Here is a 116,411-nt window from a genome sequence, read left to right on the forward strand (position 1 = left end):
GTAAGATGTTCCTAGCACTGCTTAATTCCTTGGGGGAAAGATGCATAATTAAGTATGATTAGCATACTTATGATACTTCATCCCATGGTGACTGATAAACTCACCCAGCAGCCTCTTGTAGATGTGAAATGGGAGAAGAGAGGGCACCAAACCCTGTGCACCCCACATAGTAAGGGCTGAGGGCTCGATCTCTGTTCCCCAATCACCACCAATTAGTTACTGTCCCTGGAAAAAAGATGAATCAGCACAATGCTGTCCCACCCATCCTCAGTCCCTTGAGCTGATCCAGAAGGATGCTATGTTCAATGGTATTGAAAGCTGCTGAGAGGTCAAATAGGTAAGGATAGATGCACAATCCCCAGCCCACCGTTGCCAGAGGTCATTGAAAAATGCAACCAATGCCATTTCTCTCTCATACATAGGCTTAAATCCCAACTGAGAGAGATCCAGAAAATCTAATTCTTCCAAGGCCCTCTGAAGCTGCTGTGCAACCACCTGCTTGACCAGTTTCTCCCAAGTTGGAAGGGTAGATGCTGGCCAAAATTTGTGGGGCCCAGCAAAGGCTTCTTGTGGAAGAGGTGAACCAACGGTCAGTAAATTTACTTTGAAAATTACCAGATCTTATCCCATAGACATCTGCTGTGACCTTTTTTTGAAGACTCTCTTTTCTGCTTCAAATTTTGCATAACAATCTGTGCTATGAATATTCTGTTTCTATCTTTGAATATGAAGATCTTTCTTTACTGAGCCAAAACTGAAATGAGGTGAGGGCACATGCATTCACTCACATTCTACATAAGCTCTTAGTCCCAGTTTATAATCCTGTCTTTACAAAACTATAAATTAAGTAATGATCCCAAAGTATTCATTTTGTTGTCTTCAGCAATTAGTGGAAGGTGAGCACTAAGTTATAGCCCTTTGAAGCCATTATTGGAAGATAGGTGATTATCTTACTCTCCCATATGGCTTATGATAATGATCACATTATTATAGTCATATTACATTTCTTCAGACCTTACTGGGTGTTTTTTCCCCCTGCTCTTCTTAATTAACAAGGTAAGATTCAGTTCCAGCTAATGAAGGTCATTTGCTTTGATCTCCCATGCTTACTGATGGTCAGTTTATCTACTGCTATAGCTGGAATGAAGAAGATGAGTCAGCCCTTGGTCCAGAGATCGCCATGCTGTCCAGTTTGCCCATCATCTTCTTGTGCTTCCTTTTCCCGAACAGCTACCCTCTTTCTCCTAGAACAGTTGGGCTGACTTGTCAAAACTTAGCCATTCCAGGTTTGAACACACAGGGTAATTATAGAATGATACTGCATTAATAATCTTTCAGCATCCTAACTTTGAACCCTATATCTCCCTTGGGGCTTATCAATATACTTCTCCTGGAATGCTCAAACTGGTTTATGGTTATGGTTAGCAGAGTGTAATGGTGTCAAAATGCTAATTATGTTGGTCTGTCTGTATGTACATGCCTGTCTGTCTAAGGGGTATAATATATTCTCACTTACCTACTCTGGGGCCTTTCCTTAAGCTCACAGAAAATTACTCTGGCAAGACATTAGGTTCCTGCCTTTATTGCCTCTGAAATATTCTGACATATTGATATGTGAAGCACCTACCAGTCACAACACAAATAGTGGCCGGATTCTGTCATCTCTAGGTTCCTATGTCCCTGCTCCTGTTGTACCCCATTGTGTTGTAATCTAAAATTAAAGATCTTATGGTTTACAATTTATGATTTATCCCTTTGTTGTTTGTATGTGTACTGAGATTTCACGTACATACACTGAAAGTCTATGTTTGTATGTACATCGTGTGTATCTTGTATGTATACTACATGTTTGTATGAACACTGAGAACTTATGCACTAAAGACAAATTGCTTGTGTGTCCAATCACACTTAGCCAATAAAGAATTATGTACTGTTCTGTTCAAAAATGGACATCAAATGCCATGAATTAGCTGCAGGACTCAAGTCACAAATAGCATTCTTAGTTAGGATTTCTTTCTCTTTCCTTTTTTCTTCTTCTCTTTATAGAGGCAATGTTGACTTGCTAGTAAGCAGTCAAGCCATGCTGCTCCATTCTGAAGATCACTGCTGCATCTAGGTCTTTAGGAAGAAAATAGAATAGTATTAGACTAAACTGACTGGGAACCAGAGGAGAGTCCGAAACAGCCTATAACTACCAGTGATCCCACATACTACCTGTCACCTGACTTCACTTCATAATGGGTGGCCAAGGATAACCAATCATACACACCTTGTGACTGTCAGTAGGGGGAAACAATATTATAATATCACTGCAGCTAAGGATGACTTGAGACTGTCTCGCTTATGGGCTGTGAAGATGATGGCGGCAGCACCATGGGGGATTCAGCAGAAAAAAAGGGGGCTTGTGCTTTGGTTAAATGCAAGTAGAGAAAGATCTTAAGTGTCTTTAGCAAGTATAATCATCAAACCAGATAAATTACAACTTCTAGCACCCTTTTAGTCTTCTGCTGTTGGTTAGGGGTGATTAGACTTGCACTTCATAACACCTGGTGAATGATCCTTCCTCAGCCATACATTTGCAATGTGGGACAGATAATATTTATCAGCTTCTCAGAGTTTTTGTAAGGATGACTATAAAGTAAAGCACATTAAGTGCTTGAATCATTGAAAGGATTATAATAACAATGCTTTGTATTTGTAAATGCTTGACTACTTGTCTTTGTATAATTGCAATGCTGATTTAAAGTACTCTTAAGGCATGTCTTCAAGGCATTTTTATTCAGCAAAATTAATGCTTTATGAACTCCCTTTTAAGAGCTGCTTTGCTAATGGATATGTCACTTTTGTGCTTATATTATTTGTGTTATTTTATGCTTTTAAATTGTTTTTATGTGTGTTTTAGTAAGCCACTTTGGATATAAATAAATGTGTTAATGTCCTATGAAACTACAATTGGCAGCCACTACAAAATACAAATATCTCTTTTCTCAATGCTTAGCTATTTTGAGTGCTTGGAGAAACTTTTCTGGATTGCTCTGGATCATTTCACTTTGCTAAATTGTTGTTTCAAAGAGCTAGAAAAATCTTCTGGTACCTTAGCACACAGTTGCTTGAAAGTGGAATTCCCTATGCATCTTAAACAGCCTTGTAATAAAAACAATACCTGTTTGTAGCATGCAAATTACTTTTGCTAGCCTGAAAAACTCAGGTAACCTGAGATTTCATTCTGAAAGCAAGGGACAAGAAGATCCTTCCTCAGCAACCAGTGCAGAAACATTAGCTATGTTCACATGAAACGCTGAACCACGTATAGCCAAATTCTTTTCATTCTGGCATTTTACTAGAATCTAACCCATATAGTTTGGTTTGGATTTAGTATATTGTAAGGAAGGAGTGTCAAACTCAAGGCCCGCAGGCCGAATCCAGCCTGCAGGGTGCTTAGATCTGGCCTGCGGGGCTGCCCTAGAAACAGTGAAGGAACGGCCTGCAGTGCCTCTGAAGAAGAAAGGAGAATGAAGACAGAAGGAAAAAGAAGGAAAGGAAAGGAAAGGAAAGGAAAGGAAAGGAAAGGAAAGGAAAGGAAGGAAGGAAGGAAGGAAGGAAGGAAGGAAGGAAGGAAGGGATCCTACAGCCCCAACCGGGCCACCACAGGTGCCCCCAACATGAGTGACATCGAGCTGGCCATGCCCGTCCTGGCCACACCTACCTGCCCCCCAAGGTCAAACACAGCCCTGATGGGGCCCTCAATGAAATCGAGTTTAACACCCATGTTGTAAGACAACCTTTTGCTCAGTTGAGTTCAGCTGATGGGTGCATAGATGCTGCCATGAAATTTGCTCAGCAGCAATGTGGAAGTGGTTTGCCATGCCCTCTTCCACTGACTTTCTAACCTAGACCTGCCATTTCTTGGTGCTCTGCCCTTTATGCTCTAATCAGGTAAAATCCTACTTAGCATTTTTAGTTCATCAAAGATCAATTATGCGCGGCCATATAGATAAGCATTTCAGTTTATTTTGAAACTCCAGAATATTAGTTTGAACAAACTATGATACAGCTAAACTGGATTATGCATTAAGTCTAGTCATGAATTATAGCTTTTTAAAAATTTATATCCTGCATTTATTATTTTCACAAATAACTCAAGGCAGTGAACATATCCAACACACCTTCCTCCTCCTATTTTCTCCACAACACCAATCCAGTGAGGTGGATTTGGCTGAGAGAGAATGACTGACCCAAGGTCACCCAGCTGGCTTTCACGGCTAAGGCAAGATTTGAACACACTGTCTCTTGCTTTCTAGCCTGGTGCCTTAACCATTAGACCAAACTGACTCTCATAATCTTAATGTTGTGTTAACTCAGCAAACTGTGGTTTATTCAACAAAACAAACATGAATTTTAACACAGACAAAGGATAGTTGATTAAGTCTATGCACCTATCAAAAATGATTAAGTGCTTCCAACCTTGCCATAAACACGGCACCTCTGTTTTTAGTTAAAGTAGTCTGGGTTGTTTTTTTTCAAGATTTCTATAGAAACCAGAAAAAAGATGCCACTCTGGCTCTGCACAAGACTGAAAGGTCTCTTTGGCAAAGCCCACAGACATGTTGCAAAACTATGTTTTTTTTCAGGGCTTTATTTACTGGAATTAATTCCATTTTGGGATTCCCTTAAACGGAAGAGAAGTACAGCTGCTGTTCCCAATGAGCTAGAGGAAGAAAAATCAACAGGTGTTGAATTTGTACTTTTTTGAGCTTAAGGCTATAATTAATGGATGATCATTATCTAACTTTAAGTTCATTTTAATTTGGCCTAATCATATCTAGCAAAACTCTAATTAATATGGAATGTGCAATTTAAGAAGTATTTGTTTTGCAAATTACAAACTGGAAAAGATACACCACCTTGAAATGTATACTCTGTGTGATATCAATTACAGAGAAATGAGATGGCTCAGCAAACTGATAATAAGCAATGGAATTTTGGTTTATCTAAAACAAGGTTGTCAAACTCATGGCCCTCAGGCCGGATGCGTCACATGGTGATCACACCCACTCCGGTTTAGTGAAGGGGGGGGAAATTGCGATACGTCATGTGTCATCGCGAGTTTGACACCTCTGATCTAAAACATCAGTTCTAATTCAACTGGGGGGAGTGTTTTTTATGTACACGGTAGCAGCTCCTCTAAGAGAATACACTTCAAATCCCTGATCCCATGTGAGTGTATATTGGATAGCATAAGCATTGAGTGAATTCTAAGGAATTAATCAATGGCAGCTACCGGTATAAGCGTAAGAGAACAAAGCTCAAGCATGGGTTCATATAATGCAATGAAGGGTAAACTAGAACAGAGAATAACATAGAACAGGGGTGTCAAACTCAAGGCCCGTGGGCTGGATGTGGCGCATGAAGTGCTTAGATCCGGCCTGCCGGGCCAGACTGGAAATAGCGAAGGACCAGCCCACTGTACCTCTGCTAGCAAAAATAGCCAGTGGTGGTATTCAATTTTTTTTGCTACCGGTTCTGTGGGTGTGGCTTGGTGGGTGTGGTGTGGGTTGGTGGGCATGGCAGGGGAAGGATACTGCAAAATCCCCATTCCCTCCCCACTCCTGGGGGAAGGTTACTGCAAAACCCCATTCCCTCCCACCCCACTAATCTGGTTTTCAGCTCTGTTCTCCTGTGCAGGGCAACACAAGAAGACCCAGCCAATTAGCTGGGACTCGGGAGGCAGAGAAGAGATGGGGACAGTGCCAGTCAGAGGTTGAATTGGCCAGTTCTCCGAACTACTCAAAATTTCCCCTACCAGTTCTCCAGAACTGGTCAGAACCTGCTGAATACCACCTCTGGTGCAGGCAGGGGGCACACATACACACCCGCAACTGCTTTTGGCCTCCAGAGTCCTCCGGGAGGCTGTCCAGGCCCAAAATGGGGCCTCCTGAGTGCTCCAGGCCATCCTTGACTCAGAAAGTTATAAAAGGGAGGAAAAGTAAAGTATGTACCTTTCAGAATTGCAGGATTCTGCTACTGTAACCTATGTCAGCGATTTTGTAGTTCTAGTGTTCCTATGGAGTCAGTTCCTTGATCTGGTCTCTCTCTCTCATAAGGTGATCAAATAGATCAAGTAAGTATTAAAAAAATAGAATCACAGAAATGTACTCCTCCCTATTTTTATAAGTTTATAAAACCATGTCTGCGGCAGTCCCAAGCCACGCCCACTATGGCCATGCCCCCATCAGCCCTCTAAGGTCAAACCCAATCCTGATGTGGCCCTCAATGAAATTGATTGTGACACCCCTGACATAGAATAACAAGGCTGGAAGAGACCTTAGAACTCCCTGCTCAAGCACAAGACCCTATATCACTTCAGACAAATGGTTGTCTAATCCAGGGATGGAGCACCCATAACTTCTGAAAGGAAGCTGTCCTATTGATTAATTGTGCTAACTGTCAGAAAATTTCCATCTTTGTTGCTCTTCTCTATACTCTTTGTAGAGTCACCAGAGTTTCTGGTGGCCCATGGGCCAGATACATCATGCACAGGCCACGCCCACTCCAGCTCCGCAAAGGCAAAAAGCATTGTGATACATCACAATCCAGCCTGTGACGCAATCAAGTTTGACACCCATGTTCTAGAGTCTCAAAATCTTTATATTGTGGTGACCAAAACTGAATGCAGTATTTCAAGTGTAGTATGATATAAATCAGTACTATCACGTCACATGATCTTTTTTTTAATTTTTATTGATTTTTAAAACAAACATAAACAAACAAAACATAAAAACATCAAGCCATCTTCCATATATATACATACAGTGTGCTGGTTGGTTTACAAATTGTTTTGTGCTTCCATTTCGTAGTCTTCAATTACAATTACATTGTATATTCTCTCGTACTTTCAATCAAATATTATTAATCAATCATTTGACAATACTTTTATTCATTCATGTTTTACAAAATAATCATATTTTACTTAATTTGTTTTATAACGGTTCATACTATCATCCCAAATCTATCCTAAAATCATTTTGTAGATATAATAAGAAAAGAATACATCTTTATATATTTAGTATTTTCTAAGAATCTACATATTTCATTACTATGTTTTATTGTCTAACCATTGATAGAATAGATCCCAAATTTTATAAAATTGTTTATCATCTTGTTCTCTAATTTCAAATGTCAATCTACTCATTTCAGCACATTCCAATATTTTCTTAATGATTTCCTCCTGTGATGGTGTTTTCTCATTTTTCCAGTTTTTAGCAAATACAATCCTAGCCGCTGTTAATACATTTACAACCAGGTATTTCAAGTCTACTATATATTTCAGGTAAAATTCCCAATAAAAATATCTCTGGTTTCAAATCTATATGCTTTTTTGTCATTTTTTCCAACCACGTGTGGATTTTAGTCCAATATTTTTTAGCATCTGCACATACTCGTTGTAGAATACCTTATGCCACCAGACTTGAAATTCTAAAACTAGAAAACCTTGAATTACGCCGTCTTCGGTCTGACTTAAGCATGGTACATAAAATCATACATTGCAATGTCCTACCTGTCAATGAATACTTCAGCTTCAACCATAACAACACAAAAGCACACAATAGATACAAACTCAAAGTTAACCGCACCAAACTTGATTGCAGGAAATACGACTTCAGCAATAGAGTGGTCAATGTCTGGAATACTCTACCCGACTCTGTAGTCTCTTCCCCAAACCCCAAAAACTTTAACCTTAGACTGTCTACTATTGACCTCACCCCTTTCCTAAGAGGTCTGTAGGGGGCGTGCATAAGCGCACCATCGTGCCTACCGTCCCTGTCCTATTGTTTCTCTTATTCTTCTTTTATTTTTCTTATATGTACCCATTTCATGTATTCACAACTATGTATACACTTATACTTATTATCTTGTAAACAATTGGCAAATAAAATAAATAAATAAATAAATAAATAAATGTCCACCACATATGGTAATATGAGCCAGGTGTCTGATGACATTTCCAACATTTTTCGGATTTATTCTTGAACATTCTTGCTATTCTTGTCGGGGGGAAATGCCATCTGTAAAACATACAAATTTTCTTTATATGCTGCTGACATTGTCATTTTATAATTTTGAGACCACAATTTTTGCCATTTCTCTAGATCAATCCCATATCCAAAATTCTTCCCCCAAGCAATTTCTTTAACTTGTTCATCCGTTTCTTTAACTTGTTCTTCTTCTAGTTTAATTTCTAATAAATATCCATACAATTTTTTAATCACCTTTTCATCAGTACCTGTCAAAATCTTATCTAAGTCAGTCAGCTTATCATAAAAACCTTCTGTTTTAGAATCTTTATCATACCTTGAATGTATTTGCGCATATGAAAACCAATTCATCTTTATACATTGTTTCCTCTAGTTTTTGCATAGATTTAAGTTCACCCTTTTCATTCAATATTTCCCCATATCTAACTGTTTGTTCCTTTTTGTATATTATAGGATAAGAAAATGCTTCAATAGACGATAACCAGACTGGAATTTTCAAATAACATTGTCTTTTAATCTTCTCCCAGTTTAACCACAGAGACTCCCGGATATAATGTCTTCTAAAGTACCCCTGTATTTTTAGTTCCTTTATACCATAAAAAAGCATGCCACCCCAGCAACAGATCATGTCCTTCTAATGTCAACAATCTAGTATTTCTTAATGTTATACATTTCTTAATCCACATCAGATTTGTAGCTTGGTAGTACAACTCCCAATTAGGCAAACCAAATCCTCCTTATTCTAGCATCTTGCAAAAGTTTTAACTTTATTCTCTCTTTCTTACCTTGCCATATATATTTCAACACAATTTTATTTAAATCTTCAAAATAATCTTTTCTAAGCCTAATTGGAATTGTTTGGAACAAATATAAAATGCTGGGTAATATATTCATCTTGATTGTTGATATTCTCCCTATTAATGACAGTTGCAAATTTTCCCATTTCGCCAGATCTAGCACTATCTGCTGCTTAAGTTTGATATAATTATTTTCTTTTAGTGTACTGCATCTTGCTGTCAAGTATATCCCCAAGTACTTGATCTTATTCGTGACCTGGATTTTCAATAGATCTGCCAGTTCTTCCTTTTGTCTTGATAACATATTCTTTGTCAAGATCTTTGTCTTATCTTTATTTATTTTCAAGCCAGCCACCTTTCCATATGTCTCTATCTTTTCTATCAATTTTGATGCTGTTTCTAGTGGGTCTTCTAAAATGAAAACCAGATCATCTGCAAATGCTTGCAATTTAAATTCTTCCTTTTTAATTTTCATTCCTTTTATATTCTTTTCATCTCTAATATTTCTATTTAGCACTTCCAAGGTTAACACAAACAACAGAGGTGATAGTGGGCACCCTTGTCTTGTTCCTTTTCTTATATCGATAGAGTCTGTCAGTTCTCCCTCTATCATTACCTTTGCCGTTTGCTTATTATATATAGCTTCTATTGCTTGAATAAATTTTTTAGCAAAGCCCATCTGTTCCAGCAGTAATAACATGAATCACCAATTCACATTATCAAATGCCTTCTGTGCATCTAAAAATATCAAAGCCATTTGTTTTTCAGGGTGTGCCTCGTAGTATTCCAAGGTGTCCAAGATTACTCTCATATTGTCTTTAATTTGTCTTTTTGGCAGAAATCCATTTTGATCAGGATGGATAAAATTGTTTAGCTTCTTGTTTAAGCTTCTGACCATGATTTAGGTATCCTCTTTAACATAACTTCATTCATAACTTCTAGCAATGGAAGGTTCAACGATTCTTGTAATGTTTTGTAAAATTCTGCTGGAAGTCCATCTGGGCCTGGTGCCTTTCCATTATTTTGCTTCTTGAGTGCTTCGGTTAACTCCATCATCGTTATTTTGCTTTCTGACATTGTTTCAATCTCTTTAGATATCTGGGGTAGATTAGCATTCTGCAAATACTGTTTAACTCTTTCCTCATCAATATTCTCTTGTGCGTATAGTTTCCCATAATAGTCTTGTATGATTTCCTTCTTCTCTTTACTACCATAGCAAACGTGGCCTTGGTCGTCTATTAATTGCAATATATTTCCTTGATTCTTTCTCCTTTCTCAATGTATATGCTAACCATCTACCTGGTTTATTTGCATCTTCAAAGTAGTTCTGTTTAGCACCTCTAATTTTCTGTGCTAGTTCTTCTTTTTCTATTAGACCCATTTTATGTTTGGTTATATCCATTTTTAACTTAATGTTCTTTTTCTGTGGCATTTTCTGTAACTCTTTTTCAAGTCCTTTATACTCATCCTCTAATGCCTTAGAGGCTAATCTTTTCATGGTATTTCTTTTCCTTGTATAGTCTATTATCAAGCCTCTGGCATATGCCTTCATTGTATCCCATACGTTCTGGATTGATGTATCTTCTTTTTTGTTTTCTCTAAAGAAAAAAGTCAGTTCTTTCTCCATCCACTATGTGAAGTCTTTTCCCTTTAAAATAGTATTATTTAACGTCCATCTAGATCTTCTTCTTCCTTTCCTTTTAATTGTCATTGGATTGTGATCTGCCCAAGTACTTGTTTCAATATTTATTTCTTGAATATTAGTTAACAATTCTGTTGACATCCATATCATATCTATTCTGGACCATGATAAATGTCTATTTGAGTAGAAGGTGTATTGTTTGGTTTTAGCATTTCTTTCTCTCCATGTATCTTTTAAGTTTATTTCATCTACCATTTAAAAAAAAGATTTAGGGAGGATCTTTCTGTTTTGCTTTATTGTTTTCTGTGCTGTATAGTCCAGTTTATTGTCTACAATTCCATTAAAATCTCCCATCATAACTATATTAGCATAGTCCAGTTCAATTATTTTCATATGTAATTTTTTATAAAATTCTTCTTGATTGTCATTCGGGGCATAGATTGCAATCAGGAGTGTTTTTGTATTATTGTCCATTATTTCCACCATTAGTATTCTTCCGTCGTCATCAGTATAAATCAAGTTCGCTGGGATAATATCTTTAATGTATAAAACCACTCCTCTTTTCTTGCATTGTGTCAAAGGAGTAAATATTTTCCCTAATTTTGGCTGTATCAACAATTGTTCATATTGCTTTTTAATATGTACTTCTTGTAGGCAGATTATATCAAATTTTAATTTCTCTAATTTATGGAAGGTTTTCCTTCTTTTAACAGCTGAGTTAAGTCCACATATTAATTGTAATCAATTTTTTCTCTTCCATGGTTATATTTTGTAGTTAGGTTTAACAGCTCTCGTAGATCTTGGTTCACGTTGTTCTTTGGCTTCCTCCTTTCCACCTACTGCACCTTCCTCTTTTTCAGTCATCATTTGGCAGTCCTCTTGGAATTCAATGAGTGAAATTTCTTTTTCTGCCTCTTCCTCTTTCCCTCTAAAAAATTCTGTACGTCACATGATCTTAATACTATCCCTCTGTTGATGCAGCCTGGGACTATATGGGCTTTTTTGGCAGCTGCGGCACACTGCTGGCCCATATTTAAATGGTGGTCCATTTGGACTCTAGATTCATCTCACAGGCATTATTGTTGAGCCAGGTACCACCTATTCTATTCCTGTGCATTTGATTTGTCATGCATATGTGTAAGACCTTATTTTTCTCACCACTGAACTGCAGTTTGTTGACTAAGATATGTGCTGGTTCATATAACACAATGAACAACAAAGCAATATAATTGTACAAATCCAATTAGTTAAAAGCAAATTTAGGCAGATTGTAAGCACTACAATTGGTTTTACTACAACCCAGATTGGGGGTGGGGTGGGGGGGTTCCTGGATTAACCATTAGACAAAAGAAGACTATGCTTTCCCCCCTCTACTTATCACGCCCATAATGCTCTCATTGCCCCAATGACTTCAATTGAATTTTGGGTGATTATCCTTATCGACTGGATACAACTTCAATTTGCATTGTTAGAAAAACCATTTCCTTTGCCCCTTTGAGTGACTAAAAATTGAACAGTTGGTTTGAAGGTGTCATCGGATATCACATTTGTTTCCATCTCATGATATGAGTTTTTCTTCTGTTGAGTGTTAAAAACAGCGGGCTGGGCCTAGCTGGCATTTAACTCATAGGCTGATTTGTGTAATGGATCTTTAAGCTTTTTATTTTATTATGTCTATTCTTGATTTTATTAGTGTTAAATAAATTTTATATTTAATATAGTTGTGAGATTTGGCTTGGGGAAAAAATCCAAATTTTGAATTAACTGCAAGTTTTAAAATTAATCAACAGTCTTTATTGGAAAGCGATGTCATGTGCATTTGTATCCATAATATGTGGTTTATTTGTCCCTTAGGATCTAGATCTGTATCAGTAGCAAAGTAAAACTATTCCCTCTCAAGATTGACCAGGATTAACATGAGAAAAAACAAAAGCTTAATCAATATATATTGATTTGCTGAATTTCAACTAGAAACATTTGTTTTTAAGAAGCTTCCTTACTCACTGTATTTTTTTAAAACAATGTTTTTGATTTCCTCATTCTAACTACTACATGGACTTCCTGTTTCACTGGTGATCAAGTGATATTTTATTACAGCTCCTTGCCCATTAGTGACTTTATGTGTAGAGCTCTGTCATTATTATGGGAAATTTGTGAAGTCCTTCTTTGCTTGGCATTTTACTTTTGTTTGACCACCTGTTCCTATTTTTGCAGCACATGACTGTTTGCAAATTAAGGTCATCTGTCTGGTGATTTATCACATATCACTGCACAGAGAACAGAATGCAGAAGGAAACCTAAATAATAGAGAGATGCCAAGGAGGAATTGATCTAACAGCTCAAATGCCCAAGCAAACATATTTTCTTAACAGAGAAAGCTTTCATTGCCACTACTATAGCATTCATCTGAATAGTTGCGTCAGTTCACAGAAACCATTACACAGTATCTTTAGTCACTTTTACTTCACACAAGCAAAGAAAATCACATTCATCTTAGTTCATGATCTATATTGTAAGTAATGTGAATGTGCTCATTAACTTTCTACTAATTTGGTTAAAGCTATTCTATTGCTTTTCCCAGGATGAAACTGCGTGATATAAGTTATTATTCTACCAGTTAGTCAAGTCAGTCAGGTTTTTAGACTGGTTTTGGCATTTTTGTCCACCTATAGAATCCTTCTCTATAGATATTGGGGTTTAATAATGTAAGGATGTGAGCCGTTCCACATAAAGCTGCCTTTTGCAACTGACTGATCATGATTTTGTCAATGCCAACAATATTCAAATGGTGTTCCAAATATTTTTGAAATTATACCCAAGGTGCATATTACTGTTGGTACTAACTTTGCTTTCTTTTGTCACAATAATTCTATTTTTATTTGCAGGTCTTTATATTTTGTGATTTTCTCCAGTTCTTTCTATTGCATTCTGTTATCTCCAGGTACTGCATTGTCTGCTGTCCAGATTTTATTACAATAGTGCCATCTTTTAATACTTGTGCTGTTTTTTTGTAATAAACTAAAATACAGACAATCTTATTCTTTTTTTTTTTTTAGATTCTCAGTTAGTCATCATTTCAATTTGTCTTGTTTTTCAGTTAGAGGATTTCATTCTTTCTGAAGAGAAGGTAGAAAAGAATCTACTGGATTTGAGAATGCAAACAGTTCAGTAGCAATACTGGATTCTTCTACTACCAATTCCTTCTCGATGGTTTAACTCTTTTTGACACAACTTTAATTTCTTTGCCCTGGGTATACCTTCACCATTCTTCCAATTCTACTTCTGTGAATACTTTGTTTTGCATTATTAATCAAAGTTGATCTGCTAGCCTGTATTCTGTTATTTCTGATATTGGATGATGTTCTTTCTGATATTGGGATATTCTTTTCAGATACTCTCTTTTCTCACTGGACTTGATTTATAATAGAAAATATTGATTTCTTTGTATATTTATCAATAGATATGCAATTTTTCTTCCAGTAATTCCACAGGAGCCAATAGTCCAGAGTTCTGTAGTCTAGTTGTCACCAGACATTCAGTAACTTCAATATCTAGAGCAGTCCTTGTTTATTAGATGACAACTGATCCAGTATAGTAAGTAAACTGATCCTGTAAGTTATACCTCACCATATTGTTTACAGGAGAGACACTCTTTGTCTGGCTCCTCTGGTGAGATTTATTCAGCATGGCTGAACCTCTGGCATAGCTCTCATTTTTCTAAAAGCATGCAAGTCTACCAAACATGTCAAGGTAGTTATGCTTGGTTGCACATTCAGCCAGATGTTTACACTGGATTTGGCATTTTATCCACCTGTAGCTCTGGATTAAATGAGATTCCCCTCCCTGTACTCCCAACAGTTAGGCAAACCTATATATACCTCATAGCATCGTGCTGAAAATTTCTCTGCTGTCACCACTTCACCAGATAGTGTGAAGTAGGGAAGAATGTGTAATATGACATCAGAACATCACCAATACTGTCAATAGAGAATTTAACAAGATGCTACTGCCATCATTAAAGATTTCAAATGCCAGCACAATCCTGTCCATTAAGTGCCTTTTTTGAGAATTGAAGATAAAATTGCTACAAGAAATAAAAACTGATTGTTCAGCTCCCACAAATATAAGACTGAAGTGTTACAAGTAAAAAGATGCCCTTTGGGGTCATTTGACCAGCTCCAACTGCTCAATAATAATATAACATTAGAATTCTAAAGAGAGGCTTCATAAAAATCTTCTGTTCTTCTTTGCCACCCCCCTCCCCTTTGGGGGGGGGGGCGGGGGGGTTTCCTTTGAGTCAGTTTTTATTCTGAGTAGCTGACTGGACAAATCCTTTCAGTTTTCCTGGCAAGGTTTTTTGGAAGTGGTTTGCCATTGGTTGTTTCCTAGAGCTAAGAGAGAGTGATTGGCTCCCATTCATTTGTCAGAAACTTTTAGCTGGATTGGATATCCAGGGGTATTTCCAAACCAGCATTGCTATTTCAAAATGCTGTACCGGGCTTTGTCTAAATAAACACCCTGGTTTGTTTTTATTGTGGGTCAAATGAACATTTTCATGAGCATTATTGATCTCCATATGGATCTGTTTCATATGTAATGTATGGTTTAAATCAATCGTTTTTATTGCAATTTCTTTGACTTTTGAAAAGGCAAATAATTTTGTAAATCTGCTACAAAAACTATGTTTTGAATTAAATATTACATTTTAACATTTTAAAAATGGGTTAATCAGTAGAAATAATTTGAAAACTTGGCTCCTTTCAAAGGAGTGACAAACCCTTCATCCCAATGCATCTGAAAGTATAGGGAAATCATAATTTCCATATCAGATGCATATTAAAATATATATTTAACTGGGTAAAGGCTGCATATAAAGAAAACCATTTTTTCCTTAAAGTGATTGAAGCAAGATTCCCATGGCCTCATATTATGTGTGAGAATCAATGAAGTACATGTAAAGATTGCATTTCTGGTTAGCATTTATGGAGTTAAAATGGTAGAATTGAATGACTGTAAGGGCTTTTCCCATTCTAAGTTTGGTAAACAGCTGTTTCAGCTGACAAATGTGATGCCATATTTAGTTCCACTGTCCGTCATATGAATCTGACATGGGGCCAGTTGATATGTCATTAAAATTCATTCAGGGAACTGAAAATCTATCCTATTATCATCCAGTGAGAAGTTGCTCAGCAAAGACTGAGTAGCTATTAATTTCTTAGGGAAACTTGAGAACCAATGAATCTGCTGTACTAAAAACCATCCCTTAGCCAGCTGGGTGACCTTGGCCCAGTCACTAACTCTCAGCCCTAGGAAAGAGGCAATGGCAAATCAGTTCTGAAATTGTAGGGAAAACAGTAGGGAGTCAAAACTGACATTGTAGCCCATTGTCCTCTTTCCCTTCATCCACAGGGGGAAAATCTTTTGTTGGGCTGCAGGAACAGAGTTCATAGACTGAATGAATTTAACTCAGTTCCTGCTGTTCCCCCAGTGGACAGAAGGGAGGGGAAATCCTTCATTGGACTGGAAACTCGGCCTGGGGAAAGAGGGGAAATCTCAGTTGTAGATGGAGTTCAGATTCTCTGCAGATTTTTCAGCCTTCTTGAGTCTTTTCAACAGGCAGCAGCTGTGGCATTGAAGGCCAGGGTGTCACAGGTTAGCAAAACAGCTAAGAGCAATCCAAATGCAATTCCACCAAGCATGCTGGGTCACTGCCAGGAAGTCAAGGGTCACCTCTACACTAACACCGATAATTTAGAGTCACCAGCCATCAGTCCTCACTGGCAGTGGAACCACCATGGAAGAAATAGCTCACATCCTTATATTATTAAACCCCAATATCTATAGAGAAGGATTCTATAGGGGGACAAAAATGCCAAAACAAGTCTCAAAACCTGACTGACTTGACTAACTGGTAGAATAATAACTTATATCATGCAGTTTCATCCTGGGAAAAGCAATAGAATAGCTTTAACCAAATTAGTAGAAAGTTAATGAGCACATTCACATTACTTACAATATAGATCATGAACTAAGATGAATGTGATTTTCTTTGCTTGTGTGAAGTAGAAGTGACTAAAGATACTGTGTAATGGTTTCTGTGAACTGACGCAACTATTCAGATGAATGCTATAGTAGTGGCAATGAAAGCTTTCTCTGTTAAGAAAATATGTTTGCTTGGGCATTTGAGCTGTTAGATCAATTCCTCCTTGGCATCTCTCTATTATTTAGGTTTCCTTCTGCATTCTGTTCTCTGTGCAGTGATATGTGATAAATCACCAGACAGATGACCTTAATTTGCAAACAGTCATGTGCTGCAAAAATAGGAACAGGTGGTCAAACAAAAGTAAAATGCCAAGCAAAGAAGGACTTCACAAATTTCCCATAATAATGACAGAGCTCTACACATAAAGTCACTAATGGGCAAGGAGCTGTAATAAAATATCACTTGATCACCAATGAAACAGGAAGTCCATGTAGTAGTTAGAATGAGGAAATCAAAAACATTGTTTTTAAAAAATACAGTGAGTAAGGAAGCTTCTTAAAAACAAATGTTTCTAGTTGAAATTCAGCAAATCAATATATATTGATTAAGCTTTTGTTTTTTCTCATGTTAATCCTGGTCAATCTTGAGAGGGAATAGTTTTACTTTGCTACTGATACGGATCTAGATCCTAAGGGACAAATAAACCACATATTATGGATACAAATGCACATGACATCGCTTTCCAATAAAGACTGTTGATTAATTTTAAAACTTGTAGTTAAACATGGGTCTGATAATTATGCATGTGCTTATATACCTCTACTTGATATTTGTTTTATTTGTATCTTAAGAAATGAGTTAAGAAAAGCTTAATCAATAGAAGTAGGAAAGGACAGGTCTACAAGTTAGATCCAATTGAATTACAAATTGAGTTTGTAAGCCCAATGAAGTCAATGAGATATTGGTCATGAATTAAATAAATTCAGTGGACCTGCTCATTATATAAATATTCTGCATTAATCTATTAAAAGAAAACTAACACATATCCAAAAATATAAACTCCAAAGATAATCACACAGATCCAGAAGCATCTACAATGATCAATATCCTTTATAAAGCACCACCAAATGCCTCAAAACTAAATGCAACTTCCATACAAGTCATCCTCAAGAGACAGGAGATGTAGCAAAGTGGTCAAATTAGAGAGGATACCTGCCTGGAATGATGTACAAAGCTTAGCTAATAAAATTCTGCTGCCCAAGGGTAGATTCATTATGTTTTTTTCAAAGGAGCATCCAAATTTGCTCATGTTATCTGATTTTTCAGTCATTGCACCTATTGTTTTCTCTCCAAATGAAAAATAGGCCTGTAGGGCTTCAGGCAAGAGTTTTTCCTACTAGGGGTTGAATATTCTGTTAAGCAAGTTCACCCTTGACAACTGCCTGGCATGGGAATTCCATGATAAATAAGTGAGTTGACTCCTTGCCATTTCATGATCAACTGTTTACTGTCTTTTGAAAAGAACCAGATGACTTCAAGGGGCAGAAAGAAATGTTTTGATAAAATGTTCTGTTTCATGTCATCATCGCCTGAGGTCATTGCAAGACGTTAGCTGCCATAGCTCAGCAAATGTCCTGTCTGCATGCTTGGAAATCCAGTCGCTCATTACCAGATGGCTCCATTCCTCCTGTTTGGATAGTTCCGGGGATGACTGTAAACGATACCATTTCCTAGTGGAACTGAGAAAGTGTAGCCTCTCTGAGGACTTCAGGCAGGCACAAGGGAAAGTCACCAGTCAGAAAATGTTTCCAATTCCTCACTAGTTGCTAAAGGGCACTTATAATTGCTTGCGTTTCCTGGGTCTCTTTTCTAGAATTGCCTTCTATTAACTTAAATCCTACGCTTAGTTTAAGGAACACTACATTACAAAAATATCTGGTGCATTTTTTAAACCTAGGCAAAATGAGAAGACAATTCCATTTCTTTTCCGGGGCCCTTTATTAGATTTTATTTTCAATTTCCTTTTTCTTTTTGTAGATTTACCCTTTATTTCCCACTCCATTATTTTTAAAAAATATTGCCAGAAAGGATTGGAAAATGAAGCTTTATTTCCCCTGTAGCCCAGTATAATGTGCAAGAATTCTCTTTTAGATTAGTATGATTATGATTAAGAATCTTGTTATCATCATTAGGATTATATTTACATAAATATATAATAAAAACTGTAAACAATTTTATATTTATATAATAAATTGCAAGCACTTTTTAATGATCCAGGTGTGAACAAGTTTTCCAGGTCAGAAGGCTGAAGCTGTAATTTCCCCAATGGATAGTGAGTTTCAAGAATTTAACAGCAGAAGTCTAGAAAAAAACAGAGGGAATCTTTAGGCCCATTTCTGGTGATTCTTTGTTGTGAGGCTTTGAGGAGTTTTAAGGGTGGAATGAGGGTGGTATAAGCATGTTTAACTTGAATATCAGATCCAATCATTTCAGCAGCATGCTCTGCAGGTGCTTTGGTATGTATAGGAATACATTTTATACAAGTAGACCTGGACTTATGACTACAATTGCTCCCAAAATTTCTGTTGAGATATTTGTTAAGTGAGCTTTGCTCCACTTTATGACCTTTCTTGCCAAAGTGATTAAGTGAATCACTACATTTGTTAAGTTAGTTACATGGTTGTTAACTGAATCTGGCTTCCCCATTGACTTTGCTTGTCAGAAGGTCTCAAAAGGGGATGTAATGTCTCTGATGGAGTCTGAATCTGAAGAGGACGATGAACAGCAGTCAGGGAGAGGGAGAATGGCTCCACTGGCTGTGAAGGAAACTGTGGAGGAAGGGCAAAGTCAGGCTGGGCAGAGCACGGAGCAGTAGAACAAGGGAGAGGGTGTTCAGAGGAAGACCAAGGCCCACCCCCTCTTCATCCTAGGGATGCAGGGATGAACAGAGAAGAGAGCAACATGGGTTGCGTGGTTTACGAGGGAGGAAAGGGCCCTGATTCCCTTCACAAGGCACACCTGGGAAGGGAGTTTAAAGGAGAACCAATTGGGAGGGGCATTTGTCGGGAACAAACGTTGAGTTTATCTAATGTTGGCTACTGTTATCTTAGTTCCTGGCATCCTCCCAACTGGTTGGAGACTTCTGGAATTCCTCATCTTGCCCTGCCGGATTTATTACCTTGTCTTGCTTTGTTGGGTTTATAGTTTCAAGTTTTCTGTTTATACCATTTTGGATTGAAATATCTGCAGCCAATGGTGGTTGCAGGTTCCTGGGAGAGTTTTTCTCCAGACCAGAAGGTCACTGGGACACTGAGGGCAAAGTTGGAGCTAATAAAAGGACCTCTACTTATTATCTGGCTGGGTTGTCTTTGTGCCATGCCCCGAGACATCACAGGGGATCACTTGATCCCCACAGGACACTGCAACCTTCATAAATATGACTCAGTTGCCAAGTATCTGGATTTTTATCATGTGACCATGGGGATGCTGCAACATTTATAAGTGTGAAAAACAGTCTTAAGTCATTTGTTTCAGTGCTGTTGTAACTTTGAACGGCCACTAAACAAATTGTTGTAAGTCAAGGACTACCTGTATATAAACTCTGTTACTCTACAGAGTATTGGGTCTGATTTCATGACTGTCACTGGTGAAGTAGAGTTCACTTGATAATCTGGTGCTGTCTTAGCAGCACTCAACTTCATATATGAATATATCTTCCCCATGCAGCATCTGGTACATGATGAAATACATTTCAGCAATTGGTCCAAAGTAGCTAAGAAACAAGCTTCAAAACATACTGGAAGAAGTATTACAGATAGACAATCAAGGGCTAGTCTTCCTGTTCACATTTCAGGTAGGGCAGTGCTTCTGAGAAAGGTAGGATTAGTAACAATTAACATAGGAATAACAAATGCAATACAGTGCATGCCTTTCTTTAATTAAATCCAACTAGCAAAATTGTGGAGCAGGCTTTGGGAATATACCCTGAGATTTCTCTCTCTGCTTGGTCAGCAGGCATCCCCAAAACTGGGCCATTCCTAACATCATTACGATCATTAACTCAGCAGCTTTGTTGCTCTGTGGCCAGGATGAAACTGGGAAGAGCATAAAGGCTACGTGAGAAGCTATGTCATGTCAGCAAAGATTGGGCAAGGCAGCTGGCATGCACAAGTGGTTTTACAAACAGACCCAGCAGGTAGAAAAGGGCTATACAGTATTGTGTTTCTCCTTCATCAAGGGGGATTCAAGAGGCACTTAACTCATTCATATTGATAAAGCACACGTTGTTCCTCATGGAGGAGACTTAAGAGATGGCATAACCATCATCATCACAATTTATAAGACCACCCATCTTTCTACGATGACTCTGAATAGCAAGCAGTAATAAAGCAATAATAACAATCCAAAATAATTAAAACCCATTACAATAACAATAAAGACACATTAGGTCACTGCTGAAAAAAAATCCCTACTGCCTATACAGTATACTCTCATGCATCACAGGGCAAAACCTTTTCAACCAAGGTACCTCAAATGAGCTAATAACAGAATGCTGGGGCCCATTACTGCTGAGAGAATGAAATTTGGGGAAGTCGTGGCTGCTTCAGCACTAGTGGGCTGCTGGTGCTCCAGCACAGCTGCTGTACTGCCATGGTCTCATGAACCTCATTTACAACTTTCTCATCCATTTGCACAATATCTCCCACTCCCTCCCCCAACCATCAGCAGCCATGGACCTGTCAGCTGGGAAGGGAAGCGAAGGGAAGGGAATTAAAGGGAAGGGAAGGGAAGAGGGGAAAAATTCCAGTGCTTACTGCCAGCTTCCCACCAGGAAACTCAATGGGAAAGCTGGCAGGAAGTTGGAAGTCACTCCTGCTCCCACAGATTTTTTTGCCCACCAGTAGTCATTTTGTTTCTCTGTTTAGGTAAGAAACTATTTTTGAAACAATGGTCAGGAGTTGTCTAGTCCAGCGGTCACCAACCGGTGGGCTACAGCCCACTGGTGGGCCATGAGAAAATTTTGGTGGGCTGCAGAGAAATCTCACCCCCAGAGCACCCCCCCAAAAGCAATTAATCCAGGCTGCGCAGAAACACAAGGCTGTGCCGCCCACATAGCCCGCAGGAACCCTCCCTGCCCACTTACTCCTTACCCGGCAAAAATTGCCTGAAAAAATGCTATTTTTCCTTTTTCTGACCATCAGCTGTTCTGCTGTGCCGGGAGATTTAGATTAGCTAGGAAGCAGGAAATGGTTGGATTGCTTGCTTTCTAGCTAATCTTTAGATCTTCGGCTCTGCTTTTAAGCACAGCCGAACCTCCCTTAGGACTGAAGCTTCTATTATTCAGTGCAGACTCACAGCAAGCAAATTTGAGAGACTGAGCGAGCCAATAGCAGACAGATAGATCACTGAATGATTCTGTGAGCAACTCAATCTGCCTGCCTGCTTTGCCTGATTTTGGGTAAAAGTTGCTCTTTTTTAATAAAAAATTCAATATTTATATAAATATTTATATTTACATACAAGCCATGCCCAGCCAGTCACATGACCACCAAGCCACACCCACAAATTAGGCCACACCCACAGAACCAATTAGTGGTCCTTGGGATTTAAAATGATGAGTTTGGTGGTCCCTGAGGTCCAAAAGGTTGGCGACCCCTGGTCTAGTCTTATAGAGATAGCAACAGCCAACCAATAGGCTCACTTATTCACATGGCCCCAGGGAGGAAAAAGTCACACCTTCAGTGCCTTGCAGAAGACCAACAGGATTGGAGTTCATCCACATTTTTGGGGAAGGATTCTGATCCAAGGACAGGTGCAATGACAGAGAAGGCCAAAAGGATTCCAAAAGGCATATTGAAGCAAAGGTCAAATGCAGGCCACAAGAGATGGGCTAGATCCAAAACAAAATGTGAAGAGCTGTCTTCCAAGCAAGGCAAGGCAAACAGCAACAGGGACAAGTCAAATGCTGGGGCAGTGAAAGCCAAAGCAAACAATTGTTCCTGGCAAAGACTAACTCCCCATGGCCTCTCCTTAAGTTACTTCCCTCCAGGTATTCCTTGTGAGGAGGAGTAGCCTTGCAACCCTTCTCTGGGCCTGCCAATGCTCCACTCTCCTTGCCCTTGGATCAAGTGGAATAGACAGCTGTTGCTCATCAGAGGAGATCAGTGCCTATCAGCCTCTCTGCCGATCAGCAGCCATTCCTCCCCTGTATCTATGCAGGCAGGCATCTCTCCATCTGGTTGACCACCTCCCCCAATGCCTAAGGGACCCAAGGCAGCATTGTCCTCAGCCCCTGGTGTGCCTTCCCTGTCAGACGGTCCCAGTTCCAGTTCCAATTCCTCCTCCTCCGAATTGGGTTCTGATGGGGCCACGACAATAATGTGATATGATGCCAGTCAAATCTATTCTATATATCTCTGGATCACCTTTTCCAAAGCAATATAGATGGCTATACTACTGGCTTTTCCACAAACTGAGATTTATTATGGGTAATAATGCTTGTAAAATTATCAACAGATTGTGACTTAAACTGCTGAAGCAGTTGCTTTGACGTTAGCAACCTTTGCATCTCTACAGATTAAAAAAAGCTTAGTGAGGGAAAAGGGTAACTTTCTCTTAATTTGCAACTGCACTTATTTAGGGCACCTATTGCTGAAACATTGTAATGAAGGAGATCAGCCAAAGTTCAATAAATAACATGTTGCTTTGCAGTGCAGTTCAATGAAAACTCAAGTCCTTGAAAACATTTCAAAGCTTGTTGTTCAGCTTTGCTGAAATTATTGCTCCTCTCATTTCAACTTGAACAATAATTTATTTTCCTTCTTGAATAATAGAAGCAGTGGAAATTTAGTCAAGCAATGGAGCAAATGATTGTTTTAAAAGTTGTAAAACTATTTTGGAAAGTTCATAGGAATCTAAAATAATTAATACTGAAGGATTAATTAATTAATTTTATTTATTTTATTTTGTCAAGCGACTATAAGATAACAGATATAAGTATAAACATAGTTATGAATACATGAAATGGATACATATAAGAAAAATAAAAGGAAACAATAGGACAAGGACGGTAGGCACATTGATGCGCTTATGCACGCCCCCTACAGACCTCTTAGAAAGTGGGGGAGGTCAATAGTAGACAGTCTAAGGCAGGGGTCCCCAACCACCGGGCCGCGGACCGGTACCGGTCCGTGGATCATTTTGTACCGGGCTGCAAAGAAAATAAAAATAAAAAATAAAATAAAAATGGCGGCTTTCTTCGCCTTCGGTGAATGCTGCTGGGATCAGGGATCAAGGACAGAAATGAAAGAAGGGGAGGGAGGAAGCAACCAAAGCCTGTCCTACTCTCTGGCTCAGTGGCTTCGGTTTCCTCCTGCCTTGTTCCTCTCTCAGTCGCTCTCTCACTCCTCCACCAGCCCAGGAAGAAACTGCTTCAAAGAAGCCGGCAGGGTGGCTTTTCCTGTCGGCGCAGCTCCTCCGAAGCGCCCGTTCACCCCCACCCCGCCACCTGCGGTTCAATCCAGTGCTCCGTTCTGCCTGCCTGCCTTCGTTTCTGGTGGTTTCGGAGCAGCTTCGGCTGAGAAGAAGAGGCGAATAGTTATTATTCTCAGCCGAAGCTGCTCTGAAACCACCAGAAACGAAGGCAGGCAGGCAGAACGGAGCGCTGGATTGAACTGCAGCAGGCGGCGGGGTGGGGTGAACGGGCGCTCGAGGAGCTGCGCTCCGAAACCACCAGAAACGAAGGCAGGCAGGCAGAACGGAGCACTGGATTGAACCGCGGGCGGCTGGGTGGGGGTGAACGGGCGCTTCGGAGGAGCTGCGCCAACAGGAAAAGCCACCCTGCCGGCTTCTTTGAAGCAGTTTCTTCCTGGGCTGGTGGAGGAGCGAGAGAGCGACTGAGAGTGGAACGAGGCAGACACCTGAGGGATGAGGCTGAGGGAGGGAGGGAGACACCTGAGGGATGAGGCTGAGGGAGGCAGGGCCGAGAGGCGGGGCTTCTCAGCTGTCCTGCAGGGACTTGTCCTGAGCCGCAGAGACAGCCGTGGGCCGCCACCGCCCAGCGCTCAGTTTTGAAGGCGCTCCTCAGCCCGGCGCAGTTGCTGAATCTGCAGCTGAAACCCTCCGTTTTAAATGTCCCAATAGAAGAGAATATCTGTCGCTCAGGGTTGCAATGAGGAGGCATTGGCGCTCCCTGAACTTGGTGGTTTGCTGGCAGACATTTTATTACCCGACTAGGTAACAACATCAGATGTTACCTAGTCAGGTAATGAAACGTCTGCAAGCAAACTCACTTCGACTCCTCCCCCCGTCCTTGAAAAAGTGTTTCTGCGTGAAACTGGTCCCTGGTACAAAAAGGTTGGGGACCACTGGTCTAAGGTTAAAGTTTTTGGGGTTTGGGGAAGAAACCACAGAGTCAGGTAGAGTATTCCAGACATTGACCAGTCTGTTGCTGAAGTCATATTTCCTGCAATCAAGTTTGGTGCAGTTTACTTTGAGTTTGTATTTATTGTGTGCTCTTGTATTGTTATGGTTGAAGCTGAAGTATTCATTGACAGGTAGGACATTGCAATGTATGATTTTATATACTATACTTAGATCAGATTGAAGGCAGCGCAGTTCTAGGTTTTCTAGGTCTAGAATTTCAAGTCTGGTGGCATAAGGTATTCTGCAATGAGTAGAGGAGTGGAGAACTCTTCTTGTGAAATATTTCTGGACTTTCTCAACTGTGTTAATATAAGATACGTAATGCGGGTTCCAGACTGATGAGCTGTATTCAAGTATTGGTTTAGCAAATGTTTTGTATGCTCTAGTTAGTAGTGTGATATTACCAGAGAAAAAGCTACGCAGGATTGGGTTATCTATCTATCTATCTATCTATCTATCTATCTATCTATCTATCTATCTATCTATCTATCTATCTATCTATCTAACATCTAGCTAGCTAGCTATCATATCTAATGTATATTTAATGTAATTTTGCCTTTCTTATTCTTCTACCTTATTCTCAGGAGTCTTCTCCAACACCAAAGTTAGAAAGAGTCAATACACTTCTTATTCTGCTTCTTCAAAGTAACTTTAAGGCAATGTAAACAAGGAAGTTAGTAGTATTTACAGTAAACAAGATAAAGACCCTAGATTCCTGCCTTGTTTAACCCAGGAAAAGGAAAGGGTGGTTTTATTTGGACAAATGGTAGAAGACATTTGGACCACCTTCCTCTTTTGTTTGTACTATCTTGATTTGAATCATCAAAATTGTGAGAGATGAGGTGCCCATGGTGTGGGGTACTACAGTGAGGGGCAGTTTCCCAGGAAGGAAGCAGCACATTCCAGAAAAGGGGCTGGGGGCAGAGACAAGAGGCAGCCTGGTCCAGAGATGGATAGAAGTTCAAGACAGTCACTCCCTAGAATCTCCAAGAGTACATCCATTAGGCTAAGTATAGAAATGGTTTAGTCTGGCAAGATCCTGTCTATTATGAGTAAACAAATAAAAGAACTGAACTTTGGCTGAATTGTTACAGGTTGTTCTTGAGCTTAGTCTGACAAAAGCTGTTTTATTTAAATAAATAAATAAAAACCTAATAAACATTGCATGTGAAGATTCACAAACATTACCACACAAAAATGAGAAGATAAGCAGACTAGAGAACATTTATTTTTAGCCTAGCCTTCTCCCTGATTCGTTTCTGTGGAGAAATGATTAATGGTGAGGTCCTCCTGCACACTCCTGACTTTCCGGAAGAATCTAAAAACTTGGCTCTGCCACTTGGCCTGAGTCCCCAGCATGGGCCTTCTGTGTTGGGGGTGGGGTGGGGTGGCGGATAGGGTAGAGAAGATACTCACCCCTAGCCCAGCCATCGTCTTGGTTTTTAACTTTTAACTTTGTTCAATTTTTCTAATTTTAATCATTTTTAGTACTTTTAAACTTTTTATTATATTGCATTGGTGAGATGGGCGGCATAGAAATAAATAAAGCAAGTAAATAAATAAATAAATACAATTCCTGGGAAAGCCTTCTGTCACATGAGCATCTGACATCGAAATTGCAGAGTATAATAGAATAGATAAGGTCTCAAGGTTCAACCTCATCAGCAAAACAAGGGGTTTAAATACCTGGAAATCTGACTGCCAAGCATGGGAACATATTATCTATCACCTTTGATATGAGCAGTTGTCCAGTTTCATCTTGTCTTAATATCAAATGATGGCATAATCCAGTAAATGCAAGTGGGCCAGCCTTAGCCATTTATGGCATGAGTCAGGGGATGCACTTTTATGGAAGTTTGGGTGACATTTGTTAGGCAGTCCCCGGGGGACATACCAGCAGTTTCACAACATGATTATCTCTGTTCAGTGAGTCACCAAAAAGTGCAGAACTCAAACTGCCTTGAAACACTGGTTTTCCTGCAATGTCACTTCCTGGAAATATCAACACCTCAACAGAACACTAAAAAAAATTGGCTCCAATATTTGAGATAAGTGAGATTACTAAGTAAAAGCATTCAGACAGACATATCTCTTTCTCTGTTTTTCTCACTGCCTCTCTCACCATATGAAACTGGCAGTTATAAAATAAGTTTACAGAGAAGGTTGGCAAAAATATTTCCTTGGATTACGAAACAATAAACTATTGTCAGTTAAAACACATTTCTACAAAATATTCCAAAAATGTTAATCTGTTTTAAAGAAGATTTCTCTGAATAAGGAACTATTTAGAATTCTGTCAAACATTTTTTTCCTACTGAAAAAGTTGTTCTCTTGGATACAATTTGTTGAAGTAGGTGAGGCTGAAGCAAGAGATGGGTCTAAGACTCTAAGCAAAATCAGGAATCCACTTAACTGAGGTTCCCTTTCTTCTTTCTAACTCATAGAATCTAGAAAGAAAAGATTTGTTTTACAGTTTTTAATATGCCCAACTAAAAAGCTTGTGGGTGAGTTACAATATATAGTTTTGTAAGAAAACAATGATGAAATGCCATGAGAGAAGTTTGTGATGATAAGAATTTCAACATGTGAGGGCAGCCATAAAGTCATCTGCCTCTGAAGTCTTTGTAGCTGTTGATCATTATAATCTATATTCTACTAAAATTTTTGTCATTTACCTTTAACTGGGCAACTTGATACATCATAGGGCAATAATTTTTAAGCCAATGTATCTCAAATGGATTAACTTACAGAATGCATCCAAAATTCAAAATCCATGCCTCCCAAGGGAATTAACTTTGGAGAAGTTGTGGCTGCTTCAGTGCTACTGGCTACTGCTGTGCTGGTGTTGCTGTCATGTGATCTTTATTTTCAAAGCTCCGTGACAGTTTCCCAGCCAATCTTGCAATCCCTCATTCTCTCCCACACCCAGCAGTAGCTGCTTACCTGACTACAGAGAAGGGAAGGGAAGGGAAGGAAGGCAGGGAGAAAGAAAGAGAGGGAAGGAGACAAGGAGGCAGGAAAGGAAGGAGGAAGGGGTGGAGGAAGAAAAGAAGAGTTGTCATGTTCCCTGCCAGCTTCCCATGATGAAACTCAATGGGAAAGTCATCAGGAAGTCAGAAGTCACTTGCAATGCTTTTTTATCCACTCATGGTCATTCTGTTTCTCTGTTTAGATAAAGAAATAACTCTGAAACAATGACCCAATAGGGCACAGGTTGTTTAATAACTATCTAAAACCTGAACAGATGGGATCACATTTCCAGCTGGGAGAGAATAAAGTTCAGGTTTGAATACAGTCCAGATAAGGTCAGGGCTATGAAGGAAAACATTCCAGAAAAACATTTCTCAATTCATCCCTATGGAAGAGGCTATCAGGCAGGCACTTGGAATATAAGTGATTGCTCTTCTTTGATCCCCACCCTTCATTTCTTAGCATGATGGTATGGCCAACAGCCCATGGAAGAATGGAGCAGGAGACATAAGGTGACAAAAGAGACACTTCAGCCCAGGAAATGGGAAAAGCACAAAAAAGAGAGCAACTCTGCCTTAAGTAATGGGAGAATTGCATTGACAGGTTTTCAAGAATCTGTTGTATTACCCATTAACAATGAAGACCTTTATTGAAATCCAAATGGTTCTTGTTTTCTGAGTTTTCCAGTTTTTCAGCGTCTTGACGCTTATCATGAGATCCAGGGCACAGTGTGAGTATCCCAGTGCACACATGCACACAAACACACACATTGCAATATGAGAGGTGAACAGAAACATCTCTGTTACACAGAAGAAAACTCAGGGGATTTCTGGTAAAGCACTAGAAAGAACTCCAAAAGCTGCACTTTGCATGTTTCCCTATGTTTCTTCTCCTTTTTGCAATCTCTTATTCTAGCAACTGTTTTCAAGCATGCAAGGGGCTGTGAAAGTTTCTTTTTGTTTAAAAACAATGGTCTTGCTCACTTGCTCCTTTTACTTTGTCCTTGCATCATTGCATGAAGTATGCATTATCTGTTGCACGGTCTTTGAGAGCTGACAGTCATGTTTTCTTACCAAATGGCTTTTTTAAACCTTTCCTAATACACAGAGATGGTTTTCTAGCATGGTTTGCTGTGCAGCCACAGTGGTTGATGGGTGGGGAGAAGAAGATAGATCTTGGGGAATAGTAACCGAATGTCAGCAATTTTAGAAACCAAAGGGTTTGCATAATAGTAGAGAATTTCTCACTCGGGTTGTTTTAATGGTTGCTTTCTTGTTTTGGATCCCATAAACAGTAAGTAGAGAGCTATAATCTTGACACTGTGCAATTATTGCTATTTTTATAACCTGGATCGTTCCATCAAAATCTTCCATTTCATTCTGGGCATACACTTCTTGTGGTTACATAATCAACATGGACCAAAATCCTGAAGCATTATACAAGAGAAGCAAAAAGTGTCACTGGACCCCCACATGGCCAATATCATAAGTTATTGCTTTCCTCTGTCAATTTCTGAGAATGGAGAGTGTTCACAGATAGTCATTTATTTAAACCTTTGGAGCAGGGGTTGGATACCTCTGGCCAAATGCAGTTTCTACCAGGCCTCCTTATCAAATCCTGAATTCCTCCCTGTTTTCGGTCCACTCGCCAGCCCCCAAGTCCTCTTTTTTTTGCTCCCAACTGTTTTGTGTAGTGCAGATGATGCACCCATTGGGGAAAGACTTAGAGGGAGAGGTTTTAAACTGATATCTTAAAGGTCTTCTCAAGCTCTCAATCCCAATACTTCCATGGTCTATGGAAACAGCTGAGCAGTGCAGGAAGTGGACAGCAAAGGGAACTGGGGGCTAGTTATCAAGATATAAAGAAAAGGATTGGACTGTAAAAACCAGCTAATGCATTACCAAATTTAGGGTTAAACCACTACCTCCTAATTAACCCTGTTATCTTAGTGGCCTGGAAGGGCTACGTATGATGGCTAGGCCAATACCTAATCAATGCCAGGACAGTTAAGTGTTTCAAGAAGTTTAATCAAAATGCAAATTGCCTCACAGGACCAGATGGAGGTAAATCCTAGAGAGACAGGAAATGCCTCATGGAACAATGGAGATGAATACTAGAAAGGGTTAGTGCTGCCTACACAGCAGACATAACCCCTATAACATTAAGGGTTTTGGTGTACAGGCAGTCCTTGACTTGTGATCACAATTGAGGCCAAAATTTCCATTGCTAAGCAAAATAGTCGTCAAATGAGTTTGTCCCATTTTACAAACTTTCTGTCAGGTATCCAAGTAATGAAATCCATTTAAAAAGAAAAGAACAAAGTCCATCTTCTAAAACAAATTCTTTTATTTGGGAAAGCATCAAATTGGCAAAGTCCATGGTAATTCCAGATCTGACACAATCCGAAATTACCCCACAATATTACAAGTTAGAAACAACCCCCCAAAGTCACATTCTCCAATAGAAGTAATTCAATGTTGCTTGATGTCATAAATCTCCACCTCAAGGGGCCCGAGCAAGGAGGGCTCGTTTCCCACTGGAAGAAAGATCACCTAGCCAAAACACTCTCTTTATCTTCACTTCTCCCCCCCTTAGGAATGTGTCAAGCCTGAAACCCTTCCCCCCATGACTGCCACAGAGAAAGTAAGAAAAAGAATATATACTAAGCCTAACTAAAATGGCTTCACATATGACAATTTTGGGCTTGACACTCTCTTTCCACAGTTGTTAAGTGAATCACTGCAGTTGTTAAGTTAGTAACATGGTTGTTAAGTGAATCTCGCTTCCCTGTTGACTTTGCTTATCAGAAGGTCGCAACAGTGACCTTTTGTGATCTCCATGTGATCGCATCACCCCAAGACACAACCATCCTAAATACATGCCAGTTGCCAAGTGTCCAAATTTTGATCAAGCTGCAATGGTCATAAGCATAAAAAATGGCCATCAGTCACTGTTTTCAGTGCACTTGTAACTTTGAACGATCACTAAAACCAATGGTTGTAAGTCAAAGGCTCTCTGGCCCTTTACCGGGCCAGTGTTCAGGTAGAGCAGATGCCTCGCTGCCTTCGGTGACCATCCACCCATAACCGGGTGCCTGGATCCTCCTCCTGGCGGTTCTGCACCTGCCTTCCTCTCTGCTCAGGCCGTGGCGTGCTGTTGGCCTCATGCCACCCCAGGGCATGGGGCACAGCCGTCCTCCTCCGCAGAGTGGCTTGCGTGTCACCCGGTGCCCTGGCTGTCCTGGGCCAGGGCTCGCCATCCGGTGTTTGCCCGCCTCTCCGAGGGTGCGACTTTTCTCTAGCATTGAACGTGACTGACCGTCCCAGAGAGACCGCCGGGGCAAGCGGGGAAGGGACCTACAGACCAATCTCTTTATGCTGCGTCACCTGTAAAGTCATGGAATCAATTATTAACCAATCCATCATCCTCCACTTAGAAACAAACAACCTACTCTCTAATAAACAATTTGGTTTTAGGAAAAAACTATCATGTAATCTGCAACTCTTACACTGCAAAAACATATGGACTGCACAACTCGACCAGGGCAAAGCAATAGACGCAATCTACATAGACTTCTGTAAAGCCTTTGATTCAGTGGTACACGACAAACTACTCCTAAAACTAAAATCTTACAGTATCTCTGGACACCTGCATAACTGGATAGAAGCATTCCTGTCAAACAGACAACAAATGGTCAAAATTGGGAGCATCCTATCAAATTCTCTACCTGTCAACAGTGGTGTCCCCCATGGCAGTGTTCTAGGACCTTCTTTTCATACTCTACATAAATGACCTCTGTGATCATATCAAGAGCAACTGCATTCTCTTCGCTGATGATGTAAAGCTATTCAACACCACAGACAATACTGCTATCCTTCAAAAAGACCTTGACTATGTATCAGAATGGTCAAACAAATGGCAACTCCAAATCTCAACAAATAAATGCTCTGTCCTACATATCGGCAAAAAAAATATCAGAAAATAAAATACAGGCTGAATAGTCAAGACCTTGTTGATGATCCAAACTCTGTCAAAGATCTTGGCGTACTCATCTCAAATGACCTAAGTGCTAGAGCCCACTAACTACATAGCCAAAAAGGCGTTAAGAGTTGTTAACCTAATCTTACATAGCTTTTTCTCTGGTAATATTACACTAATAACTAGAGCATACAAAACATTTGCTAGACCAATACTCAAATACAGCTCATCAGTCTGGAACCCACATTACGTATCTGATATTAACACAGTTGAGAAAATCCAGAAATATTTCACAAGAAGAGTTCTCCACTCCTCTACTCGTTGTAGAATACCTTATGCCACCAGACTCGAAATTCTAGACCTAGAAAACCTAGAACTACGCTGCCTTTGGTCCGATCTAAGTATAGTATATAAAATCATACATTGCAATGTCCTACCTGCCAATGAATACTTCAGCTTCAACCATAACAACACTAGAGCAAACAATAGATACAAACTCAAGGTTAATTGCACCAAACTTGATTACAGAAAATACAACTTCAGCAACAGAGTGACCAATGTCTGGAATACTCTACCTGACTCTGTGGTTTTTTTCCCCAAACCCCAAAAACTTTAACCTTAGACTGTCTACTATTGACCTCACCCCCTTTCCTAAGAGATCTGTAGGGGGCGTGCATAAGCGCACCAACGTGCCTACCGTCCCTGTCTTATTGTTTCTTTTATATATATTTTTAAAAATGATCTGATTGCTTATTGCACCCTATGACTATTATTAAGTGTTGTACCTTATGATTCTTGACTCTTGATGAATGTATCTTTTCTTTTATGTACACTGAGAGCATTTGCATCAAGACAAATTCCTTGTGTGTCCAATCACACTTGGCCAATAAAAAGAATTCTATTCTAGTCTATTCATTCTGATTCAGATACACAAGTGCATTAAAGAGCACCCTCCCTGGTGCAAAGCTATACACAGAAATGTATGACTGCAACAGCTGGGATAAGGCTGGAACTGAATAACAAATCTTAATCAGAATTATATTTAAGAATTAAAGAAAAGAATCTTCCTACTTCCATCCAAGCAGTAATAATGATAAGGTAAGAAGGCCAAGCATGGAGCTGTCAACTCACATCATGCTCAAGAACAAAGCAGGAGAGACCAGGCATATGTAATCAGGAGGGAGGGGGGACCTATCATTCTTCATAAATAAAAGGATTCTTGGGAGATGATGAGAGGGAAAGAGAAGGGAAATTGAAGTGTTATCCCAAAAAAAGATGAAGCAACATACACAGAACAGCTGTTGGAACTACAGAGAAAGCTTTTAAACAGAGAGATACATGATGCCTACTTATGCCCTGGAATTATTATTAGCCTTTATTGTGTTTGGAGTGCTGGTATCACTCTGCTGTAGCTTTCCCCAATGATGCTTTAGGTATGCATATTGGGGGGAGGGGGGAGTAGTAATTTGCATTGCAAGTTTGAGATAAAATAATGTAAGTGTGGAAATAATTTATTTATATAACCACCCATCTCATACATCTGACAATGGATGGTATGCAAGATTTTTATATATATAAAAATCAGCAACAGCTACAGAGTTCATCTAACCATCTCACCCAAATACCTGGTCTTCAGAACTTTAAAAAGTTCTAAGAACTTGGGACTATCCAAATTTTCCAGGTGGTGATGCTTTATAGGACAGGTCCTATCCACAGATCCAGAGTTCAATCAAATTACTTTCTTTGATAGAAGAGACTTGGAACATGCCTTCTCTCCTAGATTTGGTGGAGTGAGTAGAAACAATGGCAGCAAAACAGTCCTGCCCAGTAGCCTAGTCCAGCAGAAATTGCTGTCCTACTGCCTGTTTCATAAGGACTTAGAGATGGAAGGGGTTTTTTTGGACATCCAGATTCTGCTGAAGAGCAACTCCCAGCTAAACACCAGTGAAAGCTGCTGGGAACTGTAATTCAGCAACCTCTTAAGTCTAGAGATTCCACATCCCTGCCTTAGAGAATCAGATCAACTAAACTTAATACATGAAGAAACCAGAAGGAAGTTAGGATGGGAAGAGAGTCATTGTCTTCCTAGCAAAACCCAATAGTCCTGCACTGTGTGAGAGCACTACGTTTTATAATTAAGAGACAGGGGAAAGGGAAATTACAGAATGAATGCTTTCTGCTGAGATCTCTGCACACCATGACCCACCATATCAAAATAACTAGGTAGCCTTCCTTGGGTTCTCTGAGTCTTCTGCTTATTTTAAATTTCTGCTTTTTTTAGCCTGTAAAATAGAGAGCATGGGATAAATATTGGCAAGAACCTCACTTATTTCAGTGTTATAGGTCACAAGTTATGCACACCTATTGTGTAACACTGTAGAGTTTTTCTTTGTAACACTTGATTTAATTACTTTCAGTGAAGGAGATGAAAAACCAGGGAAGCAGATTCAAAAGCAAGGCCAGCTTTCTTCATACAGAGAATCATAAATTGTAAGAGTTGAAAGGTTCTTGAAAATCATCTTCATATGACTAGACATCTCAGTGACTTCTTATCACATTCATCAATCCACTTTCAAGTCCATATTTATGCAAAACGGTACATAATTCAACCCTATTCATTTTATTACATCTTTTTTTCTGAAACCTTTTTAATATTCAACAAAATGTTTCAATAAATTACATAAATAAATAAGTTACTATGTAGTTTTTCATGTACAATAATTTTTTTTCCGTACACATTTCTCAACAACTTGCTGAGAACCTAAACTATGGTCTTCTTAATAAGATGAAACTGTTTTGCGCTACCCAAATTTTCCTCATTTTCACTTTTCACAGTCTTTCTGTTAGTGTTATGCCATACACCTTCCCTGGAACACTTAACAAATTAATCTTGCTGCAATTTTTTGTTCATTTTTGCTCACTTTCCCTTGGATAAGAGACAATGACACTCTTTCAATCATCAAGCACAAGTTTAATCTTCACATACACTTTAAGCAAATTACTTAGCTGCTACATAAGCAACCTGTATCTATATTTAACACCTCTCCAGTTACACAATCACATGTTTAGCTTTACCATTTACAATGTTCTCACTGCATTTATTATTTTCATTCTATCCATATTTTTTTGTATTTGGGCTACTTGTGGAAAGGGAAAGGAAATCCAGTATTTCAATAATGCACTCTTTAAAAAAAAAGTCCCATCGAAAAGTAGGTAGCTCGGGGAAATGTAAATTTAATGTAAATTTAAACATAAATGTTTCTACCAGGTTTGGAATCAGTCAGTTTTGGCCAATTATCACATTAATACATTTTGGCCAATTATCACATTAATAAACAAAAAGTTTTATCCAAATATGTGCATGCTATTTATTTTGGTTAAAGCTTGGGTTGAAAAAAAAAATGATAAAATCCAGATATTTTATCCCTTCCCTTCCTTTCCCTACCTTGGAAAGCAACATATTGTTGCTCACATCCCACTAATGAGGGGGTACATGGAGTGCATGTATACATTGAAGATACTTAATTAATTTCATTTAAGTATAAATAAAATACATTCAAATTGAGTTTTTGTTCTGTCTTTCTTTTTATTTTTTTCCCTGGTATTGCCTTTGAAGCTGAATGTGATTTTCAAATGTGTCGAGGCTATAAATCTTTCAATTCCCAATACAGACCATCAATATTGATTGGGGATTCTTGGAACTGAAATCTGACATATCCGAAGAGTATCAAGCTGGGGAAATGAAACTCCATCAGCACTCAGGAATTAAGAAGAGTCAATAACAAGGCATGAATAGATAAACTATCACAAATACAAAAAAAACCCATAAGAAAACATATAATTTATTACAAAGAGTTTATGAATCTCTGATTTCTTTCCCTTACCTTTACATAATAACAGAGCCACCTTGAGGCAAGACAGGTGACAAATGCATTAAACAAACAAACAAACAAACACAACAGAATGTTCAACTCATACTTTGATAACAATTGTGTCTTATCTCAGGATCTTTGATCCAGTGCAACTCCAGCTAGGAAATTGCCAAATACCAGCAACTCAATCAAAACCATAGAAAATCTAAAACTGTAGGAATTGGTGGTCCTCAAAACATTTGTAGTATTGACTTATGAAAACATCTGGACCCAGAGCTTTGTCTGTTTTCATTTTTTTTAATAGCTTCTGATATTTCAAAGGTGTTCCTGGTTCATGCATAAATTGTCTCTGTGCTTATGAAAGCTTACATAAAGGTTGTCTTTGTAGTAATCATCTTTTTTTCCAATTTAGTTCTTGTTTTTTATAAAGATTGGAACAAAATTATACAAAGACTTTTTAATGAGGTCTGTTATTATCCTGTCACCTTTTTGGATTTTCTCTATCAATTTCTTTTCTTTCTTTCTTTTTTTTTTTGTATGCCAGCCATCTTCCTGGTTTATTTGCACATTCAAAATACATCTGTTTGCATAATTCAGTTTAGTTTCTCTTTTTCGGACTGTTAACAGAGGCAATTGCTGGCATAATAGTTTAATTTGATGTAAGATTTTAGAACCATTGATATCTTTTGCAATTCCATTTTTTTATTTCTAATTTCATCTAGTATCTTTTGTATCTTTTCCCAAGATTTCTTTTCTCTAAACATTATATAAAGTAAACCTTCTTGACCACTTTAATGGCTTCCCAAACAGTCATTAAATTTTCCCTTTGTCCAAATTATTGTCAAAATATTCATTTAATATCTTTTTATAGTACATTATAATGTTTCCTTTTGTAATATATCACATTATACAGCATTTAGCATTATTGCCTCTGATGGTGATGGTGAACAATGTTATAATCACTGAGGCAGGGAATGCCAGAATATTAAAAATGGCAGCCATGACTACATAATAATTCAAAGCTTTGCCCCTTTCTTACATGAAGTCAAGCAGCCATCATCCTGCACAATTGTAGCTGCCATCTTGACTCTTTTGATCCTCCTGCAGACATGACTGCTGAGTAGATGCAACATTAATGTTAACATTTTCCTAGTTTTGCTCTGAAAACTGTTACATAACAGTATTTTTCTCCACAAGGACTCTGCCTGACAGTTTGAATGACTCTATTTTTAGCTTCTCTGCCATGAAAACAACTTTGCTATGGTAATGAATTACTCAGATATCAAAGCTTCTTCACAAAAGGGGTGCTATGGGAATCGAAGGGAACAACATCACTTTGTTCAGTAGACTGTACACAAAGCAATCACCATTCAGACCCTGGAAAAGAAAAGGAGGAGAGAAAAAACAAAGACAGTAAAATAGGAAAGTATATTAAAGCCAAAGGGAGTCAAGGAGGAGGATTTAATTGGACTTCAGAAGCCAGCAAAGTGCCCCCAAGCCTCAAATGCCATGCATGCAGGACATATTTTGAAATATCTCCAAGTTAAGAAAGGTTTCCTATTTTTGGTAATAGTACTTTGCTTTTTAAAATTAATAGATAAACCAGCCAAATGGAAAGGTGGTCAGACCAAACTCTAATGGGCTTCCAGCTTTTTTACACTTCTGTGATAACTTCAGCTTACTACCCACAGCACCTGTAGACTATGGGATTGAGAAGGCATTGAAGGAAGTGCTATTTTTGGACGAAGTCTTGGTAAAGCCCCCACCAAAGCTGCCAGAATTGCCATCTGAAGGGCAAGGCAAGGCAAGGCAAAAGCTTTGCTGATCACAATGAGCCTTGACTCTTCAGCTCCATGTTGCTTCATTTCCGTAACACAGATTTCTTCATTCTGGCAGATCCAGCATTTCTTCCTCAAGCTTAATCCACTTCATCCTTTAAAGAATAAGTGCTAACTAGATATCTCTAAGTCGGTTTGATTTGGTTTGATCAGAATTTTGGGTAGGGTGGTTTAACTTTAAGAAGCTTAAGAGCAAATAACAAAAACAATAGCACCCCTTAAATTTGCAATAATTTACAGGTACAGAAGGGAGTTCTCTTCTCAGGAATTGCCTAACAGAAATGTTCAGTAGCAATCTGTGATACAACCAAGGGATACATCTCATTTCTTAACTCCTTCAAAAGTAGGTGTGTCTGTGTGGGTAGACTTGAGTCACAATCACAATGCTGACAGAGATTTTACTTCTTCATCCAAATTGCCTTCTTCCAGCTTCTATTTGTTTTGTTATGTAGAAAAGGTGCATATGAATATTTCTTTTGTTTGTTTAAGTCAGGGGTTCCCAACCTGGGGTGCTCGCACCCCCTAGGGGTGCGAGACGATATTCCAGGGGGTGCGAGAAAAGTCCAGGTAAATAATAGGATATTGGCTATATGTTGGCATGTTTATTTATTATGCAATGGATTAACTTTGTTTTCATTTTAGAGTTAAGTATCGTTATTTAGTGGCCGTCACATACATAGCTGAAAAGATTCAATCCTACCATATATTTAACGCGTTCAGTAGTTCCTAAAGTCTAAATTTCAGGGGGTGCGAGGTTCGAGTGAAATTTCTTTAGGGGTGCGGGGCGAAAAAAAGGTTGGGAACCACTGGTTTAAGTGAAATATAATGCAATATGGTCCCACCAATCCATTTCCAAGCCAAGCTTCTGACACTATCAAACTTGCAACCAATGGTTTTGCTTTGACTGAAATTAGACAAACTCTATAAATAGTTATATTTTTTTTAAGTGTATGTGCTCTTTTTGGAATCATTTGTAATCAATCAAGAATTATAAATATTTTGGGTGTGAGACATGTTCAGAGAATTACCACACAAAACTGGAAAAAGAACACTGCACCTGATTAGCAGCAATACATTGCTGAGAAGTATTGTCATTCCCAGCTTCTTATTCTTTTTCTTTTTTCTTTCTTTTTTTTTTAAATACGGTGATAATTACTTTTGAAGTCAAGATTGTTAATACCATATGTGTATACATTTTCTTCTGTTAATTAGTTTAACATTAAAAATTCATGCATTTGTCTACCTTCATTTTCTGTTACATCTTTCCTGTGTTGTTTATTAAACATTTTTACTTTTTTTACTTTAAAAAAAAAACCTTTTTGCAATAATTTCCTATTCCATTCAGGAAACTTCAGTCATTGAGCACACTTGAAGCCCCAATCAATCTGTCAAAAAGAGATCCATTCAGAGCACCATTTTGATTGAGGAACTGGTGAAGGGAACATTCTGGTAAGAAACAGTGGTAGAAGTCAAGATGGTCTTATGACACCCCCCAACCCCATTACAGCTTAGCCCTCCAGGAGTCCTCTACCAGCATGAATTACAGAGTCACGAGTTTTTAAAAAGAGTTCAAGTGATGTTACAAATGATTGCTTCCTAAGCAGCATTTTGTTCAACTCACCAGGGAAAGGGAAGCACCCAACAAAAGGTTTCTAGCTTACAATGAACTGTAATACACAAGTAGTGAAAGGGAAAATGTAAAATATAACTTCCTGGGAGTTCAGCTTTATGAATCTGACAATTCCCCCATGAAGAATAATTCAAGCAAGGCTGCAGCTGGATTCCCACAAATAGCAAAGTTTAGGATGTGCACAGTTACAGTCCAACCCTTAATGACTGCACCATGCTGGCTTTTGTGCCTGCAGCCAAGCACAAAAATGTATGTCGATTCCCCCCCACTTTATATCTTCTGGTTTTTTTTGCCCTCAGTATAACAGTAATCTATACATACTTACCTGGGAGTAAGAGCCTCTTAATTGTACTTATTAACATAGAGTAAGCATGTGTAGGTTTAAGCTTTGCCAGCCCAGATTTCTGCACGTTTTCTTTCTCTTCATGACTGCAAATGTGTATATGTCTATTTACAAGAAGATGGTTTACATTTGTGTGTATGCAATAATTTTATAAATATAGTCTTTTCTTCACAAGCAATTTGTCCTGGATCTGTCTTGTCTTGCTCTATATGTGTATGTCTACATATGTGTGAAAATACATGTGTATGGATAAAAGTATGTCCTTTATACACATTTATTAAAAGAGGAAGAAATCTCCAGATTTAGTTTCACTGGGAGATGGGATTCTAGCTGACAAAATTGGGAAACTGTACATTGGTTATGATTTTTCAGATGCTTTTCGTTGTTTCCTATCCAGACTTTCTTTACAAGAAGTTTTATTTTTATTTCTTTTTAAATAAATATATACGCCTCTTCAAGTATAATCAAGAGAGAAAATCAACTTAAAACATTATCTGAACCTGTATGTGTTGGATAAGGGAAAAAGTTATAGTAATCTGTATTGATCAGTAACTATTATATTTATACAATAATTTAATTATCTGCTATTCAGCCTAACTGGACTTTCATACATATTTAAAACACAATATAAAACCTAATGTAGAAAAAGCACTTGCAAACCATCAACAATAGTGACATTAAAATATAGCAAAGGCCAATGTGCAAATAAGTTTATAAAGTTAAATAACTTTAACCTTAGACTGTCTACTATTGACCTCACCCCTTTCCTAAGAGGTCTGTAGGGGGCATGCATAAGCGCACCAACGTGCCTACCATCCCTGTCCTATTGTTTCCTTTATTTTTCTTATATATACCCATTTCATGTATTCATAACTATGTATATACTTATACCTATTATCTTGTAAGCGATTGATAAGTAAAAAATAAAAAAGTTAATTTTATACTGGTGCAAGTGAAATCAAAGATTGCTATTACAAATTGCAAGGGAGAACAGTGCCATCTCAAGCAATTCTTCTTTTTAAAGCCATTTTAATACTTTTATTTATTTTGTCCCTACCATACAGGGTCTGTTTTGAATTGGGTTACTAGGTGGCAGGGGGATTTTTCAAGAGGCATTAAGCAAGCCACTTCTTTTAATATCCATTTTCCCCTTTTCTCTTTTTTTTCCAGCACCTTCTTCCCTTCCTCCCTTCCTCTTCCTCTTCCTTTGGGCCAAGGGAACTCCCAGGAAAAGGACCAATTGTTCTTGTGTTCTTGCAACAGGCCTGAACAATATCTGGTTCCTGTTGAATAAGCGTTGGATAGGCGTTGTTCGTGAACCCGTTCCTTTATTTCAGAGCCTTGGAACTTGACACCCAACTCCTTGCCATGAGTTTCAGGCATAAGCTTTTAAGCAAGTAGACTAGATTAGAATCCTGTTATGCTTTCTTAGCTACCTTGGTTTCATTTCTTTTCAGCTATAGCAGTAGCACTTAGACCTATATACTGTTCCATAGTGCTTTGCAGCCCTCTCTAAGCGGTTTACAGAGTCAGCATCTTGCCCTCCACAATCGAGGTCCTCGTTTTACCACCTTGGGAGGATGGAAGGCTCAGTCAAACTTGAGCTGGTGACAACTGAAATCCTAATAGTAGGCAGAGTCGGCCTGCAATACTGCAATACTGCAACTATGCCACTATGGCCCTTTTTTTAGCATAACATCTGACAACCTAGAGGGGAAAAAATCCATGAAGTTCCCAAGATGCCATGCTTGCTACTTTGCTAACCAGATTATATTTTTCTTTTCAGGGTTCATTTTTCTTCTTGAAGTTCATCTTCCTAGAATATAAAGGGACAGAGACTTTTGTAAAAAAAAAAAGAAGAAGAAGAAGAAGAAGAAGAAGAAATAAAAGGATGAGACTGTTGTGATGAATAAGGCAAGTGAGGCTCGTTGCTATGATATACAGCATTTGGTTTTCCAGATGACATCAGCTGACATGTTTTTACATTATGAAATGCTACTTCTGTTTAACTGCCCCAGAGAACAGACTACATGTTAATATCTAGTAATTTTCCAGCCAGTCATCAACCCCACACCCTTGCTCCATTTTGGTGATCTGAGAATGCGCACCAACCCTCTTTAAAGCAAGCAATTCCAGTGGTGCCTCTGGAACAACGTGACTCTGAGCACTTATGGTCATACAGTCACTTGAATGATACGCTTGATTCAGATTAATTTTAACAAACAGAGCCCAATGAATCCAGATGAAACCTAATATATGCTATTCATACACTTAATCACCAGCTTCAAACGTCTCTGTAAAACAGATTTAACAAATAATCAGAGTTGGAAGGGACCTTGTAGGTCATCTAGTCCAACCCCCCGCCCAAGTAGGAGACCCTACACCATTTCTGACAAATGGCAGTCCAATCTCTTCTTGAAAGTCTCAAGGGATGGCACTCACACAACTTCCAAGGGCAAGCTGTTCCATTGGTTGATTGTTCTCACTGTCAGAAAATTTCTCCTTATTTCCAAGTTAAATCTCTCCTTGTTCAGTTTCCATCCATTATTCCTTCTCTGGCCTTCGGGTGCTTTAGAAAATAGCTTGAATCCTTCCTCTCTGTGGCATCTGCTCAAATATTGGAAGACTGATATCATGTCTCACCTGGTCATCTCTTCACTAGACTAGCCAAGCCCAGTTCCTGTAACCGTTCTTCATATGTTTTAGTCTCCAGTCCCCTAATAATCCTGGTTGCTCTTTGTACTTTTTATAGAGTCGCAACATCTTTTTTATAGTGTGGTGAACAAAACTGGATGCAGTACTTTGGTGTGGTCTTACTAAGGCTTTATTGAGTGGTATTAGTACCTCCCTTGATCTTGATTGTATCCCTCTGTTAATACAACTTAGGATTGCATTAGCTTTTTTGGCTGCTGCTGCACACTGCTGGCTCATATTTAGCTGGTTGTCCACTAAGACTCCAAGATCCCTCTCACAGTTACTGCTATTGAGCCTGGTTTCACCCAGCCTATATGCGTACTTTTGGTTTTTCTTGCCTAAGTGTAGGACTTTACTTTTCTCTACATTGAATTTCATTTTGTTAGATATGGTCCAGTGTTCTAGTCTGTCAAGATCCATCTGGATCTTGAGCAGTGGTGGGATTCAATTTTTTTTTACTACCGGTTCTGTGGGTGTGGGTTGGTGGGTGTGGCAGGGGAAGGATACTGTAAAATCTCCAGTCAGAGTGGTATTTGCCGGTTCTCCGAACTACTCAAAATTTCCGCTACCGGTTCTCCAGAACTGGTCAGAACCTGCTGAATACCACCTCTGATCTTGAGCCTATCTTCTTGGGTGTTAGCTATTCCTGCCAGCTTAGTATCATCTGCAAATTTGGTAAGTTCCCCTTCTATTCACTCATCTAAGTCATTAATGAAGATATTGAAGAGTACTGGGCCTAAGACCGAACCTTGTGGCACCCCACTGCTTACTTCCCTCCATGTAGACTTAGACCCATTAACAACTATTCATTGAGTATGATTTGTCAGCCAGTTTTGAGTCCATCTAGTGGTGGTGCTATCTATTCCACTTTTTTCTAGCTTACTAAGAAGTAGGTTGTGGTCTACTTTGTTGAATGCCTTGCTGAAATCTAAATATATTATGTTCACAGTATTTTGCTGGTCTACTAATTTAGTCACTATGTTGAAGAATGAAATAAGATTGGTTTGGCATGATCTGTTCTTAACAAACCTGTGCTGACTGCCAGTTATTATTTTACTTGTTTCTAGATGTTGGCAGATCTGGTTTTTTTTATTATCTTTTCCAGTATCTTCCCGGGTATTGATGTTAGGCTGATTGGTCTATACTATAATTTCCTGGGTCTGTTTTTTCCCCCCTTTTTTGAAGATGGGAACCACATCAGCTTTTTTCCAGTCCTCTGGTAGTTCCCCGGTGCTCCAGGATTTTTGAAAGATGTGATGCAGTGGTTCTGAGATGACCTCTGCCAGCTCCTTTAAAACTCTGGGATCACGCCCTGGTGATTTGTGTTCATCAAGATCAGACAGGTGTTCTCTTACTATTTTTTTTTGCTTATTTTAACTTTTATTTCTGGTCTGTCTTTTACAGTTATGTTTTTGGTGGGTTGAGCTATAATTTCTTTTTGCATGAAGACCGATGCAAAGAATGAGTTAAGCAGTTCTGCTTTCTCTGTGTTGCCTATTACTTCCTTGCTGTCTTCTCTCTTTAGTGGACCGACTGTTTCCTAGATTTTTTTTCTTATTATTTACATTTGAGCATATATTAGGTATGTGAGACTTCTGTTCCTTATTTGTTACTTTATCAAATAATTTTTAAGACATATAACATCCTGCAATAATAAAGATGAAATCAGCACAATAAAACCCATCAGACCCTAAGGTAAAACAAAACAATCCATTTTAAATCAAAATAAATATATACTTTTTGGAAAAGAAATTTTGGGCTCAATTGTGGTGATCCTTGATTTAAGACCACAATTGAGCCCAAAATTTCTGTTGCTAAGTGAGACATTACTTAAATGAATTTTGCCCCATTTTAGGACTTTTCTTGCCATAGTTGTTAAGTGAATAACTGCAGTTGTTAAGTTAGTGACATGATTGTTAAGTGAATCTGGCTTCCCCATTGACTTTCCTTGTCAGAAGATCACAAATGTGATCATATGACCCTGGGACACTGCAACTGTCATAAATATGAGTCAGTTGCCAAGCATCTGAATTTTAATCACCTGATCATGAGGATGCTGCAACAGTCATCAGTCTGAAAAACTATTGTAAATCACTTTTTTCAATGCTGTTGTAACTTTGAACGGTCACTTGTTAAATGAACTGTTGTAAGTTGAGGACTACCTGTAGAGTTGGCATTGGTTATTATTCCTTTCCAAAGGACAATGCAAAGTTATTGCATTCCAACAGAGAAAGATCTCAGTTTTGGAATCTATAATGGGCTTTCTGCTAGCCATGGAACAATGAACAAGGCTTCTGATGGGAAGGGAGGGAGGGAGGGAGGAAGGAAGGAAGGAAGGAAGAAGCTACTCGGCTGGAATGATATAGACTCTCCTGCTGGAGCAGGGAACTGGACTAGAAGACCTCCAAGGTCCTTCCAGCTCTAGTCTGATTGATTGATTGATTGATTGATTGATTGATTGATTGATTGAAAAAGAAAGGAAGGCTGTTCTCCTCAGGCACCTGGTGTAAACCATTTAGCTTAAGGCATGGGTTTTCAAGGAGACATTCAGGCACAACAATATGCTTCATGATAATTTTTTGGTGCTTGCCAGGCTATCTGCTCCATTTATGTTATTTCATAACTACTCCTTTATTTTTAAAGAATGCATAGGAAGCTAGATGCTGCAAAGTATAAATCTTAAGCACATTCTGTGTTTCCAACAGGATCTGTGGACCCCAGAGGTCCTTCACACAGAAAATAAAAATGCAGCCCAATGTTCTGTTTGCAAGCCCATCAACCCAGGCAAAAGACAAAGGGAAAGCAGAAGCAGCACCCTCAGATGCTAAAGAAGCTGGTGAAAAACAGCTCACTCTAAAGTGCCAGTGTGCTCTCACAGTTGCTTCTCCATATTGTCATATTGCAGTGTAATCCATATGTTTCACAGATTTGTTGTAAGTGCAGTATGTGCCAGTGATGTGATAAGCACGAGTTGGACTATAAGCTGAATACATGTGTCCAACATACTAGGAATTAAGTGAGTTTACTTATTTGGTATATCAGTAGGATTCAGCAGGGTGCATGGAAACCAAACATTTATACATGTTTCCCTGGATTCCAGAAGAAATAAATCCTGCTCAGATTATTATGCTTTGTCGTGAAAGAACTGCAGTCTGACTTTATCATCTACTACACTTCCCAGTCCAAATCTTTCCAAGAAAATCATTTAGACCTATTTTCAAGAGGACTTTCAACTTTTATACTGTCCTTCAGTTACTTCTCCATCAAAATTTTCTTCAGCAGAGGTGAACAGAAAAAAAAATGGCTACATTAGTGTTAATTAACCAAAAGAAAACTTCAGAAAATTTCTCTTTAATCTTGTTAAATTCCCTCACTTAGTGGTACCTTTCTAATACAGTCATGGGTGCTTTGGATAAAAGCTAAGTATAGAAAATTGTACCTCGTCTTGATCCAAAAGTTGTGTTCTCCAAATATCAAATTCTGAAACTCAAAGAGTAGTAGTATAATTGTGCAATCTTGCATGTGGGAAATATTCTAATGAGACTTTCCCTATTAAATATCACCAATTATAAGTAGTTTATTGAAAAAGGCAAAGATAGGAAAATCTGATAAGACAGCAAAACACCTACCCACAAAATCCAAATAAAATAAAGTCAGCCTAACTAAGCAACTTGTTTATTAATAGTTTGACTAAGCTCCAGGGCTTCAGTACATGTTCAGAGATTTATTTATTTATTAAATTTATTTGCTAGTCATCCCATATCAAAACAACACTGGGTGACTTATTGTGAGAGAATAGTTTGAGCCTCCTATTTGATTTTTGAAATGCATCTGGGCCTTCTGCTTGGGTGTTGTTAGGTAGACCATTCTTTTTCTTTTTCCTTCTTTCTTCTTGAGTACTACCAATTTATGGAAAGTTGAAAAAAGTGAAAACCACTTTTTATGGAATACTAAGTGTTACTTTGCACACTGAAACAAAATTCTTTAGTGTCCTGTGTCTAATCAATACATCAAAAAGTATCTAATAACTATATCCACCTTTTGACATTCTTTGATGAACAAAACAGAACAGAATTCTTTATTGGCCAAATGTGATTGGACACACAAGGAATTTGTCTCTGGTGCATAAGCTCTCAGTGTACACATAAACAGCAAGTTATAGGTCAGAGATCATAAATCATAGTTACAATCATAAATCATAAGTTACAAACAATAATTGATAAATCATAAGATAACAATAGGAGAAAATAGTAGGAAAGATGAGAAGCAAAATGAGAACGTGATGTGGGACTTAAGTATTCAGCAGAGTGATGGCTTGGTGGAAAAAAAAAACTATCTTTGTGTCTAGTTGTTTTGGCATGCAATGCTCTATAGCAGTATCCTGAGGGGAGAAGCTAAAACAGATTATGTCCAGGATGTGAGGGAGTTGTACATATTTTCATAGCCCTCTTTCTGGTTCATACGGTTATACAGGTCCTCAATTGAAGGCAGGCTGGTTGTGATTGTTTTTTCTGTAGTCCTAACTATACGTTGAAGTCTGCTTGGTTGCTGCACCAAATCAGACAGTTATTGAGATACCAATAATAATAATAATAAATTATTTAATTAATAATATTTATGACTTAATCATTCCTCTATAGAATTGTATCAGCAGATCCTTGGGCAATCTGAGCTTTCTGAGCTGACGCAGAAAGAACATTCTTTGTTGTGCCTTTTTAATGATGGTTGAATGTCCATTTCAAGTCCTTGGAGATAATAGAACCTAGACGCTTAAAAGCCTCTATTGTTGAATAGGCGGTAGAATAAGAGAACTCATCCTAAAATCTACTATCATCCCTGCAGTTTTAAGCGTCTTCAGCTCCAGATTATTCCAGCTGTACCACAGGGCCACTTGATCTACCTCCAGTCTACATGCAGATTCATCATCTTGAATGAGACCAGTGATTGTTTTATCATCTGCAAACTTCAGTATTTTAAGAGAGGGATCCTTCAAGATTCAGTCATTGGTATAGAAAGAGAAAAGTAAAGGAGTGAGCACACAGCCCAAATGACCAAAGGGCTGTTTTTCATCAAGCAGGCCATCGTCTAAAATTGATTTTGTGAGGAAGGGTTTTTGAAAAACAAAACAGGAATTCTATTTATTTAGGCTCTCAGCATATTAGATGGTTTAGAGGTAACAATGTGCACATCAAAAACTTTGGCAATAACATTGGTGTCCTATCTTTTGGTAGTCCTGCCAGCCAGTTTTCCCACTTTTTCATCAATTTTCCATTTTTGTATTATCAGAGAACCTGATCTAATGATCTGTCATCATCTTGCAGTAACTAGCTTATGAAAAACGATTCCGTGTTTATATAAAGAGGATCTTGTCTTAGTAATGCTCCAGAAGTAAACAGATGCATTGGAACCCATTATATTTGGCAATTGCTGGAAAATGTGCCCACTCAAAACAACTAAAGCATTGAGGGGGAAAATACTAAGAAAATGAGTTGGAGCATGTCTTAGTTGATAATGTGATCAGATATAATGTTAACACATACCCACACATACTTTCCTTTCCAGTAATAACTAGATTTTCCCTACCAAGGAGAACAAGGAAGTCACTGCCGCATCTCTGGTTTGGTTTGGTTTTTTAATTGTTCTCTCTGGCAGCCTCAGTTTCCTGGTTAGGCTGGTTGTTTTTTTTACCTGATTATACAACGCCAGACTGGATTAGCAACAACTTCAAGAGGAAAATGAATGACAGTACTGTCTGTTTTTCAATAATATTTAGTGCCTATATAACTCCAAGTCTAACAAAGGACTGTAGATTAGTGATAAAACACAAGTTTGCATGACTTTGTCCCTGATGGATCTATAAATAGCTGGGAAACATTCCTGTCTAAAATCTAGTAGAACTTCTGCCAGCTGATGATTGCATAGGGCAGCTTTTTATGCACCAATCATCTTTTTGTTTTGCTCACCTAATATATATGAGCATGTAGGAGTTCATATATTTTAATAAGGAATATGTTTAGATCATTTCACATTTAGCACATAGCATTCCCCAGAAAAACACCTTGCAATGGTTGGGATCTTTAGATTAGATTTCAAGAACACAAAGGATTGTGTTACACTTATGCTACACTTGCTTAAATCTTCTGCTTCTCTCCTTTTTACTTGTCACATGCCATTCTGAGACATTGCTCTTCCACCTTTCTAGTCCCCCCCTCCTCCTCTACCCTCTCCCTCCCCCACTTTTCTTTTCTCCATTGACATGATTATCAACCAGGCACACACAGTCCTCCAGTTTAGTAATCTTGGCAATGGCGTGCATCAATTATTCCTTACCTGCCAAAAGGTCCAGGAACATAATGGGCATCTTCTTATTGGAACAATTTGACAACTGGACCTCTCCGATCTATAAAGTATCTATTCTAGAAACAATACTGCTTCCCTCCTCAATATCAGCGCTGGCAAGTAGCATGGTAGCTTTCACCCAATCAGAGTTTGAATATATCAATAATTCTATTGTTTTCTAGGGATAATAACCTATTTTGAGACAATAGAAGAATCAAATGTACATTAATTATGCACCCTCTTTGAACAAAAGACCAGTATTCCCAAAAGGCCAGGCCTGCCATTGTTTTATCTTAGGTAGCAGCTGGTACCTCAATCCTCACTGCTGATATGGGCAAAGCTGGGAGTCATGCAACGTCCCTATTGTCTTTCTCTCCCAGTGGCAGAATAATTAAGGTGCTGTGTAGCCAGAGAGATCCATGTTCAAATAGACACAAAGGGGATAATTTTAGGCCACTCACACACAGTCCCTGTCTCTCAGATTCATCTATCTCATGTCAATATTGTTGTGAGCATGAAATGCAAAAAGGAAGCACTATGTATGTCATCATGAGCTCCTAAAAGAATGGCAAGGATTACAGCAAATAAACAAAATGTACAGTTGGTAGATTTTCAGGGCAAACTGGTTTGGGAGAAGTGGGAAAAAGGAGTTAGTCCACAAACAAAAAAAATTTTTCTACAAACATTGAATTCTGTTTATAGAATTCTGAATCCAGAACAAATATATGAAGAAAGTGTTTCCCTCTTCTGGTAATTAGCCTGTTCCACATACTGACAAACTCTAGGCCTGCTTCGTTTCTGCATCACTGCTGTGTAACAGATGCAGGAGGTCTGTACAGGTGACAGACCATAAAGCACAAAGATGCAAAGGGAACCCAGAAGTCCATCCTTCCTTCCTCCCTCCCTCCCTCCCTCTCTTCCTTCCCATCAGAAGCCTTGTTCATTGTTCCACGGCTAGCAGAAAGCCCATTATAGATTCCAAAACTGAGATCTTTCTCTGTTGGAATGCAATAACTTTGCATTGTCCTTTGGAATGGAATAATAACTGATGCCAACTCTACAGGTAGTCCTCAACATACAACAGTTCATTCAGTAACCATTCATAGTTACAACAGCACTGAAAAAAGCGACTTACAACCATTTTTCAGACTTACAACCATTGCAGCATCCTCAGGATCACAAAATCAAAAATCAGACAATTTGGCAACTGACTCATATTTATGAGGGTTGCAGATTAGTTTCTGCATCACTGCTGGTTAACAGATGCAGGAGGTGACAGACCATGAAGCACGAAGATGCAAAGTGAACAGAGAAATCCTCCCTCCCTCCCTCCCTCCATCTCTCCCCCTCCCCCTCCTTATATTATGCTTTGTAGGGTCTAGTCCAGAATTTTTGCATGTTTCTGGATTTAAAAAAATTCCAATTGTTTAAGTTTCTGATCTTCAGAAACAGATACATCAACATTTGACAACATGGTGAGAGCAACATTAGGAGGACAGAAAAGGATTTGAGAACTGCAAATTATTCATCCCAGCTTTATTATCAAACAATGTTATGCATTAATGTTTGCCTTGGCTTATTATAATGTGCCTGCCAATCCACTTGGCTTCTAACCAGGAATCCTTAACCTTTTTTGTGCCATGAACCCTTTTGAGAGGCTGGTTAAACCTACAGGCTCTATCTGAACACATAAAATAAAATACATCAGATTGTATTGCAAAGAAAACCGGTTATACTCGAATACAATTGTGGGAAAAAAATTTAAATTATAAATGCATAATGTAGTAATAAATGTGCTTCTTTATTAATCCATTACATCTCAGGGGCTTTTTTTCTTCTTCCATCTAATCATGTCCGATTCTTAGAGCCTGCCTAGACAAGTTCCTGTAGGTTTTTTTGGCAAGGTGGTTTTTGCCATTGCCTGTTTCCCAGGGCTGAAAGGAAGTAACTGGCCAAAGGTCACCCAGATGCCTTTGTGCCTAAGGTGGGACTAGAACTCATGGTCTGTCAATTTCTAAGATCGTGCTGTCGCCATTACACCAAACTGGATCTCATTACATCAATTAGGGCAGGGATTCCCAACCTGGGGTATGAGATGTAATTTCAGAGGGTTCAACAAAGTATACTTTGTGTCCCTTAGTGATGAGTCAAGTTACAATCACTTTTGTAGGGGGTGCAAACATTAATCAAACATATCCCAGGGGCACTAGGCATAGAAAAGGTTGAGTACTCTTGAGTTAGGAGATAGTAAAAATAAAGTTGTCACTTAGGGTTAAGGGTTGTTGTTTTTTTAAACCCAATGTGACCCCAATCAAATGAATAGTAGAATTTAATTGAAAGGGTACTTCAAAATTCCTCCCACGGTAGCTGAATTTATCTGTTCATTTTACCGACTTGACGTGCTGTTCTTTGTGTGTGGTAGCAATGCAAGTGGGTTGTTCCTATTTTACAACCTCAGGAGGCGATGACATAGAAAGCCTTCTATGCCGGAAAAGGGTTTTACTCTGATGCTGGAAATGGGTGCAGCTAAGACAGTGAGACCTAGAGCTGCCTAGTCCATAAAAGAGTCATTTGAACTATTTATAGTAAGTTCAGGGTCCAGCTGCTTACAAAGAAAAAGGGGGAAAAAAGTTTCATACAGATAACAGATAACATTAGATTTCCCCCATTTTATAGGCCTTTCCTTACAGCTAAACTTTGCGAACTGCATCTACACAGCATTTGCTGCTGTACTAGCTGTAAAGTAGGGAAGAACAAAGTACAGTTATCTCATGTGGTTCAACCCACTGTCAGCATCAAGGTTGATAATGACGTCTAAGTATTTCCTCCTATAAATATTTATTTCAGGTCTCTATGCTGTAACTGTGTTCTTGCGCTCATGAGCTTGTGAGATGATGAGGCATAGGTGACTCTAGAACTCCAAATAGCCTCGGGAGAAAACCTTTTACCGATATCTCACACCTGACTACTACATCACCATGACAAAATCAAGAGGAAATGAATAGAAGAATGGGAGGGTTGCAATAGCATACATCAGGTGTAAATAGAAAGGGAAGGTCAGGCATCAATAAAACGAGGGCTCGTTGGTGCTCTCTGTGTTCATTACCCAAACTAGGCAACATCATCAGTGCTAGTAAAGGGCACTGTTTTGTGTCGGTTTATTTTATGTGTTTAAGCGAGCTCAGAGAACACCAAGGAGCCCTCATGTCAACCCTGAGCTACAAATATTCTCCTTTATTAGTATCAATAAAATGCTTTATTATTAGCAGATGTTAAACATCAAAGCTTCATGATCAGTTAAAGTGGTAGGTGCTGAATTCTAGAAATGTCATAACTGGCATTTGCCTTCCAGACAGTTGCTGAAGGTTACATTAAAAGGCCACTGGTATTTTCTTCCACTCCAGATCATTCACAAGGTATCAGATTAAAGAAAGTTTTACTCTAAGAGTGCTAGTGTCAGAACTAAAACTTTAGTGCCAGAACTTGTATCTCCCTCCACACAGGAGGGGGAGGAGGGGAAGGAGGAGGAGGAGGAGGAGGAGGAGGAGGAGGAGGAGGAGGAGGAGGAGGAGGAGGAGGAGAGGAGGAGAGGAGGAGGAGTAGGAAGAAGAAGAAGAAGAAGAAGAAGAAGAAGAAGAAGAAGAAGAAGAAGAAGAAGAAGAAGAAGAAGAAGAAGAAGAAGAAGAAGAAGAAGAAGAAGAAGAAGAAGAAGAAGAAGAAGAAGAAGAAGAAGAAGAAGAAGAAGAAGAAGAAGAAGAAGAAGATAATTAACACCAACCTGGAAAAGAATGAGCAAAGGTTGTAGAATATCAGATCCAGAGTGATACTATCACTCTGTCTGCATTGCTTTTTTGGCAGTTGTACCACACTTCTGGCTCATATTTAGTTGTTGTCCACTGGGATTCCTAGATACCTGTTACTGCTCTTGAGCTAGTTATCACCTATTTTATACTTGTGCATTTGATTTTTCTTGCCTAAGTGTAAAACCTTACTTTAAATTACTGAACTACATCTTGCTATCTAAGGCCCAGAGTTCAAGGCTGTCAAGGCCCTTCTGTATTTTTAGTCTATCTTCCAAAGTGTTGGTTATTTTCCCCCAGGTTAATGTCATCTGCAAATTTGTTAGGTTCCCCTTCTATCCTCTCATCTAGATTGTTTATAAAGATGTTGAAGAGCTCTGGGATACCCCACTGCATACTTCCCTCCATGTATATGCAGTTCCATTGAGGACTACATATTGAATGTGGTTGATCAGCCAGTTACGAATCCATCTGTCAGGGATGCTATTTGCAAAGAAGTAGGTTGTGTCTGCTTTGTCAAATGCCTTACTGCTATCTCCACAGCAATTTGCTGGTCCACTAATTTAATCACTTTGTCAAAGAACGCAATAAGGTTTGTCAGGCATGATCTGTTTTTGACAATAGCAATACCAATAGCCATAGCACTTGGATTTATATACCACAGTGCTTTACAGCCCTCTCTAAGCAGTTTACAGTGTCAGCATAATATTGCCCTCAACAATCTGGGCCCTCATTGTACCGACCTCAGAAGGATGGAAGGATGTCAACCTTAAGCCAGTGAGAATCAAACTGCTGGCAGCCAGAAGTCAGCAGAAGTAGCCTGCAGTACTATATTCTAACCACTCTGCCACCACAAACCTACGTTGGCTTCTAGTAATAGCTTTGCTTGTTTCTAGGTGGTCGTAGATCTGTTGCTTGATTATCTTTTCCAGGATTTTCCCATGTATTGATATCAGACTGATTGGTCTGTAATTTCCTTGATTTGGATTTTTTTTCTTCCTTTTTTGAACGTGGGAATCATATCAGCTCTTTTCCAATCCTGTTAGTTCCTCATTGCTCCAGGGTCTTTGAAAGATATGGTTCCAAAATCATGTCTTCCAACTCCTTTAGAACTCCATGGTTTAAACCATTTAGTCCTGGTGGTTTGAACTCATCTGGAGTGGATATGTGTTGTCTTACCATTTTCTTGCCTTTTTTCACCTGTATTCCTAAACTGTCTTTAATGGTACTGCTTCTGATAGGTTGGACTATTATTTCCTCAAGCTATTTAGAATGTATGTACTGTATGTATCAAATGCACTTATGTCAGTTAAACAAAGACCAAATTCAACTAAGACTTTGTCAACCACTTTCAAATACTCACTCAGCCATGAAATTTCTGAACAATTTTAGAACAAACCCTATTTCTACTGCAGTATTTAAATACTGGACAACCATTAGATGTCAGCAAACAGATAGACTCCTATGCATATTTTTTTTTGCTGACATCTAGTGTCCACCCCAATTTGTGCATGCAGTCCTGATCTGATTTTGGTATTCAGTTATTTAAACTTCTGGATCTTGGTGACACACCGTTCTACAAGGATTGTCTCTCAGTAACTTCCTCTTTTGGTATTTGTAAGATTTTTCTTGTGGCTTGAAAATACTGTGACCATGTCTCTTTTTTCAACTGAATTCCATTTTTCCAAGTTTCAGGGGCTTCTCTAGTCATTCTTACCTTCATGTTATATGTCCAAAATAATCTACTTGACTTTAAGTCAATAAATAAATTGTACTTTTTGCAGTTCTAGGCGCAAAATGCATCGATTTTTCTTCTTACACTCTTTTTGGTTTCACAGCCATATGTTGCAGTTGGGAAAACCATGAGTTGAAGAATATGTAATTTTATGGTCAGTATGATGTCTCCACACTAAGATTTTTGTTTAGATCTGTTATAGCTTTTCTCTTCATTTTATCATTACCAATCAATGCCTCTGTGGATTTTTTACTCAAGGAAAATGTCAACTATTTGCATTGAAGTGGCATTGCCTCTTATCATAATGGTAATGAAGTTTTGTTTTGTGTCATCACAAAAGACTAATTTCTGCACACTGTTCTTTCACTTTAATAAGAGTTTCTATAAATCCTTATTTCCAGCCAGGCTTCATCCACATATTTGAGTTGTGACTCCCACCACCACCCAGCAATTTTCATTTCTATTTCTATTACTTCAACTCCAGCATTTCTCAAAATGTATTTCCACTTTTAAATTAAACAAACAAGCTGGCAGTATACAACTCTGGTGCATTCCTTTCCCAGTTTGAGCCATTTAGCCACTCCATGTTTCATTCAAACGGTTGCTTCCTGTTTATCTTCTTAAAAATCTAGTAGCTCTTGTTGAAAGGACCTCACAGGGTAGTTATGACAAGAAAGCAGCAGGAGAATCTTGTCCTCTAGTTTGCATCCTTAAAGTCAAGACAGCGATGAGTATGTGATGTTTGCAATCCCAACAAGTAGCAGTAGATTAAAATCAGTTAATCACAGAAGAAAGCAAGATTGGTCCTGATTAATGTTTGGATGATACAATTCCTAGGAGTTTTGGGGATGTTAACTAAAAAAACCTTCAGGTTTTTTTATGTACATCTGGGATGGCAACCCACATCCTTAACACTGACAAGGAAATGGGATCCTCATCAGTCAATTGCAAAAAGCTCCTTTGTTTGGAACAAAGGTTCCAAACCTTTGTTTATATCCTGCAATGATATCTTTAACACCATTGTCTACCTATTAACAACAATGTCTACCTATTCCAGGTCCTTGAGAAGAACTTGATAAATGGAAATGCTAAATCTAGTCCAAAAATATGGCTGACTGTGAGACCAACCATAATAATGATACCTTTAACATCATCACACAGCAACACCTGCCTATCCCAGATCCTTGATAATGTCTTGATAAGTGGATTAAAATGTTATGTACAGTCTAAACATCTGGATGACTCTGCAACTGATAATGCCAAATCTAGTCTGAACTTCTGGCTGATTGTGCAATGAACCATAATAATAATAATAATTTTAGCCTTAATTTTCCTTAAAATCAAGAATTATAAGGGTCACATTCCCCCAATGGTTCTGCTACTTCCATTACCTCAACTAATCTCCTTATTGATTACTGTCAAGATAGATAATCTCCTTGTCCTTTCTTCAACCCTCTGAAGGAGAAACTTGTTAGCAAGAAGTCAGAAATATGACTGAAGTGAGTCCATTGCCATTTTTTTTCTTTAGTTATTATTCGAAGATGCATTGCTTCCCCCATGACTTGATGGAAGGAATCTGTGCTTTCCTTGACATCCAATCCATGCTAATAAAGCTATCCTTGAAATATTTTTGTTGAATTTTGTTGAATTCCCCCTATTTAAGCAGAAGTGGGTGTAAGCCAGCTTCTTTTTGTAAGGGGAATGCTGGGTGGGCAGTTTATTTAAGTCATTACTAATGCTGTGAAAAGCATTTGTGAATTTTGCTTGCAACACCAAGTCTCATGCCAGAAATGGAGAAATTGTTAGGAATATAAGTCAGCTAACAGGTATTTGGGTTGAAAATATATAAACCAGGATAAACATTTTAAAACTGTATCTTTAAGAAAATGCAAAAACTGTAGTTGGGTGTGGTTTCTCAAACGGCCATAAGATGGAGCCAGAAACCTGGGTTGTTTAGTCTTAGTCTTAGTCTCAGAAGAGAGTGTGTCTCAGTGAGTCTCTGTTTCCTTCTGTTGGAGAGTTTTGCCGTTCCTCCTGATTGACTGCTATTCTTGGATTTGGTGTAAGTCTGATACTGAACTGTTTTTGACACTGGATTTTGATATTGGATTATCCCTGGACTGAAAACTGACTGATTTACCTGTGAATGACTTTGGACTGCTTATCTTGAACTTTGCTTAAACCTTTCTGGAAGTAAAAACCTACATTTACTGTACAGTGTATCTGTGTGCTGTGTGTGTATTATTCAAACACTTCTCTCAATACGTCTCCCTGTATGCGCTCATTCTCCTAATGGGGAATTACCTCAACAGAAATGCAACAGTACCTGGAAAGTGTTCTAAATCCAAACTGATTCTAAATATATTTGTGTCAGGCTACAGAACTTTTTCCCATTCAATTAACAAGAATGAACTTTTATTGGTTTTTAAAAAAAAACATAAACAAACAAAACATAAAAACATCAAGCCATCCTCCATATGCATACATACATACAAAAAAGGATTCTTATTCTACCCACAGGTGGCATGTCCCCTTAGAAACATGAAATATGTCAATTTGCCACTGAAAACTTGTTTATCCATCCTTTAGTCTGACTTACTCATACCCTTGGGTTGTACTTCTCTGTTGTGTCTCTTTTCTATTATTATATCACTGTATTTATCTCTCCTATATCTAAACAGAAACTCGTTTCTCCATAGCAATAGCACTTAGACTTATATTCCACTTTACAGTGCTTTTACAATCCTCTCTAAGCGGTTTACAGAGTCAGCCTATTGCCCCCAACAATCCGGGTCCTCATTTTACCCACCTCGGAAAGACAGAAGGCTGAGTCAACCTTGATGGTGTGTGTTGTGTCCCTGACTAGCTAAGTCTTCAACCTGGTCCGCATTTTGAGCGGGACCATCTTACTGTTCCCATTGGTTGGTGCCGTTTGACAGCAGACTATATAAGGAGCTGTCAAACGGCATCAGCTGGGCAGTTGGGGCTCCGGCTCCAGCCAGCCGGCTGCCAGCCCAGCTGGGCAGCCACGTTAATCTGTTACTGCTTCAAATAAAGAAACGTTACTCTTCAGCTCCTGTGTCTGCCTGGTGTGTCCGTCTAGACCAATACAACACTGGCGACGAGGATGGGATGTCAGAAGAGACACCCAGGCAAGAAGCTAAGTCACTGAAGAAAGAGCTGAAGCCACAGAATGTCTGGAGCCGCAGACAGTCTCTGCGCGCGCCAAATTTAAAGAGCCTCCTCAGCTGAGGAAAAGAAGTCTCCTGAGCTGAGGAAAAAAGTCTCCCTGAGCTGAGGAAAAGAAAGTCTCCCTGAGCTGAGAGAGAGAGTCTCCCTGAGCTGAGGAGAAAGTTACTGCCTGACAGGCACTCTAGCCTCCCGTGCGAAAGGTACCCCTGTTAGCGCTACCAAAAGCGCAGAAGTCTGAAAAGCCTCCCCAGCCGAGGAACAGACGTCGCCTCAAGGCCGTGAAGGCTGGCGAAACCCCGTTGGCGCTACCAAAAGCGCAGAAGTCTGAAAAGCCTCCCCAGTCGAGGAACAGACGTCGCCTCAAGGCCCGTGAAGGCTGGCGAAAAACCCCCACCCCGTGGGCGCCAAGAGCGCAAAAGCCTACAGCCTCTAGCAGAGGTCCAGATTTCGCCTCAAGGCCGTGAAGGCCGGCGAGACTACACTTCCAGCCCCCCACCGATCCGGCCGCTGTTACCGTCTGCTGCCGCCGCGCGACCCGACCGCCGCTCCCGCCAAGGACGCCGAGCGCCTCCGCTTCAGCCGCCGCCGCTGCGGCCTCCGCTGCCGCCGCGCGCGCCATCCGCTCTTCAGCCGCCGCTGCGCCTCCGCTGCCGCCGCCGCGGCCATCCGCTCTTCAGCCGCCGCTGCGGCTATCGCTGCTCGCCGCCGCGCCATCCGCTCTTCAGCCGCCGCGCGCCTCCGTTCTTCAGCCGCCGCCGCGCCTCCGTTCTTCAGCCGCCGCCGCGTGCATCGCTCTTCAGCCGCCGCTGCGCCTCCGCTGCCGCCGCGCGCGCATCCGCTCTTCAGCCGCCGCTGCGGCCTCCGCTCCGCCGCCGCGCGCTCCGCTCTTCTGCCGCCCCGCGCGCCTCCGTTCTTCAGCCGCCGCCGCGCCTCCGCTCTTCAGCCGCCGCCGCGCCTCCGCTCTTCAGCCGCCGCGCGCGCCTCCGTTCTGCCGCCGCCGCGCCTCGCTACCGCCGCCGCCGCGCCTCCGCTCTCCTGCCGCCACCGCGGCCTCCGCTCTTCAGCCACCGCCGCGGCCTACGCTCTTCAGCCGCCCGCCGCGCCTCCGTTCTGCCGCCGCCGTCGCGGGCCTCCACAGCCGTCGCCTCGCTCCGCCGCCGCCGCGCCCTCTCCTGCCGCCGCCGCGGCCTCCGTTCTGCCGCCACCGCGGCCTCCGTTCTGCGCCGCTGCGATCCGCTGCCGCCGCCGCGGCCTCCGTTACTTCTGCCGCCGCCGTCGCGGGCCTCCACAGCCGTCGCGTCGCTCCCGCCGCCGCCGCGCGCCCTCTCCTGCCGCCGCCGCGGCCTCCGTTCTGCCGCCGCGCGGCATCCGCAGCCGTCGTCTCTCTCCGCAGCCGCCGCGCGACCTCCGCTGCAGTCGCCTCCCGTCCCGGCCATCGCCGCCGCTGCCGCCTCCGCCGTGGCCGCCGACAGCCCGAGCGCCTCCTCGACTTCCACCGGCTGCCGAGCGATGGGCCTACTGCGGGTGCAGCTCTTCGTGGGCCTGCTGCGTTCAGCTCCAGGCCTTTCTCCATTTCAGGCTTTTCACCATTGTGGACATGGGTGCAGCCATTGGCTCTGCAGAGATGCAGATAATAAAATTTCTCTCTGCCCCCCCTTTCCAATGGCTCTGGGGGATGGATCCGGTATTTAGGGGAGGGGGTGTCAGGCGTTGAACAAGGAGGTGCGCACCCACCATTAGAGTCCTTCCATGCACCCACCTCCAGGGTCTCTCCCACCTGGGCTTGTCTCCCTTGTCATTAGCACTACACTCCCCAGGGGGCGAAAGCTAGGTAGGTGGGAGGTTGGATGTTCTTGTCCCAAGGGGGCCAGGAGAGCACAACGAGCCTCCAGCCTTAGGGTTCAGGCACCTCTGCCCTACCCCATGCAGGCAGTCACCAGACAGGTTTATTCACCATCTTATCTGGTTCCCCTTCTCAGGCTCCTGCCTTGTGACAGGTGGGGTGCCATTTTTTGTGCAAGCCACAGCTAGACCTGCCATCTCTGCAGCGTTGGTTCCAAGGCAGGCAGCTGTCAGTATTTGACCCACAACCCTTGGGATGTGGGGCCCCTACTCCGCCACAGGCGGGAGGTCCCCTGGGCAGGGTTGCTTGCCACGTTTGTCAGGGTCTCCTTCCCTGGCCACTAGTTCAATTTCCTCACTAGTTCAATTCCCTGGTTATACCATTGTATTCCCAAAAGGCTGGGCAGCGCATGTCCTTAGCTAGGGAAAGGGGTGTTGTGTCCCTGACTAGCTAAGTCTTCAACCTGGTCCGCATTTTGAGCGGGACCATCTTACTGTTCCCATTGGTTGGTGCCGTTTGACAGCAGACTATATAAGGAGCTGTCAAACGGCATCAGCTGGGCAGTTGGGGCTCCGGCTCCAGCCAGCCGGCTGCCAGCCCAGCTGGGCAGCCACGTTAATCTGTTACTGCTTCAAATAAAGAAACGTTACTCTTCAGCTCCTGTGTCTGCCTGGTGTGTCCGTCTAGACCAATACAACAGTGTGGATGTTGTCTTGCTTTCACCCACATCTACTTCCCTTCATGAGAGACCTTTCTGTTATCCCTTTCAAGGAAGCCAGCACCAGCACCTGACAGAATGAGACTCCCCTCATACTATATAATTCCCCAAGGCAATGTTCTAGGACCAACTCTCTTCATACTCTACATAAATGACCTCTGTGATCATATTGAGAGCAACTGCATTCTCTTCGCTGATGATGTAAAGCTATTCAACACCACAGACAATACTGCTACCCTTCAAAAAGACCTCGACTATGTATCAGAATGGTCAAACAAATGGCAACTTCAAATCTCAACAAATAAATGCTCTGTCTTACATATTGGCAAAACAAATCAGAAAATAAAATACAAGCTAAACAGTCAAGAGCTTGTTGATGATCCAAACTCTGTCAAGGACCTTGGAGTACTCATTTCTAATGATCTAAGTGCTAGAGCCCACTGTAACTACATAGCCAAAAAGCATTAAGAGTTATTAACTTAATCCTACGTAGCTTTTTCTCTGGTAATATCACACTATTAACTAGAGCATACAAACATTTGCTAGACCAATACTCGAATACAGCTCATCAGTCTGGAACCCGCATTACGTATCTGATATTAATACAGTTGAGAAAGTCCAGAAATATTTCACAAGAAGAGTTCTCCACTCCTCTAAGCATTGCAGAATACCTTATGCCACCAGACTTGAAATTCTACACCTAGAAAACCTAGAACTATGCCGCCTTCGGTCCAATGTTGCAATGTCCTACCAGTCAATGAATACTTCAGTTTCAACCATAACAATACAAGAGCACACAATAGATACAAACTCAAGATAAACCGCACCATAGTTGTTTGCAGGAAATACGACCTCAGCAACAGAGTGGTCAATGTCTGGAATACTCTATCTGACTCTGTGGTTTCTTCCCCAAACCCCAAAAACTTTAACCTTAGACTGTCAACTATTGACCTCACCCCTTTCCTAAGAGGCAGGGGTGGGGTTCTACCAGTTCGCACCTATTTGCTAGAACCGGTTGTTAACATTCTAAGCAGTTCGGAGAACCGGTTGTTAGAAGAAATTACTGGCCTAATCCTGTAAGGAAGGCAGGAAGGAAACATTCTGGTGTTGCTTACAGAAACTGCCTCTCTGTTAACCCTTATTACATTCTTGGCAGGACTAGACTTCCTGTCTCAGGAACCTCTCTGGAGTTTTTCTTTTGCTGGTACTTTGTGACCATTCAAAGTTATAATGGCATTGAAAAAAGTTACTTATGACCTTTTTTCACACTTACAACTGTTGCAGCCACAGTCATGAAAGGCCAGGCAAGGAGATGCGTGCCTCGATGTGAGTGATATTGAGTTGGCCACACCCAGCCAATAACATTTAATGGCTAGATGATTAATGAATATATAGCCATGTCCACCCAGTCACATGACATCCACCCAGTCACATGACCCAGTCACAAGCCATGTCCACCCAGTCACATGATGTCCACCCAGTCACATGACCCAGTCACAAGCCATGTCCACCCAGTCACATCACCACCAAGCCATGCCCATCAACTAAGCCACGTCCACAGAACCGGTTGTTAAAAATTTTGAATCCCACCCCTGCTAAGAGGTCTGTAGAAAGCGTGCACAAGCGCGCCAACGTGCCTACCATTTGTTTATTTTTATTTTTCTTATATGTATCCATTTCATGCATTCATAACTATGTTATACCTGTTATCTTATAATCACTTGACAAAATAAATAAAATATATAGCAAAAGCAACAAGCTATGACTGGATTAATCGTGTTGTGTGAAAGCAGTCATACTGTTTCTGTTTCATCCATGAAAATAAAACTGAATCACTTGATGAACTGAGACTTGGCCGTTTCGCTTTGCTGAAGAAGGATCCCTTTGAAGTCAACCCTGGAGGGTTTCTCCTGTCAATGTCAAGTTTGTGATGCATCATCTGCTTATGGGAGTATGACTGCTTCCATAGATTTTGTCTGTATATTTGTAGAAGAAGCAAAATAAAGGAACAGTAGTGTACATAAAAATAACATGAAATCTCCTTTAGTTTCTTATTCAAAGGAAACGAAACTTTGTATGATTGATAGTGGCCTTGCAATGTAACCTTTTGAGGAAATAGGAAGTGACTAACAAAACCTAAGGCAAACATATTAAGTGGCTAGAAGTAATTTTCTGTTCTCTGTTGAAACAATATTGTTACAAACCTGTTTTGATCAAATATATCTAGGAACAAACATCTCTGAAGATATGAGGAATCCTAAATAAAAGCCCTGTTGAAGTAGTTGAAGCAGTCTTTAATTAATTTTGCATGGCAAATACACGGAAGGAAATATGCCAATTTACTGGAACAGCTGTTATGGCTTTGGTGCAGAATTATCCAGAGCTAATAGTTACACTCAGCTAAGTTGCACAGTTCCAGTAGTGGTCTTTGAACTGGAGATAAAATCCTGGAACTCATTATAAGTGACTAGCAAAAGAGTTGCAACATCCTCTTCTGAGAATGAAAATATGTTATAGTGCCAAATTTAACAGGGTGTAGAAGGGAGAAAATCCAAATGAAGAAAGTCACTCTCCTAGACCTAGACAATGATTAAAGGCACAAACCTTTTGGGACAATGGTCTTCAACTGGCAAGCAGATTATGATCCACCCTATGAGAGTCATACTATTAAAATATTTTCTTTAGGCTTAGTTAAACTGTGTTTCTTTTCTTTAAGAAAAGATCAAAGAAAATACACGGGGGAAAGACAGAAGGAAGGAAACACTAATAACCAAGGGACGAAATCCAAAATTGAGTGCAGAATCATAAAGCACCCTAAAAGAGCCTAAAGGTTCTATAAAAGGTGACCTTCAGGTTTCTATTCAGATTGGCAATTTACTGTACACAAGAGAAAAAAATGTTCTGCTGAGACTAGATCTAGATTGCAAAAACCCAAAGCACAGCTAGAGTTGTATTCACTAGACCTGAAGTCAAGCATTCCGGTTATGTTTTTAAGGTGGAGGGTGGGCACCAAGCATAGGCCGCAAAACCAGCATGTTTTCTGTTCTATTTCTTGAATTTTCCCTGACATACTTAATGCCCAGGTTGTACTGATGTCCTTCTGTTACAGTTTCTCAGCTTCCATGGAGCTCTGCCAGCTTCTTCTTTTTTTTTAAATTCCTGCTCTCCTTAGGATAGCAGTGCTAGTCATTCTTAAACCACCCCTCTTGCTCTTTAAAAAGAATTGCTGGTTCCAGAGCACAGAGCAATCTTGGGCCCTTTGAAGGAAAATCAGCCTTGTCTGTAATTGTTTCTCCTCCTGGCAATCCTGTGATGGGAAAACCTGCCCCAGATTAAAGTCAGCTTCTTCTTTGCAACGTTCCGCATTCCCCTTAGGTTTGGCCCAGGGTGCATGTTACTAATTGTGATCTGACTGCTTCTGGTTTCAGGGAAGCTGAAGTTGGGAAGCCTCAAATGCCCCTCAAGGGGAAAAAAAACATTCTTAGCCATATGTCATCCGTGCTGGTTTTTTTATTCTCAAAGGATATCCTTTTTTCACGTGTGACTGGTAATTTGTTGACAATATACAAACGTCGATCAGTCGAAAGAGTTTTGGCTGTATGCGTTATAGAAGTCTGCCTGATTTCATTTCTTTCTTTCTTTGTAACTTAAGGAATGCAGAGACTTGTTTTCTAGGATAAGCATCATCATTTAAGAACACTTTATTTCATAATGTCAGGCAAGCTGATTTTACTCTAAATAGCAAACAAACAATGTTAATTAACTATCAGACAAATTAATCTAAGTTCCTCTTCCTCTAAGCAAGTTCCTCTTGCTTTAAAGAAAACATGAGAGCAATAGCAATCCTTCTGAATCCTCCTGAAAGCATGGGAGCCAGAGATCAGCCCAGGTCTTTAGAGAAGGCTATTTTTAGAGTTTCCTAAAGTGTCAGACTGCTGAATAATCTGGAAACTTGGCCCAGTTTGTTATTCTTGGATAATTAAGAAGCCAGATCTTGGAATTACGTATTCTCAGTTAACCTATCCTGAACTGAGCAAGAGCCAAGAAAAGTCCCTACCTGGTCCCTTTTAGGGATCTATATTTTGATGCCAGTAAGCTAAATACGATTGTGATACATAGATACCCACTTTCAGCCCGCCTCCCAATATTTTTATTTTACCGTGTAATTTTCAAATAATGTCTATTTGGAGAACGGGATATCCCTTCTCTCATTGTTATGATTATTCTCATCAAATGTTACTGTTATATTTGTGGATAAGCTTCTGCCTCTGCTTTAAAGAAGCTAATACGGTTACAGTTTTTGCTTTTGCTGTTTAAAGAGGAGGGCTGCATTCCTTGGAAGCCTAGGATTAGGAATTCAAAATACACAGGTATTTCTAAAACAAGACTCTGAAAGAAAATATGGTCATTTTCTATTTGCTATTCTGCAATATTTCATATATATACACACACACACAATTAAGAGAGAGGGAGATAAAGAAGCTATCTGGTTGGAAATCCCTAGAGTTGAACAATGAGAGACTGAATGTGGAGGTAATACACATCCAAACAGAGATAAGGGAACAGTAGTTGCAGGATAAGAAACTAGAAAAGGGAAATTTGCAGAAATCCAAGAGAAATTAGAATATTACAAACCTGAAACGATATGGAGGAATGGCTGTAACATTTCGTAATGTAAAGGCAGATGTAATATGGCATGGCAATGGATTTACAGTAATAAAGAGATCCCAAAATAGAAAATTGTGGCCAATAATATTGATAAACTATAGCTCCTGATAACTTTCACATGGACTTCATATTTGGTTTTGTAATTCCATAACGATGGGAAAGCCACCATTTTCCCAGCCTGTTATAAATATACCCTCATGGAAGATAATCGCGGACGGATGTGATTTCTGAAATATTGCAGAATTTCCTTCTGTTGGTTCAGGGAAGCCAAATAAAAGACTTTGGCGCATGGAACATTTTATTTTTGGTCCTATTTCATTATTACATTGCACAGGGAATACAATGTGAGACAAAAATACACTTCAGTGAGGGAAAGGTAAAAGAATTACACAAGATTGATTATGTAGGCAGGGGTCTCAAAGAGCTCTGTTAGATAAGACCTCTGCGATCCTATGTGTTGTGGACAGAGGTGGTATTCAGCAGGTTCTGACCAGCTCTGGAGAACCGGTAGTAGAAATTTTGAGTAGTTCGGAGAACCGGCAAATATCTCTGACTGGAGATTTTACAGTATCCTTCCCCTGTAGCCACGCCCACAGAACCAGTATTAAAAAAATATTGAATCCCACCACTGGTTGTGGGTCTAGGTTTGTTTGCCTAGAATTGTCAATTCCAGTGCTGTAGAATATATTTAGTAGAAGACTTTTGCAACTGGATGCTTTTTCTGGCCCACCAATTCTCTGGAACATATCTGTTTAAGTGTTTTGAACTCCTGATATTTGCCTCTTGATTTCTCTGGAGTTTAAGGAACTCCCAAAGTTTGCACTCTATACAGGCATGTTTATGCATCAATTCTAACTGCCCTTCCATCCCACCCCACCCCATTTCAACTATAATATTCACTTAAATTCCTGGATGAAAAGTTCCAGGTATTGTGTTTTTTTTTTATTGGTTTTTAAAACAAACATAAACAAAACATAAAAACATCAGGCCATCTTCCATATACGTACATACAGTGTGCCGGTTGGTTTACAAATTGTTTTGTCCTTCCATTTCGCAGTCCTCAATCACAACCACATTGTATATGATCTCGTATTTTCAATCCAATATTAAATACATTGGTATCATTATTAATCAATCATTTGACTATACTTTGATTCATTCATGCTTTAGGAAGTAATCATATTTTACTTAATTTGTTTTGTGACAATTCATATTATCCTCCCAAATCTATCCTAAAATCATTTTGTAGATATAATAAGAAAAGAATACATCTTTATATATTTAGTATTTTCTAAAAGTCTACATATTTCGTTATTGTATTTTATTGTCTAACCATTGATAGAATAGATCCCAAACTTTATAAAATTGTTTATCATCCTGTTCTCTAATTTCAAACGTCAATCTGCTCATTTCAGCACATTCCAATATTTTCTTAATAATTTCCTCCTGTAATGGTTTTTTCTCATTTTTCCAGTTTTTAGCAAATACAATCCTAGCTGCTGTTAATACATTTACAATCAGGTATTTCAAATATTTACTATATATTTCAGGTAAAATTCCCAATAAAAATGTCTCTGGTTTCAAATCTATATGATTTTTTTGTCATTTTTTCCAACCACGTGTGGATTTTAGTCCAGTATTTTTTAGCATCCGCACAAGTCCACCACATATGGTAATATGAGCCAGGTGTCTGATGACATTTCCAACATTTTTCGGATTTATTCTTGAACATTCTTGCTATTCTTGCCAGGGGAAAATGCCACCTGTAAAACATACAAATTTTCTTTATGTGCTGTTGACATTGTCATTTTATAATTTTGAGACCACAATTTTTGCCATTTCTCTAGATCAATCCCATATCCAAAATTCTTCCCCCAAGCAATCATAGTTTCTTTAACTTGTTCTTCTTCTAGTTTAATTTCTAATAAATATCCATACAATTTTTTAATCACCTTTTCATCAGTACCTGTCAAAATCTTATCTAAATCAGTCAGCTTATCATAGAAACCTTCTGTTTTAGAATCTTTATCATACCTTGAATGTATTTGCGCATATGAAAACCAATTCATCTTTATACCTTGTTCCTCTAGTTTTTGGATAGATTTAAGTTCACCCTTTTCATTCAATATTTCCCCATATCTAACTCTTTGTTCCTTTTTGTATATTATAGGATAAGAAAATGCTTCAATAGTCGATAGCCAGACTGGAATTTTCAAATAACATTGTCTTTTAATCTTCTCCCAGTTTAAACACAGAGACTCCCGTATATAGTGTCTTCTAAAGTACCCCTGTGTTTTAGTTTCTTTATAGTACCATAGAAAAGCATGCCACCCCAACAACAGATCATGTCCTTCTAATGTCAACAATCTAGTATTTCTTAATGTTATCCATTCCTTAACCCACATCAACTTTGTAGCTTAGTAATACAACTCCCAATTAGACAAACCAAATCCTCCTCTTATTCTAGCATCTTGCAAAAGTTTTAACTTTATTCTCGCTTTCTTACCTTGCCATATAAATTTCAACACAATTTTATTTAAATCTTCAAAGTAATCTTTTCCAAGCCTAATTGGAATTGTTTGAAACAAATATAAAATTCTGGGTAATATATTCATCTTGATTGTTGATATTCTCCCTATTAATGACAGTTGTACATTTTCCCATTTCACCAAATCTAGCGCTATCTGCTGTTTAAGTTTGATATAATTATTTTCTTTTAGTGTACTGCATCTTGCTGTCAAGTATATCCCCAAGTACTTGATCTTATTCGTGACCTGAATTTTCAATAGGTCTGCCAGTTCTTCCTTTTGTCTTGATAGCATATTCTTTGTCAAGATCTTTGTCTTATCTTTATTTATTTTCAAACCAGCCACCTTTCCATATGTCTCTATCTTTTCTATCAATTTTGATGCTGTTTCTAGTGGGTCTTCTAAAATAAAAACCAGATCATCTGCAAATGCTTGCAACTTAAATTCTTCCTTTTTAATTTTCATTCCTTTTATATTGTTTTCATCTCTAATATTTCTATTTAGCACTTCCAAAGTTAACACAAACAACAAAGGTGACAGTGGGCACCCTTGTCTTGTTCCTTTTCTTATATCAATAGAGTCTGTCAGTTCTCCCTCTATCATTACCTTTGCCGTTTGCTTATGATATATAGCTTCTATTGCTTGAATAAATTTTCTAGCAAAGCCCATCTGTTCCAGCAGTAACAACATGAATCACCAATTCACATTATCAAATGCCTTCTGTGCATCTAGAAATATCAAAGCCATTTGTTTTTCAGGATGTGCCTCGTAATATTCCAAAGTATCCAAGATTACTCTCATATTGTCTTTAATTTGTCTCTTTGGCAGAAATCCATTTTGATCAGGATAAAAATTATTTAAGTATTTTTTAAGTCTTTCTGCCAATATTGAAGCAAAAATTTTATAATCTGCGTTTAGTAGGGAAATAGGTCTATAGTTCTTGATTTGTAATGGATCGGCCTCCTCTTTTGGAACAAGTGTAATATAACCTTCTGACCATGATTTAGGTATCCTCTTCTTTAACATAACTTCATTCATAACTTCTAGCAATGGGAGATTCAACGATTCTTGTAATGTTTGGTAAAATTCTGCCGGAAGTCCATCTGGGCCTGGTGCCTTTCCATTATTTTGCTTCTTGAGTGCTTCAGTTAACTCAATTATCGTTATATTGCTTTCTAACATTGTTTCAATCTCTTTAGGTATCTGGGGTAACTTAGCATTCTTAGCATACATTTTCTGTAGCTCTTTTTCGAGTCCTTTATACTCATCCTCTAATGCCTTAGAGGCTAATCTTTTCATGGTATTTCTTTTCCTTGTATAGTCTATTATCAAGCCTCTGGCATATGCCTTCATTGTATCCCATACATTCTGGATTGATATACCTTCTTTTTTGTTTTCTCTAAAGAAAAAAGGCAGTTCTTTCTCCATCCACTGTGTGAAGTCTTTTCCCTTTAAAATAGTATTATTTAACGTCCATCTAGATCTTCTTCTTTCTCCTTTCCATTTAATTGTCATTGGATTGTGATCTGCCCAAGTACTTGTTTCAATATTTATTTCTTGAATATTAGTTAAGAATTCTGTTGACATCCATATCATATCTATTCTGGACCATGATAAGTGTCTATTTGAGTAGAAGGTGTATTGTTTAGTTTTAGCATTTCTTTCTTTCCATGTATCTTTTAAGTTTATTTCATCTACCATATTAAAAAAGGATTTAGGGAGAGTCTTTCTGTTTTGCTTTATTGTTTTCTGTGCTGTATGGTCCAGTTTGTTGTCTACAATTCCATTAAAATCTCCCATCATAACTATATTAACATAGTCCAGTTCAACTATTCCATTAAAATCTCCCGTCATTCGGGGCATAGATTGCAATCAGGAGTGTTTTCGTATTATTATCCATTATTTCCACCATTAGTATTCTTCCATTGTCATCAATATAAATCAATTTCGCTGGAATGGTCTCTTTAATATATAAAACCACTCCTCTTTTCTTGCATTGTGTCAAGGAAGTAAATATTTTCCCTAATTTTGGCTGTATCAACAATTGTTCATATTGCTTTTTAATATGTACTTCTTGTTGGCAGATAATATCAAATTTTAATTTCTCTAATTTATGGAAAGTTTTCCTTCTTTTAACAGCTGAATTAAGTCCATTTATATTAATTGTAATCAATTTTTTCTCTTCCATGGTTATATTTTATAATTAGGTTTGGCAGCTCTCGTGAATCTTGGTTCACGTTGTCCTTTGGCTTCCTCCTTTCCACCTACTGCACCTTCCTCTTTTTCAGTCATCATTCATGGATTCCTCTTGGAATTCAGTGAGTGAAATTTCTTTTTCTGCCTCTTCCTCTTTCCCTCTGAAAAATTCTGTATAAAATGATTCAGCTTTCTCAATTGAATCAATTCTGTATCTCTGTTCTTGCCATGTGAACATTAAACCTTCTAGAATCAGCCATCTATAATTCACCTCTTTTTTAAGTAGCAATTTGGTCAAGAATCGGTATTCTCTTCTCTTCTCATCTCTCTCACTCTTCTGGGTACTTGTTTCAAAACCACAATCTCCTTATCTTTATATTTCATTGTTTTCTGTCTTGCCACTTGCAATATTTGCATTTTAATGGCTTTCTTTGTAAATCTGATGTGAACTTCTCTTGGTAGGCTATTTCTCATTGCGTATCTTGTGAAGACTCGATAAACCTCATCTATTCCATCCATCATCTTCTCTGCAGTTATTTCCAAAGCTTCAGCCAATATTTCTATCATTATCTCAGCTAGATTTTGTTCTTTTTCTTCCTCTATGTTTTGGAATCTGAGATAAAATTCTAATCTGTCCATCTCCCATCTCAGCATACCACTTTTATCTTGTTCAACCACAGTTAATCTCCTGGATCTACCAGGGACTTTGCGGTGTCCCTGGGATCGACAGGATGCGCTCTTCTCTTTCACCGTCTCTTCGGGGTGGTTTAGATCTGATAGGATCATCCAGGAGCAAAGATATCAGCAGTGATCTCAGACCTCCAAGATCGCATGCTGTATTGTCGTGACGCCAGCTCCCAATCTCCAGGTATTGTTGACACACTAATTATGACAATTCCTTCAATAGGCTATTGAAATTAGACAGACAGACAAACAGGACTTGTTTTCTTAAAGACCTCTTTAGAGAACCACCAAGAGATTTTTGAAGAGCCCATAAATGGAGGGTTTTGCATGTTAAGTACAGTACATAGATTATGACTGTCTTTATGGATATTCCTTCAAGCACCATGCATATTGTGTGGCCTTGTAAGTAAACAACCAGGGCCAATTATGCACAACATAGGAGCTGGAAATTCAAAGCCTGGGAATGTCCTATTTTTTCCAGCTAATCCATTTCCCAAGGAGTGATAGGAATTGATAAAAAAACTGTACAAAACTGTGAGCTGTGTTGTACAACAAATCACCATCAGGCGACATTTTCTTTGATAAATATTATTCGTCCTGAGTCTTTAAAGACAAGACAGGTTAAAGGGCTAATAAACAAGCAGTGCTTTCATCAGCACACTTGCTGAAGAGGTTATTCTCAGGACCGGCCCTATCCTTAGGCTAGTTGTAGGCGTTAGGCAGCGGTAGGGGTGGGAGGAAATAATGCAGTGCCTCATGGCCATGCCCAGCCCTCTAAATTAGCCTGCTCAAGTGCTGTGGGAGATTCATCTCAGGCAAATAAATGTCTTGGCAATTCCCAGTTAGTGAGGTGTCTGTCAATGATTGTCTGCTTAACTAGGACAAGTCTTTTAATTTAGATTAAGCCATAGACCACTAGTGATGTGCCACATTTTAGTTTCATGTTCAGGAAACATCTCTGGTCCTTCCCTTCTGCTGAGACTGAGACTGGCAGAAACATATACCAGCATGACATTTGCTGAGCTCAATGAGGCCTTTATCCTACCTCTAGTGCATCTGTTTGAGTTTGCTATCAAGCTATAGTCTCCTGATTATGCAGCTGCAGGGTACTAAGCAAAGCATTTGGCTTAACCCTTAAGAACTAAGAACAGCACCAGCCACCAGAAAAACATCCCTTAATCTCCACTGTGATACAACAGTGGTGTGGAATTTCGCATCTTTAAGATTTTGCACTATTTCACTGTACACCGATAAAGACTAGGCACCGATTGGGACCAGAGGTGGTATTCAGCAGGTTCTGACCAGTTCTGGAGAACCAGTAGTGGAAATGTTGAGTACCATCTCTGACTGGCCCCACCCCCATCTATTCTCTGCCTCCAAATCCCAGCTGATTGGCTGAGTCTTCTTTTGTTGCCCTGCACAGGAGAACTGAACTAGAAAGCAGGTTAGTGGGGTGGGAAGAAAATGGGATTTTGCAGTAACCTTCTCCCAGGAGTGGGGAGGGAATAGGGATTTTGCAGTATCCTTCCCCTGCCACACCTACCAAGCCATGCCCACCAAGCCACATCATGCCCACTAAGCCACGGCCACAGAACCGGTAGCAAAAAAATTTGAATCCCACCACTGATTGGGACCACAATTATGTTACACAAGGAGTTCCATGAATATGCAAAATACACAGATATCAACTTCCCCTAGTTCTGGGCAGCCAGGGGAACATTGGTCTATCTTTCATTGTTGCACAGTTACAACTCTATCCAGTTTTATTTTTCTTATATGTACCCATTTCATGTATTCACAACTATGTATACACTTATACTTATTATCTTGTAAACAATTGGCAAATCAAATAAATAAATAAATAAATAAATAAATAAATAAATAAATAAATAAATAAATAAATAAATAAATAAATAAATAAATAAATAAATAAATAAATAAATTGTTGCACAGTTACAATTTTGTGCAATCCCAGCAATTTGTGCCCTTGCTCTCATTCCTGTCAATGGCATATGGAAGGGAAGAGAGTGAAACAGTTTTCTTGCAGGACTACCAGATTCCATAACAGCTTTGTTCCCTATGCCATCCATCTGATAAAATTGCAAGATTTGTTTTGCTCGCCATGTATATATGTATACATCTGAACTAGACTGTGATGTTTCTGTGTCATATAATATATGTGAGTATGTGGGTATATGCATATTTGTTTGTCATGTTTATGTAGTGTATATTGGAGGTGGTGACCCTTTGAGAGCTATATGCAACGAAATTTCATTTTAATGTATGCCGATTAGAGTGCATTTAAAGTGACAAGAAAGTTAGTCTTACGTCTTCATAGTTGTAGAGGAGAAATGCCTGAGATACAAGGGGTATATACAAGATACAAGAGAAACATAAGGGGTAAAGATGCCAAGCTCCATGCATCTCTTTCTCTCTCTGGAACTGGGACTGAAAGCGGAATACATTGGGAACATGTAGCTCTGGCCATTTCATACCAATCCACAGCATCATATTGCATACTTTTGGCCCCACGCCAAGACATCACAAGCAGTAGTAAAGTAGCTTTGCTTTCCTACAACTGCCAGAATCCCACGGCAGTCCTTTCACTCCTTATTGAAAACACACAAGGCTAGATAATCACAGAAGAGAAAAGACGCCCCTCTGCTGAGCAGCCATGAAGTGTGGCTCCCATGTTTCTGCAATGCTTTTTTGGGGGTGGGGGAAGGGGAGAGAGAACAGGGTGGCAGTGAAAGAGACCATTTGGAAGCCTGGGGTGAGAGGTTTGCCTACAAGGGCTGTAATGGAATAAAGGTTAAGCTGATCCCAGCCACTACGGGTCATTTTATACATCCGAAACAACTGCTACTGGTTGTTGCTGGGTAAAGAGAGAAAAGCCAGCTGTAACTTTGGTATAGCTAAGGATAACTTAAATCTGTGTCATTAGTGGACTGCGGACAAGATGAAGGCAACATCATGGGAAGAAGGCAGGGGGGAAAACACTGTTATTAATCATATCTATATAAATAAAATAAACATCCCTTGACAGAGCATTGCACTCTCTTTGGCTTCCTGCAATACTTGGACATAAAGAAAAAGGGGTGCCTGCAGAGAACTGGATGTACCTTAATCCTCATTATTTTGTGGATAAGCCTGTTAACAAGGTGAAACATCCTGTTTATTTTCTGAATAAACAACTTGCCTTACAGGATAACTCCTTTTATTCGACGGGAACCTCAAAAAGTCTTGTTCACCCCAATCCCTTACCAGCTCTACAGTGCTCTCTAGTGCCATAACCCACAGCCTTGAGAACAGCATCAGAAAGAGACACATTTGCTGTCCCACGGCATTTGACCTCCTTGCTGCCATCTTTTTAAGTGCTCTTTTCTCCATTTCCTTTCAGGATATCCGCTCTGACATGTGAATTTATTAATAGAGTGGGCTAGCATTGGTTTAAAAGAGGATAATTGTTGGGTTGCTGTTACTTTAGGCTTATCCTTCAGCCATAGAAAAATGAACCTAAGCCTAGGAAATATCAATGTACTGAGAGAGCCTCCAGTCTAAATTGCTCACTGACCTGAACTGAGGAGGAAAAAAATATGATGGAGGCTATTTCCCCATCAATGTTTATCAGGGTTCTAAGATCACCCATCTGTGGCTGAGATGATAGAAAACCTTCCCTCATTATTATCACATTGACATTTGGAAGCTTCTAGAACAGGGGTGGGCAAACTACGGCCCGCGGGCCACATCCGGCCCGTTGGTCTGTCTAATCCGGCCCGCCTCTGAAAAAAATCGCTGGGCGTGGCGTATTGCCCTGCACCGCATGGCCCCCAAAGCTGCAAAACAGCGCGGAGCGCTCTCAGGGTAGGAAAGAAACGAAGAGAGGCACACAACGCCAGTGCCCGCCCGGCCGATGCCTCCGCAGAAGGTGGCGGGAGCAGCAGACGGGAGAGCCAGCGGCGAAGTTTCCTAACTCGCCTCTCCATCCCTGGCCGGCGTGCGTCTCCCGCGCGAAGCACTTTCCCGGGCGCCAGGAGGAACACGCTCCGACTATTATTTGCGGGTCCTCTCCCCGCGCTTCCTTCCCCCACTCCCGGCCAATATGGCAAAGGTTCAGATGAACAACGTCCTCCCCTCCCCTCCCGGCCAATATGGCAAAGGTTCAGATGAACAACGTCGTGGTGCTGGACAACCCTTCGCCTTTCTATAACCCCTTCCAGTTCGAAATCATTCGAGTGCATAGAGCAGGGGTCCCCAACCACCGGGCCCCAGACCGGTACCGGACCATGGATCACTTTGTACCGGGCCGCAAAGAAATAAAAATAAAAAATAAAATAAAAATGGCGGCTTTCTTCGCCTTCGGTGAATGCTGCTGGGATCAGGGATCAAGAACACAAAGGAGAGAAGGGGAGGGAGGAAGCAACCAAAGCCTGTCTGCTCTCTGGCTCAGCGGCTTCGGTTTCCTCCCGCCTTGTTCCTCTCTCAGTCGCTCTCTCGCTCCTCCACCAGCCCAGGAAGAAACTGCTTCAAAGAAGCTGGCAGGGTGGCTTCCTGTCAACGCAGCTCCTCCGAAGCGCCCGTTCACCCCCACCCAGCCGCCCGTGGTTTAATCCAGTGCTCTGTTCTGCCTGCCTGCCTGCCTGCCTTCGTTTCTGGTTGTTTCGGAGCAGCTTTGGCTGAGAATAATAACTATTCGCCTCTTTTTCTCAGCCGAAGCTGTTCCGAAACAACCAAAAAGCTCAGAGATGTCATCCAAAAAGCTCAGAGATGAAGAAGTGAAACGTCTTCAAAGAAAAACCAGAAAGTCCAGTTGCCTCTTGAAAAAGCACCTTTGGGACACCATGACCTGGATGACTAAGAATTTCCATAGACATCCAACACTGGTGGGGCACCATGATAAAAAGGGGAGGGCGGGAGTATTTTACAGTAACAAGAAGGCAGGGAGAAGCCCGATCTTGGCAATTAAAATGAAAGCATTTCCTTCTGGATGTGGTAATGAGTCTCTTTTCTTTTCTGTCCCTATATAAAGGCAACTGGGCATCCTGCTTTGCCAACACCTTCAGATGGACACAGCTGCAGAATCAGTGCACCATCCAGAAGCTTCATCTTCTGTCCACAAACCTGCTAAAAACAGCTTCTCCAACACTATTGTAACAGTACTGTTATTGTTATATACATATAAATAATTATACTGCACACTAACAATGACGGTCTTGGAAAATATATTCAAATACCATGATGTGTATATATCCACAAATATCAGACTTGTGCATGTATGAGTACTGATGCCTTTGAGCTTTACTGTTTGCTGAGCTAAGGCTCCTGAGAATCTCATGGATAGCCAAGAAAACAAATGGATCAATAAATCAATCCAGAGTTCTCATCTGAAGCATGAATGATGAGTCTCAAATTATCCTTCTTTGGATACATTATGTGAAGACCTAATTCTCTGTAGAACAGGGGTCCCCAACAACTGGGCCCCGGACCAGGACCGGTCCATGGAACATTTTCTACCTGGCCGCCGGTTTGCTGGGCGCCGCCATCTTGTTTCGATGAGAAAGTGCTTCCAGGTGAGCTTTTCCAGTTGGAAAGCGGCGTTTGGGTCCTGAAGGAATCGTCGCGCCTTAGTTTCATCGAAGGGGGGGGGCAGGTTTGAACGAAACTAAGGCGCGAGGATTCTTTCAGCACCCAAGGCAAGGCAAGCCGAGCGACTGTCCCGAAGCTGTCCCGAAGCCCATCGACAAAGGTACAAAGGAGGAGTTGAAGGTGGCGGGGAGAAGTGGGGGACGGCTGGCTGGCCGGTCACTTGGCTTGCCTTGCCTTGTCATGCGTGCTGATGCCGGTACCGGGCCACGGATCATTTTGTGATGCCTGTACCAGGCCGTGGCACAAAAAAGGTTGGGGGCCACTGCTGTAGAAGATTGTAATACTGGGAAAGGTAGAAGGAAAGAACCGAGGACGTCCAGCAACAAGCTGGATGGACTCCATTACAGCAGCAACGAGTATACCATCGGGAGACCTAAAGGACAAGATTGAGGGTAGATCATTCTGTGTGGTCTCTAATCAACACCAACTTGGTGGCATATAATCAAGAAGACAGAGGAAAGCAACAAGGTGCTCTCAGTGGTAACTATAGCAAGCCATGCTGACATCAAAATAATAGCAATAGCAATAGCACTTAGACTTATATATCGCTTCACAGTGCTTTACAGCACTTTCTAAGTGGTTTACAGAGTCTGCATATTGCCCCCAACATCTGGATCCTCATTTTACCAATACTGGAAGGATGGAAGGCTGAGTCAACCTTGAGCTGGTGAAAATCGAACTACCGAACTGCTGGCATCTGGCAGTCAGTAGAAGCAGCCTGCAATACTGCATTCTAACCACTGTGCCACCCTAATGGTGTGTGTATTTCTGAAAGTGATGCCATTATGTAATGGCATCTACAAATGTCACCAAGCACTTGGGAAGATGATACAACAATAGCAGCTCCAATTTATCCCTTTGGTCCAGAATCACAAGGGAGGCATTACATCTGGCTACCTGTCAAACAGCAGTCCTCACAAGAACAAGGTTCTCTGAGTATAGATAGTCCTCAATTTACGGCCATAATAGAACTCCAAATTTCTATTGCTAAGCAAGGCAGTTTTGACTCATTTTTGCAACCTTTTTGGCTGCAATTGTTAAGCAAATGAGCGCAGTTATTAAATGAACCATGCAGTCCTTAAGCAAATCTGTGCTCCTCCATTGACTTTGCTTGTTGGAAGCAGGGTGGGACCCTGGGGGACCCCAGGGCAGGACAACTGTCATAAGTGCATAAATGCCAAATACCTGTATTTTGATCACATGGCTTTGGGGATGCTGCAACAATCATAAGTCACTTTTTTTCAATGCCATTGTAAATTTGGCCAATCACTAAATGAATGGTTGTAAGTTGAGGCCTACCTATATATAATTGCTACACCAATTCCCCGGCTCCAGGCTAATGCAGTATGCAAAACCTGGCTGTTCAGAATCTCTGGGAGGGAATTTCTTCTTCATCCAGCCAAATCTCAGTGATACAGTCCAGGCCAGGTCTGTTATCTTGTCCACAATTAAATTACAACCTGTGGCACCATATTAAATTAGTTCAGCTTATTATTTCTAGTTTTTATTTAGAACATTATGGATTTTATCGTTTTAACATTTATGATATTGATCTTTATATTGTATGCTTACACTGTAAGTTCTGTAGGCCCTCTAGATTTATTTGTCACATAAATAAATAGGGAAAAGAGATGTGATGTGCTACCTATGATTTACACTCTCAAAGCAAACTGTAGATTCCTGCTATTTCCCAATTCCAATCTATCTCCAGACACCCAGGCCCAGATCAACGCTGCCTTTGTTGATATCTCAGAACACAAGGCTTATCAGTCACAAGCAGAGGATCCTTGGATAACCTTTTGTATCTGCAACTCCTTTCCTGCAGCCGAGATTCTATTCAAAGTTACTACCCTGTTGTATTTTTAGACTTTATTAGGTAGCAGAACATCCTTGGAAAATTTCCACTGCTATAGATGCACAACCTACAGCAATTCAACAACATGTTGCAGGAGCCTTTTCATTACTAAGGCTTTGCGGTGTTGATATTTTTTTTTCCCAATGGTAAAACTTCATTTCTATGGATGCAGGCTGATAAAATAACACAACTATTCATTGCATTTAGCAATGCCTAGGGCTAATGCCCTAAAGCAATGCATAAGGTTAACACGGCAGGGGAAATAAACAGGTGAAAAAGGATCACCTGCATTTTCCTATTCATGCGTTTTGTGTGACAGCAAGATATCTTTAACACTGCAATTATAAGTGAAATGGGAGGTCACATCCTTTCTTCCTGTTTATCAGGGTGATTACGTGAATAGTTTTGGAGATGTGCAGGAATGCAGGTTGTTTCCTATGGAAAATTGTGCCTCTGTAGGTTTATTTATTTTGTGTTGGGCTCCGCTCCTGATGAGCTTATGAACATAACCACACAACTTCCTTGGCATTAGCACACAAATGGGTTGCCATTGCCTTTTTCTAGGAAGTCTTGACTAAACTACAAACCTGACACTTCCCTAAGTCTTCCATCCAAATATTAACCAATTCTAGCCCAACTTAACTTTTTGAGATTGGCCACGTTTGGCTTTGTGCTTGAGTTCAGTGGACTCCAATTAATTCTATTTTATTTCTCCGTCCATGAAGAAGTCCAATGAATCCATAGGTTTCATTTCTTCAACTGTGCATTTCAAGTCATTTTTGCTTCCCCCCCTCCCCTTATTTCATAAGTCTGTTAACTGTACATGCCCTTCTAAATGCATTTTTAAAAATAAAGACCAGGAGGCAATGAGAGGGGTATGTATTGTTGTGTAAGTTGAGGAAGAAAAAATATTAACAGGTGCCATATGTTCTGGCTGGATTCATACAACACAATATCTCACTGACAGGTTTGTTTGTTTTTTTGGTTCTGAGATAATAAAAAGCAAGAGCTGATTGAGCAGCTCCTGGATATTCTTGGAAATACAAGGGGCTTTTTACAGGGTTGGGTCCATCCCATCCCTGGTATAGTGAAAGAATAAGGAAAATTTTGTTTTAGATGAATGGATTATCCAAACATTTTGTCATTCTCTCCTCCAGTGTTCATGCAGAGGAGGAAAGGCAGTGTTTAAATAAAAAGTTAACTATGGCAGAGCTGTTTTGTGTCAGACAAGTGGGAAGAAAATGTTCCCAGTATAATTCTTGAGATATTGAAACTGAAGTGCCATCTGTCAATCTCTCTTGGGGGGGAAATGAGGGGAAACTACAATGAAAAGATAACTGTTGGCTTTAATCTGCCTCAGTGGGGGAGGGGGGGAATGATTCTTTTTTCTTTTCTTAAAAAAATATATTTTTATCAAGTTTCTTTTATTACATCATATAACTGTTATCCTTATATCTTTATATAATTTACATATTTACATTTTACTCTCATAAGGATTATTTCAATTAGATTTCTTGTCTCCCTTCTTAGTTCTGTTTGTTAGCCATTTATACCAGTTGTTCCAGATTAAAAAGAATTCTGAGTCATCTTTTTCTTTCAGTCCCAATGTTAACATATTCATCTCAGCACTTTCTGTTATTTTATGTATTATCAATTCTTCGTTGGGAATACTTGGCGTTTTCTAAACCTGCGCAAAGGCTATTCTGGCGGCTGTTGTAATATGTAGCAATAAATATTTTACCTCTTTTGGTAGTTTATCCTTGATGATTCCTAGAAGGAAGGTTTCCGGTCTGAACTCAATCCGGTACCCAGTAATCTCTTGTAACCAATTTTTGATTAGGATCCAATATGTCTTGGTCTCGGGGCATAACCACCACATGTGATAAAATGTACTGTCAACTTTTTTACATTTCCAACATTTAGGGCTTATGTTGGGGTAGATTTTTGCCAATCTTGTTCGGGCTAAATACCATCTATAAAACATTTTGTACATATTTTCTTTGTATGCTGCGGATACTGTTAACTTATAATTTACATTCCATATTTTCTCCCATTCCTCTAATTCTATAATATGTCCAAAATTCTGCACCCATGCAATCATTGTACCCTTGACTGTTTCCTCTTCCATTTTGAAATCTAATAAATATTTATATATTTTAGTTATAAGTTTTTTTTCCGATCCCATTAATATTTTATCTAATTGGTTCTGCCCTTTGTCAAAACCAAAATCTTTTAGGTCTTTTTTATGTTTATTTTGGATTTGCAAATATGGCCATCAATCAATTATAATTCCATTTTCTTTTAGTTCTTGATTTGTTTTTAATTTCCCTTGACTATCTAATAATTCTTACCATTTTCCTCAAGTCTAATCTATTTGGATGAATTATAGTTTCCATGGTTGACAGCCATCGTGGGATTTCCATATAGTGCTTACCTTTAATTTTTTTCCAGGTTGTAATCAATGAGTCTCTTATTAAATGCTGATTAAAATAGGTATGCACTTTGCTTTTGTTTCCCACAAAAAGGCATGCCAACCTATCAGGAGATCATGTTCTTCTAATGTTAATATCCTCTTATCTTTTAATTTAACCCAATCCTTAATCCAACTCAGCACCGCTGCCTGATAGTAGAGCTCCCATTCTGGTAGTCCAAAACTGCCTCTGCTCCTATTATCTTGTAATAGTTTCATCTTAATATGTGGCCTTTTGCCCAACCGGACAAATTTAGATGTCATTTTATTTACTTCTATAAAGAAAGATGTCCCTAAGTTAATTGGGATCATTTGAAATAAATATATTAATTTTGGTAGTGTATTCATTTTTAACATTGCTATTCTTCCTAATAGAGATAGGTTTCAATTTGGTCCATAATTCCAATTCTTTTCTAATTTGTTTAATCAATAATTGTTGTCCTCTTTTACTGATGAACATCTGGGTGATAACCAAATTCCCAGGTATTTCACCTTTTTTACTATTTGCAGTCCCATTATATTTTCTAATTCTCCTTTCTGTTTTGTTATACAATTTTTGACTATCATCTTAGTTTTGTTTTTGTTTATTTTACAACCTGCCATGGGGGGGGGAATGATTCTTATTGGCTAGACTCACACAACATGCTAAGCCCACATTAGTTAAGTCCATGATGGGCCCAAACTGCCATGCCATGCTTAAATGAAATGGTATCATTCACACATCATATTAAAACAATGATTGGATTCCCACAAAGCACTGGACCACAATCTGTTCAACTCTCTTTTAGTCTAGTTTAGCAGGTTGCAAAAGCTCAGCCATTATGTGTGAATCAACAGTCTGAATCTGCGTCTGAGAATGCTCTGACAATTCTGCAGTATTCTTATTCTTATTATCACTCGGCCATTTTGAGGCAATTCTCTGACGCATCCAGTTGACAAATTCTTTTAAACTGCAGCAGCCCTTTCTTTCATTTTAACGGTAAACTGGGGGAAAAAAAAGAAGCTGACCCACAAATCATCCAATACCTGGGTACGAAGTTGCTTTTCTTCTCAGGTTTGTTTCACAAAGGAGACTGGTGAATATTGTCAGGAGCAGGAAGGAGGGAAAGGAGAGCAAATCTCATCTTCCAATGTGCAGAAGGCTGATCTAGAAAAAGTTGTCCAGAAGCAGTTTTGGGGAGAACTATCCTGAGAACAGGTTGGATATTAGGAGAGCTGTGGTCTAACATGTGCATCATGGATGACTGTTCTAGGCCATAAAAGCTACTCAAGATTACAATAACTCCTACATGTGTTATATCTGTTGCTCTCCAAAAGTGCCCAAAGGTTTCTGCTGATTCATGTCTTAGTCACCCAGCGTCATACAAAAATAAACTGATAGCTCTTGTGCACACCCACGCATGCATGTGTTTCACTCACCCATCCAGATATTTATGTTTGGCAGGCTGAAATAGCTGGGGAGGGGGTGGACTTGTGATGAGCTACAAGTGGATGGAGGAGGATGTCATATGTTCCTGCAGCCAGGAAGTGTTGGGTGTCACATACTGGCAATGGGACAAGCATAAAGCCCAGATCTGTCCTTTGCCTTATGTCCCTTCCACTTCACACGTCTTTCATAGAAAAGAGAACATAGAATTGTAGGGCTGGAAGGGGCTTCAGAGGTCTTCTAGTCCAACCCCCTACTCAAGGCAGGAGACCTCATACCATCCTGGTCAAATGGTTGTCCAGTCTATTTTTGAAATCCTCCAGTAATGGAGCACCCACAACTCCAGGACTGGAATTCCATTGATTAAGTGTTTTCCCTGTCAGAAAATTTATCCTTACTTCTAGATTGGATCTCCCTTTAACAAGCTTCCACCCATTACTTCTTGTCCTGCCCTCTGGCTCTTTGGAGGTCAATCCCACCTTCTCTTGGGCAGCCCTCAAGTACTGGAAGGCAGTTATCATGTGCCCATTCCACGTGTGGCCTCACTAGTGCGGTATAAACAGTGTAATCATAACCTTGATGCTATTCCTCTGTCAATGCAGTCTAGGACTGCTTTGGCTTTTTTGGCAGCTTCAGCACATTGTTGGCTCATACTTAAGTGGTAGTCCACTAGAATGCCTAGATCCCTCTCACGGTTACTACTATTAAGCCAGGTGTGGCCTGGTCTCTAGCTGTATATTTGGTTTTTCCTACCTAAGTGCAGGACCTTATTTTTCTCACCGCTGAACTACATTTTTTTTTCTTAGACATGCTTATGGGGAGTGGTAGGTTGCAGAGTCACTGGGAGTCAGACAGTACATGAATTCAATAATTTATTAATAATAATAATATTCAGTCATAGTTAGACATCAGTCATTGAAATTCAGCCCTTCCTCAACTACACTTTTGCACAAGTCAGACTATTTTCCTGATAGAAAATTATAGTTTCTTCATAGCATCACCCAGCCATCATTGAGATGATATAAAGCCTGTCCTCATTGTTGTTATTCAACACAGTACTAATTGGGTGACCTAGAAGTCCCTATACAGTGAAGGCCACAAGTTCTTAAGTCAGAAGAAAGTAGTATCATGAAATGCATAATCCCCATTGGTGGTCCTTGTTCTGCAAAAAAAGAGGAGTTACTGAAGGAACTCCTGTTAACATACCTATTATGGGTCAAGTTAAAGAAAAGGATTGGTGGATACTTCTGGCTTTTTTACCCTTCCTACCACCTGTTGCCCTCTAACTGAAAAGCCACCACCAATTCCTATTTCTAATGTATGATGGGAAAATATAGAGTGAGGTTCAGAACCGTGCCATCTGTCAAGTGGCCCAACTAGCAGGTGCAGGAGTGCTTCATGCCAGCAATCTGACAATTTGGCTTTTTCTAAACACAGGTGCAGTAAATATTATGCACTGGTTGGATGCTGGAATGCAAACAGGCAAAGGCTCTTCCAATACCATATGGCACAATGATTCATCATATATCTTCTCAAATCAGCCTTTTGCCTGCATTAGAAACGGGGCAGCTGTTTGGAGCAGAAGCTCATTTAGAAGGTGATAGCACAGGATAGACACATTCATGAAATTAATAACCAGGCTCTTCACACGACGGGCCTGGCCAATTGCAATATCCGTGACAAATTCTTTGTCCATCTTATAAGAACTGTACACTTGACCTACTCCAGCTCCCATCTATCAAGAAATGCCACGTTATGGGACCCAGAAATCAGTGGTGGGGTTCAAAAACTTTTACCACTGGTTCAGTGGGCATAGCTTGGTGGGCGTGCTTTGTGCACGTGCACACACTTTGCATGCACGTGCAAGCCAAACACACACTTTGCACAGGCACAAAGGCATTTGCACAGGCGCAGAGGCGTTCCAACTCACGTCCTGCAAGCCTGCACTCTCCCGGTCACTTCAGCAGCTGCCGCGCGGCACTCTGTTGTGCCACACAAAGCAGCTGTGCTTCAAAAGCAGAAGATAAAGATGAGTATGGGAGCCCAGCAGGGATGGGATTCAAATTTTTTAACAACCGGGTCTGTGGACATGGCTTAATTGGTGGGTGTGGCTTGGTGGTCATGTTATTGGCTGGGTGTGGCCAACTCAATATCACTCACATCGAGGCACGCATCTCCTCGCCTGGCCTCTCATCACTGTGAGGAGGCTGTAACAGTTGTAAGTGTGAAAAATGGTCATAAGTCACTTTTTTCATTGCCATTGTAACTTTGAATGGTCACTCCACACAAGCAAAGTACTAGCAAAGGAAGGGGAAAAAAACCTCCAGAGAAGTTCCAGAGACAGGAAATCTAGTCCTGCCAAGAATGTAATAAGGGTTAATGGAGAGGCAGTTTCTGTAAGCAACACCAGAATGTTTCCTTCCTGCCTTCCTTACAGGATTAGGCCAGTAATTTCTTCTAACAACCGGTTCTCCGAACTGCTTAGAATGTTAACAACCGTTTCTAGTGAATAGGGGCAAACTGGTAGAATCCCACCCCTGGAGCCCAGGCAGGAAAGTGGGCCCAACAGCAGAGCAGCAGAGAGAATCTGTTCGGTCTCCACTGCTCATCGCCGCTACCGGCTCGGCAGAACCATGCTGAACCAGTAGCATACCACCACTGCCAGAAATACGTCTTCTCTGTCACATATCTGCCCTCCAGAACAGCATTGCTTCAGAACAATGTTTTTTCAATATTGACACCTCTGTCAAGTCTACAATGTGTAGACTTCTTGCTGGCTGGAGAAATCTGGGTGTTGAAGTCAGCCTAAATTTGCCAAGAATGAGAAAGACTGCCTAAATGCTGGAATAGCCTCAGCCATGCTTTTCTTCAAGCAAGCCTTGAAGTCCTGGCTTCCCCGACCCCACCCCACCCCCCAGCTCCTTGGCAAGGGTACGGTATCCACAAAGGATTTATGGTTTGTTTGAATAAATACCTAGGTTTCAGCAGATGCTCTGAGTTCGTTATATAAAATATAGATGCAAAGGTATTATATGGATTTCCTTCATGGAAGTTGATAGGCAGGTTCTTCTTGCTCTTTTTTTCCCTTCTCCCTTCCCCTTTTCTGAACACTGTCCTCCCTTTTATAGAATCTTGTACAGAAGACAAATAGATCAAGTATTTGGAGGTCTTTCTTTCCCTCCTGCTGATTTGAAGTGCTATTGATCTACTTACCCTAAAATTACTAGATAACCATACTGTTATGACATTTACTCTGCCCGTTGTCAATACCTTTCCTGGTTCTGCAGTCTCTGCAGTCATCTGACATTCCTCCAAGATAAAGCAAAGACTGACAGATGTTATACATCTGGAGGGTGCCTGATAGCATGCTATAATAAAGGAAAATATAACTTTAATATAGATTAATACAGGTTTACTTGTGGAGGGCTTGACCTTGCCTCTCTCATGACTGGAGATAAAACTAAGACAGTGTCATGGACAACAGCAAAAAGGCAGCATGTTGGTAATATGGTTAGGTAGAAGTAGGGGGGAAAGCCCTAAATGCTGCTTAGGAAAATCTTCTCTGATGGACCAGCAGTAGCCAATCAGAAACTCTCTAGTAGCTAAACTCATACCTTTAATGAGCTACAGAAAGTTAGCACCCATCCCTCTCCTAGAAGAATGAAATATTCTAGGAAATGTTAAAAAGGCAGAATATTCTACCTCCCTGGGTGAAAAAAGGAGAAACAAGCTCTTGGAAAGCAGCCCCCACCTTTGTTAATAGCCCCAGAAAGACTGGGCAATCTTATCTACAAGACAAAAGGCCTTCAGCTCCAGGGTGATAGGATTAGCCCTCATTCAAGATCCAAACCAGGACAAAGCCATTAAGCCATAATAGGAATTTTCCAACGCCCTTTCAGAACACAAGCCTCTTCATTACATCATCAGCCAGCAAGATTCAACCAAGCCTGGGACACAAACAGGCTACAAGGCTAGCTGGACCCCCCCATATAGCCCCCTGGGAGTCTGACAGCCAATAGGATACATTTCTTGCAAGGCCTAAGAGAGGGTATAAATATACCTCACTCTTCACTCCATGTGGTCATCTACCCAGAATCACATGTGTTGGTGGTTCTGCTTCACCATTAAACCATCTTTCCAAGCAGCCTCCATGTTATCAGTGTCTTTCTCCTCACTTGGAAATGAACCCAGATGGACATTTCTTCCAACAGAGCCTTAATAGAATGATGAAGAAGATGCAGGATAGTTTTCTCCAGTTGTGCCATTGTATAAATAGGATTACAGGCTTTGGGAGAAACTGAACATCATTGAATAAAGTGTCACAGCATGGAATCAACTTATCTGATCTTTACAGGGCACTGCTGTGACACACCAAAGTCTAAGAGTTGACACAGGTTACTATGGAGAAATTTGCTCTGGAATGTATCCCTTAACTCCAGCACACATGCTTCCTGTCAGGAACAATTCCTTAGCCCACCTAAATATGGACATCCAAAGCTTTAAAGAAGCCGTCACCACTTCAAACCAGACAGCTGCCTTGGGACCTCCGACTTAATCAGTATTTGGCAAAGGCAACAAAGCTGAATAATCCCTTGTCTTCTGTAGTGCATACACCCAGCAACTGAAGAACATTTTGAAAAAAATATTTCCAGTAGCATGGCTACTCACATGTTGTCAGGGGAAAAAATGGAGGATATGAAATTTGTTCCCTCCCAAAGGACAAAATAATACCAATTTATATAAAATGACATGCATGATCACTGAGTTGTATTTAACGCTGAGTTCAAGTAGGGGAATATTCTCTGATAATCCATCAAATAAAATTGACCCACTTTCCTTGGAGAAAATAATCAGGGCATGATTGAGTTCACACACATGTTTTATCTGTGTCAGGTAAAGACCTAGCACAGGGCTGTCAAACTCCTGGCCCATGGGCCGGATGCATCATATGCTGGCCACACCCACACCCAGTTTAGTGAAGGGGGGGAAGTCCCAATACATCATGTGACATCACTGTGACAATGTGAGTTTGATACCCCTGACCTAGCAGATGTATTCTCATAACATGCTAAATTTGTAAGCTATGGGTGTTAAGCTTTGCAAACCCAGGTTCTTTGGTTAATTTATGCTTAAATGTATTCGCAACCAATATTGTCTGAATGTAACCAATACATATTTGGTTGAAATTAGAATATAAGTGTCGTGTCCGGCGCAAGGAATGAGACTCGGAGCCAGTGACTTAGTTCAGCTCGTTTATTGGTTCCCGAGATCGGCTCAGGCTCCGTAAGAAAAACGGCGGCTTTTGAATGGTAATGACCGTACAGAACAATAAGTTCAGTCTCTTTTAACTTTGCCTTTATAGTTGATCTATTGTATACTTCTAATTACATTTAGCTGAAAGTAATCTCCCATATTTTCCCCATAACTCAGTCTTATAAATGTTTAAGATTGTGAATTTTGCAATCCAATACATATAGCCCATGACAACAAGTGATTGTCTGCTCACTTGGTGACTTCTTGGTAACAGTGTACTTTGGGTTGCAGCCTTCAGTCTCTAATTGCTAGCAAGAAAAGAGAAGAAAGAACTTGGTAAATTATTGATGGGCACTTGTGTGTAGCAATCACTCAGACATTACTTACTGTTCCCATTTCTCTGCAGAACATTTTAAAACTAATGGACAGTTTTTTACAGAAAAAAAAATCTCTGTATTGTCATATAGTCAGAAGAAAAACTGATACTCTCATTATTTTGTCTTTTGTCCTGTTACTTTTAAAAGAAGGGACTGTGACTTCCCTACAGTGCACCTCACAAATGAACATTATGTGAGTGTCTGATATTCCTTGTGTATTCAAGTCCTTCTGTTTGTAGGTGTACCTCAAAAGTCCTGTATTTCTGGTCAGCTTCAAGTTCTCTAAAAGAAACATGCTTCTGAGATTGGTCTGGTTGCTCAATAGCATTGGTATTCCCAAATGAACTCCTAGATCTCAAGGGTGAAATATCAGCTTGAGAGATCCCAAGGACAGGGACTGAAACTCCTGAGCCAAGTCCTTCTCCAAATGCCTGCTCAAATTTCAGAGGCAGAGGTAGGGAATCATCACATCTGCTGCTCTACCAATACTCTTTCAGATGGATCTATTGAAGACCTATAGGTCATAATTAAGCAGCATGTGGGATCATGATCCTAATTTAGGTACAATCCTCTACCTTGCAATAAGACTCCATTAATTCAGTGGGGTTTACTTCTTAGAACTGCACAGGATTGTGCTGTTAATCTTCACTTTAAAAAAACAACAACCCTAAATTATATTTGGGCATATGATGGGCATCCAAACTTCCTTAGATGTTGTGAAGATCAGAGCAAATTAGAAGACAATGCAGAATAATAGCATCCACAGCAAGTGAACTTTAAGCTCTGGAGGTAGACTAGTGTAGAGGTGAGCTCAATTGTCTTTCACAGGGTACTGGTTCAAGAAAGGCCATCTTAAAGCATCTAGTACATCTGTGAATTCAACTCAAGTTTCAACTCAACAAGTAGCAAAATGGGAACACTACACTTGGTTCACTCTCCTTATACTTTTTAGTCCAAACTTCAGCCCTTTCCTCAACTCTAACTAAGAATAGCAAAACAGCCACTTTCAGGCTTTTTTTTTTTCTTCCACTCCTCACATGGCTAATGGTAGTCTTCAAGCATAATTTGCTGGCCGAGTCTTTCTACGTAACAAGTGAAAAAGTACGCAATTTCTATTGTATTGCACAAGCTCAGATCCTTTAGACCAGAGATCCCCGACCGTGGCCTGCTAAGAACCGGATCGCACAGGTGGCAGACAAGTGAGCAAAGCTTCATATGAGCATGCGTGGGATCTAGGTTGCACATGAAACCATCTCCCCTTCCCTCCCGCACTCCCTGGTCCATGGAAAAATTGACTACCATGAATCCAGTCCCTAGCATCAAAAATGTTGGGGACCACTGCTTCAGAGCAGTGGTTTCTCAACCTTAGCAACTTTAAGATATGTGGAATACAACTCCCAATATTCCCAGCCAGCTATGGTTAGGAAAACAGTTTGTAATGCTAGAATAAGAAGAGTGGAATGGAATGGAATGGAATGGAATGGAATGGAATGGAATGGAATGGAATGGAATAGAATAGAATAGAATAGAATAGAATAGAATAGAATAGAATAGGACTAGACCTTGGAGGTCCTCTAGTCCAGCCCAGCAGAAATTTGTTTAGTTCACTCTTCTGAAGTTAGAGAACAAGTAAGATCAAGAAGGCTCTGTGCAGATTCAGAGTGTCAGGACTTTAGACTGTTTAGAGGGCAAGCGAAGGCTTTGGTTCAGTTAGAGAAGCTGGCAGCTGCAGCAGAAATACAAAAACATACATAATGTTCAGAACAAATGACTGTGGCCTGTTTGCAGTGCAGTTCGGGAATTGGTCTCACACAATATATTTAACTTGGATAATGCATTAACTCATCTTCTAGGTTTGCATATTACATTTTGCCACGAAGTAGAAAAACTGGTGGACTTATAAATTATCAAAAGAACTAATCAAGGTCAAAAGCAACCAAGCTTAGGTTTTTTGTTTTTTTGCAAATTCAGCTGCTTAATTAAACTTGTGAAAACTCAGCCAAGTGTCTTAAAAGATTGTTCAACAACCTTTGGACTGAAAGACAATAGTTTGATCTCTGCTTATACCCACATTCTTCTGCTTACAAGAGCCATCCAACCTCATTCTTGCCTGGAATAAAAAGTTTCACAAAGTATAGCCTTATCTGGAAAGCTATTTTAAATACAGTGCATTCAGAAAGTATCCAGACCTCCTTCACTTTTGTCAATTTTGTTTGACTGCAGCTTGATTCTACGGTTGTTGACATTCATTTTTTCCCCTCATTAATCTACATTCAGTACCCCCCTAATGACAAAGTGAAAACAGAATTATTGCAAGATGTGATATTTTCACTTTATCGTTATGGGGTCCTTGAGTGTAGATTAATGAGAGAGAAAAATGAATTTCAAACAACTAGAATCAGGCTGCAGCAAAATTGACAAAAGTGAAGGGGGTCTGAATATGTTCGGAATGCACTCCATGTCAATTAGGATTGGATTCAGACATCCTGCAAGGCTACAGATTGCCTTTACCATTTTTTTGTGGAAAACTTGCAACAGTGTAGCAATGTATGCTTTGCCAAATATTAGTATGTTGTAACTGGTTTTGTGTTGCATCTTATGGATTATGGATATTCCTCGATTTACGACCTATTGCTTAACAACCAAAGTTACAACAGACCCGCCCAAAGTTATTAATCACTCAGTTTTAAAGTTCCAACAGCTGCCTGCTCAGTCATGGGGCCATATTTGGCCAGGCGTCAACAAGGCCACATTTATGGCTGCTTGCAGTATCCCATAGTCATGTGACCACATTTTATGACATTTTTGCCAGAAACAGGCATTTCTGGCAAAACCAAAACCAAAACACTACATAGTGAACAATGGATTCCATTTACGGCCACGTTCACTTCATGATTGCCATGTTAGCTTAAAGACTGACACAAAAAAGGTCACAAAATCAGGCGTAGTCATGTGATTTATTTAACAACCATCACTACTTACAGTTATAAGTTGAGGACTACCTATAATTCAAATCATAAGTAAAAAACAAATGAATCAGGAACTCACTAACGTGCATTCTCATTTGTGTATCTCCTGAAGGCAGTCAACAAGCCATGCTTTCAAAATGTGCTTCTTACATGTCACACTAAATCGAAAAATAAGCAATAAGCTTATTGCTTGAACACCATATCTCCATATCACATCACAATCCTTAAGAATCCCTGGAATTGACACACTTGTCCCAACATGAACACAAGTAGCAGATCAAATTGTTTTACTTGTGTATAACTTTGATATCTAATGATGTCAAAACTAGACAAGCGCAAGTCAACCTTAATAAATGGACTAAACCAACTCCAACGCATGATTTTTATAAATGAGGAATATAAAAGATCTTGCCTTCCTACTAATAGGAACCTATAAAGCAATCCAATAACCTCTATGAATAAAACCAATTCTTAAAACAGCAAAAACCCAAGGAGCCCTTAGACATTGAACAAAATCCTCTTCAGTTTGTACCAAAACTCCATAAGGAACCCAGAAACATGTAAGAAACGAGTCTCAAAAAATGAGATGTTTGAATTAAACCTGAAGTGAATAGAATACCTTGCCTTGATAGATGTCTACAACAAGCCACAATGACATCATATATGGCACGAATGACACCACTTATATCATTACCATGATGTCAGGATACATGAGATACCTTGTGCTCCCCCACAATTTTCTTACCCATCCTCATAACAATAAACATTGAGCCAAAACATCTATCATAAGGATTTTAGCAAATGTTCAGATCAGCCATTTTCCAGTTCAACACCATTCTTATGCATTAGAATGCAACATATATTATCCATAATCAGCAAAACTTAATATTTCCCATCTAGGGCCTGTTACATACAACACACTGATTGTGCATCTATATTTTATGTGTTAAAAATACAGTGTTTCTCCAACAATACGGCCTCCACCAATAGGAAGCCCCACCATGTTTTATTGGCATAAAATCAAATTAAGCCCCTCCCCCAAATTAAGGCCCATATTAAACATGCGAAATGGGGGGAGAGCGGGGGGCTTGTCGTTAGTAAGTACTTTTGTTGCATGCCCGGATATGGTGCTGCCTTCGTTGGTGGGGCACTTCATATCGGGAGACCTTCCACCGTTGCTTCTCCCTTCTCCCTTGCTGCCCCTTCTCCCTTGCTGCATGGCGTTTAGGCGCAGCCACGTGTGGCAGTCAGGCTCCTCCCTGGCAACGGAGCCCTGAGGAGACATGAGCTCAGGCGCCCCCGTCTTCCCTTTGCTTTCGAAGGTAAAGCGAATTATTTTCAAAGCCTCCCCTGCCCAAGAGGGCAGCCCAACCCCATGTGGGAGGCTAATTTCCTGGGGCCTCTTCCGTTCCTCCCTGACCTCCCTACGCTGCGCACCTCTGATGCGCCGCTCCCTTCAGCCCAGCGAGCTCTTCCACCAAAGAAAGGCCAGGCGGGCGGCTGCAGGAGCAGCAGCAGCGGGTCTGAGCCGCTCGCAGCGAAACAGCCACCACCCGTGCCCGACGTGGGAGAACGAGCGAGGTTAGCGCCCGCCAGCCCGGGCGAGATTTGGGAACGAGGGGCAGGAGGAGGCACGCACACACCCGCGGCTCACTTTCCCAGCTTTGCCCAGCCCTTACGGCTCTGGCGCGGCCCTGGCAGGATGAGCGGAGGGTCCGGCGGGAGGCGCTCGCTGCCCGCCAGGGCCGCGCCAGAGCCATAAGGGCTGGGCAAAGCTGGGAAAGTGAGCCGCGGGTGTATGCGTGCCTCCTCCTGCCCTTCGTTCCCAAATCTCGCCCGGGCTGGCGGGCGCTAAGCTCGCTGCCGTTCTCCCGCGTCGGGCTATGGGTGGTGGCTGTTCCGCTGCGAGCGGCTCAGACCCGCTGCTGCTGCTCCGCAGTCGCCCGCCTGGCCTTTCTTTGAGGTGGAAGAGCTCACTGGGCTGAAGGGAGCGGCGTCAGAGGCGTGCAGCGTAGGGAGGTCGGGGAGGAACGGAAGAGGCCCCGGAGATTAGCCTCCCAAGTGGGGTTGGGCTGCCCTCTGGGCAGGGGAGGCTTTGTAAAATAATTCGCTTACCTTCGAATGCAAAGGGAAGACGGAGCACCTGAAGCCAAGTGTCTCCTCAGGACTCCGGTTGCAGGGAGGAGCCCTGACTGGCCGCACGTGGCTGCGCCAAACACCGCGGCAGCAAGGGAGAAGGAAAGCAACGTGGCCCGAACCCGAAGGTCTCCCGAATATCCAAGCTGTCGCCGCCCGCCCACCCACCCGAGGATGCAAGGGGGAGAATTAAAGTCACCCCCGAAAAGACGTCCTAGCCGTTTTTTCGGGGATCAAAAAAAAATAAGGCCCGGCCTTATTATGTGAGAAACACGGTATTTGTTCTGCAAACGTATATGACCATCTATCTTAATCAAATAACTGGATAGCCAAAAAGGCATCCAAACAAAAACATAGATGCAAAAAAGTAAAAAAGAACAATAAGACACCAGGTTAGAGTAAGCCTCAATCAACATCTACATATTCAAAAAAAAAAAAAAAGGACTGCAACTAAAAGTGGCTCTCAAAACAGAATGGGACAACTCGCCACAATCATCTCACCCTGACCAACTAGATGTGGGACAATTCATCATGGCCAACTCAATCCAAGACCATTTGATGCAGGAGAATTCAATGCAGGATAATTGAACATGAGATTACTGTTATCCGCCTCTGTTTCTCTGACATTATTCTAATTTTTGTCATTCACATTTCATTTGGTCCCTGCTTAGCATCCTTTCCTTAATGATTCTATTCCACCATTTCTTCAAGATTAATGTAATTCTTGTATTTCTCAATTCACTTAGTTCTTTTTAGTGAAGTAACATGTTGAAGCTCCAGAGTCCCTTGTAGATCCCCTAAAATTTTGAATATCATCCACAGTGATCTCCAAAACTGCTTATGAGTTTGAATGCAATTTCTTATGTTCATACATCACCTTTAATTAGGCCATTTCTAAAGCTAGAGGCTGCATTGTAACCATACACCGCACTTGGTTAGCTTTAATCTCTATTAGATTTCTTATGACTTCATGGATTGTCTGAACCAGGCCATTTTATAGACCAATGTATTGTACAAACTCAGAAAATGGGTTAATTTGGTCATTAGTTTAAGCATAGTTCATAAACCCAATTTAATGTGAAGAATGACTAAAGGGAGCAGGGATTAAATATCCCTGGGTAATCGTATCATCTATATGTAATTGCAATTAATTTTAAAATACAACAGATGTCATAGCAAACGTAATATCCATCCTCATCCCATAAACTTCACACAAGGAAGCTTAAGAAAAATTAGACTACAAATAGGATGTAATCTACAAATAGGATGTGTCCTATTTTTAGAAAATGAGCCCTATTTAAAGAACAATCAGAGAACATTTCTCTGTCTAAAGACATCCTCCAGTCCAACTCCAGATTAAAGTTAAATTAATCCTAAGCATAAAATAATCTTTAAAAGAAAGAGTAGTCTTGAAATTGCCCATCAGCATGTCAGTTACATCCAGTTAGAAGTTTCCCCTTGTTTAAAGAAAGGTGTGTGGTTTTTTAGAATCCTGTGAAAAGTATTGATAAACCCATAGCTTTTCAATATTTGAAGTCCTCAATTCTTTATCCATTAATTTTCATTGATTTTGGATAAAACTCTGTATTCTACATAAATAAAATTAGGATTGCAGCCTGACATTATTTTATAGTCCTTGTTGGGGAAAAATGCATTTTAAAAAATTATCCTGCAGAGGAAACTAATCCACAAAGAAAGTGTTTATTCAGGAAGAAAGTTCTACAGCAGGAACATTTTGCTTTCTTAATCCAAAATAGGAAATGAATGAAGATCCCTCAAGGAAATTCAGTGCATTCTTTTAAATCTTTGTCTTTTTCTATGTTTAGGTATGGCAAAACTCCAGAGCGGAACCTGTCAGACTGACTGAGAGCCAAACTAAATGTACTGATGCTGGCAACCACCCACGTTTATTAATGTTGAAAGAGGGGTGCAAGAGAGCATTTAACACCCCTTTTTAAAAAAAGCAAACTTCCCTGCCTTCCATTGCCCAAACAGTTCTTCCCTTATTTTCAGTTCTCCATATTTGAAATGAGTTTTGAAGAATACTTCAAGCAACACGCTATGGAGAAGGGGGAAAAAAAGGAGAAATCCGTTGAAATAATAATTAACCCCCTTTATCCATGAATAAGGCAGAGGTACAAATATGAAAACATAATTACTGAAACTGCATCTGTCATAGGTTCTTAAATTCCTGTCCTCCTTTTTCAGAGATACTTAGAAAGCTTCACAGTGTTTTAATGCACTTTCCAAGAAGAAGCACCAGTAAATCCAAATTAGTTTAAAATAAGATTTATTATATAAAGATAAGGGAACTGGCTTAGGGTTAGTAAAAATATGCAGGAGGCCATACGTTATCTCTCGTAGGAGAAGATCTGTTTCAAGGGTCTCTGGAAAACAGACTGATCAGTCCAAGAAAAGAGAAATAAGAGGAACTAGTTTTCCACCAGATGTTTTCAAAGTTTGCAATTCCACCACCCTCTAAAATGATGAATGTGTGCAAGCCCCTTACAGCAAACAAAGCTGTGAAGAATGAAGTACCGTAATCAAACTGCTGGGATGATGGATAGTTTTTGACTGATCTCTAGATCTATGGGTTTGGTTGTCTCTCAAAATCCCATAGAAGCCAGTCCTATTTTGTTTGCATATGCCTAATGAACCCTGTAAAAATGTGACTCACCCTCTAAGTTACTTGCAAACCTGCAAAGTCACATTTCAAAACACCCTCGGTTAAACTATATACAGGTAGCCCTCAACTTATGACCATAATTGAGTCTAAAATTTCTGTTGCTAAGCAAGTCAGTTGTTACATTAATTTTGCCCCATTAATTTTGCCACCTTTCTTACCATAGTTGTTAAGCGAGTCACCGCAGTTGTTAGGTGTCATGCCCCTGTTGGAATCTGATTCTGAGGGGGAGGCCGAGCAGCTGACAGGGAATGGGAGTGTGGCTCCGTTGGCTGTGGAAGAAACTGGGGAAGGGAAAAGGCCAGCTGGGCAGAGCAGGGGAGAGGTAGAGCAAGGCAGAGGGAATTCGGAGGAAGACCCAGGCCCACCCCCTCTTCATGCTAGGGCACACAGAGAGGAACAGAGAAGGGAGCAACGTGAGCTGTGTGGCTTATGGGGGAGGAAAGGGCCCTGATTCCCTTCATTAGCTGCAGCTGGGAACACAGTGTTTAAAAAGGGAAGCTGCGCACAGCAAAGTTGTTGGAAGCAAATTGTGAATATCTGGTATTGCGCTGTCCAGACAGTATATGGTTAATTAGGAATTGGGAGCTGTCCCCTTAAGGGAATGCCTCATGGTAAACGTAGTTAATGCATCATGGGAAATGTAGTTCATGTCATGTGATCACATCTGTAATCCTGATTGGTCACTGAATTGACCCTTGGTTGGGTTGGGGGAGTTTTCTTTATTTTTGCTTGGACGTGCTGGTGTCTTTCCCTTTGCTCCATTGTTATGGGATGAAGATAACTATATTTTCACACTATGAAGATGACTATGCAAAGATTGGACATTAGATGAATCTCAACCTAACTGAGTTATACCTTGAGGATGCCTATTACAATCCAATGAAGGAACTTTGTATGGAAGCCTTTGTAGAGTTTATCTAACTGTCTTTACATTCAGCCAAAAAGTTAAGTTAAAGACAGAACAACCTTTGAGGCTTATCTGGGTTCCTGGCGTCTTCCCAACTGTGTTGTTTTGCTGGGGTTTCAAGTCTGCAATTCCTTCTCCTGCCTTGTCAAGTTAATTACTGTAGCGTGATTTGTGTGGATTTTTAGTTACAGTTTGTATATACTTTGTTTTCGGACTGAATTTCCTCCACTTAAACACTGTTCTTGGGAGAGTTTTTTCTCCAGCCGAAGGTAACCTGGACATTGGAGGTATTAAAGAGACATTTCTTGTTTATTTGACTGTGTTGTCTTTGTCCCATGCCCCAGGTCATCACATTAGGTTAGTAACACAGTTATTAAATGAATCTGGCTTCTCTGTTGACTTAGCTTATCAGGAGATTGCAAAAAGTGATCATCAGACTCCCAGACATCACAATGGTCATAAATATGAGTCAATTGCCAAGCATCTGAATTTCGATCACATGACCATGGGGATATTGCAATAGTTGTAAATGTGAAAAATGGTCATAAGTCACTTTCAGTCCCTTGTAACTTTGAACGGTTGCTAAACGAACAGTTGTAAATTGAAGACTATTTTTATTTCAGGCATTAGGTGGAAGAACATTGTGATGCATTGATCTGAGCCATGGTGGCGCAGTGGTTAGAATGCAATATTGCAGGATAACTCTGCCTACTGCCAGCAGTTCAATCCTGATCTGCTCATGGTTGACTCAGCCTTTTACCCTTCTGGAGTTGGTAAAACGAGGACCCAGATTGCTGGGGGCAATAGGCTGACTCTGTAAATTGCTTAGAGAGGGCTGTAAAGTACTATGAAGCAGCATATAAGTCTAAGTGCTGTCGCTATTGCTATCTTTGAGACAGATAGATATAGATAGAAAGATGTACAGATGCAGGCAGAATTTGAGGGAGATAAGGAAGAAAGAAAGAGTAAACATCTTTCTGAAATGTCCATTTAGATTTCTTCACTGCCTGAACCATTACCCTATGAATAAAGATGTCCAATAAGGCCAGTCAAAAATAGTTGAGTGGTTGTAGGAAGCAGGTCAACACAGGGTAAGTTTCAGATTTCTTTCTTTCCAGGCCACTAAAGAGCATTAACATTGATCTGTTTGGCCTGAATTACATGCAGCTCACACTATGGCTTCATTTAAGCAACGTAATCGTATCACTTTAAGAGTCCAGTATGTGGTGTGGTCCAATAACCCAATCTATCTGGATGGGGCGGTTTCAATTCAAAACCATATTGGGACAGTTGTGAGTCTAATTACCCTTCTCCAATTAGCAGTGTAGTGTGAACTAAAAACCTAGTCAGCCATGTGTTTTCAAGTTCGCACAAATATCAAATCAGCATCTCTGCTTCACTTTCTATCATATTACTCCTGTTACTGGGTCTTATTCTCTTGACAAATGAGCATTGAATATAGCAATCTTCTTTCTTTAAAAAGAAAAGTCTGCCATTTCCCCTGGTTCCCCTTATTTGCTTCTGAGTCAAGCAGTGTGTACGTGCCGGATACAAATTCTGTGGGGAAAATTTTTTTCTCCATTTTCCTTACCTACAGAATTTTGTTTATTTTCCCTGGACAAAGTGTTGTTGGCAAGGCAGGGACCGTTGCACCAACTCTCAGAGGATATTCCTCAGCTCTTCAGGAGAGAAACAAATCTGTACTCAGATCAAAGTTCAAATCAACAGCGACCCGTTTATACCTTGAAATGAGATTGCATACATGAGGTGCTGGAAATGTACAAGTGGAGCATTTAATTTTTATTTTGCATCTCTGTTTTAAACAAGTTTTTCCCAATATAGCGTCCTCGAAAGAACTGAACATCAACTTAGTCAGAAGAGCCATAGAGGTCTCGGTTCACATTAACAGATTAACAGAGTTGGAAGGGACCTTGTAGGTCATCTAGTCCAACCCCCCACCCAAGCAGGAGACCCTTCACCATTTCTGACAAATGGCAGCCCAATCTCTTCTTGAAAGCCTCCAGGGATGAAGCTCCCACAACTTCCGAAGGCAAGCTGTTCCATTGGTTGATTGTTCTCACTGTCAGAAAATTTCTCCTTATTTCTACGTTGAATCTCTCCTTGATTAGTTTCCATCCATTATTCCTTGTCTGGCCTTCAGGTGCCTTGGAAAATAGCTTGACCCCTTCCTCTCTATGGCAGCCCCTTAAATATTGGAAGACTGCTGTCATGTCTCTCCTGGTCCTTCTCTTCACTAGACTAGCCATGCCCAGTTCCTGCAACCGTTCATCATATGTTTTAGTTCAGCCATGGCATGCAAAGAGATGTATATTTAGACAACTATATATTTAGACATTAGGGGAAGCTGAAGTTTGCAGAATGATGTAGAAACTGGATGGAACAAAACTGTGATCCAAGACGTGCAAACTGGAAGTGGATACAGACTGATTTGCATGTTCCTATTCACGTAAGGATATAAACCTGTCCCCAAGAAGACTTTGGCCATATTTGATAAAAATTGGTATCCTTTTGTGCATCTATAGGTCTGCTTTTATATATCTCAGTTAGTTGTATGTTGGCATCCTATCTGCCTGAATATAACACTCTTTTTAAAATTTAGATATTGATATTCCAAAAAAGACTATAGACCTTAATCTTAATCAGTTACAACTAATGTTCTTATTCTTAATGTGATTTTGCCACTACTCTTCACAAGATGATCTTTCTCAAATAGCCAGTCTCCTACAGTGACTGTACCAGGAAGAGAGGAAGGGGGTTAATCTAAGATTATGCTACATTCATGGAACATTAAAGCAGTATTCCAGGCTTCGCTAAGAAGACTACTGCTAAATACAATACATTCAGATACTTTGAGGAGATAACAACATAGCAAAAATGATATACTTCACCGGTTAATTGCTGGGACTGGTAATTTCATTAAACTGTCATCCTGGCATGTATTATTAAGCTCTGGTTCAGAAAGGCTACAGACCAACCAGGCCTAATTAACTAGGAAAACATTACCCACTTGCATGCCATCTTCTTTCCAGCAGTTTTCAGGACATCCACATAATGTAGAGACAGGAGAAATTAATGTACTATACTTTAATGCACTTAACTGTAATGTCCACCCTTCAGCTCAGAGATTGGTTATGTAAGGTGATTTTTGGCTAGAGCTCTGTTCTCTGTCTAAATTATATCCTAACAGAAGGATCATCAACTGTTGTTATTGGAGAATGTCCATGTCCATGCCAGGACTGTCTTAGGAGGAAATTTAGGGCTTCCCACTCACACATGTATTCTTTACCCCATTTTTGGAATCCTGATATACCTGGATTGCACCAGGTTGGGGAATCTGACCTATAGTACAACATATGCATGGCTGATGATTATGCAATGACTCAAGCTGCATCAGCTGTTTTCAACCAGGTGTCTTCCAGGTATGCTGAGACTACAACTTCCAGAATTCCAGAAATAGAAAAGGCTTAGTATCTCAGTGAAGATGAGAGGGAGCTGCATCACAGGTCCATTAGAAAATCTCATCAGCAACCTGAAAAAAAAATAACTCTGGTACTACTGGAAGATTTACAGAATTAGAGAGTAACAGAGTTGGGAGGGACCTTGGACCTTAATCCCCTTCTTACAATCTTCCATGGTGGTACTTCTTAACTAGCTTTAGCCAAAGATGTTCTGTACGATCCATTAACATACTTGCAAGCGCCGCGTTGTGATTGGTCAGAACGCATGGCAACCTGATTGGCTGAGCGAGCCGCACTGATTGGCCCGCCGCGAAGCCCCTGCGATTGGTGGAAACTAATCGCGGGAGATTCAAAGCGGTGCCATTGGCCGCCGCCGCCGCCAGAGAATAAAAGCCGCCGCTTTTCTTCTGTAGCCCGAGCCGATCTCGGGACTTAATAAAGAGCTGAACTAAGTCACTGGCTCCCGAGTCTCCTTCCCCGCGACGGACACGACAAAAGAAATGGTGGAACAGAACTGCTTTGACAAATGAAAGGACTGTTGAGGCTCTATTCATCTCCAGGGAGAGGGAGGATTCCACAAAGTGTGTGGGAGACGTCTAATGCCAGAGAAAGCCAAAGTCAGATCCCAAATTTTCTGAGTAAAGGAAAAGGTCTACCACAGGAGTCTCCAGCCTTGGCAACTTTAAGACCTGTGGACTTCAGTTCCCAGAATTCCCCAGCCAGCCATATTCACTGGAGAATTCTACGGTTGAAGTCCACAAATCTTAAAATTGCCAAGGTTGGACATGGTCTACAAGAAATCTCTTTTCACATTCACTAGTACACAACTAAAGGCCTCTGTGAAAATAAAGTTCTGATTACAGGATTGGCGGAGGTACCCAAGCAAACAATGCAGAAGCTTCCTTCTGACCCTCCTGCTCAAAATGGGAAAGTCAACATTGGCTGTGGGGGCAAAGGCAAAGGTCCCTTCCTCATTTGTAACTGATCTTATAAGGGAAGAATGAAAGTAGATCAAAGAATTCTCCCTTTCCAGCAGTGTGACTTAATGTGTTAGGGCGCTGTACTGTGTGTGTGTGTGAGTGTGTGTGAATGCACTCACAGCCCGTAATGCATTCCAAACAGTTTATGAATAGTCCAAAATAAATTTGCCACAATCTTTCAGGATAAGGCTGATAGGTATCCACCTCTATCTCCTTTAAAATGCTGCCAACAACTAAATTGCCAATTAGCTGTACAAGGCCAAACAGAGCACAAAATCAACACAAGAGCTTCAGATTTTAAACCAACCAGAATGAACAAAGTTGCTTCCTGCAAAGGAGAAATATTCTCTCATATTCTACTCACATTCTATTGCTATTTGTTATCTTGATGTTGCTCTTTGAGCTGTTTTTACTGAAATGTTTTAAGTGTTGAGTAGATATTGTACTCAAGAGTTTTATATTATTGTTATTGCTATTAGAAGCCAAGCTTTCAATACCAATATCAGCATAGCAGGGTCAAAGAAATAGTCATTAAAACTGAATAAGCAAACATTTGGGAGGAAAAAACTGTATAATCTCAGTACAGACATTCCAGAAATGTATTAAAGGTGAAAAAACCTTTAAAAGAGACAATGCTGCCACCTGCTGTCAAACTTAGAACTTGCCTCAGCAAGCAAAATGTCTATTTTCGCAGTCATCCAGGTCATCCTTGTCCCAAAGGTGCTTTTTTCAAGAGGCAACTGAAGCGAAACATCTTTAAAGAAAAACCAGAAAGTCCAGGTGCCTCTTGAAAAAGCACCTTTGGGATGAATCAGCAAGCAAAGTTTCCATTCATTGAGGATCAATATTTACAAGAGAAAGCAAAATATTTTACAAGAGAAAGAATAAACAATTTATCCATCCATTTATCCTTTAAATCAGGGCAGATTTAATATCCTGGTGTATTTTTAAAGTTATTTTTATGTACTAACACATTTTGTTGAAAGAAATAGAAAAAGAATATAAAATATTGACACACCCCAAAAACAAGAAACTATTTTTTATAAAACTAAAAAACTAAAAAATCCTAAAAACTAAAAAAAATAGAGATGACCAAGTTAACAAAAAAGAAAGAAAAAAGCAGAAAACAGGAAAGCTATCAATATGAATTAACTATATTATGAACCAAATGTCAGACGAATTTCTAAATCTACATTTTAAGAATTTTTTTAAATAATTATTCTCTCTGGCAAAACTGATCACAACAGAAAATCAGTAAATACACAATGTGATTTCCTGCACTCATTCCCGAAAAATGGATATTGTAAAATATTCCACTTCTGGTATTGTGGGCCGGTGTTTTTCAACTTTGGCAACTTTAAGAAGTGTGGACTTCGACTCCCAGAAACAAGCATGCTAGCTGGAGAATTCTGGGAGGCGAAGTCTGCATATCTTAAAATTGCCAAGGCTGATAGACACTGAGATAGACAATGTCTAAAATCCCTGCTAGCTTTCTGCTTTGGGAATTGATCCAATTGCCTTTTAAAGTCTTCTCGATTAAGAGGTCCACAAACTGTACTGTGGGAGACGCAGTGCTTCTTCCTTGAATCTATTCCTTGAATCTATTCTTCCTTGAATCTATTCTTCCTTGAATCTATTCTGAATCTTTCATCTCGCAAGTTCAGGAAATGACCTCAACTGTTAGCATTTGTTATGAAAGAGGGAGAAGACAGCTCTCTAAACTGCTCCGGTAACCATAAAGCTCAACACTGACCTTGTGGCTGTATTTTAAGAAACAAGCAAATGCTTCTTTACTGTACCAGTCAAGGCCTTTACAAATATCTCTAATGGTAAAACAAAAGACACTCAGCATCTGGGTGGAAAGCCAAGTCCTCAAGGCCTTCTGAAGGCCAACAGGCTGAAGGCTTCATTTAAAAGTAACCTTGGATAATTATTATTAGTTATCTGAACTTTTTCCAGTCAGGAACAGACTTAGATATGAAATTGAAACTATCTTAGTCATTTTTGTTGTTGATCTTGAATGGAATTGGGTTAGGGTTGTGTGAATCTCCTGGTCCTGTTTGTTCCCCTTAATGATTTTGGAGACTATCTCTCTGGGGTAGTTGGAAGGCCTGGAAACAGGAGACACGGTTTTATAATGTTTCTTCTCTTTCCTAAGCAGGTGGAGAGAGGAGAATTTGAGCCCTTAGAAACTCTATTTATTTTTATTTATTTTATTTATTTATTTGTCAAGCAAGTATTAGATAAGAGGTATAAGTATAAGCATGGTTATGAATACATGAAATGGGTACGAATAAAAAAGAACAATAGGACAGGGATGGTAGGCACATTGGTGCGCTTATGCATGGCCCTTACAGACCTCTTAGGAAAGGGGTGAGGTCAATAGTAGACAGTCTAAGGTTAAAGTTTTTGGGGTTTGGGGAAGAAACCACAGAGTCAGGTAGAGTATTCCAGACATTGACCACTCTGTTTATTTTATTTATTTATTTGATTTGTCAATTGTTTACAAGATAATAAGTACAAGTGTATACATAGTTGTGAATATATGAAATGGGTACATATAAGAAAAATAAAAGAATAAGAGAAACAATAGGACAGGGACGGTAGGCACGTTGGTGCGCTTATGCACGCCCCCTACAGACCTCTTAGGAAAGGGGTGAGGTCAATAGTAGACAGTCTAAGGTTAAAGTTTTTGGGGTTTGGGGAAGAGACTACAGAGTCGGGTAGAGTATTCCAGACATTGACCACTCTATTGCTGAAGTCGTATTTCCTGCAATCAAGTTTGGTGCGGTTTACTTTGAGTTTGTATCTGTTGTGTGCTCTTGTGTTGTTATGGTTAAAGCTGAAGTATTCATTGACAGGTAGGACATTGCAATGTATGATTTTATATACCATGCTTAAGTCGGACCGAAGACGGAGTAATTCGAGGTTTTCTAGTTTTAGAATTTCGAGTCTGGTGGCATAAGGTATTCTATAACGGGTAGAAGAGTGGAGAACTCTTCTTGTGAAATACTTCTGGACTTTCTCAATTGTGTTAATATCACATACGTGATAAGGATTCCAGACTGATGAACTGTATTCGAGTATTGGTCTAGCAAATGTTTTGTATGCTCTGGTTAGTAGTGAGATATTACCAGAGAAAAAGCAACGTAGGATTAGGTTAACAACTCTTAATGCCTTTTTGGCTATGTAGTTGCAGTGAGCTCTAGCACTTAGATCATTAGAGGTGAGTATTCCCAGGTCCTTTACAGAGCTTGGGTCATCAACAAGATCTTGACTATTCAGCTTGTATTTTATTTTCTGATTTTTTTTACCAATATGTAAGACAGAGCATTTATTTGTTGAGATTTGGAGTTGCCATATGTTAGACCATTCAGATACATAGTCTAGATCTTTTTGAAGGGTAGTAGTATTGTCTGTGGTATTGAACAGCTTTACATCATCAGCGAAAAGAACGCAATTGCTCTTAATATGATCACAGAGGTCGTTTATGTAGATTATGAAGAGAGTTGGTCCTAGAACACTGCCTTGGGGAACACCACTATTGACAGGTACTGGATTTGATAGGGCGTTCCCAATTTTGACCATTTGTTGTCTGTTTGACAGGAATGCTTCTATCCAGTTATTCAGTTGTCCAGAGATACCATAAGATTTTATTTTTAGGAGTAGTTTGTCGTGTACCACTGAATCAAAGGCTTTGCAGAAGTCTATGTAGATTGCGTCTATTGTTTTGCCCTGGTCGAGTTGTGTAGTCCATATGTTTTTGCAGTGTAAGAGTTGCAGATTACAGGATAGTTTTTTTCTGAAACCAAATTGTTTATTGGAGAGTAGGTTGTTTGTCTCTAAATGGAGGATGATGGATTGGTTAATAATTGATTCCATGACTTTACAGGTGACGCAGCATAAGGAGATTGGTCTGTAATTTTCAACTAGGCTTGGGTCTCCCTTTTTGAAGATGGGGATGACTGTGGCTTGTAACCATAGGTTGGGCAAGAAGCTGGTTCTGAAAGATTTTTCAAAGATTATGCTTAGAGGTTTGGCTATGGCAGCGGATAGTTTTCTTAAGAAGTAGGCACATATTCCATCCGGTCCAATAGATAGAGATGGTTTTAGGTTGCGTAGTGCTTTTTCAACGTTGTCTACTGTAAAATCGATATGTATTAGATCATTATTGTTGTCTGTGGTACGGCTAGGAAACATTGGGCATGATCCATTACTGTTTACAAACACTGAGCCGAAGAATGTGTTAAAGATGTTGGCTTTAATGGTGTCGTCGCTGCAGTCTTTACCATCAGGTCCTATCAAGGGAGGGATGGACCTTGAGTCTTTAGTTTGTTGTTTACAAAATTGTAAAAAGCACGGGTGGAATTGGTGCTTAGAAGGTTTTCCTCTTGTTTAATGTGGTAATTGGTGCATTCGGTCTTTATCTGGTGGCATAAATTTTTGTATCGGTTTTGAAATTAGCAACGTGACCAGATTTGTTTTTCCGCCAGAGTGATCTCTTTTTGGATTGAAGTTTCCTTATTGATATGGGTAATCTGCTTTTTTGTTTTGTTTTTGGAGTTGTTGTTGGAACATATAGTTTGATGACTCTTTTGACTTCAAGTAAAAATATGTTGTAATGGTCTTCAACAGTATTGCATCCAGTGAATAGAGATTGCCAATCGAGGGATGAGAGATCGTTATCTATAAGATCATAGTTGCCTTTTTTGAAGTTACAACTAGGGATGACATCGTTGTGGTGATTTTTGTGTGGACGTATGTTGAGGCAAAAGTCAATCATATTGTGGTCACTACTGGAAAAGGGTTCTTTGGTTTGTATTCGGTAAATTAAATTCAAACTATTGCAGAAGATGAGATCGAGGCAGTTGTTCAGTCTAGTGTTGTTGGTTACTAGTTGTTCAAGACCTAGATTTGTAATAGCATTGTAGAAGGTTGTGTGTATGATTTCAGTTGTACAATTATTTAGGGTCCAGTCAATATGAGGTAGATTGAAATCTCCAAGAAAGATAAAAGGGTATGGGCAGGATGTAGCCCATGTTAGTAGTGTATTTAGCTTGTTTACATGTTCGATGTCATAATCAGGTGCTCTGTAACATAGTAAGAATCGAATTGTGATATTTAAGGATAGTTCACAGATGATGGTTTCAGGAAGGGCAAGCTCCTGGGTAACTTGGATATTTTTAGATGTAAGGATTTTTATAGAATATAGCAACACCACCTCCTCGGCGATTTTCACGATCTGATCGGTAAACATGATAGTCTCTTACTGTGGTAATGGAGTCGGGGAGAGATGCATTGAGCCATGTTTCACAGACAAATATAATGTCGGAGTTAGCCATATTTAAGAGGATGAGAAATTCAGGTATTTTATTCACGAGGCTTCTTGCATTGAGTAGTTTGCATTTAAGTCCGGCAGCAGTTGGGATTGAGGTAGTTGGGGGCGTGCGTGCCTAGTCTTGGGTGATGGTGGGTGGTGGGTAGTTTTGGGTGATGGTGGGTGGTGGTAGGTGGTTGAGGTAGGGTGGTGGTTGAGGGTAAAAGTTGGGTATTGGGTTGCGTGTCTTACTTTTGATACAGTCAGCATGGTAGTCAATGTACAGGTCCTTCTCTCCATTGTCTAGACGGGTTTTGAGTTCGATGCGGAGTGCACGGGAGCGGGCACGTTGCTGTATGGTTAAGTCAGGGCGGCAACGGAGGTTTTTGTGGTTGGTGTTGGTTTTGGCGAGTGAGTTTATAGTGTAAATGAGTTTACGTTTGCTTGATTCATTTTTGCAAATGATCCTGCACAAGCGTGGGGCCACAGAGCCGTCTCTATTTTTGAGCTCTCGGTCAATGCGGGAAATGTCAAGTATTTCATCGCCGGAGATGGTTGATGCTTGGTAATCTCTGATGATGTTTCGGACAGTTGTGATGTCATCATTGACAATGCTGTCTTCTAGTCCAAATAAGATGGCGTTTGGACGTTTCCGTTCACGCTCAACAGCTTCTCTGATGAGGATTGGGATATCAATATTTGTCTGAGTTGCGTTTATTTGTGGATTGGGTTTTGGATTGGATTGTGGTTGTTGGGTGGAGATGTGGTTTGTGGCTATTTGATGTTCAGGTTTTTTGTGTTGTGTCTTTTTTTTCAAGGTTGGTTATTCTTTCTTTTACGGCGTCCAGGGATGCTAATATGGTGTTGAGGGATGTTTTAATGGTTTCGATGGTTGAGGATGTTTCAATGGTTTCAATGTTTGGGGATGTTTTGATGGTTTCGGCGGTATCATCTCTTTTAGACAGATCTAGTTTGGATATGCATAATTTGCAGAAATATGGAAACTCATTGGATGATTCTAGGTATCGAATCATTTGCTCAGGTAATCCCAAGCAGTCATGGTGGGTGTATTTTTACACAGAGAACATTTGATGGAGTATTTATTATCTTTTAGATTTTTGCAGCATTTAAGGCATGTGCAGGAGTCTTGAAGTTCATTGGTGCAGGAGTCTTGTAGTTCATTGGTGGGGATTGTCTTCTCATTGAGTTGTGGTTTGAGGTAGGATTTTCTTTTGGCATGGTAATATTGGTAAAATAGTACGTTGATTGAATTAATTAAATGAACAATTTAGGGTAATCTATATAGTCAATATTACATCAAACAATATCAAACAATCTATTGTAGTAATCTCTCAAGTCAGATAGTATTTCTAAGCAACAATCAGTCTGGTCAATTAATTACTCTAATCACTAGTCAATTATTTACACTAATCATTACTCACACTGTTCATTTAAATCCACTAAATCAAAGATTTTACTATTCAATTAAATTGCATGAATTTTGGTCTTTTAAACTAGTCAGTAATCATACTATTTGTACTAAACACTCTAATCACACTAATCAGTTAAAAAACAATAAATCAATTAAACCATTAATAAAATATTTTATAGAAATTGATTATCTAATCGTTGGTATATGTGATGAGGTAGAAAAGTTGTAAGTTTTGAGGTGATGAGGTAGTATTAGGAGTCTTCTTTGTCTGCGGGCTCGTCCCTAGTTAAAATGGCGTACCCCCTCCACTCTTATTTAAGGGCTTTTAGATCGTGAGGAAGGGATTACCGTCCTCGGAGCTCTTCAATTTCTTCAAGGGATGGAGAACGTGGCTACCGAATCGCCCTTTCTCTGGATTCACACGGGGACTTAGAACCAGAAGGAAACCTCTCCGGAGCGACCCACAACAGGAGACCGAATTGGGAGAGAAAGTTGGGCGCTCTCACCCAGCGATCCTCCCGGCCGGCGCTTCTTGGGTTTTCTTCCTTCTCTCTCCAGTCCCCGGAGCTCACGGCGAGTTGCAGCGGCGGACACAAGAGTCGGAGACGGCAGCTTTAGTGAGGACCGGAGCGAAGCGGCAGCAGCGGCAGCGGCGTCTCCTCCGTCTTTGTAGTCTTTGTAGTCCGAGCGCGATCTCTTTATTAAAAGTGACCAAAAAGAGTTTAATTTCTCCCCCTTGTTCCCCTTTATCTCTGAGACATCCCATCCGTTGCAGCATTAGATTTGGGCTTTTATCAAGGGCTTCTTACTGTCTCTCTCATTCCAAGTTTGCTCTCTCTGGTCCCATAACATCTTTCCTTCTTCCTAGTTATTTAAAAGCATTTTCCCCTTTAATAAGCTGGTTGGATCAATAATAATTGATCGGGAATCCGTCCCATGGATGTTTCTTCCTCCCCCGGAATTTTTCAATATCTTTTCCTTTAACGGGGAGGGGAGGGGAACGGTGGCCCTTTTATAATTTGCAGAGTTGCTGAAGTCGTATTTCCTGCAATCAAGTTTGGTATGATTAACCTTGAGTGTGTATCTATTGTTTCCTCTTGTGTTGTTATGGTTGAAGCTGAAGTATTCATTGACAGGTAGGACATTGCAATGTATGATTTTATATACTATACTTAGATTGGACCGAAGGCGGCATAGTTCTAAGTTTTCTAGGTCTAGAATTTTGAGTCTGGTGGCATAAGGTATTCTGCAACACGTAGAGGAGTGTAGAACGCTTCTTGTGAAATATTTCTGGACTTTCTCAACTGTGCTAATATCAGATACGTAATGTGGGTTCCAGACTGATGAACTGTATTCGAGTATTGGTCTAGCAAATGTTTTGTATGCTCTAGTTAGTAGTGTGATATTACCAGAGAAAAGGCTACGTAGGATTAGGTTAACAACTCTTAACGCCTTTTTGGCTATGTAGTTACAGTGGGCTCTAGCACTTAGATCATTAGAGATGAGTACTCCAAGATCCTTGACAGAGTTTGGATCATCAACAAGGACTTGACTATTCAGCCTGTATTTTATTTTCTGATTTTTTTGCCAATATGTAGGACAGAGCATTTATTTGTTGAGATTTGAAGTTGCCATTTGTTTGACCATTCTGATACATAGTCAAGGTCTTTTTGATGGGTAGCAGTATTGTCTGTGGTGTTGAATAGCTTTACATCATCAGTGAAGAGAACGCAGTTGCTCTTCATATGATCACAGAGGTCATTTATGTAGAGTATGAAGAGAGTTGGTCCTAGAACACTGCCTTGGGGGAGACCACTGTAGACAGGTACAGAATTTGATAGGACGATCCCAATTTTGACCATTTGTTTTCTGTTTGACTGGAATGCTTCTATCCAGTTATGCAGGTGTCCAGAGATACTGTAAGATTTCAGTTTTAGGAGTAGTTTGTCGTGTACCACTGAATCAAAGGCTTTACAGAAGTCTATGTAGATTGCGTCTATTGCTTTGCCCTGATCGAGTTGTGTAGTCCATATGTTTTTGCAGTGTAAGAGTTGCAGATTACATGATAGTTTTTTCCTAAAACCAAATTGTTCATTAGAGAGTAGGTTGTTCGTTTCTAAGTGGAGGATGATGGATTGGTTAATAATTGATTCCATGACTTTACAGGTGACACAGCATAAAGAGATTGGTCTGTAATTTTCAACGAGGCTGGGGTCTCCCTTTTTGAAGATGGGGATGACCGTGGCTTGTGACCATAGTTTTGGCAAGGAGCTGGTCCTGAAAGATTTTTCAAAGATTATGCTCAGAGGTTCGGCTATGGCAGTGGATAACATTTTTAAGAAGTAGGCATATATTCTGTCCGGTCCAATAGATAGAGATGGTTTTAGATTGCGTAGTGCTTTTTCAACATTGTCTTCTGTAAAATCAATATGTATTAGATCATTGTAGTTGTCTGTGGTTCGACTAGGAAATACTGGGCATGATCCATTGCTGTTTACAAATACTGAGCCAAAGAATGTTGCTGAAGTCGTATTTCCTGCAATCAAGTTTGGTGCGATTAACCTTGAGTTTGTATCTATTGTTTGCTCTTGTGTTGTTATGGTTGAAGCTGAAGTGTTCAGACAGTGCAGGCTCTTTGGCTTTTTAATGGAGATGAGCACCGCCCCCTAGAGTGGGAAACGACTAGCATGCATGTGCGGGAGAATCTTTACCTTTACAGTAGTTTCATACAGGAATATAGAAAAATGCAAAAAAATACCATTCATTGTTGTTAGCTTCTCATTAAACACCTAAGCGTGTAGATATGAACAACAAAAGAACTTTTAGATTAGATCTGTTCTGTTGTAATTTTTCTAATCATAAAAGCCAAATCTTACAAGCAAGACACTGATAAGACTCACAGCCCCAAAGTGTTGTATCACATTGCAATAGACTTGTGTTTCTCAAGCAATTTAATGCAAAATTCAGCTCAGCAATCAGCACAGGAATGGCTAATGTAGCACCAGAAGCACAAGAATATAATCCCAGAACAAAAGAATTGCCTGAATCTTTTTACAACTTGGGTCTTCTGGTCACCCTGCTTTCTAAACATGATAATGGGAAATACCAATCTTTTATGCAAGATCTGAAAACACCGTGTCTGGTTTTATATTACTGTATAAGCTATACTGAGGTAAAATAGTTTTGTACTGTGCATTTCAGTGTATCACAGGCAGTTTGTACACTGGACAGTGGACATTGGCATGCTGTGTAAGTTGCCATATGATCTGGTTATGTGTACATGACACCTCTAAGTTAACCTGAGACTTGATATTTTTGTCTTAACTTGGGTTTAGGGTTTTTGCTTTGATTTTTGATCAAACTTTGATCGACATCCTCTATATGAATGGCTGAGGGAGACAAAATCAGAGGTGGTGTTCAGCAAGTTCTGACCAGTTCTGGAGAACCAGTAGCAGAAATTTCAAGTAGTTCGGAGAACCCGCAAATACCATCCCTGACTGGCCCCTCCCCTATCTATTCTCTGCCTCCTGAGTTCCAGCTGATCGTCTGGGTCTTCTTTTGTTGCCCTGCACAGGAGAACAGAGCTGGAAAGCAGGTTAGTGGGATGGGGAGGGAATGGGGCTTTACAGTATCCTTCCCATGCCATGCCCACCAAGCCACACCTACCAAGCCACGCCCACAGAACTTGTAGTAAAAAAAATTGAATCCCACCACTCGACAAATAGTAGACAATCCATTGGGCTAAATCAAATTATTTATTTTGGCACTGTATCAAAGATTTGGAGTCAGTATTGATGGGAAACAACTGTTAAAACCTAACCTTTTTGAACCTTGCTCTAATTCTTGTCTCTTGCTACTTAAGAAGCAGTTAGGAAAAATATCTGTAACTTCCAAGTTGTTTTCTTTGAAGCTATTGACAGAAGAAAATATAAAAGTAAAGAGCATCTTGAGGTCTAAAATCTGAAACTGGTTTCATATTAATTCAAAAGTTCATTATTAATCTTTAACAAATGGCAATACTGTGGGAGCAGTGGTTGCCTACCAGTGGGCCGCAGCCCACTGGTGGGCCACGAGAAAATTTTGGTGGGCCGCAGAGAAATGTAACCCCCAGAGCACCCCCACAAAGCAATTAATCTAGGCTGTGCAGAAACACAAGGCTACACAGCCCACATGGCCCGAAGGAACTCTCCCTGCCCACTTACTCCTTACCCAGCAAATTTATCTGCTAAATTGCTATTTTTTCCTTTTATTTTCTTTCCGACCATCAGCTGTTCTATTGTGCCAGGAGATTTAGATTAGCTAGGAAGAAGGAAATGGTTGGATTTCTTGCTTTCTAGCTAGTCTTTGGATCTTCCGCTCTGCTTTTAAGCGCAGCTGAACCTCCCTTAGGACTGAAGGTTCTATTATTCAGTGCAGACTCACAGCAAGCAAATTTGAGAGACTGAGCTAGCCAATGGCAGATAAATAGATCACTGAATGATTCTGTGAACAACTCAATCTGCCTGCCTGCTTTGCCTGATTTTGGGTAAAAGTTGCTCTTCTTTTATACAAAAAATCAATATTTACATACATGGTGTATTGTGAGTTCATTTTGTGAGTTTGCTTGCAAGCAAATTTTATGTGACAGACTGAGCTAGCCAATGGCAGATAGATAGATCTCTAAATGAATCTGTGGTTCTGTGAGCAACTCAGTCTGCCTGCTTGCTTTGGCTGATTTTGGGTAAAAGTTGCTCTTTTTTTTATAAAAAAAATATCAATATTTATATCAATATTTATATTTACATACAAGCCATGCCCAGCCAGTCACATGACCACCAAGCCACACCCACAAATTAGGCCACACCCACAGAACCAGTTAGTGGTCCCTGGGATCTAAAATTATGAGTTTGGTGGTCCCTGAGGTCCAAAAGGTTGGCGATCCCTGCTGTGGAGACTTTCCAATAGAGGACTTCAATCACTGTATTTATTCTCCCCACTCCTGGATTGATTTACTTCTCTCTCCGCTTTCCACCCCAACCCTGCAGTCAACTGTGACTATTGATCACAAGGTAGACAATTCTACATTGTTGAGGGGGCAGATGGTTATATACCACTACAGGAAGTCCTCAACTTTCAACCATAGTTGAAACCAGAATTGTCGTGGTTAAGCAAAGTGATTGTAAAGTGAGCCATGGCCAGTTTTATGCCCTTTTTTGCCATAGTTGTTTAGCAAACCGCTGCAGTCAAATAAATGAAGAACCATCATTAAGCAAATCCAGCTTCTCTCTTTGACTTTGCTGGTAAGAAGTTGGCAGGAAAGGTTGCAAATGGCAATGATGTGACCCTGGGAGGCTTGCGACTCTTGTAAATATTTTATGTGCCAATCACAAAGCACCTGAATGGTGATCACAGGACTGTGGGATGTTGGGAGGGTTGCAACTGTTATCTTATATATATATACAAATACCACTCAACTGTAAAGCCTACAAACCTGAAATTTGGCACGTATGTTCCTCTTGGCTTCTAGGTGCTCAATAAGAAAGGATTTTTCAAAATGACCATCAGAGCATTAGTATTTTGTCTATTATTATTAACACGCTCTGATGCTAAGGAGTTCTATTCCCCCTCCCTACCTGAAAAGAAATCTGTTCCAACTGCAAGTTTCCTCACATCCCTTTACCGTAGTAACTTCACAGCCATTTGTACCACTCAGGTGACCCGACAACACAGACAAACCTTCAAGTTGCCTCAAGGACTCTCTAAAAGGATGGAAACTACACTTCCTAACAGGAAGCTACTTGGGCATCAAAGGTTGTAGTATTTTTATTACCCACCATCCAGTCAGAGCTGAAGAAACTCCTAGGATGAGAAGCAAAACATCTTCAAAGAAAAACCAGAAAGTCCAGTTGCCTCCTGAAAAAAAAGCATCTGTGGAACAACAGCTGAAGCATTGTATTTTACAACACTTTTGCTGGGTGGATGGATGGATGGATGGACGGACAGACAGATGGATGGATGATGGAGAGATGGAAAGAAATAGGAAGGGAAGGGAAGGGAAGGGAAGGGAAGGAGGATTTTATTTTATTTTTTTATTTTTATTTGTCAATTGCTTACAAGATAATAGGTGTAAGTAAAACATAGTTATGAATACATGGATACATATAATAAATATATATATATAAAAGAAACAATAGGATGGTAGGCACGTTGGTGCACTTATGCACGCCCCCTACAGATGTCTAACAGTCTAAGGTTAAAGTTTTTGGAGTTTGGGGAAAAAACCACAGAGTAAGGTAGAGTATTCCAGACATTGACCACTCTGTTGCTGAAGTTGTATTTCCTGCAATCAAGTTTGGTGCGATTAACCTCGTGTTTGTAACTATTGTTTGCTCTTGTGTTGTTATGGTTGAAGCTGAAGTGTTCATTGACTGGTAAGACATTGCAATGTATGATTTTATATACTATACTTAGACTGGACCGAAGGTGGCATAATTCCAGGTTTTCTAGGTCTAGAATTTCAAGTCTGGTGGCATAAGGTATTCTGCAATGAGTAGAGGAGTAGAGAACTTTTCTTGTGAAATATTTCTGGACTTTCTCAACTGTGTTAATATCAGATGTGTAATGTGGGTTCCAGACTGATGAGCTGTATTCCAGTATTGGTCTAGCAAATGTTTTGTGTCCTCTAGTTATTAGTGTAATATTACCAGAGAAAAAGCTATGTAAGATTTAACAACTCTTAACACCTTTTTGGCTATGTAGTTACAGGGGGCTCTAGCACTTAGGTCATTTGAGATGAGTACTCCAAGATCCTTGACAGAGTTTGGATCATCAACAAGGTCTTGACTATTCAGCCTGTATTTTATTTTCTGATTTTTTTTTGCCAATATGTAGGACAGAGCATTTATTTGTTGAGATTTGAAGTTGCCATTTGTTTGACCATTCTGATACATAGTCAAGGTCTTTTTGAAGGGTAGCAGTATTGTCTGTGGTGTTGAATAGCTTTACATCATCAGCGAAGAGAGCGCAGTTGCTCTTGATATGATCTCAGAGGTCATTTATGTAGAGTATGAAAAGAGTTGGTCCTAGAACACTGCCTTGGGGGACACCACTGTTGACAGGTACAGAATTTGATAGGATGCTCCCAATTTTGATCATTTGTTGTCTGTTTGACAGGAATGCTTCTATCCAGTTATGCAAGTGTCCAAAGATACCGTAAGATTTTAGTTTTAGTAGTAGTTTGTCGTGTACCACTGAATCAAAGGCTTTATAGAAGTCTATGTAGATTGCGTCTATTGCTTTTCCCTGATCGACCTGTGTAGTCCATATGTTTTTGCAGTGTAAGAGTTGCAGATTACATGATAGTTTTTTCCTAAACCCAAATTGTTTATTAGAGAGTAGGTTGTTTGTTTGTTGCTAAGTGGAGGATGATGGATTGGTTAATAATTGATCCCATGACTTTACAGGTGACGCAGCATAAAGAGATTGGTCTGTAATTTTCAACTAGGCTGGGGTCTCCCTTTTTGAAGATGGGGATGACCGTGGCTTGTGACCATAGTTTTGGCAAGGAGCTGGTCCTGAAAGATTTTTCAAAGATTATGCTTAGAGGTTCGGCTATGGCAGTGGATAGCTTTTTTAAGAAGTAGGCACATATTCCATCTAGTCCAATAGATAGAGATGGTTTTAGATTGCGTAAATCTAAATCTTGGGAAGGTGGTTGTAAGCCAACAAATGGTTGTAAGCCAATAACTACCTACCTGTGTTAGCAGGCTCACTGGGTAGATTTAGCTATCAAGCAGTGGCACTTGCAGCCTGAACACTAGAAATAAAAGAAAGGATTGGAGGAAAGGAAAGGAGGAAAGAAGGAAAGTAGGGAGGGAAGGGAAAGGGGGAAAGAAGGAAAGGAAAGGAAGGGAAAGGAGGAAAGAAGGAAAGGCCGGGCTCCTGCATAGCCCGATCACATAGTTTTGTTGCAGAGCACGGGTATCCAGTTGGTTATAAATCACTTTTTTCAGTGCCATTGTAGCTTTGAACAGCTGCTAAACGAATGGTTGTAAGCCAATAACTACCTACCTGTGTTAGCAGGCTCACTGGATAGATTTAGCTATCAAGCAGTGGCACTTGCAGCCTGAACACTAGAAATAAAAGAAAGGATTGGACAAAAAAAAACCCCACACATTCAAGACTTCAAGATATTTAAATTATGTTTTAATTGAGTCTTTCTGTGTACAGTACATTGGCTTCTGAGAGCCATACTAAAAATTGACTTGTTCTCTGTTGGTTTTGTATTTTAATCTCTACTTCTAGAAATATTGATCAATTGTTGAATAAAATGCACGGCTTCTCATTTTTCCTCAATAATTAAGTTGAATTCCCCCAACCCCATTTGAGGAAAAGATAGACCATTCATGACTCTGTAATGAAAATGCATTGCAAAGTAATTTGATTGCATTCCTAAATAAAAGTTGAAAATACAAGGAATTGTAAGGGTTTGATTGGAAGAAATCAGTCACAAATAAAATATTTTAATTGGAACAAGCTTACATTATATAATGTTATCTCACTTCCACAGTGGTTCTAAAATCAGAAACCATACCTGGTATCAACACATTCTCTTAATGTTTCAACACATACAAATTTTGTTCAAAGTCAAATTACTTTGGAATCAGTTCACTCATTTAATTGCCACTCTAAAATATACATTGGGTATAGACTACAAACACTCAATATGCTGCAAATTGTTAATGGAATAACATTCATTGAATGTTTCTTGATGGGAAGATTTTTCACAAGCCTCTATATAAACATAAAAAGGGAAAGGGTAGTTATAAGGAGGTAACAAGTCCAACTTTCTAAATCTGATACAGAATTTTTGTTCACTAAAGAACTGCACTCAGAAATGAGAACACATACTCTGGAAAAGGAATACTGTATGCTTTATATTCTTTAGATATTAATTTAAAAGCAGAGTATGCGGAAGACTGACAAATAATTCACTTTTGTAAGAGTCTGGTGAGCATAACAAATAAACATTTAGAATACCCCAATTCTACTTTATTTCAGTGCACATTTCAGTTCCACTCTTCCTCCATTCAAACTCAACAATTCACAGAATTTACAGAATTCATTAAGTAAATAATTTACTCAGTAGAACATTCAATCAAAAGAGGCAGTAGGGGGAGCTGAAAAAGTAGTTCCGCTCAATTCTAACCAAAATTGGATCACTTCTACATTTATTTACATATAGTTATGTAGTGTTCTACATTTATTTACATATAGTTATGTATAATTATTCAGTGGTTGGGGTTCAATTTTTTTTTTACTCCCGGTTCTGTGGGCGGGGCTTGGTGGGCGTGACAGGGGAAGGATACTGTAAACTCTCCAGTCAGAGGTGGTATTTGCCGGTTCTCCAAACTACTCAAAATTTCCGCTATCGGTTCTCCAGAACTGGTCAGAACCTGCTGAAATACCACCTCTGGTGTTATTGCTTGGATCAGGTCCCATCTAGATTGAAACAGTGGCTCCGGAAATGGCTTTGGGAAAACTCCATTTACTTTATTAGCTATACAGTAAGATTACTCTTCACAGGAAA

The 116,411-nt window shown here is 40.0% G+C and overlaps 2 long non-coding RNA genes across 2 annotated transcripts; both read left to right on the forward strand.

Moving 5' to 3' along the window:
• Window positions 1-38,875: 38,875 nt before the first annotated feature.
• On the forward strand, window positions 38,876-75,115 carry LOC148132019 (uncharacterized). Its single transcript, XR_015747508.1, has 3 exons — window positions 38,876-38,989; window positions 41,300-41,427; window positions 74,940-75,115. It is a non-coding gene; the product is annotated as an uncharacterized LOC148132019 (long non-coding RNA).
• An 817-nt stretch (window positions 75,116-75,932) lies between these two features.
• On the forward strand, window positions 75,933-95,947 carry LOC148132020 (uncharacterized). The gene is made up of 2 exons (XR_015747509.1): window positions 75,933-76,312; window positions 93,869-95,947. It is a non-coding gene; the product is annotated as an uncharacterized LOC148132020 (long non-coding RNA).
• Window positions 95,948-116,411: the final 20,464 nt, after the last annotated feature.

The sequence above is a fragment of the Notechis scutatus genome, chromosome 2 (genome assembly GCF_049901735.1).
Source record: "Notechis scutatus isolate UNSWTSFEM ecotype Mainland chromosome 2, rNotScu1.2, whole genome shotgun sequence".
NCBI classification, from domain to species: Eukaryota; Metazoa; Chordata; class Lepidosauria; order Squamata; family Elapidae; genus Notechis; species Notechis scutatus.